General features: G+C 39.6%; 2 protein-coding genes across 4 annotated transcripts; one reads left to right on the top strand and one right to left on the bottom strand.

Moving 5' to 3' along the window:
• Positions 1–17,385: 17,385 nt before the first annotated feature.
• Positions 17,386–117,793, bottom strand: LOC136858638 (myrosinase 1). 3 transcript variants are annotated; one of them, XM_067138342.2, is made up of 13 exons: positions 117,737–117,793; positions 116,785–117,022; positions 107,871–107,936; positions 66,579–66,712; positions 66,363–66,497; positions 58,793–58,915; positions 54,912–55,101; positions 46,640–46,734; positions 43,114–43,261; positions 38,019–38,170; positions 21,345–21,479; positions 19,162–19,268; positions 17,386–17,607 (listed from the first exon to the last, which is right to left on the bottom strand). In XM_067138342.2, the coding sequence occupies exons 3-13, from the start codon at positions 107,914–107,916 to the stop codon at positions 17,490–17,492; spliced, it is 1,383 nt and encodes a 460-aa protein (XP_066994443.2). In that variant the 5' UTR covers positions 107,917–107,936; positions 116,785–117,022; positions 117,737–117,793; the 3' UTR covers positions 17,386–17,489. The 3 variants fall into 3 exon arrangements, with proteins under 3 accessions (XP_066994443.2, XP_066994444.2, XP_066994442.2); XM_067138343.2 differs by lacking the exon at positions 117,737–117,793 and adding an exon at positions 117,303–117,437; XM_067138341.2 differs by lacking the exons at positions 107,871–107,936; positions 116,785–117,022; positions 117,737–117,793 and adding an exon at positions 87,389–87,589.
• Positions 34,108–36,438, top strand: LOC137497093 (uncharacterized). The gene has a single exon (XM_068225721.1). The coding sequence runs from the start codon at positions 34,108–34,110 to the stop codon at positions 36,436–36,438; it is 2,331 nt and encodes a 776-aa protein (XP_068081822.1).
• Positions 117,794–124,495: the final 6,702 nt, after the last annotated feature.

Genomic DNA, 124,495 nt, shown 5'->3' with positions numbered 1-124,495 from the left:
GGGCGTATTTTCAGATCCCAATAGCAGAAGAAGACAAGCACAAAACTGCCATTATCACACCATTCGGACTTTTTGAATTTAATGTCATGAGTTTTGGACTTAGGAATGCCCCATCGACATTCATGCGGTTCATCCATGGTGTTTTGAATGGGTTAAATTTCGTATTTCCGTACCTGGATGATATATTGATTGCCTCCAAATCAGTTGCAGAACACAAGCATCACCTACAGCTAGTTTTAGAACGGTTGTCGAAGTATGGCCTCCGTATCAACATGACTAAATCTGTAATAGCTGCAAAAGAACTTGAATTTCTAGGGTACCTGATTACACCAGATGGTTCGAGACCACTTCCTGAGAAGGTACAAGCAATCAAGGACTATAAGTTACCTGAGACCGTGCGTGACTTACGCACATTCCTCGGTTTGATCAACTTTTATCGTCGTTATCTGCCAAATGCAGCAGAAACTCAAGCTATTCTACACGAATATTTGAAAGGAGCTAAGAAGAACGACAGCAGAAAAATTGACTGGACCGACGAAGCCAAGAAACAGTTTGAGAAATGTAAAGAAGACCTGATTAATGCTACATTCCTGACATTTCCAGTTCCAGATCTGCCTATAGCCCTTTTCACAGATGCTTCTGATCAGGCTGTTGGAGCAGCATTACAGCAATATGAAGACGCTGGTTGGAAACCTATAGCTTTCTACTGCAAAAAGCTTAGCAGTGCGCAGAAGAATTACAGTGCATATGATAAAGAATTGCTTGCAATATACCTAGCCGTGAAACAATTCGGGCACCTCATTGAAGGTAGAGAACTTACCATTTTTACGGATCACAAACCAATCACCTACGCATTCCAACAAAAGAATGAGAAGGCATCCCCTCGGCAACTACGGCATCTGCAGTACATCTCGCAGTTCACGACTGACATACGTCATGTCAGTGGCAGAGATAATGTGGTAGCCGATACTCTGTCAAGGCTTCATGAAATTACAGTAATTGATTATGAAGTCATAGCAAAGCATCAAGAAAATGATGAAGAGCTGAAGCAGTTACGACAAGACAATACATCACTGAAATTCAAACAGTGTCAGTTAGGTTCTCAGTACATGTTGTGGTGTGATGTCTCTACTAATAACATTCGCCCTTTTGTTCCAAAGTTATTTCGCACAAAAATTTTCAGACAGATTCACGATATGGCACATCCTGGCGTGAAAGCAACAGTCAAAAACGTTGTTGCCAAGTTTATATGGCCAGGAATAAGAAGTGATGTGCGTAAATGGGCTCAATCTTGCATTAGTTGTCAACAAAACAAAGTGACAAGGCACACTAAGTCTCCAGTTGGAAATTTCGAGCAACCAGATGATAGATTCAAAGTGGTTCATATAGATATAATTGGACCCTTGCCACCATCAGAGGGAAACATTTACTGCCTTACTTGCATTGATCGATTCAGCAGTTGGATGGAAATCATTCCAATGGCCAATATCACCGCCCAGTCAGTAGCAAGTTCATTCTACAACAATTGGATAAGTAGATTTGGAGTTCCAGAAGTAATTGTTACGGACCAAGGGAAACAATTTGAATCGGAATTATTTAGAGACTTAGCAAAGCTCTGCGGAGCGAAAGTGCAACATACCACTTCGTACCATCCCCAGGCAAATGGAAAAATAGAACGGCTACATCGTACTCTTAAAGCAGCAATTAGAGCACACAAGAACCCCAGATGGACTCAGAGCCTACCGACAGTTCTACTTGGTCTACGAGCAGCCATTCGAGAAGACTCCAACTACTCACTTGCAGAAATGATGTATGGAACCACCATCAGACTTCCTGGAGTGTTTTTCGAACATTCAGTGCAGTTACAGTGCAATCCAGATACCTTTGTGACCCAACTCTGGGATCACATAAAGCATCTTAAGCCTGCTAAACCTAGAACAGTGACGTCCAGATCTACATTTATTCACAAAGACCTCTCTTGTAGTTCACATGTGTTCTTGAGGACAGACAAAGTTAAAAAATCCCTCGAGCCAGCTTATGAAGGACCGTTCCGAGTGGTAAAGAGGCAGGACAAATATTTCACCATCAGTATCAAGGGCAAAGATGTAAACGTTTCCATTGATAGACTCAAACCTGCTTATATACTAGCAGATGAAGAAACAGAACGAGATACAGTGAGGAATCCTAACCTACCTCCTATAACACCCCCTGTTTCCGAAAAATACCATGCCAACCAGAAACAGGAAAATACCTTCCAGGACAGTGAACGAGTCAAGACTACACGTAGTGGTAGAGTGATAAGATTTCCTACCAGATATCGGGACAGAATTCAGTTAATGACTTCTTAGGTTAGGTTAGGTTAGGTTAGCCTTTTGTCATGTACAGTTCATAAAAGTTTTCATCTTCTGTTAACGTAACTTAGCTACTGGCAGGAGAGTGATGTAGCAGAGTTTAGAAGGCAGTGAAAGACAAGAGAAAAAAGAAATAACAAAAAAAAAAAAAAAAAGGTAGTAACCCGATATCGCGAATTCATTAAGATGATGTGTTGTGCTTGTAAAATCTTTGTTGTACATACAGCAGTGTAAATAAATGCATTAAATAGTGATTAGTGACCAAGAGTTATAAGCAGTAACAAATCGATCAAGTGAAAAATCAGACGATTTCCTCACTTTTAACGAATAGTACTACGTTGCCGATCTAACAGCCCAAAGTTCCAGAGCTGGAATGACCAACCCGCAGTTAGCCGTGATCCGTGAACACTCTTCGGTTTTTTCGGTGGGGGTACGGGGTCGAACAGTAAACTGTTTTTAGGAGTACCCGATGAGTCGGAAAATCTCAATACACTACACTGGCGGCGGAAAAAAGCTATCTGACTTGGAAGCAAATTTTTCCTCCAAGCCAGAGGTGAAACCCCCTCCTCACTGATAATTTGGAATAAGATGAAAGTAGAGTTTAATAAAAGTGAAGAGGAAGAAGCTTTTCTTTAGAAATGGCTCTTTTCAGGATTGAATTTTGAGTTGTTTAGTTGTGGTGCTATAATTTGGAATATGCCTAAATTGTAATTCTAGAGCAGGTCATACTACTACTACTACTACTACTACTACCACCACCACCACTAAGTGAGCCTCTGCCTTAAGTTTGCACACTGCTCATTCAAAACAGCGCGTCAGAGTAGGGATCGAATATCTGGAATACTATGATGGACCAGTGAGTTACGTACCAGCAGTATCGGGAAGTATATGAAGCAGAGGAATGGCATGCTAAAGAAGAAAGTTTTCAAACTCCCCAGCTATTTTCCGCCAATATTCAGGCAGGCTGTTATACTCGGTACGCAGCAGTAATCCCATCTATCGGAGTTGAGTGGCAGCATAAGAGACCAAGAACAGCACAACAAACAATATTCAATGTAATGCTATTTTGATCTATGTTTTGCGCTTTCGATATTGCAGGCCTTCACATTTAGTTTACTCCCGACTCTGAAATAATACTCTTATCATAGTCGGCACGGTAAAACTGAATAAAACAAATGATCGCAAATTGTATTCTCTATAATTTTGTTATGTAGTACCTTTCGATAGGACCATTAACATATAGGCATTTAAAAATTAAATTTTAGGTGCCTTTCCCTAAACTACAATTTCATCCAGGGTGAATAAAATTGTTTATAGCTTAGACTGTAGTTTGTTATTCCCCAACTCCATATACTGATTTTCATTAAATTATGTTAACCCATTTTCTCGTGGTTCGGCGTTGATATGGACTTAGCAATAAAAATACAAATTCATGAATATCTGTGTATCTATGCATAAGACATAAAAGATCGAAATTTAATTCTATATAACTTCAGTTATGTAGTGTTTATCGATACGACCACTAATAATATAAATATTTGAGAATTAAATTTCGGCCTTCCCCTAAACTACCATTTAACTCAGCGTGAATACAATTATTTATAGCCTAGATTGTATTGGCTCAACCCCCGACTTTACATACCGATTTTGGTTAAATTCTCTTCAGCCGTTTTCTCGTGAGGCGTATACATACATACATACATACATACATACATACATACATACATACATACATACAGTCCGCGCACCTTTTAGCGATATTTCTATGTACGGGGGGTGGAGGAAGGAGGGAGCTCTCACGGTTCCGGTTATACTGCCAACTGAATGAAAATGAAATCTGAATTGAATCGATAATATGATCGATCGATATGAATATTCTAAACCTTTATTATCTTAAGCCAACAACTGTGTCATACACACTTTATGTAACATTATATAACATTTTTCGATGCGAATCTTGTTCCCAGCATGAATTCTATAGTTTGGATTTGCTGTGTAAACAACAAAACTACTAGTACGTAAAGTGTACGCCAGATGTCACACAGCGATGCATAAGCGATTCATAGTTTGTATTTCAAAGGTTGCCAATACGAATCTCTAAGATACCCGAGGTCGACCTATTCAGCACTAGGGTGTCCATGAATCGCTAAAAGGTGCGCGTACGGTACATACATACATACATACATACATACATACATACATACATACATACATACATACATACATACATACATACAGAAATGACGGAAAAGTGCATTTCCTTGTTACTGTGGATCGATACAGAAATACCATTCTTTTCAAATTCTGAGCAATGTACAGACAAAACTTTTATTTTATATAGATATATAAATCCCTGTCCTCTACCGTGTACACATGTGGAGGCATTGTGAGAATTATACCCCGAATTAAAACTTCACAACTCAAGAACTGTTGGAGTGACAGATCGACCCTTAATACACGGACCTTGTCTGCGACGCGCGGGCATCCCCATGCTGTCGCTGCCCTGTGTAACGGGAAGTGATGAGTAAACGGGAGGCAGATAAGCTCGGCCAACCGATGAGAGAAATTCACTGTAATAGTTATATTGTTCTTTACTGTTTTTGTGTGTCAACACAAATTATCGGCTCTCACCGTCAACATATGGTATACCACTTTGATTTGTACTTCTTTAAGGACTGACACTAACACTTGGTTTTAGAGACACTTTCGCTTTCACAAACACACGCTGTTGATGTATGCCTTGAAACCAGGCCACAGTTTACCGAAGTTGCCATGATATATTATTTAAATGATTTAATGATTTAAATGATTTAAATGGAAAGATGCACTCATTGTGCCTGTCCCAAAAAACTCTCCTGCAAGCAATACATCTGACTACCGACCTGTCTGCATCCTCACAGCACTTTAAGGTTCTGAAGAAGATAATGCATAAACAAATTGTTAAATACTTGAAAAACATTCTGTACTTGATCCCTTACAGTCTGGTTTTAAGAAAGGACACAGTACTGCAACAACACTAATCAAAATCACGGATGACATTAGACGGGCTATGGGCGAACGAAAACTGACTATACTTATCCTTCTAGACTTAAGCAGTGCATTTGACACTGTACATATAGACATATTGTTAGCTAAGTTACAAAAACTTCACATGGCTCTTTCTGCTATTCAGCTCTTGGGCTCATAACTCAAAAACAGACGACAGCGAGTTGTATCAAACATGAAGACTAAAGAATGGAGGACTAAGCTATCTGGCGTTCCCCAAGGGTCTATTCTTGGACCTCTTTTATTCTTAATCTATATTAATGACATTTCTCCTCATCTGAACGACTGCAACTATCATCTTTATGCTGACGATCTTCAGATATACTCACACTTTAAAATCCCCACATTGACAAAGCAATCCACCATATGAACTCGACTTTAAATTCAATTAGCTCGTATGCTAAAGAGAACTGCCTATTAATTAACCCGAAGAAAACGCAAGCAATCATAATAGGACAATCTAGACTTTTAAATACGCTAAACATCATACAACAGCCTAATCTCATGCTCTGTGGTGAAACTATACCTTTTCAGAAGTCTGTAAAAACCTAGGCGTTGTCATGAATGACACATTAAACTGGAATGACCATATAACAAGAGTCTGCAGAAAAGTATATGCATCTCTTCACCCCCTAAAAATGAAACAATCCATTCTTCCACACAGCATGAAAGTAAAACTTATTCAAACTCTCATTTTTCCAATAATTTATTACTGTGATGTCGTATTAACCGATGCAACTACAGAACAAAGTATGAAACTTCAAAGGGCAATGAACTCTTGCATACGATTTATATTTTCTTTGAACTTTAGGACACATATTTCCCCCTATTATGAGAAGCTATCCTGGCTGAAAATCGATCAACTAAGAAATTTACATACTGCGACACTAATTTTTCGACTTCTGAAAGAATCTACACCTGAATACCTATCCTCACATTTTAACTTCCTCTCATCTTTCCATGGACATAATACCAGATCGACTTCTACCCTTATGATACCGGTTAATCATTCATCTGTATACAGACACTCTTTCCAAGTGTCTGGGGCAAGGCTATGGAACACACTCCCTGTCAGTATACGTAATAGCACTTCAAGAGTCTCATTTAAACGGTCTTGTCGAGATTTCCTCTTAAATACATGATCAGCTTGTATGAATGTTAGTGTGTATGAGTGCAAGTGCGATTTAGAACTATTGTTAGGTGATGTAGATGTAGATAGGCTAGATAATATTAATCATTAGAAATAACAATTATAATCTATTATAATATTACTCCATAAATTTAGGTAGTTCCTAGGGACTGTTAATGCTATTTTTCCAAATTATGTGATTATGTATGGTACGTAGTGGTTAAGTGGAAGAGAGGGCCGTGAGCCTTAACTTCGCCACATACAAAGGCATGAAATAAATAAATAAATAAATAAATAAATAAATAAATAAATAAATAAATAAATAAATAAATAAATAAATAAATAAATATAAAAACCAAGTAAATGTGCTAGATCAGTACACTAGTACAAGAGTTGTAAAAGTAGTAGCAAATAAATTACCACACTGCTCTGTTCTGCAATAATCAATCATACACTCGATAATATTTACAGTAAAAGTCACGGTATATAATGTTAAAGTACTCGGGACCATGTCTTTCCGAAATATATGTAGACTACCTCATCCTGACTCCATCTCGATATGTCCAGGCTCGTTCAAGCATGTCCAGTCATGAGCGAGAGATTTCCGCGCTTGGTAACACGTGGCTATATCCCGACCAGATCCCCTGCGGGGTGGGGCGGTAAAATAACATCCACGGTATACCCCGGCTGTCGTAAGTGGTGACTAAAAGGGGCCCCAGGGGCTCTCAACTTGGGAGCGTGGATTGGAAACCACGGGGCCTTCAGCTGAGTCCTGGCATTGCTTCCTCTTATTTGTACCAGGCTCCTAACTTTCATCTATCCTATCCGATCTTCCTTGGTCAACTCTTGTTCTTATCCGACCCCGACGGTATTAGGTTTCCGAGGCCTAGGGAGTCTTTCATTTTCACGCCCTTCGTGGCCTTTGTTTTTCTTTGGTTGATACCTTCATTTTTCGAATTGTCGGATCCCTTCCATTTTCCCCTCTGATTAGTGTTATATAGAGTGGTAGTTGTACTTCCTCTTAAAACAATAATCACCACCACCACTCGCGACCACACCTAGACCTATGACTTCAGGATATCTCTGTCTCATGACTTGGACTCTCCGTCTGACTCACCAGACTTTCCCTGGATATTTTTCCAAACCTGGAGAATAGCTGTGTTTCCCAACTGCCTGTGCAAAATAAACTACTAATATCTAATATATAGATCTTCCATCTTCAAAAATTCTTATAATAATAATAATAATAATAATAATAATAATAATAATAATAATAATAATAATAATAATAATAATAATAATAATAATAATAATAATAATAATAATAAGCCAATGTTTGGAACGGCTTTTGCAGTAAGTAAGAACGTTACTGGCTCAGTAGTGAATTTCTCTAGTCCTTCAGAGAGGTTATCTATTCTGACTCTTCGTTGCGGAAATAAAGGGAACACCTTGATCAATGCCCATGCACCAATCAATGAAGACAATATGTGCAATCCCGAGAAAGTAGACCACTTTTGGGAACGTCTTGAAGAAGAGATGGAGAAAAAAACCTAACAAGAACATTAAAACATTGCTGGGTGATTTCAACGCCCAACTGGGAATGGAAGCACAATACAGATCAACAGTGGAAAGATATCCTGCTAACAAGATGACCAACAAAAACGGAATAAGACTTGTTGAATTGTGCCGGACGTTCGATCTTCAGGTATTGTCGACGTTCTCTAAGCATAAACCAAGCAAACAGAAGACTTGGGCTTCACCGTGTAATCTAAATGGCGAGGAGCAGATTGACCATGTTGCAATCTCTAGAAGGGCAATAAAAGAGATTATGAACGTTAAAGTTCCGAGAGGGCAAGGTTTGACTCTGATTATTACATTTCCAAAGTTAAGATGAATTTCATTCCTCTCAAGAAGACTCCAAACACTGGAAATAAAATTCGGAGATATGATGTAATGAAATTTGAGATTAGTCAAGAAGGTAAGGAGCAGTATCACTAAAACTTGATCTTTGAATCTAAGATTTATACTGACATCGCATCTGAGATCCAAAAGGCAGCTAACGCCACAATCCTGGCAACTCCTAAACAAAACATCGATGGTGGAACAAAACCTGTGATCATGCACTGGCTCGGAGAACTGATGTCTGGATAAAATGGAATTCGACCAAGTATCAGGAAGAAATTGATTCATTCTGTGTTGCGCGGAAAGCTGCAGGCGGAGTGTTTTGATATGAAAAACGATTGTATGAGAAACAACGGATGGAACAGATCGATCAGGACTTCCGGAAGAACAACGCCAGGGACTTTTATTAAACCTTCAAATCTATTCTGAAAGATTATCAAGCTCCTAGTCTATGTTTTAGAGATACTACTGGAAATCGAGGCCTGAACAACAGGGAAAATTGCAACCTTTTGGCTCAGTACTTCAACAAATTGCTCAACTGTGATGAGCCAACGCAAAGATTATCCATCTCCTCTCCTATTCAAGGTCTGTCCAACTCTAAACCACCTTGCAAGATTGAAATTAAGCAGATCATTGACAGTCTGAAAGATAATAAAGCAAGTTGGGAAGATTCCATTGTGGTGAAGCTGACAATTGGGGATACTCTGTACATTCTAGTTCGTCTCTTCTAGGTAGCTGAGGCCATACGATTATTATTATTATTATTATTAGGAGATTTGTAAAACGGGTACTATACTAGTTGTATGGCAGTCAGCACTAATCCATCCTCTCCATAAGAAAGGAGACAATAACAACGTTGACAATTACAGAGGTATATCGATAGTGACTGTTACTTACACGATTCTTTCTAAAGCACTCCTCAGCGGAATCGAAGTTCTTCATGATAAGCATATTGGCGAATGCCAGGCTGGTTTCTGAAAGGGCCGTTCCTGTTCGGAACAAATTCTCAATCTGAAGAACATCATCAGCTACAAGATAAATTGGAGTTTTGAATATGTGGTCACATTTGTGGACTTCAGAAAAGCATACGACTCGATTGATCGACAGTCATTATTGAATGTTCTGGAAGAGTTTGAGGTGGATGCTACATCCAGAAACATCATAAGGAGTATATTGAATTTTCACGACCGCATTGTAATCGAAATAGACTTTCAACGTATTAGGTCGTGTTATGTACATGTAGTACGTGTTGAAGAGATGTTAAGTACAGAACAAAAATGGCCAGCCGGACACCAGTGGGATCCGAACCCACAACCTCCCGATTTCGCGTCGGTTGCTCTACCAATTGAGCTATGGTGACCTAGGCCACTTGGTTCTGTTTGAAAGAATCTGAGCTACAGGTCTGGCACTGCTGCTAGCACACTGTAGAGTGCGTTTAAGTCTCCCGTTGTAGGGCATGTCAATGAATATTGAATTTTCACGACCGCATTGTAATCGAAACAGACTTTCAACGTATTAGGTCGTGTTACGTACATGTAGTACGTGTTGAAGAGATGTTAAGTACAGAACAAAAATGGCCAGCCGAACCCACAACCTCCAGATTTCGCGTCGGTTGCTCTAGCAACTGAGCTATGGTGGCCTAGGCCATCTTTTTTCTGTTTGAAAGGATCTGAGCTACAGGTCTAGGATTTTACGGGAAGTTGTGGAAATACGTAAAAATCCTAACAATTTCAACAGGGACACTGGCTATCAATTAAGTAATACGTGGTTGCCAGCCATTAAGGATTTACGTAGGTAGCTCTCTTCCCTGTCCTTTCTATATTGTTATTTCGTTTCGGTGTTTTCCAAATTCGTACGTTTGTCATCACCAGATGGTTCATTCCAAGCTAGGTGTTACGTGCTAAGTGTCATACTTTCATTCGTGTGTACACCGGTTATGCCCGCACATACCGTCTAACACCATTATTCACCGGGTGAGTTGGCCGTGCGGTTAGAGGCGCGCAGCTGTGAGCTTGCATCCTGGCGATAGTGGGTTCGAACCCCACTGTCGGCAGCCCTGAAGATGGTTTCCTCATTTTTACACCATGAAAATTCTGGGGCTGTACATTAATTAAGGTCACGCCCACTTTCTTCCCATTCCTAGGCCTTCCCTATCCCATCGTCGCTGCGACGTAAAGCAAACTGTAAGAAAAACTCTTCATTATTCATCCTCTGGTTTTCTCCGCATACGTAGGCAAGTCAATAAGTATCTGCAATTTTGCTCTAATTGACTTCACGTTGGCTCTATGGCGTTGTGTGCTCACCAGTCGCTAGATGGCACCGTTGTCTACGCGTCTGTGATAGGATTCAGTGTTATCATATCAGTACAGCTTGCGATGTTGCGACGTAAAGATGGCCGAGCCACTCTCTGTTTGCACCAAGGAAGAACAACATTCCGTAATCCGTTTTCTTTGGTCTGACAATGTACCAGGAGGGAAAATTCATGGAAAACTTTCAGCACAATACAGGTTGGTTCCAGGGGCTCTGAACTTTGGAGCGTAGGTTGGCGACTACAGGGTCCTTAGCTGAGTCCTGGCAATGCTTCTACTTCCTTGTGCCACGCTCTTCACTTTCATTTATCCTATCCGACCTTCCTTGGTCAACTCTTGTTATTTTCCGACCCCGAAGCTATTAGGTTTCCGAGGGCTAGGGAGTCTTTCATTTTCACGCCGTTCATGGTCCTTGTCTTTCTTTGGCCGATACCTTCATTTTTCGAAGTGTCGGATCCCTTCAATTTTTCTCCCTGATTAGTGTTATATATAGGATGGTTGTCTAGTTATACTTCCTCTTAAAACAATAATCAGCACCACCACCACCACCGCACAATACGGGGACAATGTTTTACCACAGCCAAGTGTTTACCAGTGGATTGAACAGTTCAAAAGGGTCGCACGAGCGTGAAGAATGAGGAAAGATCCGGGCGTCCATCTGCAGCCGTAACTGATGGCAATACTGAACAAGTGTGTGATATGACCCTGAATAACAGACGATAGACTGTTGATGACGTGACAAACCATATGGACATTAGCCATGGTTCTGCATATGAAATCATGCATAACAGGCTTAACTTTCACAAAGTCTGCTCGAGATGGGTTACAAAACAACTGAGTGAAGAGTAGAAGCAAAATCGTGTGAGAATCTGTCAGCACCTACTGGACCGTCATTCTAACGAAGGTGAAACGTTTCTAAAACGGATCATCACTGGAGATGAAACATGGGTTCACCACTTCAAACCAGAGAGTAAACATCAGAGCATGGAATGGAAGAATCCCGGATCCCCAGTCAAAAGCAAATTCAAGAGTCAAACTTCTGCAGGAAAAGTGAGGCTCACATTTGTTTTGGGACTCTCAAGGGCCAATCCTGGTACTTAACAAGGAAAAGGAGAAATATTAAACAGTGAACGTTATAGCGATATGCTGGACTGCTGGTAAACAAGCTGAAACCTGCAATTCACAACAAACGCAGAGGTCGATTATCGGAAGGTGTTCTTTTGTTGCATGAAAATGCGCGTCCACATACCGCCACCCAAACCGCTCACACTCTTCGGACACTGTGTTTCGAGGTGTTGGAGCATCCTGCGCACAGTCCCGATCTCGCCCCGTCGGATTTCCATCTGTTTGGTCCACTTAAAATTGCTCTAAGAGGTCGTTGATTCACCTCCGATAACAGGTGAAGGAAGCGGTGCATACCTGGCTTGCTGCGTAACCAAAAACTTTTTTTTGCAGAGGGTATCAGAAAGCTTGTGAAACGGTGGAACATGTGCATTGGAAAGCAGGGTGATTTTGTTGAAAAATGATATCAATAAAAAGTATGTACTCTTTCTGTAATAAATTATACAAATTTGATTACATGTGATACTTATTGACTTGCCGTCGTACTTTCTTTCAATTCTTCAGCTGCGTTCTATTCTATCCCGTGTCTTTCGTTGCATTGTATTTTATTTTATTAGTTTCTGTTTATTTCTTCTACCACATTCGTCCCTGATTCGTCTATGACTTCTCTGATACTCCTTACGCAGGCATGGTGTGAAAATACATCTTAATTGGAGCTTAATGTTGTCATCAGCTCCCGCTTGGAGTGCTGTGCCAGCATACAGCGATCCACCTGGTGACGAATGAGTGTACCACTACAGCTCCAATGGTAATGCATTCTTAAATTCAAACGGTCATTATTGTAGATGTCTTTCTCATGAACAGTCAAGATTTTCTTCTGAAGACACGGAACAAAGTTTTCTGCGAAACGTAAAGAGTTTCACCTTGGTTTCTTGACACGGCATAAAGCCCAAAAGCCCATATCTTGTGTACAAGTACGGTCCGTGAATGCATCGCCTGGGTGACAGCCCTCAATTCAAATCAGTGATTGATTGATACTTTGAAGTCTTCCTGGCCAAACGTTCGCATCATTTTGGAAACACTACTCTTTTGACGGAAACTGGATACCTCCTTATCAACCACGTTAACAATCAAAACTCCACGTGACCTACATCTATATTGTTATCAGTGTGTCATGCTGTCAGTCATATTTATGGAATTTGTGAAGAAGTGTTCTTTCTTTCTTAATCTGCTTACCCTCCATGGTCGGCTTTTCTCTCGGACTCGGCGAGGGATCCTATCTCTACCGCCTCAAGGGCAGTGTCCTGGAGCGTGAGACTTTGGGTCGGGGGATACAACTGGCGCCCAGACAGCCTAACCTACTATGCTGAACAGGGGCCTTGTCGGGGGATGGGAAGATTGGAAGGGATAGACAAGGAAGAGGGAAGGAAGCGGCCGTGGCCTTAAGTTAGGTACCATCCGGGCATTTGCCTAGAGGAGAAGTGGGAAACCCACGGAAAAACACTTCGAGGATGACTGAGGTGGGAATCGAAACCACCTCTACTCAGTTGACCTCCCGAGGCTGAGTGGACCCCGTTCCAGCCCTCGTACCACTTTTCAAATTGCGTGGTAGAGCCGGGAGTCGAACCCGGGCCTCCAGGGGTGGCAGCTAATCACACTAACCACTACACCACAGAGGCGGACGAAGAAGTGTTCCTATATTTTATTGTGCCAGTAGCTACAAACACTTGTAAGACAGTCATGCTATGAAGATAAAGTTGGAATTCAAGAGGACAAACTGGGGCAAATATTCATTTATAGGAAGGGGAGTTAGGGATTGGAATAACTTACCAAGGGAGATGTTCAATAAATTTCCAATTTCATTGAAATCATTTAGGAAAAGGCTAGGAAAGCAACAGATAGGGAATCTGCCACCTGGGCGACTGCCCTAAATGCAGATCAGTATTGATTGATTGATTGATGCTGCCAGTGTTATTTATTCATGGTATAACTGAAGGAGGGACTATAAACTTTGTCATAATTCGGTCTCTGTACTGCAATTAGCGTACATAAACTGTTTTCAGTTCTTGTTCTGTGCGTTTATTGGGTTATGTGGTAATAGCTTTACAAGTATCATCAAGTGTGCCAGATTAGATGGCGAATTACCAGGGGCGTATTCTCCTTGAATGCAAGGCATTCATTGCATGCGTTATGATAACACAAAGAACTGTCTGATTTACGATTTTAGGTTGTTTCATGTCAAATATTAACGATTTCATCTCTCAGAAGTTCAAAAGGTCCGCGCAACTGTACTAGTTCCGTTGCTTGATTACGTGTGGTGCTGGTGTAGTCTCGCCGTCTACTCCACTCTCGGAAAAAAGAGACAGCAAATGGGGGAGTTAACGACGTAAGGCATTCAATCGTAAAATTGCATTCAGTGGCAGACGTAGTTCAGAAACCCTCCGAACGATGTCGCTGCAATTGAAACTTGGTCAGAATTTGTCACCCCATACCCGTGCTACCCTTTGCCATCTGTTAGCAACTTGGAAAAAGTCGACATGTTTACAGCGAACGGGACACACAGATTACCCCCTAGCGAGAACCCAACGTGAAGAAACTGACCAACGCCACTGGGGTGACTTACCTCCAGTGCTTGAGTTGTGGCTAACTAGTGAGTTAATTCATTGTGTGTTTTGCTGATTAGTGAGTTCATTCTGTCTGTGCTGTTCCTGTGCTATTCGTCGTTTTGCGCACATGTGGTATTAACGATGGATGAGTCTAAAACGGATATAATTGTAAATCAGTTTGAAAAGCCATTTACTGGCCGTTCGTTTGATGAAAAGATGCAAATAGTTAAAGCCGCGCGACCTCTACCTTCCCTCGTAAATTTCTTCTTCTTCTTCTTAATCTGCTTACCCTCCAGGGTTGGCTTTTCCCTCGGACTCAGAGAGGGATCCCTCCTCTACCGCCTCAAGGGCAGAGGCCTGGAGCTTCAGACTCTGGGTTGGGGGATACAACTGGGGAGGATGACCAGTACCTCGCCCAGGCTGCCTCACCTGCTATGCTGAACAGGGGCCTTGCGGGGGATGGGAAGATTGGAAGGGATAGACAAGGAAGAGGGAAGGAAGCGGCCGTGGCCTGAAGTTAGGTACCATCCCGGCATTTGCCTGGAGGAGAAGTGGGAAACCACGGAAAACCACTTCCAGGATGGCAGAGGTGGGAATCGAACCCACCTCTACTCAGTTGACCTCCCGAGGCTGAGTGGACCCCGTTCCAGCCCTCGTACCACATTACTATTTCGTGGCAGAGCCGGGAAGCGAACCCGGGCCTCCGGGGGTGGCAGCTAATTACATTAACTACTACACCACAGAGGCGGACCCTCGTAAATTTAAAAAGAGAAAACAAGAATTGTGTACGCACGTTCAATCCAGAAACTTACAGTAAAACTGTTTGGCTCAAGTTCACCTACATGTAATTAGGGTGAGTAGAATTGAAATTTACTTAATACATTGTGTTAACTGCATGGTTACTAGTTGCATGCCTCAGTGGAGATTCCAGGATACGCCACTGCGAATTACCATGTCTATCAAGCATGGAATGGTCGCACCTGCAACTACATGCGAAAGGATGGTGATATGCGCGGTATCATAACAGGCACGAGTCACATGTCTTCACAGGGAGACTGAACCAGCCTGACTGTATGCTTCAACAATTTTCTATTGTTTGCAGAGGGTATTAGGTAAGGCCCGGTCAGCAGGATACCAGTTTTCCAGTCCGAGATAGAATCTTCTATGCTCTACCGTAAATTATTAATTCCTATAATAATAATAATAATAATAATAATAATAATAATAATAATAATAATAATAATAATAATAAATTTAAATAATAAATTTAAATAAATTTAAATTTAAATTTAAATAATAAATTATTATTATTATTATTATTATTATTATTATTATTATTATTATTATTATTATTATTATTATTATTATTATTATTATTATTATTATTATTATTATTTACATTTTATGGCCTTCATTGGACCACTCTAGCCAACTTTATACAAATAATTTTTCAGTTTCCTGTCAGCCCAGTACTTCTTCATTCTCTCTGATTTTATCCTTCTTTCTTCATCGGAAATCACCCTTCCTATTGTCTGTTTGTTGATTCTGATTTGCAGTCTGGTTTGTTTGTCTGTGAGTTTCTTGATTTTGTCGGTTTTGTTTCTTAGGTCTTCCACTGTAATTTGTAGTTCATCCATATTTTCCTTGATTTCTGTAATCCACTTAATGCTGCAATTACTATTCCATAATTTTCCTATTATTCTCCTGATTATCCTGTTCTCTGGTGTCCTGATTAGATGTCCAAAAAATGAAATGCGTTTCTTCCTGATTGTGCTCATTACTGGTTCTATTTCCTTGTAGACTGTTTCATTAGCAGCTACTCTCCAGTGTCCATCTTTTTGGTATGATTTGCTGATGCACGTTCTAATGATTCTTCTCTCTACCTTGAGTATTTTGTCTATTTGTGCAGTGTTAGTTGTTTTGAAGATGGTTTCGCTTGCATATGTTATTTCTGGTTGAATGACTGTTTTGTAATGTTTTGATTTTGTTGTTATTGACAGGCCCTTTTTGTTGTAGGTATTCTTGGTAACATATTGTGCTCTGGTCAGTTTATTTATTCTGTTATGCCATCCTGGCTTTTTATTGAGGTTATATGTTGTGATTTCTCACGGAGATTTAAATTTATCTACAATTTTGATTTCTTGGTTTCCTATGGCAATTTATTTATGAGTGGTGAGTCAGTAAACATGATTACTGTCTTTTCAAAAGATATTCCAAGACCAATTTTCTGTGCTATTTCCTGTAGTGATATAACTTGTCTGGTTTCCTGAATATTGTTGGACAAGAGAGCAAGGTCATTGGCAAAACCTAGGCAATTTAAACTTATGTTGTCTTTGGGTCTTCTTCTTCTTCTTCTTCTTCTTCTTCTTCTTATAAATTGAGGGATTCTTTGGTAACCTATGGTGGGCATTTATAGTTGGGGACAAAACATGACGGCTTCACTTCCTGGAAGCGAACTGGAAGCCAGTAGTCAATCACACCCTGCACCCTGCTGAGTTAACGAGTTCTAAGTGATCCTTGTTTGTTTTGGAGAGGCTGCCAAACCACTTTCTACCGCACTTTCTGTAGTATTTACCCTTTCTTCGTGTAAAGTGCAGTAGCCGATTCGGCAACTCTGGCTGCAGTAGAGGTAGTAAATCCTATAAGTCGCTGGAAAGTCGTGGTATGAGGCGAGGTCGTCATGATTTGTCCCCAACTATACCAGCACTATCGTCAAATTATACATTGTAATTATTATTAATAATCATCGTAATGTTGCAAATCGGTTCCAAGCATAGGGCTGATAAATTTAATAGTAAGATAGAAAGGTTACATTTGATGCCCAAATGTTGGGATAAGTATTTTGTAAAGTTATAAGAGGTTGGTTTCCCGGTAGTCCTTCTTCTTGACACTTTAATTACCACCAATAGAATGTAATTAAATCGAGGATACAGAAATAAAATAAGTGTTAAATAGGAATGTACTGCCACAAACAAGAAATATTGATCTTAAAACAAATAAGAGCTTGATTTTAATGTTCATATTTACAGGAAAGCATGTCTGAAACATGCAGTAAATGTTGTCTTGGAATGTAGAACTCTAGCAGTTAGTCCTGTGGTATTTCACGAGCCTGGATGATCTCCTTTAGAAATTGAGACGATGCCTTGGGAATCCTCGGCCTCGCTGGATCGGTGATGTTCACGTAATACACCCCGAACCTTTGCCTGAAAATTTTAGATTCACCTGAATTACTTCCAATTTTAATCCAATAACACTGGTATGTATAGCAGATATAATACAATTGAAATGAAGAACGGAAGAAAAATATGTGAGTTTAGAAGAAACGTCAAAACTGGGAATAAATACCTTGAGATGAGCATGTGACATTTAAACAGATTATCATTCTAATTTTTCCAAAACTACACATTAGAATTGTTAGCAACAAAAACCGGTATGATATGGAATGACTAGAATTGTCTAAAATCTTAAAATCCAAAGGGGAAAGTACGAAAGGCATGTTCTTCCACACTTTTCCCAAGCGTAAGAATGACAAAATCAAAGCAGGCAAAGTGTGAAACATTATTTTTCATGATCTTTCTGCTATAGCTGCATAATATACTGGCCCAATTCGCTAAGAAGAAGATTAGTCCACTATATTCTTCATTGTTGCTCAAAATGGCGAAAAGGATTTTTACACCTGAGTCGGAATCTCCATAAAATCTGATTGATTCAATTAAGTATTGCCTTTGTAATGAACCTCTTGGATTAGAATTAATGCCATTAAAATTGTGTTTTCCTCACAAAAGAAGGTTATCAAAAGTTGGTGTGTTTAAGGGTACAGCAAACACGAAGAAGGACTCTCGAGACTATTGGTTGCTGAAGAGGTACGATGTTGTGTTTTGTGGGCAACGGCCCTAAATGTAGATAACTGATTGATTGAGTGATTGATAAACGGATTTATCTAGTTAAAGACGTAACCAATAATTTTCGGTTTTATGTTAAAAATCCTGACCTACGTCACGTAGTTCATGAGTTTTATTTGGCAATAGCTATGTGTTACAAGATGTTGTAATGGAATCATAATGAGACATGATAGCCCATTTAATGTAACATGGAGGAAACTCTCAAGTCCAAGATGGTGCAGATATTCAGAATTCCTCGACCATGGGTGTCATGTATTTATCAGGAAAACATCCACCCGGTGTAGGTATTATCATTATTATTGTTATTATTTATTGCTTAAAATTACACTGACTTCACCCTCTTCTTGGCATCGGCAATCCATGTACATGGCCTGTTTTTACAGCCAAGTATAGCCATTCCGAATCCAACCCTTCGTGGAGGGATGCATCCACAAGTATTTTTCTTTGGTGGTTAGTAGTGAGGTATATCGAATGTAACATAAGATAGTGTATTTAAACGAACACAAATACCCAGTCCCCGAACCAGAGGAATTAACTAGACATGATTAAATTCCTGACCCGATTAAGAATGGAACCCATTTCCTTCTGAAACGAAAATCATTATGCTGCCCGTTTACCCAAGGAGATGGACAACAATAACAACAAAAACAACAAGAATTTTAACATCGAATTGCATTGACATCACTACTCTTTTCTAACAACAAGCGGTCTTATCAATATATTTTGAAAAACGTATCATGATTAAATTAAAATGTACACTCTCGTCTCCGATTTGCTACGGACATACATAATACAGAATCCCTTTACGAAACTTATTCGAATTACATGCTGGAACATTTCGATAATATTACTTACGTATAGCCATTGTTCCATTCCAAATTGTCCAGTAGACTCCAGGCTGTGTAACCAATAACATTAGCTCCATCCTCATACACTGCCTTCAGCAACTCCGTTAAGTGACTCTGTAAATGAAAGACATTCAATTATATATCAGGTTGTTGCACATGATGTGCCTTTCTGTAGTTATATAATTACATTTTTGTAGATCGTGTTGTATTTATATTTTTTTAGCAAACCATTACAGAATAAAACAAGTTCGGTGATGATTATAAAAGTACATAAATATAAAAGAAATAAAATACATAAAATACATAGGTATTCATAACCTACTGTATACGGAGAATAAAACTTCCGGTTTGGAAATATACTGTTTTATTTTTACATTTAAACTCCTTGGGCTGCATCCCCCCCCCCCAGTATGTTGGCTGTCAGCTCCATCAGAATTACACAGCTACATAATGTTTATTGTGCGATCTGTGGTCAAATGTATTAGTGAAGATATTTCAGAGCACTATTCCAATGGATTTATGTGATAAAATGAAAGTGATAACACTAAAACGCTAAACAAATGATTAGCCATCGATTTGTACAAGTTCCTGATATTCTTATACCAAATTGGTAACTGGAGCAAGGAGGGGAAAATCTTCTTTTTATTTCGAGAGTCCGAAGACAAGGCCCAAAAATTATATGTTCATTCTAGGTAATTGTAGGTCAGAAAATGGTGGGTTTTATTTGTCCGTTTTTTTCCTTTTTCGGCGTTTTTGGCTTATTGTTATTTTGACCTTTTTTGGTATTAACGGTTTTTTCAACCCCACTTTCTTTCTTTCTTTCTTTCTTTCTTTCTTTCTTTCTTTCTTTCGACTTGATTTTTATTGCCTATTCTCAATTCGAAACATCATAAGTTCATCCATTACTCCTTAAACATATTTTTTTTAGTAAATACATATATTTCAACTGTATCTGACAAGAGAGAAGATGAAATTAAATTAAATTAAATGAAAAATGAAACTATTGCTTGAGAAACAAGGGTATGAAGTTATGTGCAAGATAAGTAAAATATTTAAAGGAGAAAGTTTTGTTGTGAGTGTTTTTGAAAAGGAAAATGTCACTTGCTTCAAGTATCAATCCTTTAACATCTGTATGTGGAGAGAAGCGTTTCGGTGTTTCGCAACGTACTGTCTGAAAACTTTCTATCCTTTACACTTAAGAACCTGGAGATTTTGATATACTGGAAAGACCACTGAGGTAAAGTTTCCAAATCCTAATTTCTGTAACCCTAGTGTGGTTAAGCCAAATATGATTCCAGTTGTTCCAATTTCAATTTCTTTCTCCAAGGTGTCCATTGCAGGTTCGCTGAATTTATTCTAGGTGGAAAAAAATATTGGATTGCAAATTCTGCGAGTACTTTATAACAAACATGGATTTTAAAATTTGTTAATCTAAATATGTATAATGTCTGAAAGAATAAGTGTTTCACTAATATATTTTTGCACTCTTTGCATACCACCAGAATTTTAAATTTTTAAATATTATATCTATTCATTAAATATATAATAAAAACTAAAATTATGAATGAATTTCGATCGTATTTTTACGTCCGTTTTTGTCAGTTTTAGGATCTTTTTTTGATATGTTGAGGTCTCTTTTTAGCCAATTTATAGGTCCTCAACTTTCGAGCCCTAGTCATAATAAATAACACCTCAGTTCTGTGTAGTGTATTGAATAGTATAGCTAAAATATTCATAGGCAGCCCTGAAAATTTTCCATGTTGTACCATTTTACAACCTGACTTACCTTAATGAAAGCCACGGCCACTACCTTTCCCTAACTTGAGTCACTGTAAATCTTCTCTGTATTAATGCTACGTTAACCCACTATCAATATACAGTAATGTTTACATGTCCGATGGAAACTGAATGCTATTAGTAGAAAGAACTTCTCTTGGAAAGAGGAATAAGGGTATCCTTATGGGAAGAAAAACTTTCCTCAACTAGGCCTAAGTATGAAGTCGGGTACACTTTGATACTTCTCGAATATGATCATACGTAAATACATCTAGTGAGAACCATGCTTGATATGCAACTCTAGATACCGTCACCTCAATATGGCGCAATCCACTTCCCTGCCGGTGTATCAAATGTCATATCAATCATCTCCACTGTTCCCTGTGTACAGCAAACCCATGCCATCAACCTTACCTTGAAATAGCTAATTCGGTCTGTATCTTCAAGAGTTCCAGCGTCTGAAAACCCATTCTCTGTGATGAGGATATCAGGAGCATTGTAATTCTCATGGACCCAAGTTATCAACTTGCGGAACCCCCAGGGCACAACCTGAAAACAGAAATAGAATATCTAAGATTAACTTCTAACTAGCTCAGTATTTATAATAAGGTACATTAGGGGAGATTTGTGTAACTGAGGAAGTACAAGAGTAAGTATTCCATATCCACCCTCGTGATAGAGAATTGCTACAAATTGTAATTGTAATTGTAACATTTTATGGCGAACATAGGAGCACTCTAGTCGATTATGCAAAGGAAATTTAGCTTTTCTAAGCTTCCAATATTTCTTCATCCTCTCAGATGCCAACATCCTTTCTTCAGTTGAGAACACACTACCTATTGCCCTTTTATTAATTTTATTTTGTAGTCTCACATGTGAGTCACTGAGAATCTTAATTTTGTCTATTTTGTCCTTGAGATCATTTAGTGTTATTTATAGTTCATTAATGAAAAAAAAATGAAAACCTGTTATTTATAGTTCATTAATGAAAAAAAAATGAAAACCTACAACCTGTTTTCCAGTCATATAGTTCATTAATATCATTCTTAATTTTTGTGATCCATTTAATCCTGGTATTGCTATTCCATAATTTTTCTGTTATCGTTCTACTAATTCTAGTTTCCGGTGTTCTAATAAGATATAAAAAAATGAGATGCGCTTCTTTCTAATTGTGATCAATATTGGTTTGATTTCCTTATACACTGTGTTATTTGAAGCTATTATCCAATGGCCATTAACGTGATATTGTTTATTTATACACGTTATAACTTCTTTCTATCTTAAGTATTTTATCAATTTCAGGTGTATTAGTAGTTTTGAAAATAGATTCTCTTGCAGCAGACACTTCTGTCTGTGTAGTTTATAATGTCTTAATTTGGCTACGATCGATAAGCTTTTCCTCTTGTATGTGTTTTCGCTGACATAATTTGCTTTATTTTATTTATGTATTCTATTTTGCCAAGTTGGATTTTTGTTTAGATTATGAGTTATAATTTCACCTAAATACTTAAATTTATAAACAATTTTGATTTCAAGTTATTTTCATTTTATTTTCGAGTGGTGGATCAGCTACTATGGAAAATTACATTTAACTATCTGAAAACCGTCAAGACATGACGGTCAATAGGCTAAATATTTATTGAAGGATTTACTTGCACTTTACTGTTTTTGCAGTTTTTTTACGTCGCACCCACACAGGTAGGTCTTACGGCGACGATGGGATAGGTAATGGCTAGAAGTGCAAAGGAAGTGACCGTGGTCGCAATTAAGGTGCAGCCCCAGCATTTGCCTGGTGTGAAAGTGGGGAACCACAGAAAACCATCTTCAGAACTGCCGACAGTAGGGTTATTGTAATCTATCAGTACCAAGAAAACTAATGACACACCATAATATTTTGATGTTCATCATCCAACATTCTTAATCATATGAACTTATAAGAAAAACAATATACATAGTTGAATTCTAGAATGCTTGGTACTAACGTACCTGTGAACGTACAAAATTAATATAATTCCAAAGCGTACCGCAAGAATACTGTGAACATTTAATCGTATTTTAATGTATTATTTAATAAATTTTATTACATCCATATCATAGAATGTTCCAGAATGTTTAGTATAAACATACCAATGAATGTATACACCGATTCACCAATATGAACTGAACTTCAAAGTGTACCTCAAGAATGCCATAAACATTTTACTTGTTGAAATTGCATTTCACCAAATTATCTACTACTCACGAACAGTACACTAGAATCTTATGTAACATATACATGTCATAGAATATTGACGCTTGTTTTTAAACCAGAAGACACATCATATCGTTGTATATTTTATATATTGTATATTTTAATATTATCACTCACATCATGTGACATTCTTCATTAGATTTAGTAATGTTTTAAAATTATATGTTAAGTTAACTTTAGATCTTATGACCAGCTGAGGATGACCTCTGTGAAGGTCGAAACCGGTATTGCTTAGTAACAAGATATAATAAAGTATTGATTAGGTGGACGGTACCCATTCTTTGTGATTGTAGACAGTAGGGTTTGAACCCACTATCTCGCACATGCAAGCTGTTAGCTGCGCGACCCAAACCACGTCGCCACTTGCTCGGTGCATTCCTTGTACAGTTACCTTTTGGCACTATTGCAACTTACAAATATAGTTCTCTTGACATTGCAACATTTAACTGGCCTTGGCTGAGAACTGACTGAAGAGACCTTCACGTCCCTTGAGATTTATTGATCGTGATACAAAATGCCAAGAGAATTGGAAATTCATGCCTTTTGAAAGAAAATGGAAGTGTTTTTTCAGATCTCGTAAAGTCAATACGAGGGAATAGAGCTCTCTGTCCCGCTTTATCTCCACTTATTATTTCCAAGTCTAAACAATTTTCGTACATACTTCTTAGAATTAGGCCCTAATATAGTTCTGTTTAGGAGTCGTTGAGAAACGTTACGATTACCAAGGAACATAGCTGTGGCTCCAATGTTTAGACTATGTGGAGGCAAACCATTAACCTCAAAGAATTCAAGAATTATGTAGGAAATTGAAGAAGTTGGCTTTCATCTTCAGTAATGTGTTGACACTAGTGTATGGTTTTGAACTACCAGGTATAAACCCAATGACCTTCAAATTAATTAAGAATGGCAACTTTCGAGAAAATTGTGACACCTTTCGCAGAAGTGAATGTTTTGCTATCAATTTCAATCACGACATCATCATGTGCTAAAATTCTGGTGGGTACGGTATTTCTATAACGTTTGCTCCATCAACATTTACTAAGGGGTAGTCACCGTTACCGACTTCTTGCAAAAATCAGCGAATACTATTCTTTGTGGTTTTGTTCGCGTATTTTTTTATAAGCGGCGTGTTTGAAGAAGGGTCAAAGATGAAAGTGTTCAAGACAATTATTATAATAAATCATTGTTTGGCGATAAGCATTTGGCAAAACGGGCAAAACATTTATGGAATCTTCTCCAAGAAGAATAATTTTTCCAACAGAGGGAATAGAATGCCGCTGCCTGTGATATATTTTAGAAGACGATTCACACACATTAATGAAAGACTGTTTGCCATTGGGGTTTTATGTCATATTGAGCCGGGCTGATTGAATATCGTCAGTTGCTTTGGAATTTCATTTTAATCCAGACACCGAACTCTCATTTAAATGTAGAGGAATTCTGTGCAGTGTTTAACCACTGGGCAGCAAAACAGCGGCTATTCCTTTCCACGAAGTACAGATAACCAGGAAGACGTCTGACTGCGTATGCGTGCCTACCCCTTTCCACGTCCCCTATTGTGCCACCTGCTCAGCGCTCTAACGTTTCAGGCGGCTTTGAAGTACTGCAAGCACTTTAGTCAGTCAGAAAGTTACATTTTTCTTTAATAATTTAAAACATGTACGGCAAGAAATGTTTATGCTTTTAAAGATGCTCTGCAAATCTACAGGCCAAGAGCTTTTATCAGAATGCTTTTTGATGTCGGTCGGTTCAGCCGTTCTCTCAATATCGCGGTCACAAAAGTCAGCCTAGTATTTTAAATTTATAGACGAGCAAGGAGAGGAGTGATCACCATTATTACACTGATTATGATTCACAACGAGATAATTAGTATAAAACGAAAGCAGTATACACAGAAAACATTTGCAAGAACTGTACAATCGCCCAAGAAAGGAACGAGCACATGGTACTGTATAAGTTATTTACAGATACACTTTTCTCACATGGGTAGATATAATGTTTTTGTGTGTGTCCACAGGGTTCACATATTTCTACATGGGAGGTGAATTACATTTTGATAATAGTTAAAATTAAGTCTGATGAAATATTAAATGCTAGGAACTTACACTACTACGCAACTCATTCTTCTCTTGAGCAACTGTACATAGTGAAACATCACTATGTTTGTAGCATTATTGTTAGTTTTTTTAACAAAGCCTTGGAATTGCTAATGGCCATTCCACACCATCTCTCCACTGACAGCTCGGACACATACCGCTTAGTCGAGCAGCCCCTGTCCTTTCTCCTAAGTCTTCCCAGCTCAATGTTTGTAACATTTTTGTAACAGTACTCTTTTTTCGCACATTACCCAGAAAAAATCGAGCTGCTTTTACTTGGGTTCTTTCCAGTTCTCGAATACAGAAATATTGCAACCGTACTCTAATTGTGGTTGTACCAGAAACTTACATGCCTTCTCCATTACCTCTTTCCTACAACCCCTAAATACCCTCATAATAATATGAAGAGATCTGTAACCTTTATTTACAATACCATTTATGTGATTACCCTAATCTTTCTTTATATTAAGATTTGGATACCTACAGTGATCCCCACGAGGCCCTTTCACCGCATGAATGCAGTAATTAGAAATGAGAGGACTTTAACTCTTTTTGAAACTCACAACTAGACTTTTAACCCCATTCATACCATTGTCTGTTGTTCACCTCTCAACATTGTTGAGGTATTTTTTCAATCATTCACAATTTTTAACGTATTTATTACTCTATACATTATACAATCATCTGCAAAACGCCTTATCTGTGATTCCAGTCCATTACACATCTCATAACTTAAAGGTACAATAATAATGGTTACAAGATCAGATAATGCTTCACCTACTATAATTTTCTGAGTCCTGTTTTCTATGAATATGCCCACCTATTCAGTTACTCTTTATCCTAGTGCAATAGCACTCATTTTTCTCAGTAGCCTCTTATGATCTACCCTATTAAAGCCTTAGATAGGTCAATCGCTACACAGACCATTTGTGCTCCTGAATCTAAAAATATCTAGCTGGAATCCTACAAGTTGACCTTCAGTGGAATAACTTGAATTAAACCCAAACTGCCTTCTATCAAACAGTAATTTCGAATACATGTCTAATCAGGAAGAATGCTTTCTCAAAGCTTACACGCAATACGTTAAGCTGTCTGGCTTGTAATTATCGGCTCTATGTTTATCGCCTTTTACTTTATACACAGAGGCTACTATAGTAACTCTCCTTTCATTTAGTAGAGCTCCTTCATGCAGACAGTAATCGAAAAGTACTTCAGTCATGGTACTCTATCCCAACCTATTGTCTTTAGTATATCCCAAGAAATTTTATCGATTCCAGCTGCTTTTCTAGTTTTCAACTTTTGTATGTTATTGTAAATCTCTTTGTTATCGTCGGTATATTTCAATACTTCTTTAGTATTTGTCACCTCCTCTACCTGGACATTATCCTTGTACCCAACAATCTTTACATACTGCTGGCTGAATACTTCTGCCTTCGATATATCCTCACATATGCACTCCCCTTGTTCATTAATGATTCCTGCAATACTCTTCTTCAAACCTGTTTCTGCCTTGAAGTACCTATACATACCATTCCATTTTCACTTGTTTTTGTATGACTGCCAATTATGCTTTTTATCATGTTGTCTTTAGCAGACTTCTTCGATAGATTCAATTTCCTAGTACGTTCCTTCTATTTCTCCTTACTTCCACAACTACTTCTGACATTTTATTTCCAACCTGCACCTCCTTCCTAGTCTCTTTTATTTTCTCTTATTATATAGTGGATTTTTACTACCTTTAAATGTACATTTATGAACAGACCATGCAAAGAACTGATAGGGAATTTGCGCCCTGGGCGACGGACCTAAATGCAGATCGATGATTGATTGATTGTTGCTGTTTTAAAGGTTAAAACAATTTCATTTTACACAGCTGTTTTCACATTCCTCAATTATTGCTCTAAACCCATCCCACGGACTGCTACAGTTTTAATTACCATATTCCACCGATCAGAATGACTTTTTAAAATCTTCCTCATGCCTGTTTTATCAACCATATGATAGCCTACTGCCTAATAGTCATACTGTTACAACGTTCCTTTCTATCGAATTTATTTTTAACTACAATAAAGACAGCTTCGTGATCACTTATACCATTTATTACTTCAGTTTCTCTATAGAGATAACTCCCTTTTACCAGCACCACATCCATATTATTCTTCCCTTTAGTTGGTTCCATCACTTTCTGAATCAGTTGTCCTTCCCAGATGAACTTATTCACCATTTGTAGGTCATGCTTCCTGTCATACGTGTTATCTTCCCAAATGACATTTCGTAAATTGATATCACCTGCTACAGTCATGTTGCTTTCCATGTCGTTTCCCACGCAGCTGATTATCTTATCAAATAATTCTACGACAGCGCCACACTTTCCAGATCTGTACATCCCTGAAATATCAAGTTTCCTGTTGTCTTTAGAGATGAGACTTATACCTAAAATTTCATGTTTCCCCGCATAACTCTCTCATAGCTTACAACAAACTGTTCTTTCACCAGTGTGAGTACCTCCCTCCTACAGTTCTGGCCTGTCTCTACGATAAACACTCCAGTTCTTAGCCATTATTAAACTCCTATTACAAAATCTTGCAAATATATACCTTTTAAATAATTTAATTATTTACAACACTTGTACAGGTCAACCCTATCATTTTTATATCATCCTTACATAACTTGTGACCAAACGAGTGGCTGCGGGGTTTGGGTCACGCATAGGGTTACCAACTGAAAATTTCCAAATGCAGGACATTGCTTAGCAAAAAGCAGGACATTTAAGAAAAATGCCTGACAATTTCAATCGATAACAAAATTATTCATATATTACACACAACTTTTTACAAAAGGGAATACCTTACTTAATGATCTGTCCTTGCTGCAGTTCATTTCCTTGAAGCTGTATTTTTCAACAGAACCTACTTTTGAAAGAAGACGCGAGTTATTTTCTTGAAGTACATATTTATAAAATTCTTCACACCACACATCTTTGAAATTGAACTTCACAAGTAACATTCCTTTCACTGATTCTACCAACAAACGGTTCCTTTCCTTTGTCCATTGAGCATTTATGAATGAAAACACACGTTCAGTGGAGGCATTGCTGCCTGGTATGGCAAAGAAAACCTGGCAAATGTTCAAAAGTTCAGAAAATACCTCGATGTTCTGGCACTTATTAAAAAAACAGACCATTGTTGGTCTAGTGTTGTATCTTTATCCAAAGTTGAAGTTTAGAATAAGCCCTTACGTTGCAGAACTGGTCGAATAATTTTGAATCATCTATTTCTACACCTTTTGACTGTAAGTACTGAATACATGGTACAATATCGTCAAAGCTGAGGTCTTTAATGTTTTGAAGTTTCAACCATTTGAAACACTTGAATTCCTCTATAGGATGCATCCATTTATCCAAGTACTCAGTGCAGGTTTCATAGAAACAAGATACATTCTCCATAAACACTTTGCATTCTTTATCCAAACCATCTTCTGAAAATGTATTTAACATCTGTCTGACTTTAAGGGGAATGAATTGACCTTCAATTCTGCCTTTCAATGGAGATTGGACAGATTCTAATAGTTCAAGCACTTCTACAACTGAATTATGTTCTTTCTCAAGTGAAAAAATTTGTAGTGAAAAATGTGCATGGTTGAGGAAAGAAGCAAAAGATAGAGCTCTGAAAAGTCATTTTCAAGGAAGTTTCTAAATGATGAAGGCATTGACTTCCTACCTTGAGAAAGAAAGTAGGATTTCAGAGCTGGGAACAATTGCAGGATTCTTTCAACTGCTGGATACAATGTTAACCACCTAGTCTTAGAATGATTTAAAAGCTACAGATAATTTACATCAACAAATTCACAAGAGTCTTTCAGTTCCTGAGTGCGCACTGCATATATATGAAAGAAGTTGAAAATTTTCATCACCGCAGACTCAATATAAACAGGAAGAGTTATGTAGAATGTGAGCAGGACATCCAACACCTACTATGTTTTCATTCAAGTCTTTTTTTGAGAGCAGAGAATACATTCTTCCATTCCCTGCATGCAAAGCCTCCAAAATTAACATTGGCGTTGTCTCCAGAAAATGCAATGCATCTAGAGGTAATTTTATGCTTTTTGAGAGTATCTGAAATATAGGAGGAAATACATTCAGAACTTTCATTTGGACATGCTTGTAAATCAAAAACTTTTATCTGAATGCCATTATTTTTGTAATCAAAGAGTTGGATGACAATTGGAAACAACTTTAGTGCGCCATGATTGCTTGCATCTGTTCCTAGGCCAAAAAATGGAAGTTTATTGTTAAGAGTTTCAATTATAATATCTATCGAGTGAGGAGCAATAACATTATTTATTATGGCTTCTGTTTTAGTTCTTGCACAGGTCAGTTTCTGTGCTAATTCAGAACCTAAGAACATACTCTTATTTAATTTAGCTGTGCAGTCCATTGATTTGTAAGACTGGTGATGGAAAACTGTATGAAATGACATTGTAGCTTCTGCGGCTTGAACTTTTTTATCACCTGGTGAATATTTGGGAGTGACAAATGATAACATTGAACATGATATTGACCTAGTTCTCACCGTCTTTTTGTGTTTTTCACTGTTGACGTATCTTTCCAAGTCACCAACACCTTTGTATCCGACATTAACATAACTATCACACACTGCACATTTCGCTTCACTTTCACTGCGTCCGTGAGTAAAGCAAGGATACTTATGTTTTAGTTTATCCAAAAATTTGCACTGTATTTTTTTAGATTCACTCCTTTCAGGCTGCAAAGATGACATACCGGTACGTAATAGGATGCAATGAGATTAATATTTCACTCCACTCGCTGCATACTCGCACTATCATTTACGGCGACAACCAGATAAGCAAACACGATAGCTGCAAATCATATGGCAAGCACATGTAAACTGTAGCTCTTGACACTCCCGGTTTCTCTCAACATAAACGTGGAAATGAAGCGCATTGATTGGTTGATCGATGCCTGGACTTCGAGTTCAATATAGCGAATATTAGTATTACTTATTTCCACCCTCAGAAGTAGCGCCCTGAGCACATGGAGTTGATGTACGATACAATAATATGCTGTCCTCAGCCTAAAACCTAAGTGAGCAGTCTTGTAACGAAAAATGCCGGACAATGTCGATAAATTAGAAATGCCGGCCGGACATAACCAAGATGATTGAAAAGCAGGACATGTCCGGCAAAAGCCGGACGGTTGGTAACCCTAGTCACGCAGCTGTCAGCTTACATTCTGGAGATAGTGGTTTCGACCCCCTAAAAAATGCTTTTCCGTAGTTAATTAAGGCCACAGCCATTCCTTTCCACTCCTAGAACATTTCTGTTCCATCGTTGCCATAAAATCTATCTGTGTCAGTGTGACGTAAAGCACATTGTTTGAAAGTACATGACTTGCAGTTTCCTGTACAGTTTCCACCGCTCCCTAGTTTACCCTGTTTTCCTGAATGTACTACTCTACGACCCTTTTAAACAAATCCCTCTCAGGCAGGCCATCACTACTACAAATTTCAGTCCCAGTTTCCCGCGGTACCTACTCCATATTCTCTGGGTAATCACATAAATGGGGTTGTAAATAAAAGGTACAGATTTCTGCACATGGTTATGAGAGTAGTTAGGGGTTGTAGTAAGGATTTAAAGGGGAGGGCATATCACTTTCTGGTAAGACCCCAACTAGAGTTCCAGGATTACTTGATTCAAGAAATGAAAAAATCCAAAGAAAAGCAGCTCGATTTGTTCTGGGTGATTGCCGACACAAGAGTAGCGTTACAAAAGTGTTGCAAAGTTTGGGCTGAGAGATAAAGTTGGAATTCAAGAGGACACATTGGGGCAAATATTCGCTATAGGAAGGGGAGTTAGGGACTGGAATAACTTACCAAGTGAGAAGCTCAATGAATTTACAATTTCTTTGCAATTATTTAAGAAAAGGCTAGGAAAACGTCAGATAGGGAATCTGCCACCTGGGCGACTGTCCTAAATGCAAATCAGTAGTGATTGATCGATTCAAATTCCCGATCACCTTCCAGTCAGTATCCCTCCTCCACTGATAACATTCTGCGCTCCTTTAAACTGCTCCCAGACTGCATTAACCAGATGTCACACATCCCCAACTTCGTCCGAGTCCAGTCATTTTCTGCACGTGTCGCACCTCGCTTGGGAATGCGTTATTGTGCAGCCTTCGGTGGCTTCAGTGATTGTAGAAACCATAGAAGACCACACACATCAAAATTATGGCCAGATCGATTGTTACATATTTGTAAAAATTGTGGTTGGTGCTTCCCAATGTCTTTCCATGGTCAGTGATTGCACAAAGCCCATGTCTATACATTGTGACGTTGACAGCAGCAATTTCATTATCTTCTTGTATGAAACTCTCCAGCTACATTACAGACGACTACTTTGTTACTCTTTTGGAGTGTCTGTGGCTTAAATTCATGCAGTAGCATAGCCAGCTTCAACCAATGGGGAAGGGGGGGGGTATAGTTACAAAATGATGACAGAACATAATGAAGGTGCTTGTGCATGTGTGGAGCACGCATACATGGGCGTCATTATAATGACCCTGATACTAGTAAATTATGTTGATATTCAGATTGCAGTACCGGTACACTACACAATTTTACATTAAAATACAGAACAAGAACAATGTGATCAAGATCAGTAGTTTTATGGCGAATAGTATGTTCAGTTTACAATCTAAAATCCAATATTCGAGGAATCACCAGGGGGGACGGCACAGCCGGTCAGTAAGGTAGTTATAAGGGTGGCGCTCACATGTGGATAGGTTTCCCGCCCATGTGAGTGTTCACATAGTAGATTTAGTTTATTTTTATGTTTTAGGAGTGGCGCTTGCATGTGGTCTGGTTATCTGCCCGTGTGAGCGTCCACATTGTAGACTTAGTTTATTTTTATTTTGCGTCCACACGGTATATTTAGTTCATATATTTTTCTCTTTTTCTCTTTGTAATTGGAACATGTATTTGGGCCGAAAGCCTGTAATGTTCTTCAATAAATACTATACAACTTTCGAGGATTCTTAGAAAATGGATTCAGGAGATCTGCTGGTTTAACAATTATTATGTACCTCTGAATGGTCAATAGAACTAACCCATTGAGTCGACATTCATTTGTTTATTGTCAGTTTCTGATTATCTTTTCGTAAAAATTCCATTGAGAGGTCTTGGGGGAGGGGGAGATGTTCCAACTCCTTGTAACCCTTCCCCCCTCCTTGGCTACGCCGCTGAATACATGCCACCTTTCAGTTGGGATATTTCTAACTCGAGAGAACATACACTCTAGCGACCAACTAGATACACTGAAAAAAAGAAGAAAAAAAAGGAAAGGAAAAGAAGGAAAGGTGTATGGTGCTTAAGTGGGACTTCATTGCAAATATGCACTAAGGATCAAAATAGGCATTTATAGACACTATTTTCGCGGCCACGAAATTAGGCGGGTCAGAGAAATTACGCTATTGCCAAGGTTATGTAGCAACTGGCGAAGAAATGTCTAACTAAACACATCATTTCGGAGCGCGAGGCAAGTTGTTCTCTCTCAAGCTTCTGATGTTACTTCATACAATGTTTCGAGACAAATTATACTACAAGCTTCAGAAAAGACTGCTGATTCCAGTGGTATAACTATTTTCCATATAAACCACTTTAAATAATGATGAAAAATAAAATCTTGAACGAGTAAGTTTAAATCCGTAGAATCATGTATTGAAAATTTCAGTAAGCGGCCAAGTTTTTATTTCTTCAGCCAATAAAATTTTGTCTGCGGGAAAAATGTAAAAAATCGCCTGACTTATATTTTTTTTATCTGAAACATATTTCCGCGAGTCTTGTAATTTTCCTGGAAAATGGCCCGGAAAGCGATCATGTAAATGTCGCTAGCTGAAGCAGTTCGGGGCGCGCGCACCAGCATAGGCTGCAGGACCCCGTAAATACTTTTGGATTACATATTAATCCGTATCAGTTTTATTAGGGTAAACCATACAGTGATGGGCATTAACATAGTAATGGGCACTGGAATTACAAGGAGTGTAAAAATAAGCCTTCTGGCAGCGGTATGCATCCATTATTTGTACCTCTGTGTCAAAAGTACTCTTAGGTATATTCCTATGCAATCTCCATGGTCTGTGGCCACGCAATGAGCACAAGCATAGTTTGTTTGTTAGTGTTGTGGAATCCATGTTGGTTTGGTATTGAATCCTTATCAAATTGTTAAGAAGAGTGTATCCAGTTATTAAGGAGGTAAGAAAATATGCTACTATATATTCCGAATCTGCTGTTTAAATATGTTAGCCTGAGTTATAATTATGTTTTGATATACTTATTGAACTTCTACCAACTAACAATAATCTACAAATGGCTGTGCCCATAACTGTGACTGTTTGCAACTGAGAAAACAGTGATGGGCATTGGGTGCCCACCACTGTAATTTATGAACCTTTGAGCATTATACATTTTTATTTCATCAATGTTTTCACTATGCCCTCAGTGTATACATTTTAACAATAGAACACATGTAAAATGGTATTTGACACTGATGGGCACAGTGCCCATCAGTGTGATATTGGCAGTGCCCATCACTGTGATTCTCCCTTATTTTTATATTTCGTTAAGTTTATCAAGAGAAATATCCTAACAGATAATTTAAGCAGATATTATTCCACTAAATACGTACTTTAAGGGCGTAAGCATCATAAATAAGGCTAAGTGAATGCAAAAGACGTAATATATTTTTATTCATAAAAGTTTCCATACAGTTGTTTACTTCGATTCCATAGGTTTGTTTGTTTTATTCCAGCTCCAAAATGCCAAATAAAGGAAAGGAGCCCTATAGAAAAGAAAGTCTAATGGCTGCAGTTGCTGCGGTACGCGATGGAGAGAAGATAAAAACTGCAGCAAGAAACTTCTGTGTTACTAGGTCTACACTTCAGCGTTACCTTAAAGGACAACCTAAGTCTACATTTGGTCCCAATCCGATCCTTAGCGACAATGAAGAAGAAAGTTTGGTTAACTGGCTAATAGACTTGAGTAAGAAAGGTTTCCCTAGGCGAAGAGAAGATGTTCAACTCAGTGTGCAGGAATTCCTGAAATCAAACGAAAGGAAAACTCCTTTCAAGGATAACCTACCAGGAATTGGGTGGTACAAAGCTTTCCTTAGGAGACATCCGGTCCTATCAGAAAGGACATCTGAGACTGTAACGAAGGCTAGTGCTAATATAAGTGAAGCAGATATTAGAAGATGGTTTAAAGAGATTGAAACATATCTGAAATCAGAAAATTTGTTTGATATACTCCAAGACCCATCAAGAGTGTTTAATGGAGATGAAACAAACTTTCAACTGTGCCCAAAGAATCAAAAAGTCATTGCTCCAAGAGGTTCAAAAAATGTTTATGAAGTTTCAATGGGAAATGAAAAGGAAACCTTGACAGTTATGTTCACATTTGGAGCCGATGGTTCAGTCTGCCCTCCAATGATAGTATACAACTATAAAAGACTGCCTAATGAGATTGCACAGTCTGTTCCAGATTCATGGGGCATAGGCTGCAGTGACTCGGGCTGGATGAGATCCGAAGTATTCTTCGAATTTGTGGCAAATGTTCTTCATCCCCATTTAGTGAAAACACAAGTAAAATTTCCAGTGATACTGTTTGTGGATGGTCACAAGAGCCACCTTACATTTCAGCTTAGCGAGCTCTGTACTGAACTTCAGATAATTCTTATAGCATTATATCCGAACGCCACAAGAATTCTCCAACCAGCGGACGTTGCTGTATTTCAGCCAGTCAAGAGTGAGTGGAAAAAGGGAGTGCTAAATTGGCGTCGAGAACACCCTTCTGAAGCTCTCACGAGAAAGGACTTTGCTCCAGTGCTGGAAAAGATTGTGAATGAGAGAATAAAGCCAGAAACCTTGAAAAGTGGTTTCAGAGCCTGTGGTCTTGTTCCATGGAACCCAGACAACATAGACTTCACTAAATGTATTGGAAGAAAGTACAGTGTTGCCACTCCAACCGATATTAACAAAAATGTGAATAATTCGGATGAGAAGAACAAATTACTGACATTTCAAAAATTCTGCAGTATTGTTGGAGAGGAGAGAATTGAGCAGTTCAAGAATATTGAGAAGGTAACTGAAGAAGAACACAGTGAAGAATTTTTTGTATTGTACAGACTGTATGAGGAATTTTTTGAGAGAAATGATCAAAATTCGGAGTTTGATGGACAGGATGTAGAACAGCAAACCAGAGAAACAAATTTGGAACAAACTGCTCTGGAGAATGTATATGAAGAACAAGAACAACCGACCCTCAGTACAGCTCCTCTACACATGAATGAATCGCCTCAGCCACGAACACCATCGTCAAGCAGTGTGTTGAAGCGTTCGGATGTTAAATCACTGGAAGACTGTCTTGTATGGCCTGAAACGCCCAAAAGGAAAAATCTACGGAATGTGCAACGCATGCCTTACGTGATAACGTCAAAGCAATGGAAAGACATCCATAAAGAAAAGGCAGACACGAAAGCAAATGAGGAGAGGAAGAAGGAAGACAGAAAGAGAAAAAGAGAGGAGAAAAAGTTCCAAATAAACAAGAATGAAAGGGGTAACAAGAAAAGGAAGGATATTTTGCCTGTCATACGAGAGAGCAATGACCCCAAAATGACTGCAGCTACATCTGTAAAAAAAGTCTTGCTATTTGAGAATCGCAATGAACAATCTGGTGAGAGGAATCATGGTGACGAACACTTGAAGCAGAACACGGAAAGTCTGGCTGAGAGGAAAGGAGTAGCTGATTGTGAACAAGGCAGTACTTCTACGAACATCCTGAGTACAGGCGAAATGAAGATGGGAAGATGTTTCTTCGGGGCGTCAACAAGTAACTTCTTGCTGGAGAGCAAAACTAACAATTCCCTTCGGAAATCCGCCGAAATATTTTCTTCTGGACTTTGTTTCCAGTGTGGCGGTAGCCTTAATACTAAGATACAAGGAGTTTCCTGTCAAATATGTCAGAAGATATTCCACAAGAAATGCCTTCCCGTGGGAAACGATTTGCATCCAGCAGAAAATGAATCAGAGGATGAGAATATTTTCTTCTGCATAAATTGTTTGGATATAGTAGATTACAGTGGAAGTGATTAAACTAAGTAGATAATAGGTTTTGTGACTCCTTAGAAGGTATTTTCCTCTGTGCCCATCACTGTGTTTCGAAGTGCCCAAGTTAGTCTTCAAAGTGCCCATCACTGTCATTTTATGAATTTCTGAAATTAATATTTTATAGAAGGTCAGCAATTAATACTAAATATCTAACATATCATTCTTATAAAACTAGGAACACTTCACTATTCTCTTGCAATGAATGAAATATGTATCTCCATAATTATTCGGTGTATGTGAAATAAAACTATTTGAGCCCTCTTAAAGTGCCCATCACTGTATGGTTTACCCTACATTATAAATATTTGAATACTGTGTATTGTACCGAGTAATATAGGAAAAGAACTACTTTAAAGAATAGGTTTACATTAATTTACAATGAAGTAAGAATCGGTTTCTGGCTTCAAGGCAATCTTAGTCACTGTCATCACTCATCTCACTATCTGTCGAGTCGTCTTTTACACCGATGATGAATGGCTCCTTTCTTTCGTCCCTTACTATTTCCTTGGCCCAATCGTCTGTTTGAACATTTTCCGCGCGATTGAAGCACTTTTCCCAATCTGCAGCAGTCACACGGTCGATGGCTTCTGACGTGAGTTTTCTACGCCCTTTATTTTGAATGTCTTGTTCCTCTCTGCCACTTCTCTCTTGACTTGAGCCCAAATCAATTCACATTCACTATCCATCTCTAACTGCCTTTACGATGCGAGCTCAACAGCTGCTTGACAGGGAATGACTCGGGTAAGGTGGCCTGGAGCGGATGGGCTTCAGTTTGACAGCACTGTACGATCAGCGTTGCCAATCCGTGCCCAGGGGTAAGCAACTCTCGACCATCTGTCGCTTCGCCGTTCCCATATCTGACGACAGCGCAGTTTTCCTCACCCGTCTAGTTTGGTGGCCGCGACAATAGCATTGTTGCCATTCCTTGATGGATGTAGTACTTCAGCATCTGTCTCTTGGTATAGGCCAGTGCGAAATGTAGCTTCCACGGACAAAGACAATATGGAACTTGCTGGGGTATGGGTAGTGCTGAGTAATACCATTCATCATCGCCATAAGAAATATTTGGGTCGGTGCGAAGTAAAGCGAATTGTAATAATAAAAAAACAACTTTCGTAGCATGACCAGTGCATTTGAGTGTTACGAAAGGTGTCCTCATAGGATCAGTGGAGCTGCATTAGCATTTTCAGGCCCAATGAGGAAAGCAATGGTAAAAAAATCAGTTCGGATTAACCGAGTTTGCGAGTTGTCAGTTTTGGATCAGCGGGATTCTACAGTATTATTAATCATTTAATGAATTTATTTATTATTAGCAAGGTGGGTTAAAGTGTGTTCCATGGAGGACGCAATAGCTGAGTGACGTCGTCGTCGGTTTCACGCGAAGACGGCCGCGGTTCGAATCCCAGGCAATGCATGTGGGATTTTTGCAATGCTTAATCATATCCCTGTATTTTGGATTCCACGTAAAACTAACAGTCCCATGGCTATGAACATGAATGTATTAGAGAATAAAATGAGGTACATTAATATCGTTACAAATTCAATATATTTCCTGCTAGAGATACCTTCAGCCAAGACGTAACCGATGAGGCGGGCCAAGACGGATCAACAGAGGTCACCACCTCAGAATCCCTATCCCTGGATGGATTTTTACCAGTTTCTCCGGAGGTGACGAGTTTACTGGTATAGTAGTTCAGACCAAAGAAGTCGTAAGTGCCTGAAAAAAAAAGAAAGACGTTCATTAGATTTGATTGAAACTGAAATATTTTAGAAATTCACCCTGAATCAAAATTGATCTAAATGAATCACAGAAATGAGAGGGATTCATTTATGTTGTATTTTTATTTATCGTATTGAAAGGAAACAAATAGTAATTTAGAGAAACAAATAAAATATGAAAGAAATAATAAACAAGTGTTGAGATATGGCGAATTACAAGAAAAAACGGTGAAGTAAAAGTTTACAGAAAGAAACGTGACAATTAAGAAAACCTTCAACAAATTCATTAACTCTAATATTGCGTATCTATTGGATCCAGTTCAACTCTAACGGTGTAGCCTCGCCCATCTGGCGCCATTGAAAAAAATCAAATTCGGGTTTGCGACGATTTTGAGGAAAAAGGCAATTTACGTCATGTATCGAGGGATCGTATGGGGAATTAACGTGGTGTAATTTCCAGTCATATTAATTGTGGTGACGTAATATTGCTAATGGTGTACAACAAACAAGGGGTAGGTGTTGATCTAAAGAGTTCCAGTTGTTATTCTTATCGATTCTTTAGCAGCGTACACCAGTGGCAAGTCGAAGGGTAGAGGATAGGTTCTCCATGAAGTGCCAGGCAGTTTCTTTATGATGTTATCATGGTTCTTTATGGTATTGTCCAAGTGATTTCTTTTAAGTCGGGGATCGGTCCAATATAACACCAAGGTATTTCGGATTAAAATGTTGTCTGACTATTTGTTGACATCTTTCAGTCGTTGATTTGCTATTCTGTTGTTTAGGTGGTACGCACAAAGTACTCTTTACGAGGGTTGGGGCAAAAGCCATTGCAATTACTTTTTTCTTGCAGATATGCGAGCGGATCAACAACTGCTAATGGTAGCGCAGAAGCTATGCGGGCATAGTGTGTATTCACAACAACAGATGGCTCTGTGGTTGCTGGTACTAGCATAGAGGGAGCTGTGAAATCAGTTGTGTGGCGAGTGTCGTGCGAGGTGAAAATAACCCGTATTGAGCAACGCGCGTACTTCAAAATAGCCGTTCTCCGGGGGAGAAATGCGAGAGAATGTCACAGTGAATTGGTGGAAGGCCTTGGGAATAATGCCCCCCCTCCCATACCATACAGTATCATCATGGTGGGTAGGCAAGTTGCAACAAGAACGTGTGGCAACCGGTGATCAGTAACGCCCGAGACGACCTGTCAGTGTGAGGACTAACGTGGCACGTGCCGTCATCGAGCAGCTCCTGGAAGAAGACAGACGATGGACACTACTGGAGTTAGAGAGGGCAAGTGGCGTCGAGAAACGCTTCATCGATGGCGATTATTCGTGAGGGGAAGTGTTCGCCATCCTGTTGTCAGCATGCTAGGTGGTCAGAGCATGTTGCAAATCGCATCCACCGTTTGAACTTCCGTCAGTGCATGCGGTACCCACTGCGATGCGACTTCGTGCAGTTGCAGCTCTGTCCGCAATCTCGTGGGGATGGTGCATTTCTCGATACCATTTGTAATACCACCATCTCCGTCTGAGAAAATGTTTCTAAAACTATCCCACATGAGGGGTTGGTCTTATTCATTTAGGAGGTCAAGTTTACGATTTTTCACACACACACAAAAAAAAACAAAAACAAAAAAACAAAAAACAAAACAAAACAAAACACTGCGATTTCAAAAGTTAGAATTCTCCCTTGCCAAGTTGATCTTTTGGGATTTAGACCATTTTTGTATGCGAATGTAAGGCGTCAAATTTCATATCTTTAGACATCTTAACCATTGGCGCATGTCATTTGGCTTTGGGGTTATTAATAAAAATATATACCTCAAATTCAACACGTTTAAAATCCCCCTCCAACCCCGTGTATTTAACTGAGTCCCACCGAGTGTCATGTATTCTCTCGTGTTTACAATTCCAATCAAACGGTGCCTAAACCATTGGGATGGGATCTTTAGTTCTGGAGTTATGGTATGCGGCAAAAGAAACAACACTGAAATTATGGATCACCGGTTGTCTACGTTTCCCTGACAACGAAGTATTTACGTATAACTAGCTGTATTACCGGCGCTGCCCGGGCATTTTGTCGTTTCCTTTAGGTATGTTATTACCTGCTAATTATGTGTCAAGAGAATTTCGTTATTATGGCGTTGACTGATTAAGAACTATATTGTAGTTTAGAAGTTATTGCTGTGTTTAATTGCAAGTCTTATAGATTATTTTCTTTCTCGTAAATCAAACTAATCTCGGTAAGTTTGGACATTTTCTTCATCAACACTATTCGCCATGCTTACGCAGCTGAGCTGGTACTTAAACGGCATCCAGAGTGCCCCAATGTAACTCAGCGACCACGGAAACTATGGATTTGACTCTAGTATTATTCGTTTTTGATTATTCTTGTACGTCATTTCCTCCCTGAAGTTTGCTAGAAGGTGTTTTACTCCTCCAGTATTTTTTCGAGGTAGTAATTCGTATTTGTACGAAGTTTGGTTGAGAGCTATTCTGGAAGATATTGTACACACGCACATCTGTAATTTAAGTAATTTTCTCTTTCAAACCTTTTACTTTTAGGATTCGTATTACTTATTTCCAGTGTTTTTTTAAAACTTTTCTTAATTGTGACGTTGATTGATTGCTTATGAACTCTTTTGTACATTTTTAAATTGAAATTTTGTTATGTGTTTAATTGTTCGTTCTAACTTAAGATTATTTTGTTTCGCCTTGAAGTATTTCCTTCTGGCAGCCCAGATAGTTTAGGAAGTAGTTGATCCTTTCAAACAAATAATAACAGTAAGTTATAACGTAAAGTATTTACGCGTCGCATTATAGATATAGCTTACGTGGCTCAGGGGGCAGAACACCGGACTCTCACCGCTGGATTCCGTAGTTCAAATCCCGGTCACTCCACGTGAGATCTGTGCTGGACAAAGCGGAGGCGGGACAGGGTTTTCCCCGGGTACTCCGGTTTTCCCTGTCATCTTTCATTCCAGCAACACTCTCCAATATCATTTCATTTCATCTGTCATTCATTAATCATTGCCTCAGAGGAGTGCGGCAGGCTTCGGCATCCGGCGCAATTCCTATTCTCGCCGCTAGATGGGGGCTTCATTCATTCCATTCCTGATCCGGTCAAACGACTGGAAACAGGCTGTGTATTTTCATTTTCATTTCTTACACTAGGAATGGCACGACAAAGAAAGCTTTCAGAAGCAAGCAGCGAGTGCTATCCAACTGCAAAAACGACTGGCTAAGCGTTACATATGGGGTGTTCTGTTTTATGAATCCGAATGTGGACCACCAAGATAATGGCAGGGAATAAATGATTGGAAGTTCTTGAAGATGAATCCATAAACTGGGCCATTTTAGACTTTTTTCAGCCCTTCTCACTCCCATGCCGATGGGAACTGAACTTGGACTTAAATGACATGCGGAGTGTCACCATCTCAGCGACCAAGAAACCTTTGGTTTCGACACTATTTTCGATTATTTTTATATATGCCACCCCTTGCCAACCACGTACCCTAGGGGTGGCTTACTCCCACAGGGCTTTTTTCGAGACAGTTACATTTGTAGTAGAATCTCTCCTTTGCTTAGCCTACATTTACGCATATGCCTACTTCGAACACTAGGCCTATACTCTACTGCAGAATCCTTGAGCTGACGTTGCCATGGTTACGGCTGGTCATTTCTTCATCCATTTCCTAAGAGCGGGGAAGTGTGATGCCAATATCTACAAAACGGTTGGTTTTAGGTCCTTAAAATGTGGTTTTCGGGGCCCGCAGGACATTACCGAGTTTTGTTCTACAGGTTGCGAGGCTCAAAATGAGCTTTGTCTCGTCCTTGTACGGCAAATTCAATATTTCGCCTATATTAGCCTATGTTAATGTGCCAAAGGGCCTAAATACAGCAAATGGAGAGGGTTGTTAAAATTTCTTGTAGATGGGTTTACCCGCAAGGTCCTAAAAATTAAGTACAAAATATTGGTTCAAATTGGCGGAACGATATGGATTTGTATAAAGTACAGACACACAGACAGATGTTCTACTTTCTATATATAGATTAATACAACTTCCCGCCATTATAAGGCTGCTACCAGGATAAAGAATATCGATTAACATATTGTATATCTTCAAAGTCATTGGTGAATTTGTTAGAATTCCCCCCCCCCCCATGGGACTACAGCCCTTGAAGGGCCTTGGCCTACCAAGCGAGCGCTGCTCAGCCTGGAGGCCTACAGATTACGAGGTGTCGTGTGGTTAACACGACGAATCCTCTCGGTCGTTATTCTTGGCTTTCTAGACGGGGGCCGCTATCTCATCGTCAGACAGCTCCTCAATTCTAATCACGTAGGCTGAGTGGACCTCGAACCAGCCCTCTGGTCCAGGAAAATCCATGACCTGGCTGGGAATCGAACCCGGGGCCTCCGGGTAAGAGGCAGGCATGCTACCCCTATACCATGGGGCCGGCTTGTTAGAATGCGTCAGGTAGAAGAGAAAGCAAAAAAAAAAAAAAAAAAGAAAAAAAAAACACACGGTTCAGAAATGAATGAGTAAATATAGCACGATTTATAAAGCTGATTGCTATTTGCTTTACGTCGCACTGACACAGATAGGTCTTATGGCGACGATGAGATAGGAAAGGCCGACGAGTGGAAAGGAAGCGGCGTGGCCTTCATTAAGATACAGCCTCAGCATTTACCTGGTGTGAAAATAGGAAATCAGGGAAAACCACCTTCAGGGCTGCCGACAGTGAGGATCGAACCCACTATCTACAGGATGCAAACTCAGAGCCGCGCGCCCCTAACCGCTCGGCCAACTCACCCGGTAAAGATGATTGCAGAGTATGGTTATTATACCTCGTATTGCGGTCGGGGTGGTGATGTGAAGTCGTGTGTGGCTTAAAAAACTTACTGCATTCATATCAATTCACTCATAATCCACACATTTCTCACCTCTGATGTACTCGACCATCTCCTTGCTGAAGACAGGTAAACGGGAGCGAGTCCTTCCTTCAGCCTTGCTCTTCTTGTCCACAAGCTCCCGAACTATAGCAGGATAGTCACCCTCGGTACTGAAGATGGGATGAGCGAACATTCCAAACTGTGACGGCAAGAAAAAAATGCCTCTATAGGAACAATGCATACGTAAAGAATGTCTTAGTTCATAAGTAAATGTCGGAATGTATTGCCATTGTGGATTGCATGTCTTAATTTGCAAAAAAAGAAAGAAAAAAAAAGGACGGTATATCTTGCAGAACATAGACAATAATTCATGATTGTTTTGCATTCAATTCACATTTTTGTTTTCTAGAATCAGTTACTCAACTTACTTACGATAATTATTTCACCAATTTTAACAATAAGAACTAGGAATGGCGAGCCTTCGTGGCTCATGTGCCAGCCTCTCACCGGTGGGATCCGTGGTTTAAATCCCGGTCACTCCATGTGATATTTGTGCTGGACAAAGTGGAGGCGGGACAGGATTTTCTCCGGGTACTCCGTTTTTCCCTGTCATATTTAATTCCAGCAACACTCTCCAATATCATTTCTTTTCATATGGCATTCATTAATCATTGCCCCAGATCAGTGCGACAGGCTTCGGCAGCCGGCACAATTCGTATCCTTGCCGCTAGATGGGGGTTTCATTCATTCCATTCCTGACCCGGTCAAATGACTGGGCTGCGGATTTTAATTTTCATTTTTTAAACTAGGAATGGCACAACAAAGAAAGCTTTCAGAAGGAAACGACGTGTGCTATCCAAATGCAATAACGACTGCTAAGTGTTACATATGGAGTGTCCAGTTTTATGAATCTGAACGCGGACCACCAGGAAGAATGGCAGGGAATAAATGATTGGAAGTTCTTGAAAAAAATTAGAGAAGACTGCTAAGCAAATTAAAACCAATTGTTACAAGTGAGGAAGTTCTAGCTCGGGTAGGAGAAGACAGGTTTCTAAGTAAAGCAATGGTCGAGAGGAAGACGACCTGAATTGGATGAGTATTAAAAAGATACATTTTTTGAAGGACGATCCGGAAGGATTAGTTGAAGGAGGAAAGATTGAGTACGAAGAAGTACAACACTTACAAATGACTGAATGAAAATTATTATTATTATTATTATTATTATTATTATTATTATTATTATTATTGTTGTTGTCCGCCTCTGTGGTGTAGTGGTTAGCGTGATTAGCTGCCACCCCCGGAGGTCCGGGTTCGATTCCCGGCTCTGCCACGAAAATTTGAAAAGTGGTACGAGGGCTGGAACGGGGTCCACTCAGCCTCGGGAGGTCAACTGAGTAGATGTGGGTTCGATTCCCACCTCAGCCATCCTGGAAGTGGTTTTCCGTGGTTTCCCACTTCTCCTCTAGGCGAATGCCGGGATGGTACCTAACTTAAGGCCACGGCCACTTCCTTCCCTCTTCCTTGTCTATCCCTTCCACTCTTCCCATCCCTCCACAAGGCTCCTGTTCAGCATAGCAGGTGAGGCCGCCTGGGCGAGGTACTGGCCATTCTCCCCAGTTGTATCCCCCGACCAAGAGTCTGAAGCTCCAGGACAGCGCCCTTGAGGCGGTAGAGGTAGGATCCCTCGCTGAGTCCGAGGGAAAAGCTGAACCTGGAGGGTAAACAGATGATGATGATGATGATTATTATTATTATGATTATGCTTATTATTATTATTATTATTATTATTATTATTATTATTATTATTATTATTATTGGTTATTTTCTGTTCAGTAAATAATATGTATTTTCCACTTTACAGCATTTATTTGAATTATTCCACATTTCATTAAAGAATTCTTATGTTAACTGTTGGATGGGGCAGCAGTCAATAAGCTTGATCGGAGACTTACTTCTGGTGTACGGTACCAGGTATTCTCTTATTGACTGTGTGATATCATGGTCAAACGAGAGGTGGAGTCTGACATTTGAGGGGCGAAAGCAGTAACTATGAAGAATGCAGCGTTGCCATATTTACGTCCACCTGCGGCATATGACGCTTTCATGCAGGCTGAATATTTAAACAAATACGTAGGCCTAATGCAATTCAATAAACTTTGAGCCGTTCTTAAGCTCGTGCCAATAATTCCAGCATTTAAGACAGAACACGTCATTGCCGATAAATATGAGATTTTATAATCACTAAAATGACAATAATTTCAGCAAATGTACATGTTAAATCAATCAATCAATCAATCAATCAATCAATCAATCAATCAATCAATCAATCAATCAATCAATCAATCAATCAATCAATCAATCAATCAATCAATCAATCAATCAATCAATCAATCAATCAATCAATCAATCAATCAATCAATCAATCAATCAATCAATCAATCAATCAATCAATCAATCAATCAATCAATCAATCAATCAATCAATCAATCAATCAATCAATCAATCAATCAATCAATCAATCAATCAATCAATCAATCAATCAATCAATCAATCAATCAATCAATCAATCAATCAATCAATCAATCAATCAATCAATCAATCAATCAATCAATCAATCAATCAATCAATCAATCAATCAATCAATCAATCAATCAATCAATCAATCAATCAAAGCCATAGACCAGCCAAAACCATCTTGAGGCAACCTCTAAGGCTCTTTACCTTACCTGTAACATCGAGATCGACAATTGGCCGTCTCACCATTACCTGACACAGAAAGTACCCCAGGCCCTAGTGATTGCACTAGGTTTTCTCGGTCATCGGATTCTGGGAACCTCATGAGAGAATGTATCGGAGTGTCCCAAATCTCTTCGTCCCAAACGCAAGCATTTTCTTGGCACCGTCAACATCAATACACTTCTCAAAACTGGCAAATTGAAACAATTAACGGGCATGTTGAACAATCTAAACATCCATATTTTAGCTTTTCAAGAAATCATATATACGGATAAAAACCACTTCGAGTCAGCAAAGGTAAACCAGCAATTCTAGTCCTTAACACACCATCGCAATTTGGCACCGGATTTGCAGTAGGAAAGAATATCATAAATTCAGTTATGAGTTTCACATCTCCCTCTGAAAAAGTGTCAGTGCTGGAAACAGAACCTATGCAGTAATCATTGCTCATGCACCTACAAATATTTACAACCATAAAGACCCAGAAAAGGTGGAAGAATTCTGGGAACTTCTAGAAGAAACTGTAACCCAAATTGCTAAGCATCATGCCAAATTTTTGATGGGAGATTTCAATGCACAATTGGGCAAAGAAAAGAAGTACAAAGCCACCGTAGGACTGTACCCTGCCCAGAAGAGAACCAATAAAAATGTCTGCGTACATGCCATGAATATCCCTTTGTGTTAGGTAGCATATTCTTGCTGTGAGAGAACTAGAGTATTTCAGATGAAATTATACGTCAAAACATTTCATGTTCCTGTGATTAGTACCTCCATTTTTAGATAAGTCAGATAAGTGAAACGTTGGTTACATTTGGATTTTATTGAAGATAGCAAGACTTACGTAAAACTGTCTGGCACGTTCGGCGGCAGCGATATCCCCTGTAGAGTTGGTCAGGGGTTCATACCAGTCTGAGTTGATAGTGATGGACACCTTTCCTGGAAGAAAGTAAGTAGAGCATTGACAATGGTGATGTACACTACCTCTTTTCTAGATTCAATAATGATATTTATTAATAAGTTAAGGAAGAAGGTAGAAGCGCTGCAAATATGAGTCGACAGTCGAGTTCAGCACTTATCTTGGACGGAACACAAGACAACATATACCGGTATATACCGGGTGGTTCACCAGCCCCTTATATTTTTCCGTAGGTAGGTAACCCAGTCCACCTCTGTGTGTAGTGGTTAATGTGATTAGCTGCCACCCCCGGAGGCCCGGGTTCAATTCCCGACTCTGCCACGAAATTTGAAAAGTGGTACGAGGGCTGGAACGGGGTTCACTCAGCCTCGGGTGGTCAAATGAGTAGAGGTGGGTTTGATTCCCACCTCAGCCATCCTGGAAGCGGTCTTCCGTGGTTTTCCGCTTCTCCTCCAGGCAAATACCGGGATGGTACTTAACTAAAGGCCTCGGCCGCCTCCTTCCCTCATCCTTATCTATACCTTCCAATCTTCCTATCCCCCACCAAGGCCCCAGTTCAGCATAGCAGGTGAGGCAGCCTGAGCGAGGACTGGTCCTCCTCCCCATTTGTATCTCCCGACCCAATGTTTCACGCTTCAGGACACTGCCCTTGAATCGGTAGAAGTGGGATCCCTCTCTGAGTCCGACGGAAAAACCAACCCTGGAAGGTAAACAGAGAGAAAGGAAAGGTAGGTAACCCAACTAACGCTTGCATCATAGCCAGCGGAAAAACATTAGTACCTGCTTCTTTATGGCCTTAGTACAACTATACCGTTTTTATAATGTTCGCGAATATGTTAGAAAACAGTGTTATTTCTATTACTTTAACTAAAATGAATGTGTAAACCGATCACTTCTTCTTCTTCTTTATCAGTTTACCCTCCAGGGTCGGTTTTTCCCTCGGACTCAGAGGACTCCATAAGGACTTCGACGTGCTATGTACGCAACACGGCTCGCGGTAGCTAAGGTGGGTAAATCACACGTCATTGCTGTTGCGTCAGGCAATCTGTGTAGCAGTAGTTCAATATTCAGAGGATGATTCCTTTTTTATAGTCTGTTAACGCCGTTTACAGTGACTGTTCTTTTTTTGCTAGTTGCTTTACGTCGCACCGACACAGATAGGTCTTATGGAGACGATGGGACAGGAAAGGGCTAGGAGTGGGAAGGAAGCGGCCGTGGCCTTAATTAAGGTACAGCCCCAGCATTTGCCTGGTGTGAAAATGGGAAACCACGGAAATCCATTTTCAGGGCTGCCGACAGTGAGGTTCGAACCTACTATCTCCCGAATACTAGATACTGGCCGCACTTAAGCGACTGCAGCTATCGAGCTCGGTACAGTGACTGTAATACAGCCGCATATCATTCTGTTTCGAAGAGTGAATTTTTATTTAGTCTTGAAAAGTGCCATTTGAATCCGATGTTACGTAGCCAGGTTGGACTACGACATGATGGTCTGTAGGTAGGAAGTAGGGTACCCTGCATATTCAGTATGAGCAAGTATTCGAAATTTTGATAACCTTGGTTTATGCAGATTTCAGTACGTCATAGTAAAGACATGGCATGCCTCAGTGATCAGTTGCCGGAGGTGACCAGGATTTTCCGGCTGCTGTGCAAACGCTACCTTCTTTACGCGACCCCACAGGAAGAAGTCAAACGGCGTTAGATCGGGTGATCTAGCGGGCCAGTGAACGGGTCCTCCCCTTCCTATTCATTTATTTGAATATGAAGGATGAAGATGGTTCCGTACGACTGCTATTTCGCTTGGATGTGGCCCCGTCCTGTTGATTTTCACAAGTTGCTTTACGTCGCACCAACACAGATAGGTATTATGGCGGCGATGGGACAGGAATGGGCTAGGGGTGGGTAGGAAGCGCCTGTGGCCTTAATTAAGGTATAACCCCAGCATTTGCCTGGTGTGAAAATGGGAAACCCCGAAGAACCATCTTCAGGGCTGCCGACAGTGGGATTCGAATGCACTATCTCCCGAATACTGGATACTGCCGTCCTCTTGAAACCACATTCGTAATCGCTCACGCAGCGCCACGTTTTCCAGTAACTGTGGGAGATCATTTTGATAAAAATAATGATATCGTGTTCGCAGTCGATGTCCTTTGAGAAATATGGTCCGATGAGAGAGCCACCCAATATCCTATACCAGACATTTTCCCCCCAACTGCACTTTAAATGGGTCCTGTCTTTGGATTCTCCGCGATCCAATAATGCATATTGCATATTTACGATGGTATTGTTGTGAAATCGAGCCTCCGTGGCTCAGGCGGCAGCGCGTCGGCCTCTCACCGCTGAGTTTCGTGGTTCAAATTCTGGTCACTCCATGTTAGATTTGTGCTGGACAGGTTTTTCTACGGGTACTCCGGTTTTCCCTGTCATCTTTCATTCCAGCAACACTCTCCGCTATAATTTCATTCCATCTGTCAGTCATTAATAATTTCCCCAGAGGAGTGCGACAGGCCTCGGCAGCAGGCACAATTCCTATCCTCGCCGCTAGATGGGAACTTTATTCATTCCATCCCTGACCCGGTCATTGACTGGAAAACAGGTTGTAGGTTTTCATTTTCATTGTTGTGAAATCACGACTGGTCTGAAAATAGGATCCTTGACATAAAAGGCTGCATTGTTCGTCACACTGTGTGGTGCCTATTGAAAGAATGCTACTCTAGCATCGAAATCACGTCCGTGGAGCTGCTGGTGTAACTGCAGATGGTATGAGTGAAATTTATTGTTATGCAGTATGCGCATGACTGATGACCGGCTTATCTTTGCCTGTTGTGCAAGTTTCCATGTACTAATATGGGGGTTGTTCTAGACAGCGTACAAAGCAGCTTCTTCATTTGGACCAGGCGTTATAGGAGCATCTCTCACTGAAGGTACACTTTTAAGTGTCCCTGTTGACCGCAATCTCGTCCAAGGTTTCGGAACGTATTGGTAGTCGGTAGTCTTCTGTCAGGAAAACGCTCATGGGCGAGCTGGCCGTGCAGTTCGGGATGCGCAGCACTGAGTTTGCATCCGGGAGATTGTGGGTTCGAGCGCCACTGTCAGCAGCCCTGAGGATGGTTTTCCGTGGTTTCCCATTTCCACAACAGGTTAATGCTGAGGTTGTACCTTAATTAAGGCCACGGTCGCTTCCTTCCGACTCCTAGCCCTTTCCTGCCCCATCGTCGCTATGAGACCTATCTGTGTCGGTGCGACGTAAGTTCAATTGTAGGAAAAAAGGAAGACGCTCGTGATAGACGTTGCGACTGGACTGGGTTCTGCTTTGTTTTCCTATAAATGAGCAACATATCAGTGTATTCGTCACTGGTTACTGAGTGAATGAATACGTGCTGCGATGCGACCTTGTAAGTGTGCATAAGCGTTGTGTGTCCGTTAAAATACGGCATGGTCTGTCGGTTATTTGGGTTGCCTATCTCCGAAAAATAAGGGGCTGGTGAACCACGCTGTATATTATATAACCTAAAGATACTGATAATTTAGTTTTATGAACACCAATTAACTTGAAATTTCCTTTTATGGTCGACAAGGCTCTCCGCTAACTGTGTGTCATCACAGTAAATTGATCAATAAACCTAGCAAAGAAGAAACTACTATGCACAATTCCGCGCCAAATATTAAGGACCATTCGGCAAACATGTGATTTATTGCGCCTTGAAATAAAACAGGTACCCGTATTACGATCGAATTAATAGGTTATGCCATGTGTTCTGTAATCTAAAGAAGTTGAATGAACACTGTAAAACATCACTGAAGACTTTGACACGGATATTAACTTTCGAGGTGGAATGGCCGTAATTAAGTACTAAACCTCTAACAAATATGAAGTATGTTGACTTCGTGGCCGAATCAGTTAAGGGCTGGAGAACAAAATGTGTGATTATCGGCAGCGTCGCGGTTCGAATTCAGCGTAAGGCATTTTTTTGAACGGTAGAGTTGCTCCATTTTAGCGTGGATAAAATACTAATCAGTATTTTTTCCCATTGGTCTTAAGGGATGCGCTCTGATTTGCCGTCTTTCCCTTAAGGATGGGTTGGGGAAGGATTGGGAAGGAAATCCGCCTTGGTCTTTTACTAAGGTGCCATCCCGGTATTTTCCTGGTGGTGAAAAATGGGAAACCTAGGAAAACCATTTTCAGGACGGCTAGCATGGGATTTGAATCCACAACCTTCCGAGTTCAGCGCACATAAATATTAATTCACACCTACGAGGTCACATCACAGCAATTATTCATTTCTTCACGATATATTCCTACGAAGAGTACGTTGAGTTATTGCTAATTTATGGAGAAAATACGGTCGAATTAAAATGTATGCCACGCGCTTCGTAAAGGTAAAAAGTTAAATGAACACTGTTGAAGACTTTGACACGGATATGAACTTCGATGTCGAACGGCCATATTTAAGTAATAATCCTTTAACGTGCGTTTTGTATGTTGTATTTGTGGCTGGCCGGTTAAGGGCCGATGACGCAAGGTGTCTGAATGCCGATATTGCAGTGGCTCGTTTTTCTGTTTATTTTTGACCGACAGATAGCATCCCACTTTAGCAGACACACAATGTTTATGCACACTTACCAGGTCACATCACAGCACATATTCATTCATTCATTCATTCATTCATTCATTCATTCATTCATTCATTCATTCATTCATTCATTCATTCATTCATTCATTCATTCACGATGTATACCAGTGACAAGTACATTGACATGTTGCTCATTTATGGAAAAACAAGGCGGAACGCAATCCATTCGCAACGTCTCTATCACGAGCAATTTCCTGACATAAGACTACCGACCACCAACACTTTCCAAAACCTTGAACGAAGATTGCGCTCAACTGGGATGCTTGGAAGTGTAATTTTCGTTAGGGATGCTCCTCTAACGTCTGGTCCAAATGAAGATTCTGTTTTGGATGCTGTCCATAATAACCCTCATTTAGTACTTGGACACTTGCACAACAGACTAACATCGGCCGGTCATCAGTCGTGCGTATACTGCATAAGAATAAATTTCACTCATACCATCTGCAGTTACACCAGCACCTCTACGGACGTGATTTCGATTCTAGGGTAACATTTTGTGAATGGGCATTACGCAGGGTGACAAATAATGCAGCCTTTTTTTCAAGAGTCCTGTTTTCAGACGAATCAAGATTTCCCAACAATGGCGTTGTGAATCGGCACAATATGCACTATTGGAGCGCGGAGAATCGCCATTGGGTAAGACAGGGCCCATTTCAAGTGCAGGGGAAAGTAAATGGCTGTTGTGGAATCTTGGGTGACTGTCTCATCGGACCATATTTCTTCGACGGACATCTAACGGTAGCGCGCTACCTTCATTTTCTTCAAAATGAACCCCCACAGTTGCTGGAGAACGAGCCACTGCATGAGCGATTCTGAATGTGGTTTCAACGGGCGGGGCACCACCTCACGGATCAGTAGTCGTCCGGAACCATCTTCATTCTTTATATCCAAATAAATGGATGGGAAATGACGGACATGTTCACTGGCCCGCCAGATCACCCGATCTAACGCCACTTGACTTCTTTCAGAAGGGTCACTTAAAACAGGTGGTGTTCGCACAGGAGCCTGAAGATCCTGGTCATCTTCGGCAACTGATCACCGAAGCATGCCAAGCTGTTACACCTGGCGTATTACAACGTGCAGGAATGTCTTTGAAATGTGATGCTGAAATCTACATAAGCCAAGGTGGCTAACATATCGAGCATTTATTACACTAAATATACAGGGTACCCTACAGACCATCATGTCGTAGTCCAACCTGGTTACGTAACATCGGATACCCTCTCACACCGTATGTAGCATATACTCTACAGGCAGTATTTTACCTGAAATAATACAAAACAATATAAGTAATATATAAATAAGGGCAGAAAAAATCAACTCTTGAGTCCTGATGTAGCACGTATGCTACAAATCATAAAAAACTAGTAAAAGGTAATTTTCTTTTGGGAATATTTTAAAGTTATTTTAGCAATATATAACACAACGAAGGCGGAAACATGTTCGGAACTGAAGAGGATACAAAGGGGGAACATTCACTCTTTGGAACAGGATGACATGTGGCCATAATACAGCCACTGTAAACACCGTTAATCAAATAAAAAGTGTGCTAAACTGTGGACCGAACCTTCTACCGGATAGCTTGGCTGATACACTAGCAACGAAGCGTGATTTAGTCGCCTTAGCTATCGCGAGCCGTGGTGCTGAACTAGCACGTAGTAGTCCTTACAGGCACTACCTGTCCAAAAGTAAGACAGTGTTATTCACAGCTGCGATTGTTTTACAATTCAATATATTTTAAATCATAGAAATAATACCGGTCCGCATCTCTGGTGTAGTGGTTAGTGTGATTAGCTGCCACTCCCGGAGGCCCGGATTCGATTCCCGGTTCTGCCACGAAATTTGAAAAGTGGTACGAGGGCTAGAACGGGTCCACTCAGCCTCGGGAGGTCAAATGAGTAGAGGTGGGTTCGATTCCAACCTAAGCCAGCCTGGAACTGGTTTACCGTGCTTTCCTACTTCTCTAGGCAAATACCAGGATGGTATCTACCTTAAGGCCATGGCCACTTCCTTCCCTTTTCATTGTCTATCCCTTCCAATCTTTTCATCCCCGCAAGGCCCCTGTTCTCAGCATAGCAGGTGAGGTTGCCTGGGTGAGGTACTGGTCATTCTCCCAAGTTGTACCCCCGACCCAATGTCTCACGATCCAGGACACTCTCCTTGAGGCGGTAGAGTGGGATCCCTCGCTGAGTCCGACGGAAAAGCCAACCCTGGAGGGTAAACAGATTACGAAGAAGAAGAAGAAGAAGAAATAATACTGCTGCTAATGAATCATATTCGCGAGCATTATATAATCGGTATAGTTGTACTAAGGCCGTAAAGGAGCAGGTACTAATGTTTTTCGGATGAGTATGATATACACGTTAGTTGGGTTGCCTTCCTCTGATAAAAGTAAGGGGTTGGTGAACCACCCGGTATACAGATTATATAAAATTTTATAGCCCTAATATACTACTGGTAAAATAGGGTTTGTAACTGGATATTCAATAATAATAATAATAATAATAATAATAATAATAATAATAATAATAATAATAATAATAATAATAATAATAATAATAATAATAATTTACGTATATATTGTCCACCTCTTCAGTGCAATAAAATATTACCATTTAAATTAAATGGCTTGTCTAAACATTATGTTTAAGGACTTATTTCGAACTATGTTAAGATCATCTTCAGCTTGACGTAGAAGAAATAAGATATACATATAAAACATTAGTACATAAGAATGAAGCTAATAGGAGAGAACCATTATAAGCAACAAAATTATGTTTTTATTGTATACTGTTATAATTGTGTTGGATTATCAGTATTTCTGCACAACTTTCTGGCGTCACGATATTATTTTAGAGGATTATACGTGAGGTTTGAGTTCTCACCCCCGGAGACCCGGGTGTGATTCCAGGCTCTATCATGAAATTTGAGGAATGGAATAGGGTCCACTCAGCCTCGTGAGGTCAACTGAGTAGAGGGGGTTCGTTTCCCACCTTAGCCATCCTCGAAGTTGGTTTCCCACTTCTTCTTCACGCAAATGCCGGGATGGTACTTAACTTACGGCCACGGCCGCTTTCTTCTCTCTTCTTGGCTGTCTCCTTGCAATCTTCCCATTCCCCCTGTTCAGGATAGCATGTGAGGAAGCCGCCCGGGAAAGGTATTAGTCCTTTCTCCCAGTTGTACCCCGACCAAATATCGCATGCTCCAGGACACTGCCCTTGAGGCGGTTAGGTGGGATCCCTCGCTGAGTCCGGGGAAAACGAAGCCTGGACGGAAAAAACACGCACACGCACACGCACACACACACACACAAGCAGAAAAATAAAAACAAAACCAACACCATGCCTTTGTCCTGTTTTACTTTCAGAAACTAATTTGACATTTTGCTGTCTATGTGTGATGTCCCAGAACGTGCCTGCCTTTCTTTCGTGCAGGCAGGTGTAGGTATGTTAACCATGTGATCTGCGACGTCATAAACATGACTGACATACCATTTTCTTAGCCACACCTGAAATGGCGACGGCCCAGTTCTTTCCTAAAACCCCAGTAGAACAGTAACTCACCTTGCTGCGTGGCGCGGTACTGCTCGTCATAGAGATGGTAAGCCCTAGCATGAGCGATAAGCAGGTGATGAGTGGCGAGGTAGTCCCCGACACCGGGCTTATTGATCGCTGGAGCTTGAATGAATACTCCATCGTTGGAGTATCCAGCTACGAATGTTAAGGGTTCATTTAATGTGATCCACCATTTCACCTGAAATCAAACACAATTTATTGTACCACTTGGAAGTTATGAGTGTTATGACTGTATGCTATGAAATCTTCGCTCTAACCTAGGGTAATCATAATTGTCCATGAAAAATCTAGGGCCGTTAACCATACTGTAAAATTTAAAAACTGGGGAAACTCATATCAGTGGTTTATTTTACAAATTTTTCACTGGTTTAGACTTTTCTTTTACAAAATCCATTTTAAAGACAATGTTGTTATAGTACTACAGGGTCTATCTGAATTATCTTCGTTTTTAATAATCTGTTTACCCTCCAGGGTTGGTTTTTCCCTCAAACTCAGCGAGGGATCCCACCTCTAGTACCTAAAGGGCAGTGTCCTGGAGCGTGAGTCATTGGGTCGGGGGATACAACTGGGGAGGATGATCAGTACCTCGCCCAGGCGGCCTCACCTGCTATGCTGCACAGGGGCCTTGTGGAGGGATGGGAAGATTGGAAGAGATAGGCAAGGAAAAGGGAAGGAAGCGGCCGTGGCCTTAAGTTAGATACCATCCCGGCATTTGCCTGGGGGAGAAGTGGCAAACCACGGAAAACCACTTCCAGGCTGGCTTAGGTTGGAATCGAGCCCACCTCTACTCAGTTGACCTCCCAAGGATGAGTGTACCCCGTTCCAGCCCTCGTACTACTTTTCAAATTTCGTGTCAGAGCCGGGAATCGAACCCAGGCCTCCGGGGATGTCAGCTAATCACACTAACCACTACACCGCAGAGGCGGATAAGTTAATTTTATGTTAAATTAACATAAAATATTCGAATATATCAATGCTTTTAGCTTCGCAGATGAATAAATCTGCGTCATCACATTTCTCTTGCATGATGTGCAAATAAAATTATAATAAAGAGTTGGTATGGTGATAATGGCCTCGCACAAACATTTCTTAGTCACTTAACAGACGGGTAACAATGCACAGAGTTTTCAGCTGAAGTGGGCGGACTGTAGTTCGTGTATTGTATTGTATTGTATTTTATTTCGTCCAACTGATCATACAGTGATATGGGACACGTCAATAATCATATTTACAGTAACAAAGGGTAAAACAGTAATATACATGCCATGATAAATAAAGAGAAATATACAATGTGGTAAAGAGGCACAGATTAAAAAAAAAAGTGATACATAAGTTAATTTTCAAGAGCTAAGTATTCTTCAATAGAATAAAAACAATGGTTAGAAACAAATTTGAATAATTCTTTCTTAAATTTTGAACATGGTTTTATCTGCTTAATGTAGTCTGGTAATTTATTAAATAAATGTACTCCTGCATAACTCAAACTTGATTCATATAGCTTAGTTTTGTGTGGTTCTATGTGCAGACTGTGTTTATTTCTAGTATTATACCTATGTACATCAGAGTTTATGGTGTAGCTGTTTACATTCTCCTTCATATATACAAGTGTATGGAAGATATAAAGGCTAGGCAATGGTAAAATAAAATAAAGTTTAAAGTATTTCTTGCAGCTTGTCCTCCTGCCGACACCGGCCATTCCTCTAATTATTTTCTTTTGTAACTTAAAGATGACTTCGCTATATCGTGAATTCCCCCAGTAAATGATTCCATAGGTTAGTATGGGATGGACATATGCAAAATACATAATTTGGCAAGCCTTTAAATTAAAACTATTTTTCAAAGATATTATCATGAAATAAATTCAACTAAGCTTTTTCCCTATAAACTCTGTATGTTTATCCCAAGTTAATGATTCATCCATCCACAAGCCAAGAAACTTTGTTGATGATGAGTACTCAATTATGGTCTCTCCAAATGATATTGGACTAACTTCCATATTGAAATTAATCTTATGGTGAAATCTAATCACAGAAGTTTTCTGTTTACTTAAAATTAATTTATTATCTTCAAGCCAGCTCAGGATATTACTCACTATATTGCCTGCCTTCAATTCTAACCCTTCAGAACTTTCATCAGCTACAAAAACAGTAATATCATCTGCAAACAAAGTTAATTGCACTCCTTGAATATCATCAACAATTTGGACGATATCATTAATAAATACTAAAAATAATAATGGTCCTAAAACTGACCCCTGTGGAACACCATGATCTACGTTTCTGGCACAGGAATACACATTCTTAATTACATTTTTGCTCAAATCAGTACCGGTATATTATATTTCAACAATCTTTCTTCTATCCCCTAAAAATGATTTGAACCAGTCATAAGCCATTCCCCGAACTCCATACATGTATAACTTTTCTAAAAGCAAGCTGTGGTCAATTATATCAAAAGCTTTTGTTAAGTCCAAGAAAATACCTAAACATGCACCCTTCCCATCTAGTGTGTCATATATCCGTTCAATAAAGTTAATGAATGCTGTGGTAGTTGATCTATTTTTACGAAAGCCATTCTGGCAACCAGCTAATATATTATGCTTCTCTAAGAATGATAACAGTCTATCGTACATAATTCTTTCCAGTATTTTGGAGAATACAGAGGGGAGGCAGACAGGCCTATAGTTACCAGCATCTTCTTCACTACCCTTTTTATGTATCGGAACAACTTTGGTTACCTTGAATTTGTCTGGAAATTTACCAGTGGTTAGTGACAAATTTATCAAGTAACAGAGAGGCTTGATTATGTATTGGTAACAGTATTTAATAAGGTAGTTTGAATAACCATCTAATCCAGAAGACTTCTTTTTACCCATCTGTTTTATTACCTTATCTATCTCTTGCTCAGTCACAGGAGTAAGAAACATGGATGATACATTCCTGTGAACTGTATTCAAGTTTGTTCTTGTCACTGATGTTTGAAAATTTTCTGCGTGTAGGGTTGCGTAAAGTTCAGGCGTGAGTTTCGAAACCTGAACAGTCTCTGCCATTCAATTAAAGGAAGGCCCCAAAAGTTCTGAAAATTCAGTCTGTATCTCGCTTTTAAGAAGAATCCGTACTGATTACAAAAATACTTTTTAATGTGGGGAAGTTGGACAAAGTTAAGAAACACCTCTGCAGAACATATTAATAAAAAATTTAATTTGTAGGACAGTTATTATTGAAATCTAAACAGGGTGTACCATAATTAATAGCGAAAAATGAAACAACTGTAAGTACACGATTCTAGAACCAAACAAGACTTCGTAAACAAGGGTCCGCAAACGGGACTTTTGCGAGATAGTTTAGAATTTGTGCTCACCAGCCACCACTGACTTGATTGTGTGTAAACGTCATCCTAGTATCTAATAACTTTTCTTCATGTCGTATGAGTGTCTTTTCCTAACTAGGATGACGTTTCCACACAATGAAGTCAAAGGTGGCTGGTAACACAAGTTCTAAATTATCTCGCAAACGGCTCGTCTGCGGACGCATGTTTACTAAGACGTTTTTGTAATTACAGCTGTTTCAATTTGCACTGTTAATTATGATACACCATGTATACAATTTTATTTACAGACGTAAAGAAATAAACGTCCTATTTCATGGTTTGTTTATAACAATTTCTGTAAAAAGTCACTAACGGAAAAATACTAAGTATATTCAACATTTGATGTGATGAAATCTGTTGGACAGAGTAAACTGGTATGACTGTGACGTTTAAAAAATACGTTAGTCCTCAAGGGACTATCTTCTGAGCATTTTAATTCCCTGATAACCAGATGTATGACACGATTCCTTCTCAGTCTACAGCTAAACAGATTAACTCACCCGATCACCAAAGTTCTCGTACAAGACTCTAGCGTAGTCCTCGAAGTAGTCAGCAATGATGGGGTTGGTCCACCCTCCTAGGTCCTGAAGCCACTGAGGGAGATCCCAGTGATACATAGTGACCTGTGAATAAAGACAACATTAACAATATAAAACTTTCTTTTTGGTACACGTTTTGAATGTAAACCATATCATATTCATACTGTGGACAGGGGATAAATGCAAGCGCTAGGACAAAGACGTGAAACGAGGCAATGGCTTATACTAAAACTTTATGGAACTTTCAAACAATTAGTGTTTTCTGTTATAACGGATTGTTTATAATTCGTGATCCAAGTGATGTGTGTGTATTTTTGAATATTTGGTTTGGCTATGTCTTTAAAATTGGTATCCACGGAGAGGAACATTTAGGAAAGTTGAGTGTTGCATAAAATGGGGTATGTTCAACATAAACATCTCGAAAAATAAACCAGCCAGATAAAGGTGCTACATACCATTAGGTGGACGAATTAATAAAGATTGAGCTCAGTCCCTCTTCTCCTCACCATGAGTTATTTAACTAAATACTGTACTGTACTTTCAAGTGCATTAAAGCTGGACTAGTGAAGTGAGCGAAATTAGAGCCTGAAGAATTGTGACAAACTAACGAAATATCACCATTACTAACTTAAACAGCGGAGCAAAATGAAACAATTGGGTATAATGTATTGGAAAAGGCAGGATCTATTGTACTGCAACATTGGAATAGACTGATTTATGGAAACCCTTCATGCTACTCTCTATTATGCCACTTTCAAAACTTCTACAGAAATATAGTAGAATACATCTACTGTAATTTGTTAGTCATATTGAAGTATTAGTCTCCCCCTACTATTCTTCACCCATACACTTCCGACCAAAACCAACTGAGCAAGTCTTGTGTGTCACAAGACGTTTCTTATCAACCTTTCTCTTCTTGTGATAAACTTCGTCTATGTTCTTTGATATCTTCCTAACGTTTGTTGCCAGAATTACACGTGAACGAAACTATGCATACATATTTTCATCGCGTATACTAAGCGGTATTATACGAAATTCGTTTAATGTTTTAGATCCAAATTCTTTCTTACTCTCTTGCTATAATATTTTCGAAGAAAAAGTCACTTCTTTGATGACTATGCATACGGCGCTTAAACTATACGCCAGTCTTGCTTGTTCCTTCATTCTCTTCAAAGATAATCAGGAAATTCACGAAAGATTTTACACTTCTTCTAAAATGACGAAACTCTTACGCTCGGACAATATTTCGGAATGGTTTCGCAAACACATTGTCGACGAATTGCTCGCTAAATATCAGTTTGAAGAGGGTGTGAGCAATAAAGCACTCGAGAGTATTTCGCATCTTCAAATTAATGTGTGTAAATTCGATAAATTCGATCACTTGAATTCAGGTAGGCAATACATTAAACTTCCTCAAGCTATTGTAAATAAGAGAGCAGTGATGAATATTGAGAATAACGATGACAATTGCTTCTTATGGTGTATCGCAATGGCGTTAAAACCAGGAACAACACATAATCCATCAAGAACTTTTCAGTATAAGGATATGTTTATTCAGTTGCATCAGTCATTAAATTTTGAAGGTATTTCTTTTCCTATGGATTTAACAAACATTTCTACGTTTGGGAAAAACAACCCCAATATTTCCTTTTCTGTATACGTGTCGACGGAGACAGTATTGTAGGACCACTTTACACAGCTTATTCTCTAAAACAACACCATTTTCATCTTTTGTATGTTTGCAATGAAAACACAAGCCACTACTGCCTTATAACTAATCTTTCGCGCTTGTTAAGATCTCAGCTTTCATCACACGAAAAAAGTATATATGTGACAGATGTTTACAGTACTTTTCTACAGAAAACCTGTTAACTACACACATAAATGATTGTGTAACACATCCAGCCGTAAAACTTATTCTGCCAACCAGAGAAAATGCAGAAATGAATTTTGAGAAATATTATCGTCAGAAACCTGTTCCTTTTATTGTTTGTGCAGATTTTGAATGTTTTACTGTACCTTTTCATCATTGCCAACCAGACTTGAGTGAACCCTACACTCCGTTTTCAGTAGCTTACAAAGTAGTTTGTTCCTACGATGCATCTCTATCCTTTTTTAAGGTGTATCGAGGAGAAAACTGTACTGTATGGCTGTTAAAAGAATTACAAGAGTTAGCACAACGCGTTCATACTCTTATTTCGCCACCAGTGCCAATTCAAATGACATTGGATGAGATGATTTTGCACGATGAAACCGCAATGTCACATCTGTAAACAGCCAATTATTTTCCCACAGATCAAGGTTAGATATCACTGCCGCTTTACCGCGATTCGCGCAATCTTTCATATCGTGTGCCTAAATTTATTCCTTGCTTTTTCCGTAACTTGTCAGGCTATGACAGCCACTTAATTGTTCGTGACTTTGTACAATTAAATTGTACAAAGTTCGTCGTGATTGCGCAAAATCACGAACGCTTTATTTCATTCAGTTATCGTGTAGGCGATATTAGCATTCTCTTTCTAGATTCCTATAAATTTATCAGCTCTTCACTTGATACACTTGCAAATGGAGATGTGATGCGAAACCATTCTCAATACTTTGACACTTCATCCTTTTCACCTAGTAATCCATTTAACATTCGGCCACAAAATAAGAAGTCATAGGGCTTATAAGATGAATGTAGCATGAATATCACGACTGAGTTTATTGGTTTAGCACCAAAAATATATGCCTGTGACACTCAAAATTCACAATTTGTTAAAAAATCAAAAGGTGTACGTCCAAGCGTCGTTAGCCGTTTACATGTTCAACACTATCGCGATGTACTAACATCTAGAAATGCCGCTCTCTGTACGCAAAAAAGGATTCAATCACGCAAACATCATGTATATACGATCGAGAAAAATAATTTTTCATTGCTTCTTTTCGATGACAAACGTGTATGGGATAGTGATTCCCTTAAAAATGTTCCATGGGGGTACAGCAACACGTACAAGATGCATAATTAACATTGCTGTACATACATGATCTGTAAGAAGGGCAAATTACATTATCATTTAAGAAGAGAGTGGTACACCGCTATGTGTGCAAAATTAGATTATCATTCAAGATGCAGAGAATGATTAACTTGCACATATAAGAAGGGAGAATTACTAATGCTGTAGTACAGCAAATTACATTATCATTCAAGATGCAGAACAAACTTGTACATACAAGATGCAATGTTAATAAATAATGTAGAATTGGCATATTCTTTTATTTTAGATTATGTATTCCTTTGTCCACATGTATATTACCTTCTCCTCCTCATCCTCCTCCCACCGCTCTCTCCTTTTGTTTGCAGGATAAGGTTAGGATCATATGCTTAAATTCTACGTTTGCACATCACTCGAGGAGGAGGATGTCAAAACCAGCAGCTTCGTTTAAGATTGTAAGTTGTCAACAAAAGAAAGGTCTTAGAGTGTTCAGAAGAGCATCTTGCTTTAAATCTATGTTAAAAACACCAGTCTATGTTCTCTAACGTGTCAAAACAGCAGCTTCTTTTAAGAAGCTAAGTATGTCAATAAAAGGGCTCAGTGTGTTCAGAAGAGCAGCTTGCTTTAAATCTATGTTAAAAACACTAGCTTGGTTTAAGTATGCTGAAAAACTAGGTTCTCTAAGAGAATGGTATGTTGAGAAGTGTAGCTCGGTATAAGATGGTAAGTATGTTGAGAAGGTAATTTTTTCTCTCTTTCTTCGAATCTATCTTCCTAGGACAAAGGTATCCTTTGCTAAGCAGTTGACATGCTCTGAACACAACAAACAGTGTTCTGGACACCTGTTGATCTACGATAGTGTTTAATTCTAGTCTTGTTATCATTGCAGTACACGATATTTTTTCTCTCTGTTCGAATCCATCTTCTTAGGACAAAAGTATCCCCTGCTAAGCAGTAAACATGTTCTCAACGCCTGTTGTAGGTAACAGCAACAGCAGCTTCGTTCAAAATAGTAAGTATGTGAACAAAAACAGAGTCTTAGAGTGTTGAAAACAGCAGCTTGGTTTAAGTACACCTAAAAAACTAGGTTCTCTAAGATAATAGTATGTTGAGAAGAGCAGCGCGCTATAAGATGGTAAGTATGTTGAGAAGGGCACCTTGCTATAAGATGGTGGTATGTTGACAAGAACAGCTTGGTTGTGCGCAGCGTAGCTAAGTCCCGTTAAGATTTATTTAAATTCAGCGCGATAAAGTTTACTTCCATCAAGTTAGCAGCACTCAAGTAAGCCATGTTCAAAAACAAGTGCACGTAGTTAAAGATAGTGGCTGTTATCTTGACAGCTGTAAAAAAATCACGTAGAAATTAAAATTTCGCGCGCCCATGTGCATAAGGTAGCGGCTATAAGAATTTAGCCCCGTCAAGATGCCAGCACTGAAGTTAGCGATAGTCTATTGTTTAATGATGGCAGCTGATACCTGGCAAAAAAGCACGAGGAATTTCAAATTGCACGCTACTACATGCATAAGGTAGCAGCTATGAAGATTTAGCCCCGTCAAGATGCCAGCACTGAAGTTATCGATAGCCTGTTTTTTAATGATGGCAGCTGACAGCTGTCAAAAAAGCACGTGGAATTTCAAATTTCCCGCTACACGTGCATAAGGTGATAGCCATGAGGATTTAGCTCCGTCAAGATGTCAGCACTAAAGTTTGCGATTGTCTGTTGTTTAAAGATGGCAGCTATCACCTTAACAGCTGTCAAAGAAAGCACGTGGAATTTCAAATTGCCCACCACCACGTGCCTAAGGTAGTAGCCATGAGGTTTTGTGCCGTCAAGATTGCAGCACTGAGCTTAGCGATGCTCAAGATGTCAGCTTGACAGCTGTCAAGAAACACGTGTCTTTGTTTACAAAAAGAGCACTTGCCTTTGTTTATAAATTCAAATTCCGCGCGCGCCGAATTCAAATTTTCCGCGCTGCTGAGTCAGCAGTCACGTGACCCGCTCCGCGGCCTCTGATTGGCCCGGGGGTAGAACCGCCCTTGTCCTACTACTATACATATATTTCTGAACCTGAAGATGTTGCGGTCGTGATAATTGGTATTTGTAAGCTCCTTTATAGATAAAGAAACATGTATTTTTTGTTTTCGGAAAATTCACTTGAAGGAGAGGGTGAAAGGAGTGAAAATATTGAATTATTTTTATGGGGATACTTAAATCTCAAAAAGGGAAGATCACAGACATGAAAATAAAGAAACACGTTTCACGTTTTGTTGGGGAAATCAATTTAACAGGGGGGGGGGGGGGTGGAGACTGGGGTGGAAAAGAGTTGAATTCTTTTTTATTAGGATACTTATATATAAAAACTGAAGATGTTAAAGACATGAAAATTTGTATTTGGAATCTTCTTTCAAAGTAATGAAACACGTATTTATTTTGTTTTCGGAAAATCCACTTGGGAGGGGGTGAATGAATTGAGAAGTTAGTAGAATTATTTGTATGAGGATACTTATAGGCCTACCTAAAAAAAAGAGATGTTACAGACGTGAAAATTGGTATTTGGAAACTTCTTTAAAAATAGAAAACACGCCTTCTTTTGTTTTCGGAAAGTCCACTTAAGGGGTGTGAAAGAACTGAAAAATTAGTTGGATTATTTGTATGAGGATACTTATCTCTAAAGAAACCTAGTATGTGACAGACGTGAAAACTGGTATTCGGAATCTACTTAAAAACGTATTTTATGTTTTTGGAAAACCGAACATTTTTGTTTTTTTTTCGGAAAAGGCACTTAACGGGGATGAAAAGAAAGATGGAAAAAGAGTTGAATAATTTTTTTATGTGAATACTCATATCTAAAAAACTGAAGATGTTACAGACGTGTAAATAGGTATTCGAAATTTAAAATAAAGAAACATGTATTTTTTTTTTGTTTTCGACTTGAGAGAAGACTGTTTCTTACATCTACAGTTCTATATCACATGGTCATTTTAGCCCCAAAAGCTAGTACCACAAACGTTGTTTATAAGGATTTTCTGGGGTAAATGAAACTCAGTTTTTCGGTGAGTTTTTATACTTTAGGTGTATTTAGATAATGTTTTAGTACAGTACTGAAGAACGATTACTTTTATCAAATTGCCAATTCCATGCGAGCAAAGCCGCTGGTAACTACTAGTGTACCTCTATAATCTTTTGATTTTACACTTGACAGGTTGTGGTGATAAGTCAGGAGTATTTACAGAGTTTTCATCATGCTGAATCGATCTTTTTCTAGCTGCGAAACTCCGAATGAAGACTTTCCAATAAGTGCCCTTATCCCGATCAATCCATCGCGTGGGTGCTCACCCTTTGAGGTCTCCCTTCTGGAACCGTCCCTTCTACCACCATCTTCTCCATGGCTTCCGTCCCTTTTGAAACAATGCTGAAATAATGTCATTCCACGCCATCTCTCCTCTAACAGCTCGGAACATACCACTTAGTCGAGCAGCTCGTCTCCTTTCTCCCAAGTCTTCCCAGCCAAAACTTTGCAACAATTTTGTAACACTACTCTTTTGTCGGAAATCACCCAGAACAAATCGAGCTTCATTTCTTTGGATTTTTTCCAGTTCTTGAAACAAGTAATCCTGGTGAGGGTCCCATACACTGGAACCATACTCTAGTTGGGGTCTTACCAGAGACTTACATGCCCTCTCCTTTACATCCTTACTACAACCCCTAAATACCCTCATAACCATGTGCAGAGATCTGTACCCTTTATTTACAATCACATTTATGTGATTACCCCAATGAAGATCTTTTCTTATATTAACACCTAGGTACTGACAATGATCCCCAAAAGGAACTTTCACCCCATCAACACAGTAAATAACATTGAGAGGACTTTTCCTATTTGTGAAACTCACAACCTGACTTTTCACCCCGTTTATCATCATACCATTGCCTACTGTGATAATGCCTTGTAGATACAATAGCTTTACAACCGAATGACGAAGGAATAAGGGAATTCACAGACTATGTCATCAGTAGCCGCCGGATTGCCTCCTGTCACGTGGTCGGTACAATCATCATCCATTAGACGCACCACCCTCAAATACGAATCATTTCAATGCAGATTTTTCACCGCCAGCCTTCCAAACATATCATTTCAGTGACGTTCTAAACAAGCACAGCACGACACCAGTCTCTCGCTAAGAAGCCTGGAAAAATAATTAGTATAATAAGATAAAATAACTGTACTTTGGCAATAACAGGTTACTCGACTTGAATTCTCAAGGCTGTTTTTTTAAATCATTGTCTGTTTAAAATCCAGTATTTAATGACTGCAGACACATTTTAAGTTTTATGACGAAGTTCTTCTAACTGAAGCTGATCACATTTTGACAATAGCAGTAATTTGTGCGAATTTCGCTCGAAAGCCGGAATCTGGAAATGGGAATGAAAATGTGGTTCAATTTACGCACCGTAGCTCATGCAAGCGGGAGGCATTTTACGCCATATTTTGACCAGGCGAGGCAATTGATCGGCTCCAATTGAACATTAGTAGTATATGAAAAACCCACTCACCACTGGCAGTATCCCGTTATCCAGCAGCTCGTTAATCAGGTTATTGTAGTAGTCTATTCCTGCTTGATTAATGTTATTTGCCTCCCCTGTTGGCATTATACGAGTCCATGCAATGGAGAAGCGGTAATGATTCATCTGAAATGATATCGAAGTTCGGAAGTAAGTTTCGGAACAACATAATACATTATTAATAAATTAGAGAAGAAAATTACTCACCCCCATTTCTTTTAGGATCCTTATATCCTCTTTGTAGAGATGATATGAGTCATCTGCCACGTCTCCATTCTGGCGGTCCGCTGAGTATTCCGGATGTTCGTGCAGCATGTGATCCCATATACTCTCGCCCTTGCCTGCAATAGAGATGTTTCTTCTCTTTAGCCTTCTAAGGGAGGTATCGCACAAAGATGCCAACGGGACGCCATGGTGCAGCTTCTGACATATCCGCCTTATACAATATTAAATAGAAGGAAGGATCAACCTTTTCAATACTTTGTTATTAAGTTGAACCAAATAGAAGTTACAACCTGTTCATTTGGACCGGTTTCAACACATTTGAAGTGTCATCGTCAGCCAATTAGCAAGGCAGAGCAAAAATTAAATCATAAAGCTCTAAAAACGCATAACACAATGATCACAGTCTAAAAAAAGAGTACATAGAATAATCAACACTATTTCGTGTCGAAACAATTCCAGTTGAAGTTCATAAGCAGGTCTTGTATAATCTTGTTGGGCTGCATTTACATATGAAGACGTATGAAGACGTTGTATTGAAGGTCAATAACGAGTTAAAGGATTTGTTCTAAGATGAAAACTTGAAGGATAACTCGTTATGAAATTGAACTTGTGATATCCAGTTACGTATAGGTTTTGCTAGGCAAGGTCTTGTAGGCATTTGTTTTTCCGGTCGAAGAGTGGAAAGCGATTTAATTGAAGTCTAAGAAATACAGTGTAGGACTTAATGTCAACAATTCAAGGCGGATAATGAATCTTGAAAAGAAATTTGAATCGTTAAAAAAGAATAAAACCAAATAAAATATTTAAAAAATAGGAAGAAAGTTTTAAATAATTACAATGTGAGGATCAACTTGAACAGCTTGCCGTGGTATTGATAAATGTATGGGAGACGATAAATAGAGAAAAGGGTGGGGAATAATGAGCGCTTATTAGAGGGAAAGGGGGCGGGATATCTAAGGAGGATCATGGGGGCGTTGTGGAAGGGGCAAGTAGCATGAGAAGGTATTGTGTAAATTGTGAAATATTGATCGCTTACTTGTTGAGTTGAGATTAGTTAAAATGGAGATGAGAAAATCGAAAAGGGCGTTAGGCTTTTCAAAAATATCATTCAGGTTAAGGTTTGGATTGAAAAACTGGTCAGAGTGTATAAAACAGTGTTCAGTGATGTCTAGGAGAGGACCTTTATTTAGAGTGCTGAAAATTTCTATATCCTGGTCTATTGTAGTGAAAATATGTTTTGTGTCATGTATATGTTGCCCCACGGCCAAAAATCTGTTGTACTTTATTGCATTAGCGTGTTCAAATTATATAATTTTTAACTTACGACCAGTTTTTCCTCTAATAAGCGCTCATTATTCCCCAACCTTTTCTCTATTTATCGTCTCCCATACATTTATAAATACCACGGCAAGCTGTTCGAGTTGAGGCTCACACTGTAATTATTTAAAATTTTCTTCCTGTTTTTAAAATATTTTTATTTGGTTTCATTCTTTTTTAATGATTCAAATTTATTTTTAAGATTTATATATCCGCTTTGAATTGCTGACATTAAGTCCTACACTGTATTCCTTAGACTTCAATTAAATCGCTTTCCACTCTTCGGCCGAAACAACAAATGCCTACAAGACCTTGCCTAGCAACAACTATACATAACTTGCATATCACAAGTCCAATTTCATAACGAGTTATCCTTCAAGATTTCATCTTAGAACTAGTCCTTTAACTCGTTATTGACCTTTAATACAACGTCTTCATACGTCTTCATATGTAAATGCAGCACAACAAGATTATACAAGACCTGCTTATGAACTTCAACTGGAATTGTTTCGGCACGAAATAGTGTTGTTCTTTTTACGCTTTTGACTGTGATCATTGTGTTAGGAACATCAACTGGAATTGCTTCGACACGAAACAGTGATAATTATTCTACGCACTCTTTTTGACTGTGATCATTGTGTTATGTGTTTTTAGAATTTTATGATTTAATTTTTGCTCTGCCTTGCTAATTGACTGATAATGACACTTCAAATGTGTTGAAACCGGTCCAAAATGAACAGGTTGTAACTTCTATTTGGTTCAACTTAATAACAGAGTATTGGAAAGGTAGATCCTTCCTTCTATTTAATATTGTATATTTCTCTATTCAATACGGAACAATCTGGATTTGTAACGTAGGGTTTTGCACTACCAATACATTCCGATACATGCTGTGGTTATCTGTCATCAAGCACACTGCGTCCGAACTGAAGCTCGTCCATGTGGTTAAATATCAATATTTAGTCAATAGATTTTTGGCACTCATGTTATTTAAAGCGTAAAAACCTATTAGGCTATATCTTTAGTGTCTGAACGTTTCATTACTAAGGTCACTATCATTGTGTGAAGTGCTGTTATGCCATATGTCAACATTATGTTAACAATATCAGAGCCGTTCATTGGGTTAACATAATCATTTCGGGTGTACTTGATCTGAATGACTCAGACGGTTAAGGCGCTGGCCTTCTGATCCCAAGTTGGCAGATTCGATCCTGGCTTGGTCCGGTGGTATTTGAAGGTGCTCAAATACGTCAGCCTCGTGTCGATAGATTTAATGGCACGTAAAGGAACTACTGCAGGACTAAATTCCGGCACTTCGACGTCTCCGAAAACCGTAAAAAATGTAGTTAGTGGGACGTAAAGCCAATAACATTATTATTTCGGGTGTACTTCCCATTCATCGGGTGCTGAATTTAAGAAATTGTCCACCACTAAAAAAATAAGGCAACAAATTATGTTTCTTAGTTCCCATGAGAACGAATAAATCGAGGAATTTCGCACTTTAATTTATTTTGAAACATTCAAAATGATGTTAGAACTTCATTTTAACAGATTTATCATGTATTTTCATCTATCCAGCGAAGTGGAATCTAAGAGAAAACGTTATTTCATGAATTGAAATTTCTAAATAATCAGCTCGTTGGTCTCTTTTCTAGTAGAATATATGTGATTCTAGTTGATTATATGCGGCGCTTACTTGTTGGCGAAGTGTTTTCATACGTATAAAAGTCATTTTCCCTATGATGTTACATTTATCATGTTAAATTACCGCCGTTTATAGAATATGTAGCTTACGTGATAATTTCGTGTTAGCTAATACCAGCAATCCGGCTACTTCGGCCACCATGTCCTTTTTAATATTACGGTCTGAGGATTGGAGTCGGTCTTGTCATAACATTTGTTTAGCCAAGACCGATTCCAATCCTCAGTGTGCCTCTCGACAATAAGATCTGGGCGGCCCCTCTCCCCGGTACGTCGGCGCACATGATTCCGGCGATCACTGCGGGCAAGACAGAAGCGCGATTCATCACTAAAGACGACCCTATGCCATTCGTCGACCCATGTCGATCTTTCTCGACACCAGGCCAGCCTTACCTGTCGCTGTTGTGGGATCAATGGAACACCTTCTGCAGGGATACGAGCTCGTAAGCCAGCTGCACGCAGGCGATTACCAACTGTTTGTTGTGTAACGTGGGGTGCCACAGCTGCTCGAATTTGCTCTGCTGTTGCATGGGGTTCCATCTGGGCCATTCGAATGATGCGGCGATCCTCTCTCACAGTTGTCTGTCGCGCTGGGCCTGTGCCAGGTGTACGAGTGTGGGTACCTTCATTTGGCCACTGCTGCCATACACGTTGTACCGCAGATGCCTGTCGGCCAACACGTGCAGCGACAGTCCTTAGCGATAATCCAGCCTCACACAGCCCAATTATCCGAGCCCTCTCAAACGGCGACAGTTGTTGATAGCGTGCTCTTCTCTGTCGTCGAGACATGTTTGACGGGGAACACTTCACTGCACAGACTGCAAGTCAACTACGCTACACCAGAGTCCGTATACTGGAGTTGATTCCTCCGCGACCAATCACGTGGGGAGACCTGTAGCAACAATCCCATGGGTCTGAAACTTTGATCGTTTACATACCTATACAGCATCGTTCCATATCTTGAAAATCAACACAAACGACCAATGCCTTCATGGTGTTGCAATTTCCATTTTCTAGAGTGTATATAAAAAGTATGGCGGCCGAAGTGGCCGGATTGCTGGTATTGGCTAAAACGAAAATATCACGTGCATATTATATACACGGCGGTAATTTAATATGATAAATGTAACATCGTTGGGAAAATCACTTTTACACGTATGAAAACGCTTCGCCAACAAGTAAGCACCGCATATAATAAACTAGAATCACATATATTCTACTAGAAAATAGACCAACAAGCTGATTATTTAGACATTTCAATTCTTCAAGTTACGTTTTCTCTTAGATTTCACTTCGCTGGATAGATGAAAATACATGATAAAACTTTTTAAATTATATTTCTAACATCATTTTGAATGTTTCAAAATAAATTAAGGTGCGAAATTCTTCGATTTATTCGCTCTCATGAGAACTATAAAACATAACTTGTTGCCTTAGTTTTGAAGTGGTGGACACTTTCTTAAATTCACCACCCAATGAATGGGAAGTACACCCGAAATAATAATGTTATTGGCTTTACGTCCCACTAACTACATTTTTCACGGTTTTCGGAAACGTCGAAATGCCGAAATTTAGTCCTGCTGTAGTTCCTTTACGTGCCAGTAAATCTACCGACATGAGGCTGACGTATTTAAGCACCTTCAAATACCACCGGACTGAGCCAGGATCGAATCTACCAACTTGGGATCAGAAGGCCAGCGCCTTAACCGTCTGAGTCACTCAGATCAAGTACACCCGAAATGATTATGTTAGCCCAATGAACGGCACTGGTAATGTTAATATAATGTTGACATATGGCATAACAGCACTTCACACAATGATAGTAACCTTAGTAATGAAACGTTCAGACACTAAAGGTATAATATATTTTTACCCATTAAATAACATGAGTGCAAAAACTCTATTGACTAAACATTGATATTTAACCACATGGACAAGCTTCAGTTCGGCGCAGTCTGCTTGATAACAGATAGCTACAGCATGAATCGGAAGGTGTTGGTTGTGTAAAACCCTACGTTACAAACCTAGCTAATCTCTCTAAGTCACTATGTCTTTTGTGTAACAGTATACAGATTGCTCCATCTGTCACACTTATAAGTTTTGTTATACTCCAAGATCCAGCCAAACATTTCCGCAGGCAAAGAACAGATTATTGTAAAATACACTTGCATCTAAATCACTAGACACCTTGAAGCACACGGATACTGACGGAATAACGCAATATCAATTATATTCTATCTAAATATTTTTCGAGGATCGCGAAGTTTGGAAGTAGAGTACTGGCTTCTCTAACCTCAGACTTATTCTCAAAATGATGTATGCACGCTACGGTTTTGCCATGGACTTCAAAATAATCACGATGTATATACCTAATCGATTTCTCTTCTAATGTTCTATCCCGTAGGAAACTTAAGAATAGTTGTATGAGAGTTAGACTAAAACCTGGTCCACCTAGTGCACTCATGTTCTTTAATGGGTAAAAACACGTTCAAAACAATCACATTCTCACATTACTGCGTATAATTACAGATCCCATGTATCCGCTGACTCATATAAATACACTCGCACACATATATTCTACAAAGAAAGCAACATTTATCGTCAACTTACTTAAAATTACACCGACTACATACGATAACAACAAACCAAAACAAACCCACATTTCCAACAATTCCGGCTACTCGATTCGCCATCTTTGAACGATCGAGATTAGCATTAAGGTCTGAGCAAGACCAACTACAATTACATCAGACCGCAATCCAGAAAAAAGAAACATGGCGGACATCGGTGTGCGATATGAGAGGTTGAGGGAAAGGTTATGCATGTTTATTCCGAGTCACCTAAAGAAAATATCACAAGTCAAACGTCATGAAATGCAACTCACTAACTCAAAATATGAATAATTAAACACTAAAAGTAGCGTTATAGCGTATTGTAAGTCTAAATGAAATTTCAGTGGGGAAAATGACGAAGGGAGAATTATTGTATCAACGTCAGGTTGAAACAGACAGAGTATAAAAATATTTCACATATGAATCTCCGGTCAGCAAATACGATATATGGATGTCAACAAAGCACATTATTAACCTTACATGAAATACTATCTAACACCACGATTAACCACAGCCCATTATGTAAAACACGCAAAATAATTTCTCCAACAAAATTTCAACCCTCCAAAATCCACCTGTATTGTTGAGTAGATACAAGCGATATTTGTATGATACACTTGACCATCTAAAGCACTCGTCAGCTTAAAACTTACCAGAATTGATGGCATAATTGTATTTTATATATAAAAAACATAATCCTCATGTTCACTCCACGGGAAATGGGGTTAGGTTTAGTTTACGCATGTTCATTGTAAAACGTTGAAAATTAATTACATCATTCTTGCGCCACCGTTTAAGATTAATTTAGTCTCTAAATCATAAATTTTAGTCATGATTTCTGGGACTGATTTAATGTTCTTTGTAGTAAGGTACGTTGGCTGATAAGACAAATGCTAGGATAGGCATCATTAGTTTAAACTTCGGAAGTTTGCGTGGCACTCGAATTAGAGCACCACCTTCTATAGGTATATAATGTCTTCCCTAACAATACATTTGATTTCAAAATGATAAAATAATTAATGCACACAACATTATTAGTCCTATGATTCGGTTTGTAGTTTTCCTTATGAATGCTCTTAACCCAATTTTGCCTTAATACTAGGTCTTTTGGAAACGGGAACACTGAAGCTCTTACTTACATCCAGGCACACAGAACATTAAACTATAAACACATTGCATAGGTAACTAGAAAAACTTTCAGAGAAGAACACAAGAATCAACATTAACCTAATACCCACCGATATTGTTGGAATAAATAAGTTCTTTGAGAACAAACAGCTTCTTACGGCACTGAAAGAGGATCTATAACCTTCTTAAGACTATAAATATATATAAATATAATGTACGATTAATAATATTCAAATTTCCGAAAATATTTGGTAACAACACGGCTTACACAAATCAAAACAAACGCATGCTAGCAATCCAGCTGCCGCCATTATGGACAGTTTCGATAGGTCGGTTAAGGTCTGAGATATTGTAGTTGGTCTTGGTCTGAGAATTTGAGTCGGCCTTGGTCAGGACGAATAGAAGTACATAGTGTGACGACTTCTGCTGTTTGATATGTTCCTACACTACGCGGCGCTGGTGTAGGTAAACAGGGATCAGCTGTCCCTGAACATGTGTTTTTAAATGAGATCTGATGTGACTTAATTCGAAATTTATCGTTTAAATAAATTATTTAAAACCGTCTGTTTATTATTGTTATGTTTCAGGAATGTGCATTCTATTTACTGACCGATGACTGTGTTTATGTGCGATCTGTGTTTCGTGCAAATTACGATTATAGTGTTCCTTGTTTTGAAAGTAATATGTGACAAATTCGCAGGAAATATTTTACATTTAGTAATGATTTAATGACATTACTTCTGAAATTGGTTCGTCAGTGTCTTAACGAATATGTCAAACGGGTATGTGTGTGTATAGAGCTATTTCATTAATTCACTACAAAATCAAACTCAGTTGCAATTATCAGCTGTAACCTTTAAAAAACACATGTTCGACTGTTCGTGTACATGCTGCGGAATATAAACACATTAAAACTCTGCAGGCACCCACATGATGTTACGTACCGGTATGTCATACATATGTAATTCCTACATAACTACTTAAGTTAAATTATATATTAACATGCTCAGCACTCCACCCCATCAATCAGTTAACTGGACATCTTGGACATTTTCCGGGTATGTTTTGCGGTCGTACAAGCTTGCATTTCTTTCCGTACTTCTTTTGTTCGGAAATAAAATCGGCATCGTATGTAATGAAAAATTAATTTTGGTACCAAGTCCTGAGCATGTTCACTACAGCACCCAAGTGTATAAGAAACAGTAACTGAAGGTAAACTATCCAGGAATTTGTGATATACTTCACCCCATATGCTTCTTGTACACTAATATTTCTCACAACAACTACCTCTACATGAGAAAACATCAATAATAATTTACTCGATGGATAAATAAGATAGTTGGATGCGTTAAAATATTCTTCTAGACTTGTTAGGCCCTCTGTATTGTTTTGCATAGAACCAATACATGCTGTACAGCCTATCACTTCGCTTGCATGTTTAACAATATACCCACAGAACTGATGAATGACATTAATTTTTGAACTGGTGAAAGGAGCTATTTGTTCATCTTCCCTACTTGATAATGGTGGACCGAGCTAGTTGGCCGTGCGGTTAGGGGCACGCGGCTGTGAGCTTGCATCTGAGAGATAGTGGGTTCGAATCCCACTGTCGGCAGCCCTGAAGATGGTTTTCCGTGGTTTCCCATTTTCACACCAGGCAAATTCTGGGGCTGTACCTTAATTAAGGCCACGGCCGCTTCCTTCCAACTCCTAGGCCTTTCCTATCCTATCGTTGCTATAATACCTATCTGTGTCGGTGCGACGTAAAGCAACTATTAAAAAAATACATAAAAAAATAAAATAACATAAAAATAATGTGGCTGATCAAAGGTAAGCGTGCTGTAATTTTTTTCCTGAGCTGTACTTGTGATTTTGGCATTCTCTTTGACAACCAGCTTTTGCTATGGCTCTAATCTGACTGAAAAATTATGTTAAGGGTACTATCACTTTAAGGCAGATGTTTACGTGGGATAGCCTTCGACCACTTTGAGAACAGAGTGGGATCTTTTGGGGGTGAAACAAAATGACGCTTATCATTCGAATGTTTATTGTAACCCGAATTACAACCCGGGACATTGCAAGTTGTAGGCATATTCACATGCGGTAGTAAATTGAAGCATATATCAAAGTATACGTCCTACTTCTCAAATGCATAATCTTTTTCACTTTTCAGTTCATGAAAAGTTAATGCCAGCTATTTTGCACTTATACAACTGGAGACTGTATAAAACTACTGAAAAAGACCACAAACTGTTTGCACACTTCCACAGTAAGCCGACGAAAAGAGCGCGTACTTGGCCCTTTTATCGACAGCAGCGCTGCAGGTGGCGGAGAACATGTACACCGTGTCTGTTAACATATGATTCAGAGCTTAGCCTACAACGTTGCCTACGAGATATACAAGGCCGGGAAGTGTGCGCTAGTTATGAGTATAAAAACCGTCCCCAACCAGGTTCGCTGTACCGCCGCCATATGTCTCGACATCGTGCTATAGTTTGCATGTGCTGTCGTGTATATACATATGGAGAAAAGTGTTTTTAATACGTTCACGTAGAGATTTCACTTATTGTTAGTGTTCAAATGAACTCCAAGTAAATTTCATATACACTATAAAATATGGTATATCGTACTGTAAGTCTAATTCGTCATAAAGAAAGGGGGGAGGGGGCAGATTAGGTTCCCTTTGGTCACTTGGGACGTCATCCAGAGTCTGCAATTTACATTTTAAATATTGAGACTTCAGTTTATGGGCTACAGCTTTATTAAAATACTTCACTGCCTCCGACTTCCGCATCAAAAGACACTTAAGAATTATGTTGGCTTTTCGAATGGAGAAACTGGAATAGGCCTAACATCCCTCATTAAAGAAAGGCTCCATCACGAAGCCATGAATTTGACATGCGTGGAAGAAACGTTAGGATCCCTTATCACATATGAAATGTCTATCGAGCACAGAGTACACTATAATCGTAATCTTGACCAGCAATAGTTTTGGAATTACTTGATAAGACGCTCGAGGGTAAGCTAACTAATCAATTCGCGATTATTGTATTTTCTTTCGGATGTACTATTTTTAATAGGCCTAAAATATCTGCAAGTTTTATATTATCTTAGACGCTATTGATATTAAGAATGACACCATGCCTTTTCAGAGAGACCTGTCACTCTGGAGTTTTCTTCCTTGGCTATGATAGGTAGCTATCTTGTTCGAGTTGCGGAAGAAAATTCCATTTGTGAATCATGCTTGGGACAGATATCTTAGGCCACTACTGACAGTCCACTGATGTGCCTCATTAGGACGAAAGATCGTGGAGCATTATGCTACCCCTCAAAAATTTGTTTACTTTCTACAAAATATGTTGAATTTTACAAGCTACTCCTTACGTTATCTGGGCAATACGAATTTAATTTTTAAAACTTTACGTTTTTGTTGTTTCAAAATTCACTGAGGCATTCAAATGTGACGAGTGTGATCAGAGAGCACTGACTGTAACTCTCATTACAAAACTTTTAAAACCAATACTCGACAATAAAGCTCATAAAATTAGAGATTCTCATTACTTGAAAAAAAACTACAGGACAAAGCCATTAAGTTGAAAGATCTTAAAAATGTGATACGAGCAGTGATCATGGTAAGTCATTTTAATGTATTATTTTTATTATTTATTGCACTTGACTTCGCCTAAAATAATTCCAAATATCATTTAAATGTGCTTGACTTTAAATCTAACCACTCTAAATCACATTTAGGTGGTCCTAACTTCATTATTTTTAATTTTTATGTCTTTTAAAACCAACATGTACTATTAATTCAATGTATTTCGCGCGAGCAGCATAGCACGATGTCGAGACCTCTAGCGGACGTTCGTAGAACTACTTGCGACCCGCATTTTTATCGGCCCACTTCCCGGCCTTGAATATCTCGTAGGCAACGGCCTACAAGTAATACAAAGCCTGTTCACTCGCAGTGTTCTCTTCAGAAACAGTGTCCGCCTGGCAGTGCGCGTCTTGATCACTGCAGCGCTAGTATACCACCTCACATCAGCACTCAATAGCATTGCTAACGGGGGTTAAAACCAGCACAAATTTACCTCTACACTATACTTCCTGTATATAATATACCTTACTGAGCAGAATGAAGTAGAAAATAATAAATATTCACCTTTTACTCCTAGGAGTTCAATTCAGCTGTGGATTTTCATTTCAGATAACACACATAACTGTCGAAATTTATGTCTGGCATTTAAAAGGATATAAGGTATGCACTAGATATTTTTACTACCGCACCGTAGATTTTCAGTGAAAAGGAACGACTTTAACCATTTTTCTTGATATTTTCTTCTCATAAATTGTTTTTCTTCTCGAGAATTATTCTCGGCGATACTCATCTGTCATGCCATTAGCGTAGTTAGTGACAGAGGGCCGCAGAAACTTCTGCAGTATTATTCCGCTTAGTTCCTCAGGATAATCACTTTTCCCACACTGCAGAACAGGATTTTTAGCAACACGTGGCAACAGTATTTCGGTTAATGTTTGTGCTATTTTTGGACTGCACAGTATTACCGATAACATTTCGTCCCTTACTTGCCCCAGTTTCATCAGCAGTGAAACAAAACTTGGCTTTGGATACCTGAGACGTGAGACCACCTCTGTCTTTGATTTTTATTAATGACGTTAGTTGAGATGGACTCTGGATACTACTGTGCTAATTTTATCAACACACTCTTGGCATGGCATGTGGTCTTCGACAAAACGGACCGGTCACTAGGGTTCCATAACTTATCTTTGGTACCACCTACACAACAGAATAAGGAAATTATTATCATCAGAACAGGAGCAATAATAATAAGTAATTTAATTTTTGCCGTCACATTGTCTGCGTATTTACTGTACCATACCTTGTCTGCTTCTTGCTTTAATCCATAACTCCCTAGTTGACTCTTGGCAAGGAAATTCATGGAAACTACTTCCAGGAACTTTATTTCTAGAGCCTTGCTTACAAAACGGTACGCAGCAGTACACCAGTGTAATATAATTGACGTATTTTAAAAATACCGTTTTCCCGTTTTGTCAGTGTGTGAGTTAAGCCGAAAGTGCCAGGTTCCAAATCATCCTCAATTTACAAGAGTTTACCCATTTCACATCTGATGGTAAAATTATATTCTGTGACGTTTGCAGCAAAGAGGTGAGTGAAACTTGTTTTATATTCCCCCTAACGAACTATAATAAATTTAGCAAAATCAACATGGTATTTTCAATAATGCATATTAAGATAAGTAAAACTGCAGCTGCCTAAAAATATTGTAGAGCCTATTTGAGAGTCTGTTTTAGGCAGCTAAAATAACATTTTAGCACCTAAAAATCCCAGGTCTAGTAATCACTATATCAAGTTGCTGTGGTGGTTGGAAGTGTAGTGTGTTGTCTGAATATGAAAGGAAAAGTGTTGGAACAAGCACAAACACAGTCCCAGAGCCAGAAGAATTAAGTAGACGTGATTATAATCACCAATGCGGCCGGCAATCAAATCCGGGGACTTCTGAATCGAAGGCCTCAACACTGACGATTCAGCCAAGGATTCGGACAAAATAAAATCATTGTTGAGTTTCAATATTTCTACCAGTATTAACATTCAACTTTCGTAGTAGACGTCACCAGTAAGCATACAACGTGTAGAAATACCGCCAACCGAGGTGTTCATGTGAGGTTGAATTGCAGCGCCTCTAGCGGCAAATATAGCATCCATAGGGCGGACAGCTATGAGTGGTTATTGGGCAGGCTTTGTATTCCTTGTAGGCTAAGTTCAGAGGGAGTCGTCACACTATTCATTTCTATTCGTCCTGGCCTTGGTTTAGCCGCCCTAATCGATTAGCTGATGGTCTTGGCCAACACCTCCTTGATAATAAGGCCTCACAACAGCGCTGTGACGTCACGCTACGGAGGCGATCGCAATCCAAAGAAACGCAAAACATGGTCACACACAAACATGATTTTAATAATTTTAGCTTGTGGAATAACTTATTTACCAACAAATAAAGTTTAAATTTTAGAGGACATTGAATTATATTGCCGTTATTACCGTATCTTAGAGACTCTGTCATTAAAGATAAACAACACACTGTTTTAAATCACGACAGCATTTACAACGTTAACTTACTCCAGGCTGACACAGAACTGAAATTCACAAACATATTTCAATTGAAATAGGCACTGAATAGACAGTAAATGATTTTAAAATAAAAACAGAACGCATAAAATTAGTTTAGGCCTAACATGTAGACTGTACTACAAAAATATGATACACTAACTTCACATTTATTTACAAACTTCCATTTTGGGAAAATTTAGAAAGACACCGAGTTAATAATATTAAGGAAGAGGAGCATAACATTCACCTGGTCTGTAGGTAGGCCTAGGTCCAAATTATAACATATTGGCATTAAAGTTAATAAGATATACATCATCATATATCAAGCATGTTAGTAATGCAAAATGACTTCGATACTTTTGCCTATTACATGAGTACTGTACACACCTATTTTGAGAAAATTAGAGACTTTCTTGAATTTGTACAATGTTTTATGGATTCATTAGTTTTGTCCCTACAGTAGTTATTTATTAGAATAGTTGCACACTTCCAAATAATGTTGTAATACAAATATTCTGAAGTGTGCTCCCTACATTCATTCCTGTCGTCTATACATTCATCAGCTGAGAGAACAATTTGCAGGGTCACATCACTTACATACTTCTTATGGTTATTTAAGCTAAGGAATTTTCTCTCACTTTCTGGCCTCAACATCTTTTTTATGATGACATATTTGTATATAACTAAGTGTACAGCTGTTTCTGCAGGATATTTCAAATTGCCCCTATTGAGGCTGTCAATAACATTATGATGACTATTTCTAACAGTAACATCTTTCAAAACTAAGAAATCTGCACAGTAATTACAATTTAATTTCTTGAGAAGAGAATGACAACGATAACCTGCTATGTATGTTAAAACACTTGCAACACCAGATGTGCTGTCAAGATCTGAGTCTGTTACATTGAGCTCGCTTGTAAATGTTTGAAATGAGGAAACTGCACAATAATCATGATCTAACAGTATATCTTCATCAACAAGATCATTTACAATAATTTTCCTACCATTAGAAATGGGCAGTTCAATTGAATTCAAGATTCTTATTTTTTTCTCAATTTCAAACACCTGTCTAACAGAAACATGGTATTGGCCACCTGCAAGTTTCCTGTATTCACCAAATCGTGCCTCTAATGCATCTGTCTGAAACTTTCCAGGAAGAAAATATGACCATTTCAGTACTTCAGAACAAAACTCTGTTAGCTGTATAAGGCAGCGAGTTGTTTGAGTAAGAGCCCTATGTGTTTGACTAGACAATTTGCCACATTTCAGACCTAAATTATCCCAGTGATCTAACCACTGAACAAACTTCATTAAAAACCCTTCCGTTCATCACCAGGTTTGTTGGTGAGAGGCTGTTGAAATTTATCATTAAGTCTTACACCTTTGAAAGGGGTCTTTACATTAACAATATGCCACCAGGTAGTGATTACTTTTACAAATTCAGCTGTGCCCTCATATGATGTTAAATTGTGCCTTTCTCCTACAACTAGTAAAGCATTTACTATATGGTCATTAAACAACTGACACACATATTTCACATTTTGTCTTTCAAAACTTGAAGGCCATAGAGCTTTGAGAGTCAAACCATACCCATGCTTTACAAGGTCATTCCCAAGTCCTTTATAGCTTTGAAAGATGCAACTTTAACTTTAGAAAAATCATCAAAGTCAGGATACACAAATTCCAAACCATTAGTTTTCTGGTTGAGCCAATTATTTTGATGCATTTAAATAAATGCACAGTGTCAATGAGATAAAAAAAGAGACTTGTTAGGATTTCCAGGATTACAATACTCAGTTTTAAGTTGAGGTGGATTTGAAAATTTTGACACTGCTTTGGTGTTGAGAGCATTATTATCAGTCACAACAGCCAGAACATTAAATCCCATAGATTCCAAACCAACAATAACCTTTGACATGATACTGTGTAAATCATCACCTGTTAACTTGGACACAGGGAGAATATGAACTACTTCCTTCTTTGATGATAAAATGCTCTGGATCATAAATACATGTGCTGATGTAGCAACATTGGTAGTGTTAGCACATGAGCCTACAATGTTCCCTCCCTTGAAGTCCATGTATGGTTTAATGTGAATTTCATCTACCATCAATGTTACAAATTTGTCATTCTGTTGAAAACTTTGAACTTTCTGTTTTATATATTCCAGAAAATATGTAGGGTTCTGTTCTAATATTGGGCTACCATTCAGACTGGAACATACTCTTTTCAAAGTATTAACATGTGGCAAAATTAAATCACTTCCATGTCTCATAAATTTGTAAGCATGAGGAGAAATCAGTTGGAAGATTGAACAAATAACAAGAAAATCATTATCATACTCCCTTTTGTGTTTAGGAACTAAGGAAAGTTTTAACTGTGATTTTATTAAATTAAACGTGGGGTCATCTTCCTCAGTGATCAATTCACCCACTAGGCCTAGAATTAACTTATTTGTTGTATCTTTCTACACACTGTTACACTCATTCCCTGTAATGTAGCTATGGAATTTTGTAACTAAAGAATGTACTTCATTTGTGTTGGTAATTTTGTCTACTTTAGAAAATTTACACTGCAATCAAACCCCTTTAGAATACACTTTTGAGGTCATGTCTTCTTCAGTTATTATATATGCTATGCAATGTGGTTGCTTTAGTGTATCCATGTACAGAAAAATTACTTGCATATCCAACAGTACACCAACCATCAGGTAACATCAACATGTTTATTTTACTTTTCAGTTGTGTTAGATTGTGGAGTGAAATTCTGTCTGTGTATGAGGCATGACCGTTGATACTATCTTCAATGCTCTGTTTATTGATTCCCTCTCTATTCTACTTCTCTTTTTGTCCGGTTCTTCTCTTGAACTGGTAAAATGTGAAGATAAATATGATGGACAGTTGGGAAAGATACAGGGGACTGCATTCTCTGACAGTCGTGGACTTGGAAGTGGAGCAGTTAAAGTTTTTCCTGTCTTTGAATCAGTAGCAGTTACTTCCCACAAGACATCACTGGCTTTGAAGTGTATGTTTTTTTTTGCTAGGGGCTTTACGTCGCACCGACACAGATAGGTCTTATGGCGACGGTGGGATAGGAAAGGCCTAGGAGTTGGAAGGAAGCGGCCGTGGCCTTAATTAAGGTACAGCCCCAGCATTTTCCTGGTGTGAAAATTGGAAACCACGGAAAACCATCTTCAGGGCTGCCGATAGTGGGATTCGAACCTACTATCTCCCGGATGCAAGCTCACAGCCGCGCGCCTCTACGCGCACGGCTGAAATGTCTGTGGCATACCTATAAAATAAGATACCACTGTGAGCCAACTTCATGCATTTACAGAGTGAATAGGCCTACATATGTAGGCATGTAGTTTAATGTGTATAATAAATCTAATCCGGGTAATAATAATAATAATGATGTATCCCTTGATTGTAAGCTAACATAACCTCATATCTTACGAGAGTAAACATACCTACATATCACCAATTGCTGCGTGTAGTTTAATACCTAATAGGCCTATGTGCATTATGATTATGTGAGAATGTAAAACTAACAGTTACTCAGCACCGAGTAATTAGTAACTCTGTAATCTTGTCTTGGAATCGCACGTAACCATCTCTGCTGCATAACCTCATCTTTCGGGAACTTAAACACACGGACTTTGTTATCATTATCGTAATTTCCTTTGCAGTTGGGCAGACAACACTTTAGCACCATTGTACACAACGATTCGCAACTGGTACAATTAAAATAATTAAAACACTTTTACATAATTGCACCGACACATGGCCACACTCATTGCTTTCTTAACACTGAGAAGGTTCATGCTTGCCTCCCAGTAGTGACGTCACGGTAGACATGCGGAACAGTTGTGAGGCCTTATTATCTAGGAGGTGTTGTCTTGGCGCGCCTTCTTCTTCTTCTTTCTTCCTGAGGGTGTGGGTTGGACTATATGAATTTCATCCAGTCACTATATCTGTGTACTTTGCTAGCATGATCAAGGCTATTTAGTTTATTCTCTTTGTCTTGTACTGTGACTGTTGGACACTCTCCTCTTAGAGCATAGAAATAGATAGAGAGGGCGCTCCGTACGTTTCTACCGGCCAAGCGTGGCACCAACATCAAGCTCTGAGCGATCAGCTGACGTAGGGCAAAACAAGGCGGTCTTCCATAAGAAGAGCATTGCGGAGTGTTTTTAAATCCCGATTTAGGCGTGCAGTTTATAATTAATTGATTTAAACGATTGAAGATGGTGATAAATGCAATTCCCTAGGAATATTTCCGTTCCTTTTTGTATGAAATGTGTTAAGTATAATTTTATATGTGTGATATTCTGATGTGTTTATGTATCAGTTAAGCGATACGATGATGTGAATAGGTCTGACGGTGTTAACCTATTTTAGTTACTTGTGTCCTAATTTCACAAGTTTAATTTTTCTCCGTAATATTCGTCTGAAATAGTTATTTTGAAAATATTTTCACGGTACTGCAACAAAACATACCAATAACCTGCATTTCTAATAATGCCGATTTTATGCTGGTTAAGCCTTATAATTCAAGAAACGTGACCGATAATAACGCAATCGTCCCCACTGCACCTATAATCGTTATCATCAAAGAAACTTTGAAATTACCAATACCTAATGCAGGTGATAATCTCAAGGTTCTGTCGTTACAAAGAACAAACAAAAATAACCGGCTATCACCATTATCACACTTATTCACAGACCTTCACATTTAGTTTACAGATGTACATTTAGTCATGATGATAATTATTGTTTTACAGGGCCTAACATCTAGGTTATCAGCCAATATCATGCATGAACGTACATAGAAAAACCTAACATCTAGGTTACCAGCCACTATAGATATGAATAAGCGAACGTACACGCCCATTGTTATTCCCCCTCCCCAAACATTTATATCTTACATTAAATAAATGATGTTGTTACTTCACTTGAGTGGCTTGGGACATATTGGCCATCATCCTCTTATACTGAGGTGTTTGTTGAATTTTTCTGATAACCTAGTGCATGTAACTAGCCTTTAAGGTCTAGGATTCAGGTAGGTGGGGGAGGGGCCTTTATACGACGTACCATCCTGGCATTTTCCTGGAAGGAGTATTGGGAAACCCTGGAAAGGGTAGCCAGTCAGCACCGGGATCCGAACTTTCTATCTCTGGACATCCGGCTCAGCCGCGTAGTCATGGTGCGCGACTTACAGCTGTGCTGTGAGGTCCAGAAATAAATGTAGGCTACCAGGAAAAACGATTATGTCAAAAAAGTTCAAAGTAAGATAAGTCTACGATGTAGTTATAAGTCAGAACTAAACGATATGTACCGTACCTAGGCCCAATATTTCATTTGGTCCCAACGGTACAAGTAAACGTGTTAATATATATCTATGGGAGAAGAGCACAAGTCATTTTCTGACTTATACTCGTTTTCCCTGGCAGTTACAGATTTTAATCCTTACCTGTGAAAAGATATCTTACTCCCCTTTTCAAATCTCTGACTGCAATTATAAACAGAGCAAGATATGACCATTTTTACTATATTCCTTCAGACTGGGGTACTTCACTTATCACATCAACGAAAATACGTGTTTTTTATGTTTGTAACACATTAAAATTGCATAGAATAAGCCTGGTTTGTCGACAATTAATCCTTGAAATCTCCCCGCTTACGCCGATGGCCCGTGCAATTTACGATAGGTGCCCAAAATCAGCTGATTTGTATCTTGGCGACATGTTCTGCTGGCAGCGCCCTCTCTGTACTTTCCTCGGAAACAATAGACAATCTTAATCTTTATTTACAAAGTGTGATTACTTCTTACTTGTGTTTGCTTCGTTTCTTTCAATAACTTCTAGTGGTTTTGATTCTGTTTATTTAAATTGATTTAAATCATGCCACGACCACGAAAAGTGCTTAAAAATGTGTAAGAAGCATGTGCGTGCTATAATAAATTCTAGACAATGGTAATGGAGGTTAGGTCTGACGTGACCACATGTTATCCACAGCGAATACCCCAAACAGAATGTGTGCCCCATTAATTGGTGTCGTTATAAACCTGGTCAGAGAGATGGAATTCCTTACAATCACAAGAATAGTCTTCCCGAATCGATCCTGATAGTCAAACGAATATTCAGGTTTCTGTCCAGTTTCAAGTTAGGGTACTAAAAATGTGTTCGTGGGAAAACGCAGAATCCGAATGAGTCTCTGAATGCCCTTGTATGTAGACAACATTTTTACACAGCTATGGTAGTTAAATGGCAGTTTGTGATGCAGTTCTTGCATTTAATAGTGGCAACTCAGAGAGGATAAAAGTCTTGCAGAGAATGGGCTTCAAGTTTAGAGCATTCACTCGAGACATCTTGAAGAGAATTGACACAATGTATAACTGCAGCTGAGAAATCCATCGAATATCATGAAAAGAACACAAGACAGAAAAGAAGATACAAGAAGAGAAATCTTGAAGGAAAGGAGGACACTCAGTACAGTTCTGGAGAGCCTTTTGATAAAAAGAATGGCAAGGAAAATTGAAGTTCAACTTTAAAGTGCATTTTATCAGAATCACCATTTTCAATATACAGCAACACTTCTCAGAAAGTGGGAAAGGAAGAGCCATGATTCTTGGCATACCCATTACTGAATATAACAAACATATACACTGGGGAAAACTTTAATATCATTCCTGTACACCGAGATATACAAGAAAAATATCGAGTTATTCTGGATAGTTTTCAGTTTACAAAGTAATAAAACAATAAAATTAATTAAATAACAATATATTAAAAATGCTTCTCTGGATTATTTTCTATACATATTGAGGTCATACTGTGAAATTTCCTTGACAATTTGTTGGGAAGTTTATGAGAAAAAGGTACTTTTGTTAATCAAGGAGTCATCAAATTTATAAATTGTAAAACACTTGAATTCTTTTGTTAACATATACACACATCCATCATCATTATATACCGTTATGCCTTTCAGCGTTCAGTCTGCAAGCCTTCGTGAATTTACTAAACGCGCCACAATCCTCTATTTGCAACTAGTTATGTGGCCTCATTTAGTTCTACAGTATACCACTTATCTTTAAATCGTTAGAAACTGAGCCTACCGAGAGAGTTGGCTGTGCGGTTAGAGCCGCGCAGCTGTGAGGTTGCATCCGGGAGATAGTGGGTTCGAATCTCACTGTCGGCAGCCCTGAAGATGGTTTCCCGTGGTTTCCCATTTTCACACCAGGCAAATGCTGGGGCTGTACTTTAATTAAGGCCACGGCCGCTTCCTTCCCACTCCTAGGCCTTCCCTATCCCATCGTCGCCATAAGATCTATCTGTGTCGGTGCGACGTAAGGCACATAGCAAAAAAAAAAAAAAAAAAAAAAGGAATTGAGTCTAACCATTGTCGTCTTTATCTCCCTCTACTTCTCTTACCCTCCGTAACAGGGTCCATTATGCTCCTGGGTAACCTATCCTCCTCTATTTGGCTCACATGACCCCACCACCGAAGACGGTTTATGCGTACAGCTTCATCCATCGAGTTCATTCCAAAATTAGCCTTTATCTCCTCATTCCGAGTACCCTTCTTCCATTGTTCCCGCCTGTTTTCATCAGCAATCATTCTCGCTACATGTCTGTTACTTCTAACTTAAAAATAAGACATACTTTTGTTAAAGTTATGAAGAATGGTGAGGAAATGCACTTAACCATTATTAAACTTCGTAGAAAATTTTAGTTATGTACCTTAAAAATTGTGGATTTGGTGAACGATTATATTTGCACATGTACATATTTCCCTTAATGAATGACAGAACTTTGATGTATATCGTTAAGATACGATTAGATCACATATCATTAGCTTATTATGGTATAGTCGAGAAATATGTCTTACCATCCGCGTTCCAACCTCCCTCCACTTGATACGCCGCGGTAGCAGAGCCGAAGAGGAAGTCATCAGGAAAGCGGTTGTTGGCCGAGCGGGACCTCGCCGCGCCGTGAACCAGTACTACTAGAACCAGCAGCAAGAGACATGATCGCGTTGAAGAGCCCATCTTGTCAGCGGTCCTCTACCACACCCAATACCTTTTTTATACACTAGGTTCTCCTGTGATAAGGAGATAAGCCTAATTGGAAACTGGCCATCAAATGATATGAAGTTTTGTGTGTGTGAAGAAAAATGAACGATAGTACTTGGGATAATCACCTAATGTCTCCTATCAGCCGAGCATAGATCAAGGATTGGCTACGATAAGCTACTACAAGTGCATTTGTATTAGCAACGTACTAAAGTGACAGGGACAAGTTATGCCGGATGATTATTGATAAATATGTCCTTGTACAAATATTGTTATTATTTAGGTGCAATCGTAGGTTGTCGATTTGTCCCATTTTCCTCGGGATATTCCCATATTTTCGCAAAATGTCCCACAACACCGGGGTCCCGTGGTTCAAATCCCGGTCACTCCAAGTGAGATTTGTGCTGGACAAAGCGGAGGCGGGACAGGATTTTCTCCGGGTAATCCGGTTTTCCCTGTCATCTTTCATTCCAGCAACACTCTCCACTATCATGTCATTTCATCTGCCAGTCATTAATCATTACCCCAGAGGAGTGCGACAGGCTTCGGCAGCCGGCACATTCCCTATCCTCGCCGCAAGATGGGGGCTTCATTCATCCCATCCCTGACCCGGTCATTGACTGGAAAACAGGTTGTAGGTTTTCATTCACCGGTAGGAGAGAAACTTTAGGACAACAGCAGTATGTGGTCAAATGTGGTAAAAAAAAAAAAAACGTTGAACGGTGAATCAGTTGTCCGAATAACCTTGAAAGCGGCACTTTTAGGACAGAAGTCGTTAGGGGTCATTTGAATATAAAATACAAAATAATGTCAAACTAAATGTTGATTAAAAAACTATCGATTACATTTTTGTCTACACTGACTGACAGAGCAAATGCAACACCAAGAAGGAGTGGTCAGAACTTTATGCCAATTGCAGGGTAGACTGACGTCACTGAGGTATGCTCATGATGTGAAATGCGCCGCTGTGCTGCGCACGTAGCGAACGATAAATGGGACACGGCGTTGGCGAATGGCCCACTCAGCCGACAGTCATTGTAGAACGTGTTGTCGTGTGCCACAGGACACGTGTATAGCTAAGAATGCCAGGCCGCCGTCAACGGAGGCATTTCCAGCAGACAGACGACTTTACGAGGGGTATGGTGATCGGGCTGAGAAGGGCAGGTTGGTCGCTTCGGCAAATCGCAGCCGATACCCATAGGGATGTGTCCACGGTGCAGCGCCTGTGGCGAAGATGGTTGGCGCAGGGACATGTGGCACGTGCGAGGGGTCCAGGCGCAGCCCGAGTGACGTCAGCACGCGAGGATCGGCGCATCCGCCGCCAAGCGGTGGCAGCCCCGCACGCCACGTCAACCGCCATTCTTCAGCATGTGCAAGACACCCTGGCTGTTCCAATATCGACCAGAACAATTTCCCGTCGATTGGTTGAAGGAGGCCTGCACTCCCGGCGTCCGCTCAGAAGACTACCATTGACTCCACAGCATAGACGTGCACGCCTGGCATGGTGCCGGGCTAGAGCGACTTGGATGAGGGAATGGCGGAACGTCGTGTTCTCCGATGAGTCACGCTTCTGTTCTGTCAGTGATAGTCACCGCAGACGAGTGTGGCGTCGGCGTGGAGAAAGGTCAAATCCGGCAGTAACTGTGGAGCGCCCTACCGCTAGACAACGCGGCATCATGGTTTGGGGCGCTATTGCGTATGATTCCACGTCACCTCTAGTGCGTATTCAAGGCACGTTAAATGCCCACCGCTACGTGCAGCATGTGCTGCGGCCGGTGGCACCCCCGTACCTTCAGGGGCTGCCCAATGCTCTGTTTCAGCAGGATAATGCCCGCCCACACACTGCTCGCATCTCCAAACAGGCTCTACGAGGTGTACAGATGCTTCCGTGGCCAGCGTACTCTCCGGATCTCTCACCAATCGAACACGTGTGGGATCTCATTGGACGCCGTTTGCAAACTCTGCCCCAGCCTCGTACGGACGACCAACTGTGGCAAATGGTTGACAGAGAATGGAGAACCATCCCTCAGGACACCATCCGCACTCTTATTGACTCTGTACCTCGACGTGTTTCTGCGTGCATCGCCGCTCGCGGTGGTCCTACATTCTACTGAGTCGATGTCGTGCGCATTGTGTAACCTGCATATCGGTTTGAAATAAACATCAATTATTCGTCCGTGCCGTCTCTGTTTTTTCCCCCAACTTTCATCCCTTTCGAACCACTCCTCCTTGGTGTTGCATTGTCACTGTCAGTCGGTGTATTTTAACGTGACAGTGTCTCACTCCTCAGGAAAGGAGTTACGGAAAGTTTGTATTATAAATATCAGTCTGTTAGTGGTTAACTATAAGTGATACTGAGATATGACTGAGTAACTCAAGGCTACGGTTAATGTTACAATTATACACTTAGCGCGATAATGCAACGTCCGGGGGCCTTATGCTTTGAGAACTGACTACACGTCGGAGCAGGTAGTACCATTAGACCAGTATTCTTGGACCTTTATTTATTTATTTATTTATTTATTTATTTATTTATTTATTTATTTGAGAAACCAAAACAGCGAGAAGCCGAATTACAGAGTTCCGCAAAGGAAAAATATATTTACAGCGGAGTAGCACAAGGCAAACATAAAAAAAATAAGTGGAAGAACAATGAGGAAATAACATCTAATGGTAAAAATAGAGGAGAAAATTAAAAACTAACAAAATAACTGTAGAGTCACAACAATTAAAAACAAAACATAAAGGCAAAAGAAACAATGTGGAAAATTGAAGATTGAACGTAAAACGAAGATAAGAAATAGGTAGGCACAGTAAGATAAATACAGATATAATACGTAAGTAATGGTACAGTACAGTAAAAAATTAACAAATAAATGATTATTACATTATGTACAAAAGAGAAGACAGAAAAGAGAAGAGAAAGAAAGGAATATGAAGAAAATGAACTAGATTAAGTTAAGGGAGAATCGATTAAAGGAGGCATACGAAGAAAAAACGTCCAAGTTGCTGTCAGAAGATAAAGAGTTAAGGAGGGTTGGTATGCGGGTAAATAAACTTCTTTTAACGAGAGAGAGGCGGGAATACGGAATATGAAGGGGCGGATTAGTCCTGGTTTTGGGAGTTGGAACATGTAAGGAAAAGAAGGATGCAGGTTCGGGGGAACGAAATAAACCGTTAACAGCGTTATATAGGAATCTAAGGTCGGCTACTTTCCTGCGACTAGATAACGGGCGAAGGTTTAACTTATCCAGTATCTGATTACAGACAATCAGATACTCTGGCTCTAACAATGGCACAGATACAGAAGAATGACTGCACACGGTCTATGTGATTCAGATTAGTGGGTGAAGAGGTAGACCAGATAGGAGAAGCGAATTCAATAATCGGTAGGATGCAAGATACATAGTAGGCTTGGAGGGCGTGAATATCGGTGATGTCAGAAAATCTAGACAACAAACCGAGAAGTGACATTGCTCGTGAGGTTATCTGTTGTGTGTGGGGGACAAATAACAATTTGCTGTCAAACAACACTCCTAAGTCATTTTGTTCTGTTAGCCCGCTGTCACACAGAGCATCGAACGATCAAGAGCAACCAACTGCCATAGAGCACTAACGACTAAATTCATTTACACTGGTCATCGATCGAGAGGGATCGACTGCGCGGAAACAGCTGATACTCCTGCCAGTGGCGGCCGGTCAGTACCGGGCTCCAACACGTAGCTTGGAACTGTAAGGAATATTATTTATGTACAGTACAATTATCCTGGTGCCTTTTCGTTGTTTTGAGTACGAGATGAATTTGTGTTTTATGAAAATCAGGACGAGATCTGTCGAACACCTAGCGCTGTTCTCCCGGGGAACAAGGCTCGTGCTCATGTGTAGTGATGGGCGATATTTCACGAACTGTGATTTTTTCACTGATATCAATAAATTACGAGTAACGACTGTTACTTTCTACGCTATCACTGTGATCAGCCGTGATTTGAAGATTTCACTTCAAGTGATCACCGTGCGCCCTCATTGTTGTTCAGCAGCCATCTTGGAAATATTCGCGAAAAAGTATTCTCCCAAATAAATCACAAATAATAGTAACTAAGCCCAACAACATACAAGAAAAGTCCGTCCGTGTGTCTTGTACGGTGCGGATCGTTCTTTGGTTGCAGTCTGGTGTTTACCTGCGGTGATAAGTAGTGTGTGAACGTTTGGCGAGTGTGTGTGTGTAAGCTTTGGCGATGGATACTGATAGTGGAGGAGATGTGGCACCGGATCCCTCATCCAATGCCAATGTTGGTCGTGAAGAAACTGTGCCGATGCAAACCAATTTGATTAATCTCACTTCACATATGAATTCATTACAGCAGCCTTTACAACCTCAACAGTCTAATGACGCTCAGCCACCTCCTCCACCTCCTGAAGAGTTGGAGGTTTATCAACAGGCTCATTTTGGTCCATTTATTGTCTTTGTTGAATCAACTAAGTCTAAAAATATTGGTGGGCTACATCCCATGGCGCTTGGGCGTTTGTTTTACGATAATGATATTTTTGTGAAAGGTATAACGCCCAAAGGACGAAATAGATTATTGGTGGAATTTAGTTCCGCGATCCAAGCTAATTCTTTTCTACGTCATTCAATACTTACAACTCACTCTTTGAAAGCATATATTCCCAGTTCCAATATCTTTCGTGTTGGACTTACACGCGGTGTGGAAAAGAATATTTCTGATTCTGACATTCTTAAATACCTCAAATCTGATGTTCGGGTCAAATCGGTCAAGCGGCTTAACCGTAAGGTTTTGGAGCCCAGTGGAGTGACGTACGTTCCTACTGGAACAGTTAAGATTGTTTTACGCTCTCAGACTCTTCCTCAATACGTCTCTTTGTTTCAAGTGCATTTAGAGGTTCACCCTTTCATATTCTCTCCGATTATATGTTCAAAATGTCAGCGATATGGACACACGATCAAAAACTGTCAGGCTAAGTCACCCCGATGTGGGCATTGTGCGTTACATCACCTTACGTCTGAGTGTCAGGAAAATATTCGCCGATGTGTTCACTGTCAGCAGGAACATTATACTGGCTCATCAAACTGCCCTACTCATCAACAGCAACTGCTCTTAAAAAGCTTATGTGTACAGAAAATATATCCTTTTCCGAGGCGTCTGCTAGAAAACCCTCGACCCAATTTGACATGTCCAATAATATCCATCATTTTCCACCTCTTCCTTCTACTAGTTCCTCTTCACCTGTGGAAACCCCCAGGAAACGTAAATTTACTCAGGTGGTTATGAGAGAGCCCCGTCCCATTCCAAAACCTGGTTTCGATAAGTCTAGGTATCTTAATCTCATCAGACCCACTCCAGTGTCTTCACATACCTCGGTCTTTCCATCCACTTCATCGTCATCCTCCCCGTCCCCAATTCCGTCTACGTCCCGTAAATCTCAGTGTTTGCCTTCAGCTTCTTCTCAGTCATCTAGTTCCCCTGTGCTACGCCAAAAGGCGCATCTCCAAAGTGGTATTCATCAATTATTTCTACAACATGTTGCACATACACTTTATAAGCTTCGTGACTGTGTGCACACTATGTTCTCTTTAGATGCTACGTATCCTGCAGTGGAATGCTAGGAGTATTCCTTCTAAACGGTATGAGTTACAATTTTTGATAAACGAAATTTCCCCTTTCATTATAGCCTTACAGGAGACTTGGTTTTCCCCATCCACTGAGTTTTATTTAAATGGCTTTAATATTGAGCGTTGTGATAGTATTGGTTATGGTGGTGTTGCTTTATTTATTCACCATAGTTTATACTATCAACGTCTTCATATCTCGTATTGTCTACCCCATACGTTTGTTATCGGTATCTCATATAATCGCCTTTCCATTATTAACCTTTACTGCCCTCCAAATCTTTCTATTTCTCATATTCAATGGTGTCGATTCTTGCAGCAATTTTCTTCTCATAACGAGCTTCTCCTCTTAGGGGACTTCAATCTTCATCATTCTATGTGGGGAAGCAGTAGTGATACTTCCCTGGGTTCTTATTTCCTCACTGCTTCCCAATCGCACGACTTTGTCATCTTAAACGATGGTTCTCCCACGCACCTCACTCCCCCCGGCTCTCCTCCCAGTGCTGTGGATTTATCATTATGTCGTCCTGCAATGGCTTCGGTTGTAACTTGGTATCGTCTTTCTGATACACATTCTAGCGACCATTTCCCTATTATTCTTACGTATGGTCTTGGTAGGTTTCCTAGTTCTTCTTCCACTCCTACATGTATCAGTAATGTTCGCTCCCTCCGTCACTTTGATAGAGTATCTTTTATTTCTTATGTTACCCATCGTATTGAGCTTATTTCGGATACTATTTTGTCCTTTTCTACTCTCTTTCAATTTATACAAGATTATCTCGATCTTTACCATCCCTATACACCTATTTCTTCTCACTCTTCTCGTCCCTATTCCTTTTTACGATGGTGGGACTCAGAGTGCCATAATCTTGTTCTTAAACGACGTCGCTTATTCCGGATATATAGGAAAACACTAGCCCCCCATCATTATTTCCGTCTTAAACAACATATCGCTTACGCTAGACGAGTTTTTCTTTCTAAACGCCGTGCTGCCTGGCGATCTTTTATTTCCTTCCTAAACGCTCGTACTTCGTCTTCTCATTTATGGAGTGCAATTCGCTCACTTACCCGAGCTTCTCAATACATTCCACCCTCTGTCACCCCTCCACAGATTCTATCTATCTTTCTTAACTCACTCACTCCTGATTATGTTGTGCCTGACTTTATTATCCCCCTGTCTCCATGCTCTTCCCGTTTTTCTGTATTACTCCAACCTATACACCTTTCTGAACTTGAGGCCACCTTGTGTAACGCAAAGAGTTCGTCTCCAGGCCCTGATTATATATCATATGATATGCTCCGGATCCTCCCTCTACGTGCTAAACAAGCTTTATTAGCTCTCTATAATAATATTCTTCTCACTACTTCTGTTCCTACCTCTTGGAATGATTTTTTTTGTGCCTATCCCCAAACCTGGTCAACTTCACACTGACGCTAACAGCTTTCGAGGGATTGTCCTTGGTTCGTGTATCCGCAAGACGTTTTTAAAAATTCTCCTTCAACGAATCCTGTGGTCTCTTGAATATTATAATTTGGTTCCCAAATATCAATTCGCCTACTTTAAAGGTCGTTGTGCTCAAGATGCTATTAACATTTTAATTACAGATATCTTATTAGCGCAAATTCGTAAGGATTGTATTATTGCTATTTTTTTGGACATACGAGGAGCTTTTGACTCCATACTACTTCATCTTCTCTGGACTAATCTCGCACAGAAAGGTTTTCCTGCTCATTTTCTCCACATCTTGCGTAATTTGTTTACGTATCGGAAACTTTCACTTAAATCCACTTATTCTTCTTTTCCTTGTCGTCTGTCATCTGTCGGTGTTCCTCAGGGGGACATTTTAAGTGGTCTGCTTTTCGCCCTGTACATGAGTATTCTTGAACAATTGGTTACACAAAAAGCTCGCATTCTCTTTTATGCTGATGATATAGTTCTTTATTATTCTCATAGTAATGTCGATGTGTGTCGTCATCATATATATCAGCTAATGGAGCAAGTCATTACATGGCTTACTTTTCATGGTCTTCAACTTTCCACCTCCAAATGCTGTGCAATGTTTTTTTACCTCTAAGCGTAGGTTTAACTCTGTTTTCGATTCTCATGTCATTCCTTTTTGTTCCTCCCATAAATACCTTGGTGTCATGCTAGACCGCTCGTTATCTTGGAAACATCATATTACTCAGTTACGTAATTCTTCTGATACGCATATTAAAATTCTTCAAGCGGTTACTAGACGATCATGGGGTGCTGACCCTGGCACAGCTCAGTTGTTATATTCCGCTACTATTCGCTCTAGACTCGACTACTGTGCACATGTTATAGATACTGCGCCGGATTCTTTTCTTAACCACTTAAATACTTTACAAATTAATTGAAATGGCGTATGGCTTTTAGTGCCTGGAGTGTCCGAAGACATGTTCGGCTCGCCAGGTGCAGGTCTTTCGAGTTGACTCCCGTAGGCGACCTGCGCGTCGTGATGAGGATGAAATGATGATGAAGACAACACATACACCCAGCTCCCGTGTCATTGGAATTAACCAATTAAGGTTAAAATCCCCGACCCGGCCGGGAATCGAACCTGGGACCCTCTGAACCGAAGGCCAGTACGCTGACCGTTCAGCCAACGAGTCGGACAATACTTTACAATTTAAAGCCCTGAGAACTTGTGTTGGAGCATTGTTGTCTACCCCTACTAATGCTCTCCTTGTCGAGACCGGCGAGCTCCCTCTTCCAATTCGCCGTAAAATGATCATCTAAATATTTACTTAAAAGATTTGCCCTGGCTCAACACCCATTGCTTCCTAAATTGCAATTATTAGATGAATACTCTCTTCTTTCACAGGCTCGCCGTCGTAAGATGCCTGCTTTGTTGTATGCATATCAATTTCTTCTCTCCTACAAAAATACTATCTAACGCACTGCTTCTTCTCCCTTTTATTCAGTACATTTTGACTGTTTATTTTTTGTCCCTTCTATCATTATCTCCCCTACATCTTCTTTTTCCTCTTCTATTCCTGGTTCTTCGTTGACTGGCCCTCCTTTTAAAAAACTACGTGTTGCTCTAAGTGATTCTGGTGTCAGCATATATACAGACGGCTCAAAAAACTCTTTTGGTGTTGGAGCAGCGTTCTATATTGTCAATACCAATGTTGCTGAACTCTATCGTTTACCCAGTGACTTTTCTATCTACACTGCGGAAATTTTTGCTATTCGTCAAGCTCTCATGTACATTAAGCATCATTCTGTACCTAAAGTAGCTATTTATACGGATTCTCTCAGTGCCGTTCAATCGATCATGTCCTCTCATCTTTCTTTTAACTGGTATTTGTATCATGTTAAAAGTCTAATTTATTCCTTGCATCAATCTGGGGTGGTTCTCACTTTTGTCTGGATCCCTAGTCATATAGGTATCTATGGGAATGAACAGGCGGATTTATTTGCTAAGCGAGCTGCTCGTGATGGAAAATCCCTACTTAAACTTGCAGTTCCTCTACCCGATTTTTACCCTGTTATTAAACATTCCGCTTATCGTCAGTGGCAAGAAGATTGGACTCGATCAGCTTCTTATAAAAGTCGCTATTATTACAATATTCAGCCTTGTATTCCTTCCTATCCTTGGTATTTGAAGGGTAACTATTCTCGCCGCCACATTACCAACATTATTCGTCTTCGCTTTAATCATGCCCTTACTTCTCTGTATAAATATCGTTTTAACCTCTCCCCCCACTCCTCCTGTCTATGTGGTACTCCGTATGCTGATGTAAATCATTTATTATTACAATGCCCTTTGTATGATTCTTTTCGTCCGGCTTTTATTTCTCGTCTTATCAGTCTTCAGAAAGCTCTCCCCACCAATGTCTCCTGTTTGCTTACCGATATGTCTCCTGCTATAATACATGCTATCAATCAATATTTGGATGACTCTCATATTCATTTGTAAATTACTGTCTTTTTATTGTTTGCTCGGTTACATACTCCTGCTTCCACTGTTTTTTACTTCTATGCACTTCCTTTGTTATGTTACGCGCTATTTAAGATGTGTACATAGACATGATGCTCAACTTTGTTCTTGTGACCTTTGTAGTGAGACTCATTGCGTGTGATCTTCGTAGTGTGAATAATTGCGTGTGATTTCGCATATTAAGTGTAATATCACGATAATAAGTGTAGTGGCTGGGTGAAATAATAGAGTCCATAACCTCTCCAACAACAACACCGTACGTCCTCTTAACTCCATATACCGAACTAGAATGTTGCTACCTAAACTGTGACTGTGATCGATGTTGTGATCAGTCGTGATATCACGACATGTGCTGCCGCAACGGTATCCACGCGAAGCGATGCGTTCAAGGAAGCAGCATCGCCATGATTACCAACAGTATGGATATTTGTTAATTTCGTTTTTTAAGGACGTTAACATATCGTTCAGTATATAATGTATTTGTAGGAATTGAGCACATTCCTCCCGAATATATTAACAACTGAAACACTAATAATCCTCGGCATCGCTTGCAATATCAGCTTTAGGAAATTGTCAGTTGACTCGCAGTGTGGTATTATTTTTAAGCGCGCGTTCAAAAAAAATCGTGGTATACGGGACTCTCCTAGAATAGTAACAAACATGTATTTCTCCTGTATTTTGGAATGCCCGGGGACATATTGTCACTGGAGCTCAGTATTAGGAGGCAAGTTGACTGAAATGGCGTTTTCTAGAAAAAGGAAGAACAGTGACCTGTAGCAGTCCTTTAAAGAAGTGGATGGAAACTTCACATTATGTAATATGTGCAAACAGAAATTGTCTTAAAAAGAAGTACTTCAAATCTGAATAAACATTTGGAATGCAAGCACCTCTCACTTGCTTTGCCAGAAAGCAGTAGTCAATAATCGGCATGTACTGTATCTGATGATACCGACCTGGGATTTTAGACTCTAAAAAAATGTTTTAGGCACCTAAAATGGCCTTTTAAATAAGTAAATAGGTTTTTAAAAGAGAATATAGGCACTTCAAATATGCTTTAAAAACAGGCAGAAAATAGACTTTAAAATATTACAATATAGACCTACACTGTAATGTGATTCTTTTTTTTTTTACGTTAAGTACAGTAATGTGGTATAGGCTACCCTTTCTAAATAGGAATAGTTGCAAACTGAAGGCATAATTAAACAGGCGTTTATTACAAACAGCTATGGATTAGGAAACAAAAATTTTTGATCAGTACTGTACTAAAATTAAATTAAATGCTGAGTACTGGTATGCATATTTATTTGTGAGGAGCATTCCTACTGCACTTTTCAGTCATAGTTTGCTTTACAGTACATAACAATAATCTTCTCCAAATTTTCCACAATCAGGCTGCGTCGTTTGTCTGTTGAAACAATTTTAAAAGCAGAAAAAATGTGCTCTACGCTCACAGATGTTGGAGAGGCGTAGCAAAATTTACCTACATTTTTCAGTTCAATTTCACTAGGTAGGTCTACTTTTCCCCATCCATTACCTGATGTACCTTTTCCTGCACTGAATTACCTAGATTCTTCTGCAATACACTAGCCCACCTGTCTTTTATTTTATCCCTTACTGTACCCCTAGTACTTTGTATAATATTCTCAGCTTCCTCAATTACAAAATATAGCTGTTTGAGACTCTACTTTTTTTTTTCTATTTTTGTAATGATTGACTGGAAGAAATGAAAAATTTGCCTGAGTATATATGCAATGTCTCTCTGAACACTGGAATAATCCTTTAGCAGATCTTTGCCCATATAACACACATGCAGAGTTGTCTGTTCAAGGCATATTGTCTATCACAGATGTTCCATATAATACAGGGCAGCTTCCATTGAGGAACCCCAACGGCTGATGATTGGCTGTGGTGGAAAAGAATAGAGGGGAATTTCTCTCAGAAGATGGCTATTCTTGATGGAAGCTTACAGACTCTCTTCGTTGTTGAAATCAGATTAATTACTGCAGGCAACTTGGCCCTAACTATTTCTGTGAGTCTGTGCAAGGCATGGGCCATGCAAGTAACATGAACATTAAAGAAGGGTAGAAAGTTTTAATGAGAGGTAGAGTAGCAATCATGTAGGAAGCAGCATTGGAGACAAGGAGAAGGTCTTTATAATCATCAACACTCCCAGGATACAACAATTGGAACCCCTTGTTGGTGATGTACACAATGCTTTGCTCTATTTTCTGAAGCTGCTTAGAACAAAGGAGAGCAGTAAATGCCAATTGGGTTCCAGTTTTCCTACTATAAGATTAGCAATGTACCTGCCCACAGAGTTGCGGGTTTTGTCCACATACAACCCTATGCAAGGACTCCCAAATATCCTCTGTGACTGGCAAAATTACCTCCTATCTAAGTAGTTTTTCTTTAATGTAGATGTTGAAAGTATGTGTTGTTGGTGTATTTCTGTAAACAAATCTCTGAAAACATGACTATGCACAGAATTCCAGGGGATATTTTCAGCAACTAGGGCTCTAAACATATGAGCATAGAAACTACTGTGGATTGTGGGAGGTATACTTTGTGTGAGCAGAGTTTGTCCAATGTTACTTTTCATGGTTGATTTTGCCTTGTGACTCACACTATCAGCATGCTCTTGTGAAATCTAAAACACAATGTGATGAAAATTACAGACTAAGATAAGGAATAGCTAATGAATAAAATTTGTAATTTTGAATTATTTCATTTAAACCACTATTACTCTAAAGTTAATTAAGAACAAGAACACTCCAGGCCTCAAAAGGTCTTGGCTTTCATTTACAGCTGCTGCGCAGCTCTAGGCTTGCAGATATTAGATAGCCGTGTGGTCAGCACGTCACATCCCTCAAGTGTATTGCCGTGCCTCTGAGACCGCTGCTCATTGTAGCTTCCCAACTGCCCTCACGAAGCTGGGTCAACGCCTTTCCATACCTTACATTTTTCTAAATTACTGCCGGTACTGGTATCTAGGGAAAGGTGCACTGGTATCGTTAACCTTACATTAGGTGGCTGAGAATAGTCATTAATCATTATATTTTTCACTTGTAGAATGTGTAGAATTTCATTTCCTAGCACATACCAAATAATCGGTTACAGTATAAAACACGACTGTTGCCAATATTGATCCTATTTTTTCCTTGACATATTGGTTGAACTTCGGCATGTCTACAAAAAACGAATGTAAATAATAAAATTATGTTTGTACGCCTAGAAGTAAATTGGCAACGACCGTGTCTGTAATGCAACCAAAATGTAGGCTGTTTATTAAATGCAAAACCGTAGGTGGCTGATTTTCTTATAAATGTTTACGCAGAGATAGCCTAGTCACAATAACAAGGTATTCTCTTGATCACAAGCTACAAATAACAAGCAGCACGGACGATGCGGTGATTGTGATCACGTCACGACTAAAAATCACTGATATCAGAAAATCACGATATCAAATCACGCTGTGACTCACAAATCACGGTATCGCTCATCACTACTCATGTGAGGTGAGCCCTTGCCTGTAGCCTGAAGGAAGCAATACGCAGGCGCAGCCAAGCTTGCAATGCAACACTCCCCCTAGCCGGCGGAGTATACCTTAACCGGGATCAACCAAGACCAACAACAACCTATCAGACCTTAATGCAGAATCCAACATGGCGGAAACATTGGGTTCACTGTCTGCTGTGGGACGCAGCTAAGCATTAATTCCTAATAATATAACTAACGCCGATAACGTTATAATATTCGTAAAGAAGAATTAGTATATGGAATATAAATCATGCTTCTATAGTTAGAAAACACGAAATGGTTTAAAATGATATACCAAAATCGAAACAAGTATTCGACCAACTTACATAACCCTACACCAGTTAATTTGACAAAGACAAAATGTAAGTAATTAATATTCGTTGGTAAAACAACAATTACACATTACAAGAAAAAAACACAAATCATCCACAAGAATGAAATGACATATCATAAATAAGACATTCAGCAACCTAGACTACTGTACTTTAAATATGCACATGACTCACTACATAACCCCAGAGTCAGTACACTTGAAAATGACAAAATTAAACCAACATTCGTAGGTAGATCACATCAATGGACAACATAACAAGAAAAACACAAATTACACAGGACAGTGAAACAACATTCTCAACAAGTACACATTCACCAGCCTAGTCCTACTTGAAATATTCAATTAATGGTATATTTATAAGGAAATCATAATTATTGATTAAAACATTTGCTCTTAAACACTTTTTAATCATCGTTTTCAACTTCACACTGCAATGACACTCACAATTAATATTACATATACTACTCTCAATTAACTGTAATCCTAACACTACCAGTGCCTCTCTTTGATTCTGTAACTTAAGAAATTCTGGTTTGTAACTGTTACTAATTAACACCTGGAAAATTCTGAACACGTTACTGGTACAACACAAGGACATGACCATTAATGAAGGACACTTCAAACCACTTCTCTTCACTAGATACAAATGCATCATTTCCCTGTCACTATCCACAAGCAATTAATTTTCAGTCTGCAACATTTCAACGCAGACATCACACTTTTTACATAATACCGGTATTTCAATCACTTATATAATCCACAGTGTTTCAAGGGGAACTGTGACGTGAACTACTACTTCTAATGCAGGCTGTAATGCATCTAAATTATCAATTATTCCATCATGGCTATTGTTATAGTCATCACGAGCAAAGGCTTTTGAAGAAAATTCACCAAGTTTCACGGACCTCATCTTCAATACACCTAACCCTTTGAGCTTTCTTTCAGACTCAAGAATTTGTTCCACAGAAGCATTATAAGTGCAACCACTCAATCTCCTGTGAGCACCAAATCTTTCCTTTAAACTATATGTCTGCAATTTGGCAATAAGCACATAAGATCAAGGGTACTTACTGAAAATATATTTACACAGTTCTATTGCTGTGGTAAGTGTGTGTGTCAATCTTCCTTCTATTTATGACATACCAGTATATCATAAGTCTATGTATGTGTTTAAACATGTAAGGAATGAAAGTTTCATGTCATTAGGACCAGTAATTGGACTAGCACCTTAATTTCTGGTATATATACCTTTCATGGGACGCTGTACATTACAAACTGACCACCACTTGTGAATTAATTTTAGAAACTGGATTGTGCCATCAGAAATATCCACACCTTGACTTTTAAGCAATTCCAAACCAGCAACATAAGCCTTCCTAGATAAATTTCTAGTCACTTTTTAGCAATAATCTCTCCTCTGAATGAAACAACTCTTTATGGTCTGAAAATCTGGCGTTAGTAGTTGTAAATTTACAGACTGACTCTGTACCAACATCAATACTGAACACTTTACTTAAAACAGCAAATGCCTTATCAGCGTTTGGTCTAATAAGAGAATGCCACAGCCCATATCAGTAGTTCTAGAGAGTAGGTATCTTACTTGATTAGTTATAGAAAGCTCTAACTGCTCCAGAACAAGTTTTATTTTACTAGTTCTCTCTGCATTAAAGTCAAAGTCTAACTCAAGTGCATTTATTCAAAAGTTTCATCAAAAGATAAATTTTATCAGAATAACCTGTGAGATGACTTACCAAATTATCAAACATCGTCGATCTGTCACATTTCAGGTCTTCACAATCATCACATTCCAATATAAACCTAAAATGCTCTGTAGGCAAACACGCATTTTTGTGAAACATTTGAACTGCAAATGAACTTGAAACTTTAAAACTCACTGATGGAACCTTAATAAATGACTCACCATCCACCTTCACAAACAACACAATCTTCCTTCAGTATTATAGTGAATGTTTTAACGAATTTCTTCTGAACTTCACAGATAAATGAGGTGAAAACTGTAAATTTGTCACTTTCACACCACTTACTGAAATAACCTATACTGAAAACATCACTAACACATTAACAATATCTAGATAAGTAATAAAAGAACCGATAAAAGGACACTGCAACACTATTTAACACACACAAATAGTCGGTGGATAATTAAATCACGAATGCCAGTAGCAAGATAACCTCATCCAACCACACATGCGCGCGGATTTAAACTAAACTGAATGTAAACATGGCCCCATACTCCGGCTAAAACGTAGCCCAATGTGGCAGCCATTTTGTCGCGTATCGATGTATGCATTCAGGCAAGACCGACTACAATATATCAGACCGTAATATCAAAACCAAGATGGTGGACGTCGTGGGCGCAGTAGCTGCCGACTGATGAATGTTAGGGTAGCACGCAATAACTTCATTTCGACGATAAACCAACTCACGATTTTCGGAGATGTCGGAATTCAGTCCCAAAGGAGTTCTTTTACCTGCCAGTAAATTTACCGACACGAGGCTGACGTATTTGAGCACCTTCAAATACTACCGGACTGAGGCGGGATCAAACCCGACAAGTTGGGGTCAGAAGGCCAGAGCTTCACCCGCCTGAGCCACTCAGCCCGGCGTCACATTAAATTACTTGTGTTGATACCACTGAAAGAGCTACACAATATCTGGTTCAATCCGCCAGAAATTAAGAAAAGATCACGTACATATTTTGAAAACGGTGGTAGGTAATTTAACATGATAAATGTAACATAAGGAAAATCACTGTTGCACCTATGAAAACGCTTCGCGAACAAGTACTCGTCACATATAATCAACTAGAATCACGCATATTCTGCTAGAATATATGGAGAGCCTCACAGCAAAAGAGAACAACAAGCTGATTATTTCGAAATTTCACTTAGTCAAATAACGTTTTCTCTTAGATTACACTTTGCTGGATAGATGGAAATACATTATAGAACTGTTAAAATGATATTTATAACATCATTTTGAATGTTTAAAAATAATTTAAGGTGCGAAATTCCTCAATTTATTCACTCTCATAAGAACTATGAAACATAACGTGTTGTCTTAGTTTCGAAGTGGTGGACAATTTCTAATGTTCAGCACTCGATGAAAATGAAGTACACCCGAAATGATTATGCCAGCTCAATGAACAGCCCCGGTGATGTCAAGCCTTCCTTACTGGAAACTCTTACATCATATGTTGACATATGATATAGTAGCACTTCCAACCATGGTGATAAACTTAGCAATGAAGCTTTCAGACACTAAATATATAATAGGATTTTCCCCATTGAAGAACATGAGTAAAACAACTCTATTGGCTCTAAACAACGATGTCTTTAACCTACATGGACGAGCTTCAATTTGGTATAGACTGCTTGATAACAGATATCCACAGCATGAATCGGAAGGTATTGGTACAATAAAACCCCTGAGTTACAAACAAAGCTAATCCCTGCAAATCCTCCCACTGTATCCCCTGCCTGTCGTAAGAGGCGACTAAAAGGGGCCCCAGGGGCTCTGAACGTTGGAGTGACCACGGGGCCCTCAGCTGAGTCCTGGCATTGCTTCCACCTACTTGTGCCAGGCTCCTCACTTTCATCTATCATATCCGGCCTCGCTTGGCCAACTGTTGTTCTTTTCAGACCCCGATGGTATTACGTATGGATGCCCAGGGAGTCTTTCATTTTCATGCCCTTCGTGGCCCTTGTCTTCCTTCGGCCGATACCTTCATTTTTCGAAGTGCCGGACCCCTTCCATTCTTTCTCTGTGATTAGTATATAGAGGATGGTTGCCTAGTTGTATTTCCTCTTAAAACAATAATCACCATCACCACCATCCCTGCAAGTCACCATTTCTTCTGTGTAACAGTGTTCAGATTGCTCCATCTGTCACACTATAAGTTTTGTCATACACCAAGATCTAGCCAAATGTTCCCGCAGGCAAGCACAGATTCTTTCAAAATACAATTGCATCTAAATCACACGACACTTTGAAGCACGTAGACACTGAAGGAACATCACCATATCAATTATCACTATCTAAATGAATTGTTTCTTCGAGGAATACGAATAGGTCAACCATTTAGAATTAGAAAAAATAGTCTTCCCTAATCTCAGATTTACTCTCAGATGACATACGCACACTACTGTTTTGTAGAAATATTCATGATGTATGTTCCGAATCCACTTCTCTCTTAATGTTTTATTCCTCAGAGAACTTAAGAATAGATGTATGAGAGGCATTGCCATAGTTCGATTTTAATCCGGTTCACAACACGATCAAAACTAACATATTCTCACATGACTGCGTATAATTCCAGATCCTAGTGATCAGTGACCGATATACATACACTCACACACTTATATTCTACATAGAAACTAATACTTATCGTCAACTTACATAAAAATTACTCCAACTGAATGAGAAAACTAAAACGAATAGGCTCGCCGTTATCGGTTGGAAAGAGATCTTCCCTAACCACAAATTTTGGTTACACACATAGCCTACGATAGTTTGGTCTTTGACTTCCAAATTTTCCCAGTGAATATTCCTTATCCATTTCTCCTGTAGAGATCTATCTTCAGGAAATTTAAAAGCTTCAGCAACGGTATAATTAGATCTACAACCACGAACGCAGCAGGAACGACCCATTTTGTGCTATGTTACAGCACGACAATATAAACACTATTATACATCAAAAATACCATCATATAAATTTCTAACAAAACACCATACTGATAAAACGTTATAGATTACTATTTTACCAAACATATACTTTATACTTCAATAACTAGATCAAAATAACACTCTTTAACAGAATGTAAACACAGATGTGAACCAACTACATGTCTCAAACGCTCGCCCACGAAGTCGCCATTTTCCTCCTAATCGATAGTAACATTAAGGTCTGATATATTGTAGTCGGTCTTGATTCAGGTCTGATAATATTGTAGTTGTTCTTGGATCAACTTTCACTGATCCCGTCAATAGTTACTTCCTCTCCCGCAAGGGGGTAAAAGTACTCGATGTCTCCTGCTACCTTGATGTTGAACGTGGTAAGCGAGTCTGCCACTAGAGAGTAGCATCGTCTGGCTCGAAAGTAAAGCGTAAGTGGAGGCAATCTATCTCACGCATGCTTATTAAAATATCCATCTTCCTTTTGTGTCAAAAAAATAAAAATATATATATATATATATATATATATATATATATATATATATATATATATATATAAAATAAATAAGGAATTCGTAGGTTAGTCAAAGAATCTTTGACTGACCCTAAATGTTATCCCGCATTACAATGTAATTTACTCTGGTGAAATGAAATAGCGTATGGCTTTTAGTGCCGGAAGTATCCGAGGACATGTTCGACTCGCCAGATGCAGGTCTTTTGATTTGACACCCGTAGGCGACCTGCGAGTCGTGATGAGGATGAAATGATGATGAAGATAACACATACACCCAATGATGGTTAAAATTCCAGACCCTGCCGGGAATCGAACCCGGGATCCCTGTGACCAAAGGCCAGCGCGCTAACCATTTAGCCATGGAGCCGGACATTTACTCTGGTAATAAGGGAGGTCTCAACGAATCAGTTGGCAGCTCTTTCAGTTGCTTTGTGCGGTTTTTAATCTCGCGGTTATATTACTGGTGCGTGTTTTTTCTGTCACTGTGTTGGTGCTAAAGTTTATACGGAGATTTATCAAATTATTTATCCACTGCAGTGTATATAAAGTGAAATTAAATTAGTGTTCTTAGTGGGGATCTATATTCCCACGATTCTATTTGCACTGATGTAAGTTGCGCCATTAGGTTAGTAAAAACAATATTTCTCGAATGAATTATTTATCTCGTAGACAGTTGTCGAAGAATTCATCTGCTTCCAAATTAATGTTGTTTTTGTTTGTTCTGAGTTATAAATTGTGAGAAAAGTTGTATTATTATTATTGCCAAGTTTGAAGTATGCGTTGTTCATCAAGGCAATGTCCGACTCGTTAGCTGAACGGTCAGCGTACTGGCCTTCGGTTCAGAGGGTCCCGGGTTCGATTCCCGGCCGGGTCGGGGATTTTAACCTTCATTGGTTAATTCCAATGACACGGGGGCTGGGTGTATGTGTTGTCTCCATCATCATTTCATCCTCATCACGACGCGCAGGTCGCCTACGGGAGTCAATTAGAAAGGCCTGCACCTGGCGAGCCGAACCCGTCCTGGGATATCCCGGCACTAAAAGCCATACGACATTTCATCAAGGCAATATGCAGATTTAAAACAGCGTATTTAGCTTGTTTTTTGTAGCACGTAGGACGATTTTTTCACAAGCCGCCACTGACTCCTGCCCAGTACCGTACATTTTTGTCTAGCGCCTGACACTCAGGAGCCATCCTCGGCTAAGTTCGTGAATGGTCGTCGTGGGCTGCGCAGTAGCTTGTGACTGCGGAAGAGCTGGCCATGCTCGTATCGCCATGTTGCGGGCACCTCACAGCTCGACGAGGAGATCGTAGTCTGGAATTCATGCATTAACTTCAGTTACGCACGAATAAAAACACCCCCCGACAGGTTATTTTTATTCCGCGATACAGGATAACACGGTAAGAAAAGTTGTTCTACATCCAAAATAAAATGTTAAAACGGTGCTGCTTTAGAAAACAGAAGATCCGTACGGAAATGTTGCATTCCAAGCATCAGGGAAACTTAGCTATTCCCAGGTCCTAATTCATTAATAATATATGGCACAGCCTACACCGACTAACGTGAATACACGCAAGAAATATACAAGAATCAAGGCGGTAATAACACGGAAATGATACTTATGCATACAAACTGAACACATTTGCATTGCTATTGAACAAATCTCCATAAATCCTTTGGATAGCTGACCTATAAGTAACAGACGTAATAAAACAATAGTAAACTGGATAAGAAGACTTCAAAATACACTGGTAATGATAGTAAATATATTACTACGTAGATAAACACATGTCTTAAATTTAGAGAACACTCTCCAAAAACAGAAAAACATCGTATACCAGTACATTAAATTAATGAAATGCGTATGGCTTTTTTTTTTCTATTTGCTTTCCGTCGCACTGACACAGATAGGTCTTATGGCGATGATGGGATAGGAGAGGCCTAGGAAGTGGAAGGAAGCGGCCGTGGCCTTAATTGAGGTACAGCCCCGGAATTTGCCTGGTGTGAAAGTGGGAAACCACGGAAAACCATCTTCAGGGCTGCCGACAGTGGGGCTCGAACCCATTATCTCCCGACTACTGGATACTGGCCGTACTTAAGCGACTGCAGCTATCGAGCTCGGTCGTATGGCTTTTAGTGCCGGGAGTGTCCGAGGACATGTTCGGCTCGCCAGGTGCAGGTCTTTCGATTTGACGCCCTTAGGCGACCTGCGCGTCATGATGAAGATGAAATGATGATGAAGACGTCACATACACCCAGCCCCCATGCCAGAGAAATTAACCAATGATGGTTAAAATTCCCGACCCTGCCGGGAATCGAACCCGGGACCCCTGTGACCAAAGGCCAGCACGCTAACCATTTAGCCATGGAGCCGGACATTAAATTAATAATCTTCAAGAAATAATATGTAGCTCACATTAGGCCTACTATAATGACCATATTTTTAACTGATTTGTTTGCATATTCGGAATAGACACATGCAATTAAATCCTATATTCGGCAGTGAAGCTATCATGAAAATACAAGACATTTTCAAATCACAGCAGTTTACAACTTCAGTATGATTTACAGATCATGAGGAGAAAAACAATCTTTTACCTGTGACTTAGGAGACTGGAGAACACCAGTAATCCATCAATTTTTTCAATATTTACAGTATTTACAAACAGTTGTATCAAAAGCAAGAATCTGTAATATTGGCAGAAAGAAAACTTGTGAAATAGAATGTTTTCTATGAAAGTTTCATGGCAGATCTTTTCTTTCTGATGAGTAATCACAGCAGGTATTATTCAGTACTATGAACAGATTGTTGAAAAGGTACATGGTTGCAGCAATCTGTAAAAAATTAATAAAGCTATGCCCAGTGTTCACCACAAGTAACTTTACTTACTTTACTAATTCCCATCTGAATGAAATTTTTCTTTTTTATTATTCCACGATATGAAATAGTATATCAGGACGAGTATACCTTCAATTATGATTTCTATATGGTTTAGAAAATTGCTATCTAAAATCTACTTAGATATACTGAGATTTTTATATGTTTTGTGGGGCTTTCTGCACTAAAATAACTGTGCTCAGATGAAATGCACTGTGTAACAGCACTGACTGAATTGCTACATGGACTGGGATCTATGGTGTTATTCTGTTGATTTGTCCCTCCAAAATCGAACTTACTTTTTAAAATCCTACGGGGAGCCTTGTCAGTCTGAAAAAATAAAAATATATAGGCCTATTGGGTCTACCATAAGCAAAGCCCTATAATTGATAAAAAATAAATAAATAAAGTAATACAATGTCTAATCCAAATTACCTGACCTACAAGTTCCTTTTTTAAATGATTTGGAAAGTCAGTGTTGGCACTGCATCATCTTTCAGAATTTTATTGCCTTCAGATTTACAAAAACTTGCTTCTGTGAAGTGAATTGAACATAGTCTATGGGAATAAGTTGGAACAAACTTGTCTCTTTTAACAGCAACAACCCACTTAGATAGAAAAACAGGCTTATTCCATGGTAAACTGCAAGCAATATGTCTAAAAACATTAGCCATGTATTCGAAATCAAAGAAATGTATATATTTCTATATCCTCCTCTTTTTCTCAAATATATTAAAGTCTTTGGTACAGGCTATAGGACGTATTCATATTAACAAGCAGAAAATAATGTGTTGTGAACGCGATAATTCGTTGAAGATATTATTCTAACGTATGAATATATTAGGAGAAAGGAAAGAACCAGACAATCGCAGTGGACAAGGCAAAGAACCGTGAGAATTCCACCAACGTGTGCCTTCGTTGTGGAATGACAAAGAAAAATTCAGGAACTAGTACCGAATGCCCATCAATAATTATAAGGAATTAGTGGGGGAAAATGAAGTCACTAATAAACATCAGGCAAACAAATTACAGGAAAAGTATAGGTTTTGAGGAAAGGCTGACAGTATCGTTAAATTCAATATTCACAACGATTTTTTAAGGTTTAAAGTCAGAAGCGATGTTCACCTCCGAAACAACTATGTCCGTGACAAAATATATCAAATAAAAGATTAGTGTTAGGTACATTTATTTGCATTCTACAGGTTGCTAATAAGGTACTGATAGGAAAAGGACTGAGAGCAATGGAGGCATTTATGTACATCAATTGGAATTCATAATTTGAAGGTACTAAAATTAACAGTGGGAATATATTTATTTAGGCCTACAGGTTTCTGGACAATGGGGACTCATACATGTCTGCATCTTACAGATTTAGGATTACTCACATTGCATCAGCAGATTTGTACCTATTATATGTGATGCCATTCATAGAGCACTACAGCCAGAATTCTTGACAGAGTGAAAATTGCAACAAAAGCCTCACAACAGTGGATCATTGTACTTCAGATATAAGACTAATACCATTCATGCTTATTTTTTTAATGATGCTGGTTCTTGGGACATAATTACTGTCTTTTTCAGATGATATTTTGAGGTGTTTATTAGTTGGAGGTTCACAGCTTTTTAAATTTTTTCATACCACTTGGTGAGACCCCACCTACCTAAATAATAAATATATCAAAAAATGCTTCCAGTTAAAATTTACATTATACCCTATGTAGAAATACTATGTCAAGTTTCATTAAAATCCTGTAAATAATTTTGAAAGAAAGGAAAATGTTCTGAATACAGTATTGTGAAAATGAGAAAAACAAGGAAAAGCAATAGAGTTCCTTACACTGTTTCTCTCCCTCATGATCCTCTGTAAATCTCTTCTTGCCTCTCATCTTCTTTGTTATTGTGCCATGTTCAGAATAGTAGCATATTGCTTTCATGACAGGCATGTTGCTGAATTTCTGTACTGTCTTTTGTGCAAAGAATCCAGGTCCAAAACCAAAATTTGTGCAAGAATGACAATCCTGTCATAATTTATATCATTGAAGACTACAGCATCTTGAAAAGCAGCTAATTTTACCAAATGGCTGTGAAGAAAGGTTGTCTATGGACATCTCTTCCAAAGTAAAAAAAAGAAAAAAAAATTCTCATTAAGGTTCTGTGTATTCACATATGTGTACATTTCTTGAGGAGTTCAGGTGAGGCTAGTGCTCTGTACACTAGATTAATAACTACAGGAAAAGCTTCTGGTATATTGTTCTAATGAGTAAGTTGGCAGTGTAATAGACTGATACTTGTCACAACTACATGTAAATTACACACAAGGTCTTATTACCCTCATCACTATGAATAAAGTACTGTCTCCCCAAACTTTGCACGGGCAAGCTGATCTAATTGCTCACTTGGCAATAATAAACCTATTAATCTAAATCCTGCACTTCCATCCAAGTTACTGGTAAACTCCTTGGTACAGAGTTACAACTTTTCCCACAAATGTATGGTAGGACTCCCTTTCTTACCTCAATGTTGATTTTGCCTTTCTGTATATTTTTCATATGCATCTCCTTTACTGATGTGAATACTACCAAGCTTATCTATCTATCTATCCTGAAATAGTTTCCTTATGAATCAGTTGAAGGAAAATGAAAACTTTGCCTTCAATTTCACCAAAAATGAGGACCAAACACTGCAAACAATAATAGGTGCTAATAACAAGCACCTTGCCTTCTATTTTTAGAAGTGAACAGTATGCCTTTCAAACAACTAAGTACCATGGCTGTTTACAGTAGAATGTTATTTAGGGCTGTTGCTCAGGTGGTAAATGATTTAATTTTGCTATATCTTACATTGTGTGTCAAAATTATTTTTAAATACATACATACATTATCATTATAGACTGTTATGCCTTTCAGCGTTCAGTCTGCAAGCCTCTGTGAATTTACTAAACGTCGCCACAATCCTCGATTTTCAACTAGTGTTGTGGCCTCATTTAGTTCTATACCTCTTATCTTTAAATCGTTAGAAACCGAGTCTGACCATCGTCGTCTTGGTCTACCTCTACTTCTCTTACCCTCCATAGCACAGTCCATTATTCTCCTAGGTAACCTATCCTCCTCCATTCGCCTCACATGACCCCACAACCGAAGCCGGTTTATGCGTACAGCTTCATCCATCGAGTTCATTCCTAAATTAGCCTTTATCTCCTCATTCCGAGTACCATCCTGCATTGTTCCCACCTGTTTGTACCAGCAATCATTCTTGTTTCTTTCATGTCTGTTCCTTCTAACTTACGAACAAGATATCCTGAGTCCACTCAGCTTTCGCTCCCGTAAAGCAAAGTTGGTCTGAAAACAGACCGATGTAACGAGTTTCGTCTGGGAGCTGACTTCATTCTTACAGAATACTGTTGATCGCAGCTGCGAGCTCACTGCATTAGCTTTACGACACCTTGATTCAATCTCACTTACTATATTACCATCCTGGGAGAACACACAACCTAAATACTTGAAATTATCGACCTGTTCTAGCTTTGTATCACCAATATGACATTCAATTCTGTTGAATTTCTTACCTACAGACATCAATTTAGTCTTCGAGAGGCTAATTTTCACACCATACTCATTGCACCTATTTTCAAGTTCCAAGATATTACACTGCAGGCTTTCGGTACAATCTGCCATCAAGACCAAGTCGTCAGCATAGGCAGACTGCTTATTACATTTCCACCTAACTGAATCCCTCCCTGCCATTTTATACCTTTCAGCAGATGATCCATGTAAACTACGAACAGCAGAGGTGAAAGATTACAGCCTTGTCTAACCCCTGTAAGTACCCTGAACCAAGAATTCATTCTACCATCAATTCTCACTGATGCGCAATTGTCAACAGAAATACCTTTGATTGAATTTAATAATCTACCTTTAATTCCATAGTCCCCCAGTATAGCGAACATCTTCTCCCTCGGTACCCTGTCGTATGCTTTCTCTAGATCTACGAAACATAAACACAACTGCCTATTCCTCTCGTAGCATTTTTCAATTACCTGGCGCATACTGAAAATCTGATCCTGACAGCCCCTCTGTGGTCTGAAACCACACTGGGTTTCATCCAACTTCCTCTCAACGACTGATCGCACCCTCCCTTCCAAGATGCCAGTGAATACTTTGCCTGGTATACTAATCAATGAGATACCTCTATAGTTGTTGCAATCCTTCCTGTTCCCTTCCTTATAGATAGGTGCAATTACTGCTTTTGTCCAATCTGAAGGTACCTTACCAACACTCCATGCTAATTTTACTACTCTATGAAGCCATTTCATCCCTGCCTTCCCACTTCACTTCACCATTTCAAGTCTAATTTCATCTATTCCTGCTGCTTTATGACAATGGAGTTTATTGACCATCCTTTCCACTTCCTCTAGCATAATTTCACCAACATTTTCCTCCTCCTCATGAGCTTGGCTGTTCGCAACACCACAAGGATGATTTCCTTTTACATTGAGAAGATGTTCAAAATATTCCCTCCACCTCTCCAGTGATTCCCTGGGATCTATAATGAGTTCACCTGAATTACTCAAAACACTGTTCATTTCCTTTTTCTCTCCCTTCCTAAGATTCTTTATTACTGTCCAGAAAGGTTTCCCTGCTGCTTGACCTAGCCTTTCCAGGTTGTTACCAAAATCTTCCCACGACGTCTTTTTGGATTCAACAACTATTTGTTTCGCTCTGTTTCTTTCATCTACGTACAAATCCCTGTCTGCCTCGGCCCTTGTTTGGAGCCATTTCTGATAAGCCTTCTTTTTATGTTTACAAGCTGCTCTCACTCCATCATTCCACGAAGATGTTCGCCTTTTCCCATCTTTACACACAGTTGTTCCTAGGCATTCCCTTGCTGTTTCTACTACAGCATCCCTGTATGCCACCCATTCACTTTCTATATCCTGAACCTTACTGTCTACTGTTTGAAAATTCTCACTAATCATATCCATGTACTTCTGTCTAATTTCCTCGTCCTGGAGATTTTCTACCCTTATTCGTTTGCAGACAGATTTCACTTTCTCTACCCTAGGTCTAGAAATACTTAGTTCACTACAGATCAGATAGGGGTCTTTATCATCGAAAAATCCGCAGAAAACTTGTACATTCCTAACAGATTTCCTGAATTCAAAGTCTGTTAAGATATTGTCTATTATGGATCTGGTACCCCTAGCCTCCCATGTGTAGCGGTGAATAGCCTTATGCTTGAAGAATGTATTTGTAACAGCTAAACCCATACTAGCACAGAAGTCCAGCAAACGCTTCCCATTCCCATTAGCTTCCATATCTTCCCCACATTTACCAATCACCCTTTCGTATCCGTCAGTTCTATTCCCAACTCTCGCATTGAAATCGCCCATTAGCACTATTCTGTCCTTGCTATTGACCCTGACCACGATGTCGCTCAATGCTTCATAAAACTTGTCCACTTCATCCTCATCTGCACCCTCACATGGTGAATACACGGACACAATTCTAGTCCTAATTCCTGCAACTGACAAATCTACCCACATCATTCGCTCATTTACGTGCTTAACAGAAACTCTGTGGCGTGCAATAGTATTCCTGATAAAGTGCCCTACCCCAGACTCTGCCCTTCCCTTTCTAACACCCGTCAAGTACACTTTATAATCTCCTATCTCCTCCTCGTTATCTCCCCTTACCCGAATATCACTTATTCCTAGCACATCCAAATGCATCCTCTTTGCTAACTCAGCCAGTCCTACTTTCTTTCTTCCATAAGCCCCATTAATATTGATAGCTCCCCATCGAATTCCATTTCGTTCGCCAAGTTGTTTCCAAGGAGTCCCTCGCCTGTCAAATGGGAGTGGGACTCCGATACTCCCATAGGTCCAAGGTTTGCTTAAAGTGTTCTGAGCTCTGTAAATTCATGAACAGGATGCTACCCTACTTGCACATAGTCCAAGTGAGGATCTCTCCTCTAACGGGTTATGGACTACCGGTGGATTAAGCCGTCTGAGCACAAGGAGGGCCATGACTCAGAATATGTCCGAGATGCCTACTCCCATTCCATAGCAGCTGGTATCCCGACTCCCAGGACCACTTACTAGGCCACTCAGCCGTTGCCCATGGTTCACGAACTAAGACGTGACTACAGTAATCCACAAACATGAACCATTATTTTTAAATACTGATTATATAAAACAATGTTTGACAGAGTAGGGTGCTTGGCTCTTGTAAGATCTCGGATTAACTTACAGGGAAATTAATCTACTCAACCTTTTATTACAAGCATGTAATTGTGATATGAATATATTTTTATAAATATGTATATTTTCTGCCATCACATCCCCTCACATCACACAAAATACAGATTTTTATTTTGTAGATTAAAATCTACAAAACTTTGGTAGAAAAACCTGTCAAAACTGTTACAAATGAATTTTCCACCTTTGTTTTTCATTGTTTACATGGACCTACAGCACAAGAAATAAAAGAATGGGTCTACCTTGATGCCCTCAGTAGGCCTATATGTTATTAATAAGTTATAAGTAATGGACATGAAAGTAGTGAGAATGATTGCTGGTGCAAACAGGTATCAATGGCAGGAGAATACTTGGAATGAGGAGATAAAGGCTAAGTTAAAAAGGTATAAGGTGGGAGGGAGGGATTCAGTTAAGTATAACTGTAGTAAGAAGTTTGTCCTATTCAAACGACTTGGTCTACTGAAACCGTGCAATCTAATATCTAGCAACTTTAAAAAAAGATGCAATGAATATGACATGAAAATTAATAATCTATGTAATGCACATTTGTGCACTTTTCTAATAACAATAAAATTAGTCTTTTCAGGACTAAAGTGATTGCAGTAGGGAAGACACCTAAAAGGGAACTGAATGTCAGGTTGGGAATACAAAACTGGAACAGGTAGATAATTTCAGTTAGTTAATTATTATGTGTATTCTCCCAGGATGGCATTATAGTAAGCAGCATTGAATATGGGTGCAGTAAACCTAATGCAATGAGCTTGCATATGCAATCAACAGTAATCTGTAAGAAGGCAGTCAGCTCCTGGACATAACTACTTGTATCTGTACACCGGTCTGGTTTCAGACCACCTGTGCTGTACAAACCTAGTGCAATGAGCTTGCATTTGCATCAACAGTATACCGTGAGAAGGAAGTCAGCTCTTGGACAAAACTATCATCACACCAGTCTGGTTTCAGACCACCTGTGCTTAACAACTGCTTACTACATACACATAGAGAGGACCTACTACCAGTATTTCAAAATAGGCTACTCCTATTTTTTAAACCATACATGTTCTACCACATAAAATATACGAATTAAGTTGTAATAATGCTAATAATTAATAAAAATTGGAGTTAACGTTACTTTCCCATTACGTGCTAATGCACATAACTCACTGAGGATTCCAATAATATTGATAGATAAGTATAAGGAAAACTGATTTAATTTAAAAAGTAGAACATTTCTCAAGGACATAAATTTTATCAGATTCTTTCTTGATCTACAATAGTTCCTGAATTTTAGCTATGAAAACCCTTTGACCTAGTTCACTCAATCTTTCCATGTCATCATGAAGACACTAAAAATAACATTGATTATGTTTTCTTTTCAGTTTTCAGTATCTTTTCTAAATACTTACTTAACACATCACTGTCACTTTCACATTTCTATTTCTTTCTTTTTTTAACTGCTGGCAGAGCTGTTGGTAGAAGCAGAACTCACTGGACTGGAAGTTGAAGTCCCTTCAATAATTACTGAACTGCAGGATTTAAACCCATCCAACACAAATTATTTCTGCCTCCTCTTCCTCCATTTCAGCTTCGTGAGAAGGCTCTCCTACACCACGTGCCACTTCTATAGGTGTGTTTGTTATAGAACTGAAAAAATGAACAATATATTAATGCAATTCTTCTAAATTGGAGTTACATTTTAGTCTGCACACAAGCCTTCTGTTTAAGAAATTCTTAGTTTCAATAATTATTATAGTAAGATGATTGTTAGGTTAGATTATATTATATTACTTTCAGTTATATCTGATACATTAATGAACAGATGGGTAGAACTTATGGCTTAGAGACTGAAATTTCCCCTCACTTTTTCACAACTAGAACACTGGTTCTAAGCCTACTTTTAAAAATAAATGTTTCAGAATTGTACCTTCTTCCAGCAATGAAGGGTTCCAGAAAGTCACAATATTCTAATTCATTGTTTCAGGAAAAAGTTATGCCAAAATATGGCAAATTCTGAGGGCAGGGTATCGAACTTGGAGAGATAACATCCTCCCCCTCCCCTCCCGGGTTCTGCTGTACAGAAAACAAGAAAATATACGTGTAGTACTTATAGCATACACTTATTTGTCATTAAAACGAACAATGCTGTTCATTTCATTAGGTACTGTAGGCCTACGAGATGGAGGTTAGGAAAGCACTGCTATTTTTTCCAAACGTTTCTTCAATTAAGTCATAAGAATGATAATTACTACTTCTCCTAATGTAACTTTCTTTACCAATTTATTCCATAGAATATATTTTATTAATAATTAATCTAAGATATCACTACACATAATCATAATAAATCTAATAACTACTTACGGTACCAGTTTTCGTCCCAATTCTCAACGCTATAAAATGCCCATACGAAATTTACGGTCTCCCTATTACTATATCCAGGGAGTCTAGGATTATACAACACTTTGTTTTCATCGATGCCTACGTTCTTCTTATTCTTCTTGGTTAGTTGTTGGACATCGTCGTAAGACGCTACGTCCAGTCACTGGTTTGCGGGTTAATTAATGTCGGGGAGAGGTGCCAACAGTAGAAGAAAGTAGTACACTACGAAAGAGGAGGGAGAGCTATGTAAAAAAGCGAATTGCAACGGTTAATGATGAAACATAGGAAAATACCAATGATATATAGGCTAAACGATCAGGGAAGAACACAAAAACACTGGGACACAGGGTTCTAATTCTTCACGTCTGTGTGGTCTGTCACGACGTCTTACTACAAACAAACAAAAACCGGACCACATATAAGGGTGAGTATGTGCAAGTCCGTACCCAGAGGAAAGGAAAAGGTTACAAATGGATGTTACATACAACAAAAAAATTGATGATTAAGTCCACAACGTGAAAAGTCGGTTAGGACACGAAACACGAAACGTTTAACGGCAGTTGGTAACCCTCATGAAAAAGCTTACCTATGCATTCGCGACGGTGATGTTCATATGTCTGACAGTGAAAAAAGATGGGAGTTACAGTACTGACTACTCGGCCACATGGACAGAAGGTACTGTCAAGAAAAGTAAGGCAAGAGAGATGTGTAAGCTTACAGACACGATTGAGGCGGAGGCGGATGTGTGGAAAGTGCTCCTACAATTCTATTACAATAGCCGTATGTTTTACTTGGAAGGAGGGGAGGGTAAATATAAAAGAATATCTTCCTGTAATGACTGTAACAAATGCTTCAAGCGGACATTTTGTCCCACGTCTGCTATTAAATCGTCAATTTTCTTAGAAAAGGTGCGACATTGGTCGATAAAATTAACATTGGAATTACCGTGTAAAGCCGGGACAGAGGGAGATGCTGAAAGTGGTGCGTGGGAATCCGAAGGTTGCCCGTGGGGACTTGACTTCCGTGATGTAGATGCAGGCTCGTTAGAAGTAGCAGGTATCAAACGCACGACTGGAGTGCCAGAATGTTCTGGAACCGTCTTCGGATTACTTATCAAATTGAGATATGATGCCCTGTCATAACCTGGTTTAACGGGTGGGCGGGAAGGGTTACTAACCACCATAGTAAATTTACGCTTTCGAGGGAGAGTTTCTTCCGATTGAGATGGTCTAGTGGGTAAAGGAGGAAAATGTTGGGGCATCAGAAGGGGGTTAGATAGGGACTGTAATGGGGCAAAATAGTTTTTCACTTCTAAATATGATTTGTTTTCAACACTCATAATGCGTTTAATTTCTTTTTGTTGTTTGTGGATTTCACAATGTTCGGCTCCCGCAGGATGATTTCCGCCACAGTTAGCGCATTTAACGACTTGGTGAGTGCAATCTTCAGTAGAATGAGTAAGGGAACATTTTCCACATCTCGGCTCCCTGGAACGACAATTAGTAGCGGTATGTCCATACCGCTGACATCGTTTGCATAATAAAGGAGAGAATATAAAGGCCTGAACCTCTAAAATGACTTTAAAAATGGACACACTTTTCGGAAGTTGTTGACTTTCGAATACAACCTTCACAGTACCTGTAGGGATATATTCAGTTTTTCCTTCTTTGGATGAACGTCTATTTAGACGTTGTACTTTCACTACAGGATATTGTGAGCCTAAATAGGTGAGAATGTCGGATTCGGAAATAGTAGTGTCTACTCCCCGTATTACCCCTACTCGCTGAATATTCGAGGACGGAATAAAAGCTGTCAATTTCTTTTCTGTAAGAATGGGATGAGAAAGAAAGGCGTTTGCAGCCTTACTAGACATGAAAGTAACTTGAATTCTATTTCTTCCCTTCCTATGGATGGCCTTGACGTCACCAATTTGCCTCTCGTAGAAAATCCGACCCAGAGTCATAGGGTGAATATGTCCTATTTTATTTTGAGATTCAGTCGATTCGACAAATACTATGTAAGGGCCAAGATGAGTGTTAGAATAGGTACGTACAGGAACGTGCGGACGCTGATCCATGTCAAGTATTGAATCTTGAGAACTGTCTCGTTGGGTATCAGTATTACTAGCGTCCATGTGTAAGTCTTCACGCACGGCATCTTTACCAATATCAGGAGGTCGTCCTAAAGGGCCACCGCCACTATCTACAGACATAGTATTCCAAAAGGGGATTACACTATACTAGCACCGGAACAAACACAAAAGAAAAATTACTAGGATACAAACACAAACATAAAACACTCTACTTATCTACAGACGGGAAAAAGCCGCTGCACCAGTGACCGGAGCGAGACGTGTGCACTGCACAACAGCCGAACACCGAATCGATGCCTACGTTATAAGAGCCCGTAAAACGCTATGGAAGTGGTTACACTGAAGTTCAATGCCGGGCCGCTAGGATCGCTATCTTGCCCCCTGTCTACCAGGCTCGCGCCTTTAAACGTGTTCATTAACTGAGTTGGTTGTGAATGTTTTATGTATTTGTCCGATGTTAAGCATTCGCAGTTCCAGTCATGGTTTATTCACGAGAAATTAAAGGTAGTGGAATTTCGTTTCACAAGTTTTCAGTGAATGTTCAATGTTTGAAACATTATACAGAGGAAGTATTACGCATGCGATACTTCAAGCTGATCGAAGTAGGCCTCTGTTCCTAAGTTTTGACCCGAGTTACGCCATAAGAATTAGGGTTGGGCACTATGTCCCTGTTTCGGCACAATGTGTCGGTGCACAGTTACGTTCCGCTGTTCCAGAACACCGAGTGTCAATTGTTCCCAAAACATTCTCAAGCGAGCCGGAGACACTGACTCGTTGTCCCATCAGCGTCACTATGCACTGCCCTTCGCCTACTAGCTGAACTGTGCAGCGGGCGCACGGGACGCGGGACTGTAACTTCGCAGTGTAGAGAGAACTTCGAGAGGCGACATTACATGCTCCGCGCCAGTGGGAACTGGGAATGTGCCTGTACGGAACGTGCTGTGTGGTGTGTGCCTGTGTGTAGTTATGACCATGGTCCAGCATAAAGCTGCAGGGAACGTGAACGAACAGTCGGAACACTGAAATTCGCGCCCAATAATCACGTTTAAAGGCTGCTTTTAGGTTAAGATTTTTCCGGTCAATATAAAATACACAACACGGTTACAATGGCAGTGCAGTAACCAATTCAAGAATATTTTTACCAGTTGAATGTATTGGCCTGTATTTTGAGTAATTAGTGAGTAATTAATATCTCGAAAATTTCCCTCAACACTTTCTCGGGGATTGACGTTAAACATTAATTTGGACTTTAAGGAAACGTTTAAGCCCAAGAAAAATATGGGTCGTCGCTTTGGAATTAAAAATATAACTGGATGAATACATTGTTGTACTTTCGTGTTGTTAGGCCGGGAGCACATTGAGAAGCAGTTGGCCGCAGAGCAGGGAAGAACAGAGCAGAACAGCGCGAAGCTTAACGAAACTGCGAAGTGGACGTGAGCGCACATTGCCACGCAGGGTCTCGTCGGTTTTCAGAAATAACATGTTTTCTTTAGACTTGGTGATAATGGGGCATCCAGTATAAAGAGGCTCTTTTTTTCTTTTTCTTCAGGCATTCGCGATTTTTCTCATTTTGTTAGTCATCTTTACAATTTCCCTTGTGCTGATGGCAACACGGTTATTCAGCTTAAGACAGTCGCAATAAAAACAACCACCTTCGCCAGTTTACAAGACTGAACAATATTTCTATGTTAGCGATGTTCGGCGTTCGTATGGACTAAGCAAAGAATTTAATTCATGATTATTTTTTATATTTTTTACGTCGCACCGACACAGATAGGTCTTATGGCAACGATGGAATAGGAAAGGGCTAGTAATGGGAATGGAACGACCATAGCCTTAAGGTACAGCACCCCCCCCCCCAGCATTAGCCTTGTGTGAAAATGGGAAACCACAGAAAACTATCTTCACGGTTGCCGACAGTGGGGTTCGAACCCCCTATCTCCCGAATGCAAGCTCAGAGCAAGGCGATCGTAACCGCACGACCAACTTGCATGGTAAATTCATTAATAGGATCACAGTGGGGGAGAGGGAAAAATATGTATTTACAAATGTACTGCTAGATTTTCATCTAGTTGTCACAAGACACAAGATACTAAAATCAATCAACATTGACAATCTGTTGTGAACGCGTTTGCATTTATATTTGACAAGACATGTTAAATGATTTTCCGTATTTATCTCTTCAAACAAATGTGATGATGGATGACGGCGACGGACTCGGCGATGATGCTCCCCATAATCAGCATTAGATCTTTGTCTTAAATTCTATATGTTGCGAGAACTTGGGTCACAGATTGTTTCATAGATATATGAGGATTACATTCTTTTGGTTGCTGTTTGTTTAACGTCGCACTAACATATCGAAGGTTTTCGGCGACAGAAGGGTGGAAGATTGGGAAGGTAGCGGGCGTGGCCTTAATTAAGGTACAGCCCCAGCATTTGCCTAGTGTGAAAATGGGAAACCACGGAAAGCCATCTTCAGGGCTGCCGACAGTGGGGTTCGAACCCACTATCTCCCGAATGCAAGCTCACAGATGCGCGACCCTAACCGCACAGCTACTTGCTCGGTGGATTGCATTTAAGGCCTTTCTCTAAAATACCTTGATACGCAGCGTGAATAACATGATTTATAGCCTAGACTGTAGTGCCTTATTCCCCGAATTTACATACCGATTTTCATTAAATTCTGTTCAGCCATTTTCTCATGAACATACATACATACATACATACATACATACATACATACATACATACATACATACATACATACATACATACATACATACATACATACATACATACTGCATTGCAGTCCACATGATTCACATAGTACCTACAAAACATGGTGAGACTGAAGGGCTGTGGTAATTTTCTCCTCCATTACTTAACTAACTGCGTGACACGTGCGCAGGAAACTGTTTCGAAGACTGCGCGTGGTAGGCGAAAGTAGGTGCAGAACCGGCCTGTTCTGCTCTGTCCTGCCCTGTCTGTCAACTTGCGATGGTGCAATGATTTGTGTGGATTACAAAAATCTGCTCTGCGCTGCACTGCTTTAACTGCTTCGCCTGCGCCTCCCCGCATTTCGAATTCCTTCCCTCTCAACTTCCATTTACTTTTTGCAATATTTCGAAAATTTCCCTCAACACTTTCTCGGGGATTGATGTTAAAAATTAATTTGGACTTTAAGGGAACTTTTAAGCCCAAGAAAAATGTGGGTCATCGCTTTGGAATTAAAGATATAACTGGATGAAAAATGTTGACACTCTAACACAGGGCGGCACACAGCCGGTATCGACAGGCAGACACAGCCAAGGCCAACTAATCTATCTAGTGTGACCTTGGCACAGCACGTTCGGTTCAGGCACATTCCAGCTGAAGCGGAGCATGTCCTGTTGCCTCTCGAAGTTCTCTCTAGGACGCAGTTACAGTCCTGTGTCCTGTGTCCCGTGTCTCGGCACTCTGTACCGAAACACTCCGCCTCAAGCTCCTAATGTTGCGGAACAAGTGAATGTTCCGGTCTGCCCAACCCTAATAAGAATCGGGCGATCCCAAAATTTGTCACTGGACTTTTTTTAAACTATGCTACCGTGACCGGCAATCATTTGAGAGGCATCTTCAAACTCAGAAATCTTAAATTAGGAAACCAACGAGGAAAATAATTTGCCCAACAAATTTCACGAAAATGAATGTAGCAAGAGCTAAAAATATTGTATTTTCCCCTGAAACAATCACCGGTTTTGTAAAGTATAGAAGTGGTTTTGTCCCGAGAGCATAAAATAAGTTTAAAATAAGCTATTTGTTTTATGGAGCATTTTATTAAATTGTTCAATGCGCATAACGTCTGCAACACCTCACATGGGACATATTCAGGAACGAGAACAAACGAGCATCTTTTAACCGGGCAAGTTGGTCGTACGGTTAGGGGCGCACGGCTGTGAGCTTGCATCCGGGAGATAGTGGGTTCGAATCCCACTGTCGGCAGCCCTGAAGATGGTTTTCCGTGGTTTCCCATTTTGACACCAGGCAAATGCTGGGGCTGTACCTTCGGCCGCTTCCTTCCAACTCCTAGGCCTTTCCTATCCCATCGTCGCAGCCCGAGTGACGTCAGCACGCGAGGATCGGCGCATCCGCCGCCAAGCGGTGGCAGCCCCGCACGCCACGTCAACCGCCATTCTTCAGCATGTGCAAGACACCCTGGCTGTTCCAATATCGACCAGAACAATTTCCCGTCGATTGGTTGAAGGAGGCCTGCACTCCCGGCGTCCGCTCAGAAGACTACCATTGACTCCACAGCATAGACGTGCACGCCTGGCATGGTGCCGGGCTAGAGCGACTTGGATGAGGGAATGGCGGAACGTCGTGTTCTCCGATGAGTCACGCTTCTGTTCTGTCAGTGATAGTCACCGCAGACGAGTGTGGCGTCGGCGTGGAGAAAGGTCAAATCCGGCAGTAACTGTGGAGCGCCCTACCGCTAGACAACGCGGCATCATGGTTTGGGGCGCTATTGCGTATGATTCCACGTCACCTCTAGTGCGTATTCAAGGCACGTTAAATGCCCACCGCTACGTGCAGCATGTGCTGCGGCCGGTGGCACTCCCGTACCTTCAGGGGCTGCCCAATGCTCTGTTTCAGCAGGATAATGCCCGCCC

Source organism: Anabrus simplex, chromosome 1 (assembly GCF_040414725.1).
Source record: "Anabrus simplex isolate iqAnaSimp1 chromosome 1, ASM4041472v1, whole genome shotgun sequence".
NCBI lineage: Eukaryota > Metazoa > Arthropoda > Insecta > Orthoptera > Tettigoniidae > Anabrus > Anabrus simplex.
Note: the sequence above shows the minus strand (reverse complement) of the source record. Positions and strands in the feature narration are given on the sequence as shown.

What these genes read in the sequence shown, in the direction of transcription:
- LOC137497093 (XM_068225721.1), top strand. Translation starts at nt 34,108, where the DNA reads ATGCCAAATAAAGGAAAGGAGCCCTATAGAAAAGAAAGTCTAATGGCT.
- LOC136858638 (XM_067138341.2), bottom strand. Translation starts at nt 87,548, where the DNA reads ATGGGCTCTTCAACGCGATCATGTCTCTTGCTGCTGGTTCTAGTAGTA. An exon ending in GGATCCTAAAAGAAATGGGG is followed by an intron (nt 66,498 to 66,578) that starts GTGAGTAATTTT and finishes ATATCATTTCAG; the next exon opens with ATGAATCATTACCGCTTCTC. An exon ending in AACGTGCCAGACAGTTTTAC is followed by an intron (nt 43,262 to 46,639) that starts GTAAGTCTTGCT and finishes TTGCCGTCACAG; the next exon opens with TTTGGAATGTTCGCTCATCC.